Raw genomic sequence first — 107,945 nt, 5'->3', positions numbered from 1 at the left:
TCTAAATATAGCCAATTCCCACCCCACCCCCGAAGATGTGGCCTTTCCTAGAGCAGCCCAGCAGACAGGGGGGGAGTGATGAAGTGGGCCAAAGACCCAGGCAGTGTCGGAAGAGAATGATGGGGTTCTGATGGGGCAATGGAAGGGAGTTCCCTGCCCTGCAGCGAGGACTCAGCCTTAGCACTCTACAGTCCAGTCACCTGAAGCCAGGTGGCCAGCCCTTTGTGACAGACTAGCGTGGTGTTCAGCTGTCTAGCTCTTAACCAGGGAGGACTCAGGACAGCTCCCAGCTCCATGTCAATGTAGCCAAGTAAAGAATGGCCTGAGAGTAGCCCATCTCCCCCGAAACCAGAGCAATCTAATGGTAAGACATGTTCCCAGCTCAGAAAAAGAGAGTCTCATCCCAGGCATGGGAATGAGGAGCCTGTGTAACAATGGCCTAGCTGGAGGCCATCAGGATGGCATTTGTCAATGTCCCCTGCAAGTCAGGGACAAGTGGAGCCCCGTTGCAAGCAGGGAGGCTGGAGGTGGATACCCATGTACCAGTGGGAGAAGCAGCTCCCTGGCTCATTCCTACCTCAGAGGTTCTGAAGGCGGGTGGATGCTCGGCCCTGAGACGCTCTGCCTGGAGAGCAAGCGCACAGGCTGCTTTATGAGGCTTCCCCCACTGAAGCATGCAGACCATGGAGCGGGAGCTAGGGAGGGGCCAGTTTGCTTGTGGTTGCAAGTGTTTTCTCTACAAACATGGCCTTGTCAAGAGTCTTCATTCCCCTGTGTGATGAGCCGGCCACGTAACAACCATGGCTGCCAAAGGCTGAGAGACCCTGGAACCAGGCTGTTTAAGTTCAAGAATCTGTAGCTCTCTGGAAGGAGATGTCTTCCCAGGAGTGTTCCCTCACCATCCCAGCCAGGCCTAGCCAAGGTCCAGGAGCAAGGGGTGCCCAATGGCAGGGGAATAGCCTTGTGTCTCCGAGCTCTTCCAGAAACATAACTCTTTGAGGAAGGACAGGAGGCTATCTGAACACTGAGCCCTGATCTTCGTCACACGCTGAAGTGCAAAGGAAACAGAAAACGGTGTGGATGACTCAGTGTTGCTTGGCATACCAGCTCTCTCCACACTCACATCTGTCACAGTAGGAGTGGCCCATCGTATGTGGAGGAAAAGATGGCATGTATGTGAGCATGGGGTTGCGTGTGCACCATTACATGTGCACACACATAAGGTCGCAGGGACTGATACCAGACAGAAATGGGGGTATCTGGGAATGTGTAGGTAACATGGCATGGTGGCATCTTGATTAATGATGTCACTTAAAGGACACGGTGTGACGAGTTCTGTGTACAGATATGCTGGGCTATGAGTGAAAGGGACTGTGGGTCTAGGATGTGTGTATGTAAAGGCAGTGGACTGCTTCCTGGGGTAGGGGTATCATGCACATGTGCTCACATGTGTATACACATATGCGCAGGAGGCAATGGGTTGGCTGCAGGAACTTCCTTCTATCCCTCGGAGTGATTCACCTGGGTCACAGTGACCACAAGTGAACTGGGGGGGGGCACTCTCCTACTCTAGAGCCTCATGTGACTCCTGCTTACCACACCAGCCCAAATGCTAAGCTTGGAGCCCAGACCTAGCTGGGGCTGGATCCTCACCAGTGCTTAATGGACTGCAGACCCTATCAAATGTCCCTGGAAAGATAGCCCTGCCTCTCAGTCAGGGTTCCTGGCCCCAATCACAGAAGCAGAAGGAATGAGGCATCAAAAGCCGCTCACGTCCCACTCCCGGCAGCGGCAGGGCTTTGCCCACCATCACCCGAGATCACGTCCTTCGGCTCACTCATCACATACAGTGAAGAGACATACAAATATTGACCAATGCCATCCTTAGTGTTTGCCTTTGACATGGATACTTCCTCTTATTCGGCGCTTCCAGCAGAAGGGACACTTGGGTAATATCCAGGTGAAACAAAGGGAGAGTCTTCGCCAGCAGCTTCTCCAGAACCTGTGGCCTCCACGCGGCCATGGCAAGCCCTGTTGGCCAGGCACCTCCTGTATCCAAGGTACTCTGCCAAGGGCCCCAAAGAGGGAAGGTCTTTTGCCCAACCCCATGCCCTGCGCTGGAACATACTCAGTGCTAGATTGTGTTGAATAAATGAACTGTCGAAAGGCCTTATAAAAATTAGTATCAAGATTTGAGTTTCTCCTTCACTGGGCATTCTCAGGCGGCTGCTATGACAAATCACCACACTTAGAAACTCAAAGATTTTTTCTTTTTAATCTTAGTCATTCTGATAGGTGTAAGATGGAATCTCAGAATCAGTTTGATTTGCATTTCACTGATGACTAAGGATGTTGAGCATTTCTTTAATATTCCCGTTAAGAATTCTCTGTTTAGCTCTGTACCCCATTTTTAATAGGATTATTTGGCTTGTTGTTGTTTAATTTATTGGGTTCTTTATATATTTTGGATATTAGCCCTTTGCCGGATGTAGGGTTGGTGGAGATCTTTTCCCAGTCTGTAGGCTGTCATTTTTGCTCTGTTGACAGTGTCTTTCAGATGTAGCTGATGGACAGCTAATTCTCCATGGGGAGGGGGGACGGGTTAGGGGGTGGGAACTGCCCTGAGCCTCTGACATGCACTCTGGTGCCCACGATTTGATCATGGCCCCTTGGCAGGACAGCCTTGCAGGCCCACAGAGGAAGGGGATGCAGGCTATCCAGATGAGACCTGATAGGCTGTGGCCAGACAGTGGGTGAGGAGAGCATCTGTCAGAGGTCTAGGAGACAGGACTAGGGCAGAAGAGGGAGGAAGGAGGGGGGAGAAATGGGAAGATAAGAACAAGGGGATAACAATTGGGACATAATGTGAATAAATTATAATAACAAAATATAGGGTCTCATGATAGCCCAGGCTAGCCTCTAACTTGCTTTGTAGTCAGGGATGACCTTGAACTTCTGATCATCCTGCTTCCGTGTTTCCCATCTTGTTGGGCACTGGGTGTAGAACCCAGGGCTTCATGCATGCCAAGCAAACAGTCTGTTAACTGAGCTGCATTCCCTACCCTCAAATATGCCGCTCTGGAGGTCAGAAGTTTAAGCAAGTCCCACCAGGAGAGAATCACTGAGGTGTTGGCAGAGCTGTTGTCCTATGCTAAGACTTCAGGAGAGGGCTGTTTTTTTATTTCCTTCAGCCCCTTTTCGTCACTGGCTCCTGGCCCCGCCTCCATCCCCAACCAGCAGGATTGGAGTGGGAGTTTCTTGCTTTTACATCTGTAATAGCCTTGAGCTTTCTGGGGGCTGTGATGCCATTTCCCACAGGTTCTTAGCCCACAGTTCTGAGCCGTGGCCACCACCACAGGGTAAAAGTAAAGTCTATTCAGCTTCACAATTGGAAGGGTCAGGCTGTCTTTTAGCAAGGGGAGTGGGAGTAAGGCTATCTAACCAGACATTTCCACTGTGGTGCTTCCCTTTTTCCCTAGTGAAAAGGGGTGACTTTATTAAAATGCCAGCAGAAAGAATGTCATTTTGTGTGGTAAACACTAGCCAGTGAGCTCAGCATTAGAAAATGTATTCACATGCAGCCTGAGAAGGCAATAAGGCCGGGGAAGCCTGTGGGCAGCAAAGAGTCTTAGGAGAAAGAATGGTGGCTTGATTGTGGGGACATCCATTCTTGCCGCTGCCCAGCCTCCACCCTGGCATAGCCTTCCCTGCCCTGCAGCTTCAATTTTCCCATTTTCAAAATGGAAAATCGGTCCTCAGAAGGTAGGTTCTGAGGCCAGGCTACAGACTTGGGGTCCAAGTGCTCTATGAGGTCACAGGGCTGACAGTTCCACCTGACCCAGTAAATTCCATGTCACCTTCCAGGGGATGCTCAGAGGCAGTGGCAGCAGTGGCGGCCACTTCTTCCTCATTGACGCTCATAGATTTCCATCCTCACTGACCTCAGTTCTTGAAAAGGGAAATCAATGCCTCGGACAAGGAACACTGGGGACGTATGTATCCTACCTGAAGACATGGGCCACAGTGCCAGGCCCAGGAGGTGAGGCCAGCAGCTCCTACCTTTCCCCAGCTCATTAGAGTTTCTTGGGAATAAGTAGGCTTTGTCAACTGTCCTTATAGAAGTAGCTGCAGAGGACAGAGAGGCTCAAAGTAGCTTCCCCAAGGTCTCCTGACAATGGCAGAGCACAAAGCAATCATCATTTCAGTGTGGACTTATTGAGTACCTACTGTGTGTTGTGCTCTGTACAGTGAGCTGTGACTGCACTATTGCATCAGCCCCACATGCTCACTGTCTTAATGTACCGCAGGCTGGCCTTGGGGAAACAAATATCTCTACCTCCTTTTTTGTCAAGAGCAAAGAGGAATTCCAATTTGAAACGATACCTACTTACAAGAGGGTATACAGAACAAACCATAAAGGAAGGAAGAAATTGTTTAAAACCTGGGAATTTTAGCTCATCCTTTTCTATGATTACCTTGTCCTTTGCTTTTAAGTTGGCACATAGTAATTGTGTGTTTCTCAGGTGCAATGTGACAGTAACGTGGTACATATGATACATGTGTGATGGTGAGATCAGGGCAATGAACAGATCTTTGTGTTAGGAACCTTCAAGCTCCTGTCTTCTGGTTATCTTGAGGTACACTGGTCACCCTGCCATGCCACAAAGGCCTTGGGAAAGCATGAATCTTACATCTGGGCAAGGCCAGTTATATGTTTACAACAGCTGGACACTGTGAGACACTGTTCTATCACTGTAGCAAAGTACCTGTGATGACTGGCTTACAAGGAGAAAAAGGTTGCTTTGACTCATGGTTTGGAAGTTCTCATCCATAACTAAAGGCCCAGTGTATTTGTTTTGGTTTGGTTTAGGTTTTTTTGTTTGTTTGTTTGTTTCGTAACAACACAGCATGGCAAGAGTATGGTGAGAAGGACAGTCATGTCATAAGCCAAGAAGCCAAGAGAGAAAGGGGAAGATCTGGGAAACACGTATCCCTTTCCAGGACATGTACCCAGTGAGCTAAGGACCATCCACTGGGCCCTGCCTCTTAGAAGCCCACAACTCCTCCAAAAACTACCCTGGAAACCAACTCTTTAACCCATCTAGAGATGTTTAGTATCCAAAATACAACAGCTAGATGTGTGGTTTCTTAGTAAAAAAACACACAAATATAGAAAAAATCAAATAAAAAATGTTTAGGGATTGCTATCTTACAAAATAAAGATGTTTCTATCTCCCTAGTAAGGTGGGGATGGTATCAGGGTGAGTGAACTCGAGAGGTCTCTGGTGCCTCCCAAATTCCAGGCTCCCAATGTGCTGTTGCCCTTCCTTTTTGTCACCAGGCTATCTCAGGTCCGGTGTCATGGAAAAGCATTCCTCTAGGGAGGAAGAGAGTAGGCATGGCCTCTGTGAGCCTCATTTCAGCAAAGAAAAGCTTTTTCCAGTCCCACACCCTCAGAGCCACCGACCCCTCTGTTCCCCAGCTCTCCTTGAGTCAGTCACCACAAGGGGAATGGGAGGGCTGCAATAGGCTTTGGGCAGCCAGGACCATCCCATGATAGCCACATTACCCACAGCCCTTGTCCAAAAGAGACCTGGATTTGAGGTCATCCAGACTTACTCTGTCCCTGGTTCACAGCTTCTTGGTCTGAAATGTGGTGGCCCCACGGATCTTGCAAGGTATAAAATGTGATTGCGAACCTTGTCATCCTCAGGGGCGCCCAAAGGAGCCACACCACCAGCAGAGCAGCAGAGATTTCCTCAGCAAACATGAGTGAGCAAGAACAGAGTCCTGGGGCTTCACTGGCACCTGGTGTGAAGTGGGGGGTGGGGAGGTGGGGGTGGGGGTAGAGCAGCAAGGATGCATACTCCATGTCCGGAGGAGGCCCGGGGTCTCTGCAAGCCTATGTCCTGAGGCTGGCAGGGGACCTCGTGGTCTGTGTTCTCTGCAGATGACGCTTTCCTGTTGCCTCTCCGCATCAACACCCCAGGCCTCAGCCTAACCCAGTTCATACTGGGATATATGTGTACGTATATGTGGAGGAACTATCTTGAGTGCCAGGCAGGGGCCGAGGGAATGGGGGGCCAGATTCAGACCAGGCTCTTCTAGAACTCAGGCTGCCCTGCGTAGCAGTGTATGCATGGAGCTACAGGCTGCCCTAGCCATTCCAGGCAGGACCTCCCTGGAAGGGGAGGTAAAATGCTTGTATGCTTGCTGGTACAGGAGGACCAGTCCCCAAGTCCCCCTCTGCTTTGGCTCCATTGATCCGCCCAGCAATCCATCCAATATCCATCTACCCACCCATCCATTCCCCCATCCTCTAGCTATCCACTCCACTGAGCCATCCATCACTTCCCCTGTATGTTCATTTCTCAGCACAGTCATCCCCCTCTCCGTCCGCCAGCCCTCTGGCTCTCTCCATGGTCTCATCCAATTTACCATCTAACAGTCTCCCAAGCAAGCACCTACTTTCTTTTCCATTCTCCTTTCCCCCATGCATATTCCCACCACCTCATATATCCTGAAGCCCCACTTCATAACCTAACCATGCTGCACTCCAGACATGAACCCTACAAGGACAGGCTCCTGGCACCCAGAAACGGCACTAACATGCATGCCATCTTTTGTGCGGCCAAATGTATCAGGCTCTATTAACTGGCACCTCAAGAGAGGCTTACTCATAGGCCTTGAACTCCTGGCTGTTTGCATAAGCTGATCCAGGGGCTACCTTGGGCCCAACCATCAAATCAAAAAGGGCTTCCAAGCTCCAAGGTGATCCCCAAGGCCCAGAACAGACAATGAGTGCTTACAATGGGCCAAGATGAGAGTACAACATCTTGCTGCCCTCCTGTCTCCTCTTCAGCCTGGCTCACCTGCCTGGCCTGCTTCCTGAGGACTCAGGCCCAGCAAGTCCTACTTAACACCTGCAGGTAAACAGGAGAGGGGGGAGGGGAGGGGGGACAATGGCTGTACCCGTGTTAGTTTACCTCTCCACCTGCTAATCTGACCAGATGAGCTATCATTGGTCTGTCTTTTGTCACATCCTCCATCCCAGCCCCGCTCTGGGTCCCCATTGCTACACTCCCCAGCATGACCTTGCTCCACTCTTCTTTTCCTGGATGCCCTCACTCCCTCTGCTTCCCTCAATGGACCCACAGGGCCTTGCAAACCTGGGCTTCTCACTCCTTGAACACCCCACCCAGGTTCCCATGTTACTCCTTTGCCAGGGTTCTTCCTGTCTAGAATGACCTCACCCCACATTCGCTTCTCTCCCTTTGTCTTTTTTTTTTTTTAATTATTTATTTACTTATTGTGTATACAGTGTTCTACTTGCATATACACCTGCACATCAGAAGAGGGCACCAGATCACATTATAGATGGTTGTGAGCCACCATATGGTTGCTGGGAATTGAACTCAGGACCTCTGGAAGAGCAAGACAGTGCTCTTAACCGCGAGCCATCTCTCCAGCCCCTCCCTTTGTCTTGATAAGCCCCTTCTTCTGAGATGTCCGGCACACTCATTCGAACTTTACATTTTTAACTGTTTCTGGAATGGCTCCTGGGGGGGAGGGCAGCCTTTCCCTCCCTCCACCATGGCCTTCCAGCCGGGTGGGCAGCAGGACCAGGCTGAGATTTCAGAGTGAGGGAGGTGACTCTGGGGATCCTGAAAGGAGGAGGTATTAGAGCTGGTCCCTGGAGGAGAAGCTCATTAAGGAGGGGGATGGAAAGGGACAATGGGCAGATAGATGGGACAGTGGAGTGAGGACAAGGGGAGACAAGCCAGACACTTCCGCCGACCTTGACTGTGGCCATTCTGCCACTTAGGTTCAAGCTGCTCTGCCAGAAACTGATGGAGAAGATGGGACTTCTGGTCCTCTGTGCTTTTGGTGTGTCTCCGGGGCCCTGTCAGGGGGGAGGCATAGCCGGGCTTCGGCTCATTCCAGGGGAGGGAGCCCAGGGTTCTAGCTCAGACATGGCGCTGTGTATCATGCTACCAGTTACCCTCCCTGAACAGTTGCAGAAGCCAAGAAATGCTCTAAAAGCTTTTCAAAATTAGGACCATCAAATATGTTTTAAGGACTGTTAAATAAAGGAGCTTGCAAAATGAAAAAAAAAAAAAAAGACCCGCCCTGCCTTCTGTTTGTCCACTCGACAGCAAGGCTGAGATACAAGGTCGAAGGAGGTGAGTGTGTGTCACTTAGCTTGTGTGGCGCACATCTCCCAAAGGACATCATTGAGCATGATAAAAATACGACTTTATCTGCATCTTTACAGAGGAGGGAACTGAGCTACTAAGGGATTAAGTGACTTCTCCAAAAGTTGCACAAACCTAACCTCGATGCCTCCATCCCTGAACCCAAGCGTTGAGCCTTCTGATGTAAGTGCCTCATTTTTGTTCTCACGGCCCATAGGCTTCTGGATGTTTTCCATGCACTTACCATCCAAAATGGAAGTCTGGCAGGTGAGTGTGAGCGCCCTCCATGCCCCACTGCTGACTGTCCCACATAAGATGCCCTCTGTAGTTTTCTCTCACTCTCACTGAATCCGGGTGATGGTCCACTCTTGACTCATCCCAGATTCAATTTGCTATCTTTGTCGCTCCGCCCACCTGGAACCCCTCCCTCCTGCACACGTGACTCTCGACAACCACACACAGTCATCCACCCACCATCAGATGGCTTTCCTGTCGTTCAGCCCAGCCGTGGCCCAGCTCCCTTTCTCTGGACCCTTATCTAAAATAAGACTGTGAGGAACCGCACTGTTCTCCCCACGCTCCGCTTCAGTGGCTTGAGACCCACCACATCAGGGTTTTCTTTTTCCCTGAGGAAGAACAAAGAAAACCAGTGACCAGAGTTCCTGACAGAGAATGTCACAGAGACCTTTGGCCTGAAAGAATCAATCTCTCTCTCTCTCTCTCTCTCTCTCTCTCTCTCTCTCTCTCTCTCTCTCTCTCTCTCTCTCTCTCTCTCCATTACAACGGCACATTACACTTAGAGTGTAAGGCATTGTATTCTTTGCGGTCTGTCTGGAAGATCAACCTCCAGACACACCAAAGCAAAGGAGGTCACATTTGCCCCTTTCCTCTGTTGTCACTAGCATGCCCGTCTCTCCAGCTATCCTGGCAACCTCTTAAAGAAAGCAGGCAGGGCTGGCTCATACAAGCAACAGCCATGTCAGTGCTAAGTACAAAGGGGCTGCCATTGTCAGTGTTGGGTGGTTGGCTACCATATGGGAGTGTGAACAGAAGAATGGATTGGAGGATGGATGAATAGATGGATGGATGAGTAAGGACGGAGAAGAAGAGCTTCGAACTTGGGAAGATGGTGAGAGTGACTGGGTGGATGGGAGATTAAAAATGAAGGTGGATGAGCAGATGGATTCATGGCCGTGAGAGAGCACAGAGGTGAGGATTTCATCGGGCCCGGATTAGACCACCTGACAACCTGCTTTCTTCAACACTCCACCAGGATGACAGCATCAACAGTCCACTCCAGAGCCTGAGGTAAGAGAACTTACTCACTAGTCCTATTTTCTCCTAAAAAAAAAAAAATGTCAGGTATAGTTAGAACCGGGGTATTTCCTTAGCTAAAAATACATACCAACAGCCAGACCAACCTGGGTTCAAATCCTAGCACCCGTGAATTCTATCTCACTGAATTTATGCAAGTCATCTCTTTTTTTCTGGACTTTTGACTCGTCATTTGTGAAGTGGGGCAAAGTTTTCATGTTGTTTTTGGTAAACAGGAATCAGGGGGAGAAAAGTGAAATTTCTTGACTAGTTCCCGGCTTATAATCAGCACTCAGAAAATGGTTGCTGAGGAGAAGTGTTCACTAACAAGCCACTGCCCAGTGACAGCATTCTTACCTACAGATGAAAACTGCTCGTGAATATTTTGGAAGGATTGAGCTGGACTTACAGATATTCCAAACAAAAGGGACAGAAGGAGCCGTGCTCTAGGAGTGAGAACCTGAGTGAGGCGTATGAGTGGTGGAGCCAGGAGAGCGCAAGGGTTAAAGGTCATCTATGAGAGCTTACTCACAAAATGGTAGCAATAGCAACGTCATAAAGCAGCCAGTTCTTGCTTTATCTCCTTGTTGATAAGGATGTACCAGGAGAAGGTACGACATCACACTGGGGAAATCCAGGACCTACGAGGTAGCATGAACCAGCTCATTGCCAAACTCCAGGAGATGGAAGCCATGTCTGATGAGGTGAGATGCTGCCATTGGACCCTTCACTACCCAATGTCTTTGCTGATGCCGGTTTTTTTTTTTTAATCCCGTTATCTTCTTCCCTTGGTTCCACACCTCATCTTAATGGAGTGTATCTTCACCCAACCAATAACTTTCTACAAAAGTGTAAGAGAATTTTATATATATGTGTGTGTGTGTGTGTGTGTGTATATGCATATGTAAATATGTGTACATACATATGCATGAGCTTGCATGTTTTAAAATATCCTTATTCTATCCTTCCACTTAATTGATAGTTTTTCTGGGTACAGAACTTTAATAAGGAAAGTTTCCCCTGAAAATTCTGAAGGAAGTCCGTCATTGTGTTCTAGCTTTACTGTTGCTATTGAAAATTGTACCATTCTTAACTTTTACCCTTTGGATATAATCTGGTGTTTGCTTTGGCTTTATTTTTATCCCTAGAAACTTGTAATATTCTTTTTGTGTCAGTATAACCTGCCTAGGGTTTACTATTACTGAAAATTGCATTGTATTTTTTCAATAACTTCTTAAAAGTCCTAGCTTTTATCTCTTAAAATATTCCTTCTTCCCCGTAAACTCTCTTGTATTATGATTATATCTATGCTAGACCTATAGAGTAGAGACCTATAGAGTGGAGACCTATAGAGTGGAGACCTATAGAGTGGAGACCTATAGAGTAGAGACCTATAGAGTGGAGACCTATAGAGTAGAGACCTATAGAGTGGAGACCTATAGAGTGGAGACCTATAGAGACCTATAGAGTAGAGACCTATAGAGTGGAGACCTATAGAGTGGAGACCTATAGAGTGGAGACCTATAGAGACCTATAGAGTAGAGACCTATAGAGCAGAGACCTATAGAGTGGAGACCTATAGAGTAGAGACCTATAGAGACCTATAGAGTGGAGACCTATAGGGTAGAGACCTATAGAGTGGAGACCTATAGAGTGGAGACCTATAGAGTGGAGACCTATAGAGTGGAGACCTATAGAGTGGAGACCTATAGAGACCTATAGAGTGGAGACCTATAGAGTAGAGACCTATAGAGTGGAGACCTATAGAGTGGAGACCTATAGAGACCTATAGAGTGGAGACCTATAGAGTGGAGACCTATAGAGTAGAGACCTATAGAGTGGAGACCTATAGAGACAGACCTATAGAGTAGGCTCCTAGTGCTTCCTACCTGATTTGTTTTTCATTCTTTTTCTGTATGACCTAAATTTTGACAGTTTTAGCTCAACTTTCTTCAAACTTACTCGTAATACTGTGTCCTGTAAATAAAACCAACCATTCATTTTATATATTGAATATAAATTCTAAATATATAGAATATATATTTAGATACATATAAAATTCTACATATATAATATATTTAACATACTAAATATATAAAATCCAATATATAAAATGTTCTATATACTTTAGAATTCATGTTTAATAGATTTTTTCTTTCATAGATGTAATTCTACCATCAATTTGTCAGTTTTTTTTTTTAAGATACTAATCATAGTTATTTTAAAATCTTTTTCCACTAACTCTGACATATGGATTCTCTATGATTTTCTGTTTCTCTTTTTCTTTTTCTTGCTTGCTATCAGCTTTTGGTATTGTCACTTAATGTCTAGTGGTTTTTAGTGTTTTCTTGACAGGATATAAAAGAACTCTATTCACCTCACACAATTACAGTCATCACTCAGGAAAGCCACTTTGTTTTGTAGGAAGGATAAAGTACCACTTCTTTCGTGGTGGGTATTAAGCTAGTTTAGACAGATCAAGATTAAAAATTCTTTAAGATTACTTAGAAGTATTTAGCTTATTGGATAGGAATCCAAATTCATTCAACATTTTGCCAAATGTCTTCATGGGAAAGCCTGACTGTGTGTTTGAGGGCCCTTGGGCCTTGCATTTTACCTTCTAGCCTCACATGAATATAAAATCCCAGATCCCAGGGGCACCTTCCTCACCAGGGACAAATATCCCATGGTCCTGTCATCTCTGTCTTCCAAGGCTCTTTCCACTGTGGCTCAAGCTTCCATCTTACAGCGTCACAGGTCAACCTGGGGACACTTCACCTAGCCTACAAAACCCTCCTCTAAAGTCTGGGTGGAAGCCTCTGTGATCCTGTAACTCTCGTACGGATGCCGAGGTCTGGGCTAACTCAAGTAGAAGCCAGGCTTCCTTGGACCATGGCTAGTGTAGCCTCTGAAAGCCTAAGTGGCTGAACACAGCAAAACCAATCCTGGATAAACACTTTTTTTTACACAATCCTTGTGACCAGGGAACCCCAGAGGCACTTTCTTCTCAAGGGTAAATCTATAAAATGAATTTGTTTTTTCATACCCTTTTACCTGGTGCAGTGGAGTCTAGCCAGATCTCGAGATGCCATTAAGACACATTCCTGTTGTCCTGATGAAAGGTGCTAGATTTCTCTTTAGTAGTGTTAATCTATTTAAGAACCAGGGCCATCCTTCCCCACAACTTTTAAAAGTTCTTTTTCTAGTCAAATCAAATATTTCTGCTCTGTTCTTTGTTCCTGACTCTTGCTGCAAACCCAGCTGAAAAGCAGCCAGCAACAGCTATGACATTGCTTAAATGCTATACTTTGTTAGAACTTCCTCCAAATAGGTTGATTAGCCCCTCGCATTTAAACCCAGCCTTCCATAAAGTGGAAGGAAGTTCTATGAAGTGGAACATGGAAATAAAGGTGGACACGTTCCTTACCAGAGTGCAACAAGAGTGCCCCCTGGTCCAAATCCTGGTGGAGTCATCAGCCCCATCCGAAAGCACATGAGCCTGTCCTGAACTGTCCAGATGCTTGTCTTCAGTACTACTAAGCTCTGCTCCTGCAAATTCCTCCCACAAACCCACTTCAAAAGCCTACGAACCACATGGTCAGGGTTAGCCAGAGCAATAGCCTCACTCTTCCGGTACCAACTTTCTGCGCTTTATAGTCATTGTGACTAAATACATAGTGTGACAACTTAAATGGGGGGGGGGGTATATTTTTGGCTCAGGGTTTTAGTGGACTTGGTCAACGTTTGCTTGGACCTGTGTGCTTAGACAGAACATCACGGCAGGTGCCCCCACCCCCACCCCGCCACCCTCGTGTATGCCAGAGGCTGTTTAACTTAGCTCATGGCCAACAGGAAATGAGTGCATCAACAACAGGAAGGACCAGAGCACAATATAGTGCCCAGGGACACATCTCAGTGACTTACTTATGTCAGTTAGACCCAACTCCTAAGGTTCCCAGAGCCTCTGAAAATAGTAGCACCTGCTTACGGACCATGTTCAAACCATAATCACCATTAACCAAAGCACCCACAGATCGCCTGTCACATGACCTGGCTTCTTCACAACATGTGACTTTGAAAGAAATCCCAGAGACATAAGCAGCACTGTAAGCCCTTAGGACTCAGTCACAAAGCATCTTTTCTGCCCTAGTCCAGACTGATGGGCAGGACACACACTCACACATGTTGGCTCTGTTTTTTTTTTTTTTTTTTTAACTATTAGACTTTATTATGCAGCCCAACTATCCTATATAAGATGGGAAAAGGGTTAAAGGGAAACAAGAGTAAACCTTTTGGAATCTGTTCCATGCAACGGACCCCCGGGTGTCATTGGCCTGCACGCTGGTCCAGCCTGTAAGCTGGTCGTTTCCCCAAATTCACCTGTGATCTTGTTTTAAAATCCGTAGCCTTTTTCTCTCCTCTCTGCCTGTTTCTCTCTCAGGTGTACAGTGGCCGATCTGGGTCAGGATCCCTGCCCCCATCAATGTTCGATTAGAAACACAATAGCCCGGCCAGAGTCCCTGGTCGCTTCCTGAATTTCAGACCCAGGATGGCTCCATCCAGTCTATCACAATGTATCCATGGTGTGTCCAAGGGGCAAAGCCTGCCAAGACTGCTTTGCTTACAATCCTACACCTACACACACACACACACACACACACACACACACACACACACACTAAAGAGTTCTTGTAACAGGAGACCTTACTGCAGCTGTTATGGAAACAGAAGCGGCCTCCATTGGAGGTGTCTGAAAAGAAAGCTGGCCTTGGCTGAGCTTTGCAGTCTTCCACTGTCCAGCCACGGGAGTGCTCAGAGGCCCAAAATGGGCAGGCTGCTGCCTCTGATTCTTACAGCTGTGTGGCCTCCAAAGCTTTATTCCTGTGTGCTGCAGTATTCCTACCTCGAAAGTGGAATGACAATTGCCAAAATCACTCAGGAAGGCCATAGGGGATGACAGAGACTGTGGTGGGCTGAGAACAGTCCTGCACATAGTAGGCCTTCATGCAGTTCTCTGATACCTAACCGCATCCCATACCCATGGCAGCAGATGGCCCCATCTTACAGACTTAGGAAATCTAGACTCAGAGGCACCCAAGGCCTCTGTGAGGGTCTGCTGTGAGGGTCCGCTGTGAGGGTGTGCTGTGAGGGTCCGCTGTGAGGGTGTGCTGTGAGGGTCCGCTGTGAGGGTCCGCTGTGAGGGTGTGCTGTGAGGGTCCGCTGTGAGGGTGTGCTGTGAGGGTGTGCTGTGAGGGTCCGCTGTGAGGGTCCGCTGTGAGGGTGTGCTGTGAGGGTCCGCTGTGAGGGTGCGCTGTGAGGGTCCGCTGTGAGGGTGCGCTGTGAGGGTCTGCTGTGAGGGTCCGCTGTGAGGGTCTGCTGTGAGGGTCCGCTGTGAGGGTCAGCTGTGAGGGTCCGCTGTGAGGGTGTGCTGTGAGGGTCCGCTGTGAGGGTGTGCTGTGAGGGTCCGCTGTGAGGGTCCGCTGTGAGGGTGTGCTGTGAGGGTCCGCTGTGAGGGTGCGCTGTGAGGGTGTGCTGTGAGGGTCCGCTGTGAGGGTCCGCTGTGAGGGTGTGCTGTGAGGGTCTGCTGTGAGGGTGCGCTGTGAGGGTCCGCTGTGAGGGTCAGCTGTGAGGGTGTGCTGTGAGGGTCTGCTGTGAGGGTCTGCTGTGAGGGTGCGCTGTGAGGGTGTGCTGTGAGGGTCCGCTGTGAGGGTCCGCTGTAAGGGTCTGCTGTGAGGGTCTGCCTTCTTCCAGAGGTTCTACCCTTGGCCTCACTAAGTCTCTGGGCTCTCTGTGTGGCATGTTGTAACACGAACTTGTTTGTGTCTCAGGGTTTCCTCACAGTACAGTGACTGTGTCATCTTTGGGGCCATTCACAAGCAGGTGACAGAGCTGTCCAATCTGCCAAGGACACACAGATGGGGCTCATATGCACCAAGACACAGCCTGTATTTTCTGTCTTCTCAGCAAAAAATGGCCCAGAAAATAATGAAGATGATTCACGGCGATTACATTGAAAAGCCAGACTTCGCCCTGAAGTCCATAGGTAAAGGGACCTGCCTCTCGCATCGGCCCACCAGAGACCTACTTCAGAAACCCTGCTTAAAATGCACACGCTGTTGCTGCTGGGAAGGGCAGCCTCGGAACTGACCTCTGCTCCCACCCGGCTTCTCTGATAGGGTCTGGGGTGGGCAACAGGAGTCCATGGCCTCCAACTCTGCCCCTTGCCCCTCCACCGCCACTCACTTTTTACATCGCCGAAACCTGGGGCTCGCTGCACAGAGGAGTCCCTGCAGTAAAGAGGCAGACTTTTGAAACAAACAAGTGGGCCCAATGACAGTCAGAAATTGGCTTCAGGAAGAATAGAGGGGGTGGCTAGGTAAGAAAAGACCCCTTTCCCTGGGAAGCTTCTGGGCTGAGACCTAACAGGAAGGAAGGACACTCCACCAGGTGCATGAATGTGTAAGTTGCCCATGGGATGGGTCTGTTTGAGGGTGGTAACGGGGCCCAACCTGGCAACAGCAGCTGACCCAGGCACCTCACATCTCAAAGAAATGTAGCCTCAGAGCCTCCTTCCACTTTTCAAACAAGGCCTCCTGTTCCTAGCACACCAGCCCAGTATCTGGGGGAAAACCATTGCATTAGTCCCCTTGGCACACAGCCTGGGCAAGCCGCTCTTACGGTCCTTACAACAGTGTCCATCCCATTGCCCAGAGGGGCACACTGAGCTCGGGAGATGGCAGGGATTCAGATAGGGCAGGAGTGTGCCCTCAGTACAAATCTCCCTCCAGCAGCAGCTGAGACCCTCCCCTTCACACAGGGGCCAGCATCGACTTCCAGCAAACGTCAGCCACGTACAACCACAACAAGGCTCGCTCCTACTGGAACTGGATCCGACTGTGGAACTACGCACAGCCCCCGGATGTGATCCTTGAGGCAGGGACAGGGCAGGCGGCAGTAGGAGGGGGCCAGGAGAGGGATAGGAACAGGAGCAGAGGAACAGCAGAGGAGGGCCAAGATTGAGAGGAGCAGCGGGAAAGAGCTGGGGCAAAGCCAGACAAGACGGAAGCTACCGGAGAGGGGGCACAAGACGGAAGACCAGGAGCCATGGGGAGGGGACTCTGGTAGGAGACAGCCACCGTGACCCCATCCAGCCCTGACCCTTTGGGGTCTGGGAACCCTCAGGCAACCTTGGAATGGGCCCGTGATATTCATCCTTTGCAAAGATGCCATGGCAAGAAGTCAGATCTCTTGGCCATGTGCTGTGTGGCAGCGCCAGCACCCAAACACTCACCTCTCTGCAATCCTGCCTTACAGATGGGACAACTGCAGCCCAGAGAGGAAAACAAACCCATCCAAGCCCCACAGCAGCTACGAGCCATTAAGATCTCATGCTAGCCATCAACTTAAGGCAGTGCCACGGCCACAGGCCTCCCTTCTATGGGTCTTAGTCTCAAGGAACTCCTAGAGTCCACCTAGGACAGTAGCCTCCCAGGGGTGGGGAAGCCTGTTATTGGGTTGGACAAGGACAAGCGTGATCTACTGGGCAGTGAGTTGGCACGGAGGGCATGGGACAGGGAAAAGGAATCAGAGAATAGAGCAAGCACTGGCCAGGGAGACAGGTGTGGTACAGCCCAGGCAACAGAGAGGTCAGACCTGGCTGTGAAACACTTGGCTGCAGTCACATCTGGGGCAGGGCATCTGACAGGCCTCCATATCTCCAAGCCTGGACGGCCAGCTCCAGCTTCCCATTCCACCAGCCCTACCTGACTTTCCCAGCTAAGTGCTTGTGGCCCTTGCTCCTGAAGGAGGCATCCCAACATCCCACCCCATCCCCTAGCTTAGCATCACGGCTCCAAACCAGGATGGTGCATACTGTGTCTTTAAGAAGCCCAGCACCTACTTGGATGAACAGCTTCCCTATATGCTGTGAGGCCACCCTCTTTCTATCCTAGACTTCTGGTTTCTTGCTTTATGAGTCACGGTGGTTAACAGCAAGCCAGTTACAGGGCCAAATTACCAATTGCACTTACAGCTCTGCACAATCCTGGGCCCCTCACGTCCCTGCTCTGTGCCTCAGTTTCCTCCTCTGTAAATGGAGAGCACATCTAAGTCTAAGTCTCAGGTTGACAGTGAAAACAGGCAAAGAATGTTGGGAGTGAGAGATGAATGAACGAGGGCATGGATGGATGGATGGATGGATGGACGGACGGACAGCTTCTGAGGACAGAGCGGGAGGCCCCACTCAAGACCTGCCCTCCCTGAACTGCTGGAGCTAACAGGAAGGATGGAAAAGAAAATGTGGAAAGCGGGGAAAGAACAAGCCCAGGCAACCCAGTACAGACCTTCACACCTGCCTCTTCCAGCCCAATGTGACTCCTGGGAACTGCTGGGCCTTTGCCGGTGACCGTGGCCAGGTGACCATCCGTTTGGCCCAGAAAGTCTACCTGTCCAACCTGACGCTGCAGCACATTCCCAAGACCATCTCACTGTCGGGTAGCCTGGACACTGCACCAAAGGACTTCGTCATCTACGTGAGCACTCAGCGACAGAGAGTCCGGCGGGGCTGAAGGGGAGGTGGTCCAGACCTTGAGAGAACCCATCCACATCGCTGGGGGTGGGGGGGGGGGGGGGGAGATGCGGCTTAGTTAGGTTGGGAATAGCTAGAGCGCGGCAACATCTGAGACTTTCAGGACCAACGTAGACGGCTGTGTAGTTCAGCCAAGGCTTTTCTGAGACAAGAGGAACCACTGAGCCTCATTATCCTGGGGCAGCCCAGAGATTTGTCGGCAGCCTGACCCTCACTAGCAATGTTAGACTTAGACCCCAGCTTCCAGTCCCACACACTAGGCTGGATAAGGAGCCCCGCCCCCACCCGCGGAAGTTTGCGAGTCTCCGCCTGCTGCATTTCCTGCCTCCCTTGTCTGATTCCACAGGGCATGGAGAGCCCACCCAGGGAGGAAGTGTTCCTGGGGGCGTTCCAGTTTCAGCCAGAAAACACCATCCAGATGTTTCCGCTCCAGGTACCTGAGGAGGCCACGGACGAGCATCTGCTTAGTGTACCCCATGTGTAGCTCCCCCACCCCGAGTCCCCTACAGCCTGAGAGGTACACAGTCATCAAGGTTCTACTTGAAAGATGAGAAAACGGAAGAGACATAGAGCCGCAGCCTGGGGCCTGGAGCAGCACCCCCAGGAAGAGCTTCTGACCCCAGTTAATCTCCCCTGTTTTTCTGGTCCCTCCAGGAGTCGTCTTCCGCTCCTTCCTGGATAGCAAATGTTTAACACATCGTGCCCATTGGGTGGGGTTCCCGACTCCAAACTTAAAGCCTCTATCTATCCTAGGAACCCCTAGTGGGCACCTGAGGCCCCCCAAGAGGAAGAAGTTGGGGACAGGCAGAAGCAGGGTGGAATGACCTGGCAGCCTGACTTTCCAGGTTTGGGAGCTGGCTAGTGCCATCCCAAACCTCAGCCTCACCTCAAGACCTGGGACCCAAGCCTCAGGGTCCCTTCTGTAGTTCCCCCAGGGAGATGAAAATACTCAATAGGTTTTGGTTTGGGTTTTACAGAAGAATTGAGGGGTAAACCTAGGATCTCACACTTGCTGTGCAAGTGCTCTGCCACTGAGCTATAGCCCCAGCAGGCCTCTTTTTAAATTTTGAGACGGTATCTCACTATGTAGCTCAGGCTACAAGCCTGAGCCACCAGTCTGGCCCTCCCTTTTTGCACTGAGCAGAGAAGCTGGGTGATCACTCTGGGCACAGGGCATGGAGGGGCTAAGCTTACAGAGAAGCCATGACAGGCCAGAGGCTGAGGAGCCATCCTGCCCCAAGAACTTTTATGTCCACAGTAACCAGGGAAACATCTATTAGCACTCTCATCTTAGAGTTGGAAAACCGAGACCCTAAGAGGCACAGTGGCTTGTGAGGGCCCCACAGCATCAATGCTGCCAAGGCTCCAAGGCTGAGGCATCTTCCCAACAGTACTATGTCTGTGTTTCTGGCCTCAGAGCCTTCCACCCTCCCTCCCCCCCGACACACACCCCACCCTGCAAGGCTGAGCTGCTGTGTGGCCTTGGGGCAGTCCTTTCCCCTCTCTGGGACTCCATTCCCACATCTGTGAAATGGGAACACCCCTTTCTTCCAAAGCCTCTCTGCTGGACAGAGCAGAGGCCTGTGGGGGAGTTGCCACTCTCTGTCTCTGTTCCAGAACCAGCCGCCCAGGGGCTTTGCTGCAGTCAAGGTGAAGATCTCCAGCAACTGGGGAAACCCTCACTTCACCTGTCTGTACCGTGTGCGCGTGCACGGCTCCGTAACCGCTCCCAGAGACTCACACCTAGAACCCCTGTCATAGAGAGTAAAGTGTATTCTTTGGTCCCAGCCAAGTCTGTGTCTTTGGGCCAGGATGAAGTGGGGGTACTCTGGCTTGGGAACAGTACCGTGGGTCATTATGGATCGCCTGCCAGGGACCTGGGCATCTTCATAACACACCCAACTGTGCCCTTTCTACATGGGAGGACAGTTAGAGCTCAGAGCAATCAGGTGACTTATGGGAATTCACAGTCATTCACTAGCAGTCCGAGGAACAAACCCCAAGCAATCTGGCTCCTGCACAGAAGACATCTCTCTGGACTCAAATAGACCTCTGTCTCCACCTATGGGTTATCTTCTGTAAGACTGCACCCTCCCAGGGTCTCAGTCTCCAGATCTGTACAATAGGAACACGATGAAGGCTATTACAGCGTAACAGGGGTCCCAGCCATGCCCCTGTAGTCTTTCAAGATCTTATAAACTATTTGTCCTGCAGTGCTGGGTAAGACCCACTCTGGACTTCATTTTTTTTCAGGTACAGATATGCCTACCTGGCCCTCAAACTGTGTATTATTGTGCCTGCGTATCCTCGCCATGACTGTTTAATCTGCTCCTGGGCTACCCTTTACTTGAGAACAACAGAAGTACCAGGAACAGTTCCCACAGTTGCTGTCTTCTGTGCCTCAGGCCATCCAAGCCGCAGCCCATGGTGGATGCTGGGTGGTCACTTAACATTACCATCAGCATCTGGCTTGCCTAGGCAATGAGAGAAGCGGTCCTCTCAGAGGGAAAGACCCAGCCCTAGAACAGGGCCCCAGGAGGATGGAGCAGTGGCAACTGGAGCCTACAGGCAAGGGCAGGGAGGCAAAAGCTGGCAAGGACCCAGCTGGGTATTAGAAGGGTGGAGGCATCAGAAATGAGCTCATCTCCAGGGAAGGCACCCTGGGTAGCCCCGCCCTTCTGCAGAGTCTGCCCCCAGGCCGTGTGCCAGACCTCCAGTCAGCCTAGTTTCTCCAGCACCAGGCTCGGGGGCCCAGAGTCTCTGCAATGGAGACTCACACTCCCCTGGCGCTATCCAACATTCAGCCTAGAAGCCAAAATCGGTGAAACGTTTTTTTTTTCTGGCTCTTCTGAGGCAAGTTCCCACATCTCCCAGGGTAGCCTTGAGCTTGCAACATAGCCAAAGATGACTGTGAATTTCTGACAATCCTAGCTCTGCCTCTTGAGATTCTAGACACCCCTAGTTTGTCTGATGCTAGAGACGGAAACCCCAGCCTTGTCTATGTTGGGTAAGCACTCTACCGACTTTGCTACATCCTCAGCCTATGTAGACTGTTCTGAAAAACAGCCCACTCTGTGTTACTGTAACCTAGAAATGTGTCCCACCTGTGCTAGATCTAGTGAGTAGTGCTATCCTTCCAGCACCACCTTGGTGGTCCTTCTTTTCCTTTCCCAGACAAACCAGAATCAGCCTACAGCACTGCTCCTCGGATTTTCAATAAGAGTCCTCTCCATATAAATTCTGTACTTTCCTTGGTAGACTGAGTTACCACTGGACTATTGTAAGCAGGTCTTGACCCACAGTGCCATTTTCCGAGGAGGTAATTCCTGTTGCTTGTCACTCTTGCATTTGTCCCACCTTGGGTCCCACCCTCCTGGGCTTCAAGTTCATTCTCCGAGATGCTCTAAGTGACACTCACATGATCCACAAGCAAGTGTAATCCCCTGTGTGCTCACACTCACTGATACAGCACTTGCCAGGGTCAGCCAGTGTGCTGTGGTGCTGGGGTGCCTGTCACTGCCATGGCCCAAGGTGCTTGGGACTCCTCCACAACAGAAGATGATGTCCTCTGTGAAATGTGTGCCGTGACAGATTCCAGGGACTGGGAGAATTGACTCCATTAGAGCTGTGCATGGAGAAGACAGTGGCTTTGCCTGCCCCACCCTGGACAACAGTGCATTGACCCCTTCCCAAATGGGAGGACACAGGCCATAGCCAACAGGGCCTCTGTAAATGTGATTCCCACTACATATGTGAGGAACACCCAGCGCCACACTCAGCCCTGCCCAGGTAGCCAGGCCTGCTGATAGCCCACCCTTCTCTCTAGTTCACTCCCCATTATCTGCCAAGGCCCATGGCCCTGGCGTGGAAGACACAGGTCACAGTGCAACTGATGTGCCCAGCAAGGCACAGACGTAAGCGCTCAATTTAGGGAAAGCCTCTACCAGAAAAACAAAGGCAGTCCTCAAGGCTGCGCCTGCTCACATCATCCCAGGTCCTCACCACTCAACCCCATAAGCCTGAATCAGCCTTGTGGGCCATGAGCCAGGGTAGGAGTCAGGTATCCCAAGCCACTGAGACAGACCCCGGAGGTATAGGATGCCAAGTCACCCCGAGGCCCCCAGAGTGGCGCCTCTGATAAACCCAGGATTTAGCTAATCCCCTTATCTCTGGAGCTAAGGCAGCATGGCTGGGGCAGACTGAGACACACAGACTCCTGGACAGATGGGAGGGCCCTGGCTCTACCCTTGCCCCATGCTCCCTTTCTGTGTTACCTTGAAGTTCACCCTGTGCTCTTCAGTTTCCCTGTCTGGACCAGAAGATGCTGGCTTCTTCCATTTCTTTGTCCCAAGAGCTAGGGCCCTGGGTATGGTGGGAAAGGTCCCAGGCAGCTGAGATGGTCAGTGAGTTGCATAGCAGACACACTTGTAATCCCAGCACTTGGAGAGTGGAGGCAGGAGGATCGGGAAGTTTAAGGTCATCCTGAGCTACACAGTCAGCCCAAGGTCAGCCTGTGCTACATGAGACTCTGTCAAACAAACAAACAAACAAACAAAACTGAGAATGAATAAGACTGAATGAACTGCTCGGAGCCCAGTGAGTAAGTAACAGGTCTTTGTTCCTCCAAATGAATTCTGCATCTGAGCCTGTACACACCAGTGACTGCAGGCAGTCCCATAGCCACCATTTCTCCAGTCTCTGTCCCCTCCCATGCCAGCTCTGGACAGGAACCCTGAGACTTTCGGTTACCTGTCCATCATTCTAAGCTCAACAGTGGATGGTTCCCACCCACCCCTTTCTCACCATGGGACCCCAGGGCTCACAGGAAGCTCTAAGCTCCAAGCTCCTTCGAGGACTGTGTCCCATGCCACAGCTCCCGCTCCAAGAAGCCTAATGGGATCTGCTATGCTGTCCATCCCTATATGCCAGCCCTGGGCAGCCTGTGGGTGGGGTTCCAGGGTCTCTGATTCTGGAAATGACTGTGACCAAGAGAGGAAGTAAGAGGAGTCTTCTGTCCCAGAGGCCGTCCCTTGGAGAAGGCAAGGAACCCCCAGCCCAAGTGTGCTTCTAACAGAGCTGGCCTAGACAAGGAGGCCGATGTGGGTGCCACCTAAAAAAAGGGGGGGCACAGCGATAGTGCCACTGTGGAGGGCCAGGGCCTCTGTCCCAGAAATATGTGTCCCCAGGAAGACAGGCTACCTGGTCTGTGGATCTTCTTCCCTGGTTCTGAGACAGCCACCTTTCCTTTTGGAGGGAATCTGAGCCCGAGGCTGGCTAAGCGTAGTACCCATGGAGGATGCCATGTCTTACTTTTACCATTTGAATCTCCAGGAGGGGCTGCCTCCTTTTCTAGATGAAACTGAGAGAGGTTAAAACACCAGCCTAGTGTTAGCCAGCCAGTATGGAGAGGCAAGAAGGCAACTATTGAGTATAACGGTGGGGATGAGACCTGGTTAAGGACCTGCCTGGTCTGGGAGGTTAGTCATGCTCCGGGTTCTGCATGTGCAGTCTTAGAGAGGCCCATTTCTCTGTAAGCCTCTGCTCCCTCCTGTAGAATAAAGGAGAGCAGCCAGGCCACCCTCTGATGTCCACGACAGGGCAATAATATCCCCCACTGGGAACCACAGGCTAGCAAATAAGTCCAGCACAGAAATGGGATACCTCTTTGAGAAGCCATTGGTCAGTGAAATCCCATAGACCTCCCTCTAACATTACAGACTATTGCCAGTACTCTTGGTTACTCTCCAGAACTTGATGCAGGGCCCTTGGTGTGGTTGCTGAAGACACCACATACTCTAAATGTAGACCACAGAAATTAAACAGCACTCACCCGGAAGCTTCATCCCTGATGCCTAGCTTTCATAGTGCTGGGAGCTGCTGCACACACCACCAGATGTGAAAAGCACTCACCAGTCTTACCCATCAGTGAGCCTATCAGAATGACTGGCCTGGCAAGACATGCCCACTGGTACAGCAGTGGCATGAATGTCATGATTCCATTTCTGCTTGGATTTAAGGTCCGCGCCACAGGTTGACCCCTCATGGGGTCATAAGCCCTAGGGGAGAACCTACTAATATTGTTCTGCTAAGTAGGCCTAGCATCAAACGGACTACTTATTATACAAATCTCTCAGCTTTCATTAGAGAAACTTCTTTTTGGTGGTGATTAACAAAGACTCACAACTGGTCAGCATTCAGAGAGGAAGAAACTACAGGGCGCATAGCCCTAAACTGACTGTCTGTCTCACACACCTTCTCCAAAGCCCGGGCATCAGATACAGGGCAGAAAGGTTGTACGATCCAGCAGCAATGGATGACTTTTTTTTTTTTTTTTTTTTTTTTTTTTTTTTTTTTATAATGGTGTTTTCTGGACACAACAGGGAACTTGCACATAGGTACTCAAGTGGCTGTGACTGTAATGTACAAAACTCAAGCAAGCTCAAGCCAGACAAAAGCCCAAATGCCGAAAAGAGGTGAGCACGAAACCACACCCATAGCTAAGGAGCAATTGGCAACTGCTACTTGCTAGAAGAGGAGTCAGCTTTCTTCAAGGCTGTGGCCCCTAGCAGGCTGACCACATTTCAGTGGAAGGCCACATATCTAAGGGTACTTAAAGTACTTAAACTATACTTAAATAGTTTTTTTTTTAAGATGTTATGTTTGAAAGGGTAGGGAGAGAGTTACACATCTTGTAAGAATAGTGAAAGGGAGGCAAATGTGAACAAAATGTGTATTGTAAGATGTTTTCAAAGAACTAATAAAAATGCAAATAAGATGCTGCAGCAGTGACTGGAGAGGTGGCTTAAAGCACACTGCTCCCACAGACAAACCAAACCCGGTTCCCAACCCTCAAGTCAGGTGGCGCAGAACCACCTGTTGCACCAAAGGAGCCAGTGCTCCCTCTTCTGGCCTCTTCAGGTACTGCACTCATGTACACAAACATGTAACATGTGAAATTTTTAAAAATTTAAATCTTTTTAATTAAAAAAAAAAACTGTAGTAGAATATAATGAGAATTCATCATTTGTCTGTCTTTGACAGGATCTTACTATGTAGCCCAAGCTGGCCCTCCAAGTACTTCACAGGCATGCACCACCCTACCCAGCCACACTGACTTTTATGTATTTATGTTATGTATACAATGTTCTGCCTGCATGTACACCTGCAGGCCAGAAGAGGGCACCAGATCTCATTATAGATGGTTGCGAGCCATCATGTGGTTGCTGGGAATTGAACTCAAGACCTTTGAAAGAGCAGACAGTGCTCTTAACCTTTGAGTCATCTCTCCAGCCCCTGCCCCACTGACTTTTGTAAGAGAATTTGAACCTGCTCCCTAGGGGCAGTTTGTCTGCCCCCTGGAAACACTGGGGGTTCCCTACCTGTTGCCTTCAGAGGAGCTGAAATGTGGTCCACACCTGCTTCTTTTTGTATACCCCCTGGCCTCAGTAGCCAGGGAACTGTGCAAACAGCTAAGGAACCAGGCTCAGTGTCCTCACTGAGCGAAGCTGACATCTCCTTCCCGCATCGAGGTCACTGCAGGACTTGGGGCTTCTGAGGCCCCCTTCTGGCTTCTAGGCTGGTCTGTCACTGCCAGTGAGGAGCATTTTCTGCCAGCTGAGTGAGTTGAGTTATACTTCAGCTCTGCCTCCAGCTTTGTGAGCACCAGCCAGACCTTCCCTCTGCAGAACTAGAAAGAGTGACTCCACTTATACCACTGTGCGTGCCTGGAGGGTTGCTGAACACCATGCGAGGCTGAGGAAGAGACTTAACATCAGCCTCTGGCCCTACATACGCACACACATGCACACACAAATGTATACTCCACGTGTGACCATGAACATGAATGTACGCACACCATGTGTGCATATGCAATAACTAAACAAGCTAATTAAAAACTGTCAAGCCAATGGCGGCTGCAGGTCACACAGAACCTAGGCATCAGCGGACTGAAGTGCAATACCAGGCACATGCAGGAGGGCACATCAAAGACATCCGGGGTTGCCAGTTGCTCATCCTTTGAGCCCTGGGTCCTAGGCTTGAGCCCCGGGTCCTAGGCCTCCACAAATCCATGGGGTGTGTCCAGTGGAAGGTGAGAACCAGGTGAGGGAGGCGATGATTAGATGAGGGTGCCTCTGAGGCCACCACCCTGTTGAGTAGCACCGTCCCCAGGAACCCTCTCCGCTAATGGGACTGCCTCAGAGCAGCCCAGTGCTGGGGCTCAGCACCTACCTACCATAGCTCAGGCATCACTCCTTGGGAAACTCAAAGCAAGTCTCAGTTTCTCTGAGCCTCCTCGGTTTCCACCAGAAGCAGATGTCCTAGAACAAGAAGCAGTTCAGGCCTTGTGAGATTAACATCTGTTGTTTTTCAGGTCCCAGAGGACAGAGACAGATGGCCCTCTAGTAATAGTGGTAATGATCAGAGGGTATCTCTGGTGACGGTGACGTGCTGGCACATCAAGCCTATCCCCTCCCTACATTCAGAACACACTTTGAAGCCCAGAAAAGATTGGCAACCTACAGCCTGCTGCGCAAGCTGACTAGTCGGGTACCACAGCCTGTGCTCTTAAGACCCCAAATGATCCAGAGCTTCCCAGGACATACTAAGGGCATCAAGATGTGACCCTCCACCCCCACAAAGGCTGTGCTTTTCTGTGCATGGAGGACCCTTCTCCTAGATGAGTGTCTTCCCACCCCTCTCTCAACAAGTAGTGAACTTCAGAGCTATTTTTAAAGAAATGTGATAGAGACAGTGTACTCGGACAGTACTTGCTGTACAAACTGGAAGACTTGGGTTTGATTCCCAGGTCCAGCCAGGTGGTGTAGTGTGTTCTTGGAATTCTGACAATTGTTGGAGGGTGGACACAGGTAGATCCTGAGGCTGGTTTCCAATCCAGTCTAGACTATTTGATAAGTTCCAGGCAAATAAATAAATCCTATCACAAACAATAAGGTGAACATCACCTAAGGAACAATATCTAATGCTTATCTGTGGCCTGCCCACTCATACATACATGTATACGTGTCACCTACATGCACACAAACGTACCCAGAGGAGCACACACACACAGAGAGTTATCAGCGCCAAACAGACCTTCTCTTTTGTTTCATCAGAAGAATTTTTAGAATATCTGAGCATTGATAATTCTAGTTTTCACGATCAAAAAGAGGAGAAGACACACATTACTAACATCAAATTAAAAGGGAGTTATCACTACAGATCCTACAGGAAAAAAAAAAGGAAAATTTGTGTATAGCTTTAGGCTAATAAATTTCAATATCTTAATAAAAAAAAACAACAAATTTCTTTAAGAACATAAATAACTCCCCTCCAAGCACCACCACACATTGTGGACACCAGAGGACCTCCCACCATATACTATGTGCAAGTGTACAGTGGAGAGATGGGAGAGGAAGAGAAGCCTAATGGCCATCTTGCCTGGCAAACCGCATTCTAAGGTTAAAGAGACCCCAGTGATTTGACTATACAAAGAGACACAGATCCATGAGCAGACACCAGAAGAGCTATTGGCAAGCAACCCTGAGAGCTGTGTGGCCCAGGTCAATTGTCCTCGGGGTACCAGCCTGTCTCTGGTCTGACAACTGGAATTGTTTCTAGAATGGATATGGCTTCCTCTTCTGGCCATGTGGGAGAACTGTAACATTCTTGGTCTGCTGAGTACAGAGCTATTAGCATTTTGTCCTGATGCAACTGTGCCCTGAAGTTATATGCCCTTTATCTGCTAGAGTCATCACAACAGCCGATAACTGCTGGACACTTGCCTCTTCCCAGCACCCCTCGCTCTCCACCCTCTACCCCATATCCCCCCCACCTCATATCCTGCCACCACACCACACCCAGCCCCCAGAGAGTCAAGGCAAAGACAGACTGTTTGGAAATCTTGGGTTTTGTATTATTGTTTTGTTTAAGGCTCAGGAGGCTCAAGTGATGGCTGAGTGGTTAAGAGCACTTTTTGCTCCTCCAGAGGACCCCAGTAGATTCCCAGCACCTACATGGCAACTAACCACTGTCTGTAACTCCAGTTCCAGAGGATCTAATGCCCTCTTCTGGCCTCTGCAGGCTCTGCAGAGACACATGGTGTACAGACATACATGCAGGCCAAACACCCATACATGGAAAGTTTTGAAGAATTTTTTCCCCTCCACACAGGATTTCTCTGTGGTGTAGCCATGGCTATACTGAAACTTTCTGTTTACCAGACTCACCTCAGAGATTTGCCTACCTCTGACTCCTGGGTGCTGGAAATAAAGGTTCTGTAGTCAGGCATCTTCCTAAGTTCAAATCCCAGCTTTACCTGAAAACAGCTATGTGACCTGTGGGCAAGAGACGCAGCCTCTCTGTGCCTTGGTCTCATCATCTGGTCGGTTGGGATATCAGACCCAGAGCTGCTGCACAGGAAGCCATCAGTGACCACCATTATTGTCATTATTGTCATTACAGGCTAATACTTGCTTCCTCCTAGCTGTGTGAGAGCAGGTCCTTGGTGTTCCCTAAGCCCTAAGGCTCAGAGCCATACCCTGACCTGGGCTTAGGAGAAGTCCACCACAGAAAGAGGATCGCAGACTCCCCAGCCCAGCCCAGGTATGAGTGGAGGGCTTAGAGAGAGCAAAGACAGATCCTGAGATCTCCACAAAGGAGCCAAGAGAGGCCAAGATCCAGAGGCCCAGGTCAGAGCCATCCACTCCTGAGTTTAACCATGCCTACCTCTTTGTATCTCTTCTAGGAACAGATGAAGGACAGTAGGGCTCAAGGAACAGGAACCATGGGCCTCTGCGGCCCACAGAAGAGACCCAATCTGGACCCCAGAGAGAGGTCTTGTTTACCTCCAGTGAGGGTTGGTTCTAAATGTCAGCTTGCCATGATTTAGAATGATCTGATTAGGGAGCCACAAGCAAGAAATTTTTTCTATACCCTGTCTTGTCATGCCTTAATTGTGGGTGGCACCTTCTCTTAGCAGCTGAGATTAAAAAATAATACATGAATAAATAAATAGAAGGAGAGGTATCTTGGTCACTATTCTATTGCTCTGTAGAGACATCATGACTAAGGTGGTGTTTAGAAAAGAAAGCATTTAATTAGGGGCTTGATTACAGCTTTAGAGGGTTGGTCTTTGACAAGCAGAAAGGCGGAGCTTATAGCTGAGAGCTTTACATACTGATCTGCAGGCAACAGATAGAATGAGGGAGGGAGGGAGAGAGAGAGAGAGACAGAGAGAGAGAGACAGGAAAAGGAGCGAGAGACTGGCCTTGGCTTTTGAAACTTTAAAGCTCACCCCAGGGACACACTTTCTCCAACAAGGCCACACCTCCCAATCCTTCCCAAACCATTCCAGTAACTAGGGACCAAGCATTCAATGGCACCTGGCCACCACTCTCATTCAGACTGCCACACAAGGGAAAAGGAAAGACTTTTCACTTTTTTACTCACTTGGCCTTCCCTCTTGCCAGTGAGTTAATTTACCCCATTGTTGCCATTGCTGATTCCTTTGATGATATTAGAAGCGTTTTTCAGATCGGTGGACTGAAGACCAGTGGCTCTTCAAGACCTTCCAGACCTTTGGTGACAGAATGGAACTGCTGAGACCTGTCCCATAGCACAGCAGGGGCCTGAGGGACTTAAAGGCATAGCCCAAGCACGCAAACACAGAAGAATATTTATTTATTTTCTTCTCCAAAATTGTGTAGAGCCACAAGACAGCTGGATTGATCCACACAGGAGCAGTGTGTGGTCCCCTTGGGAAAGGACCACATCCCCTGGGCCTGGCAGACAGTGGGCCAGGGACATGCAGTACCCTATGGGTCCCCTGCTACAAAACAGAGAAAAGAAAGGACACCTCAAAAAATGAGGTGGGAACCTCACTTTACAGAGGACATGAGGGTGGCTGCCCCAGGCCTTGGATGCTGCATGAGGGACGGGGAAACTGACGTGGGGTTTTCTGACCTTTGTGGGGCACACTCAAGGTCTGGGGTGACATAGAGGAGCTGGACTGAGCTGGAGATGCTGCCCAGTGTCTCAGGAAGGAGACAGAGGCCTGAGGCCTCAGGGAGGTAGAGCAGCTGGGTTCCACAACCCTGGAGGCTGATGCTCCCAGGGACAGCATGGAGAGGGAGGAAGGCGAGGCAGCAGATGTGTTGCTGGCTGCCATGTCCGTGAAGACCTGACCCCGCACAGAGTCCACCTCGCTCCGGATATCACTAGTCACCCAGTGGATGCGCCGGCCCTGCTGGTCCAAGGCCTTAGGCGTCAGGAAGTCAGGCTGCTGGATTGGCTTCAGGTCGGTGAGGCACAAGCTTTGGTAGACCTGAGGAGAGATCTGGGAGCAGAACAGGAGATGAAAGCCTGCTGGAGCTCATGGTACCAGGGACCAGAAACAGGCTTGCAGCAAGGGAGGGCCCTCAGGTCTTCCCGTGACATGTCAGTCTCTAGTGCTGTGGTTGCTCCTAAAGACCACAGCTGAGGACCACACACAGCCCCCATCAGGCCCACCTTCCCAGTCTCTCCTTCCTGTACTTGTCTGTGAGGTGTTCCTAGCACCAGGACTCTTCTGGACTTTTGAGGAGGCCATGAGTTAGGCCTCAAGTGGGGCTTGCTACAGAGTTCCTGGGCATGCTTCAGGTCTCCCATTAGCACTTCCCAAGCTGGGCTCTGAGAAGCCTCCAGAACCCTCTTATACCAACCTACACAATAAGGATGTAGCCTTTGGCATCATGGGAGTTCCCATAATGCACTAAGGCAGATAGGAGGCTAGGCAGGTCTGTGCAGGCAAGAGACAGGATGGCGTTTGGCTTTTTGAAGTCTCTGATTTTCCTTTCCTCCACCAAAGGAGAACCACCCCTTCCGTGTAGTCCCCACTTGTGCACACTGTACTCACACACCTCACATCTACTCTTGACACTCACAGGTGCAAGGGCAGTTAATCTGCTAGCGGGTAAACCAAAGACTATAATGGTGTCCTGGGGGGCTCCAGACAGGAAAGGCCGGAGGAGGCCCACCCCTCCCTAAGTCCAGTGGTCTGTGTCCCCAGCAACAAGATTTCATGACAGAAAGTATGCCAGCATGACCAGTTTATGCCGGATGCCGGAAATGGAGGGATCAGACCTAATGCTGTCTGCTGACCTCAGATGTGGCCCCAGCACCTCAGAAGCAGCCTCACTCCCTCACCTGCTGCCTCATCCACTCGTATGGCACTCTGACCGTTAGGAATTCGGGGTTCCGCACACGCTCCTTCGGCTTGTACGCTGCTCCCACAATCTTGCTTGCCTGCAGGAGTCACAGGGAAGAACAGTAGATAGAAGCCGCCGGGATCGGGGAGGGGGGGGCTTTCTTGTGGGGAGCCATCCTAGAAAAACAGCCATGCTAGAAATCCTGTGCTTAGGCTGTGTGCTGTGACTTTTGCGTTGTTGACTTTGCTGAAGGTTCTTGTGTTTAGGCTATCTTTGGATCGTTTACCTTTGAAAGAAATACGGGAGTTCTTACAGGGAACTACTCAGAGGATTATATTCTTGCCTGGGGGCTAGGGGGAAGTGAGATTGTGGTGTGCCTGCTATATAAACCATACTCACTTTTTTTTTTAATTCTTTATTTTTAATTTTTTATTAATTTATTCTTGTTACATCTCAATGGTTATCCCATCCCTTGTATCCTCCCATTCTTCCCTCCCTCCCATTTTCCCCTTACTCCCCTCCCCTATGACTGTTCCTGAGGGGGACCTCCTCCCCCTGGATATGCTCATAGGGTATCAAGTCTCTTCTTGGTAGCCTGTTATTCTTCCTCTGAGTGCCACCAGGTCTCCCCCTCCAGGGGTCATGGTCAAATAAGAGGCACCAGAGTTCGTGTGAAAGTCATACCCCACTCTCCACTCACCGTACTCGCTTTTAATAAAGTGGGCCTTGATCAGAATCCACCTTGGCCTCATATCCCACGTGTCTCTGTCTCTTCCAATTCGCACCCCCTCTTTCAGGTGAACCCTGGTTTGCTATGTCCCGAGGATGGTGCCACTTTCTCTTCCCCAACTGTCCGCACCTGCTTGTCCTTGGCCCATTGATTCCAGCTCTCTTCAATGTCTTCCACGGAATGGTCCCTGGTCCATGGGGATATGAGCGACATCTGGTGCAGCTTGGCCCGCGCCTCAGCTTCCTTCTCTGCTTTCCCGTGCAGGAGAGCCATCAGCGCTGCCTGCTCGCGCCGCTGGAACTCCAGGGCTTCAGCCAGTTCCTTGCTGTGAGAGGCTTCCTTCACAGCGTGCTCCTTCCCATCCCCCCCCCCCCAACCCTCCCCCCCCCCCCCCCCGCCCCATCTCCCCTCCGCCACACTCAGGCCTCTGTCTCCCGACTGCTGGGATTAAAGGTGTGTGCCACTATCCTTGGCAATAATTAAAAGGAAAAAAAATTGAAGAAACTGAAATTATTTGAAATTTGAGAAATAAGGATGGAGTGCGTGGAGTGGGCAGGAAGGAACCCAGAGGAGAAACAACAGCTGGAGGAACAGCCCTCTCTGCCGCATGCGTCACAGGTGTCTGCTCAGGAACACAGCCTTGCGCGCAGGGTTAGGCAGCCCCTGGCGATGTGGCAATGAACTCTCCAGGTATCACTGCCACCCTGCAGGGCTCTGTCTGTGCAGCTCTTCCTGACTGCTCAGTCCCACTGAGGCGGCTGAACTGAGCCACAGGTTGCCTGTGGATCCTAAGCTTCTCTCCTCCCCCCACCCCCACCCCAGAGAGAGGCTTCTGGGAGCAGGGAGCCCCTGTTGGCTGTAGCGACTCACTGCAGCTCCAGGAAGGAGCTCTTGAGAGGGTGGCCGGAAGAGTCACTCTTCTCCTTCAAAACTGCCTCCTGTTCCAGATTGGCCACCATTTTGGCCTCCTGAAGTTTCTTCCAAGTATTCAAGCCAAATGTTCCTGTCATGTGACCAGGCCCTGTTCAGAACCAGGACCCTGAACCCACTGCCCTGCTCCTCCACCTCACCCACGCACGCAAACCTTGAGTGCCTGCCACGTGCCAGGAATCACGCCGGTGATACATCGAACCCTAGACTTGCCAGGCTCCAGTCCCGGGAGGCACCTGAGCTTAGGCGGAAAGTGTCCTGGGCTATGTGTAGGTTGACATGGGAAGAGCACTATCGCGAGAGCCTCAGCCTGGCTCCCAGCAGCTCAGGTGTGAAATGACAAGGACATAAAATGGTCGGGACCTGCCTGGGTGAGATCTGGGGTGCAGCAGGAGAGAGAGAAGTCAGAGCCCCGCTCGGGTCCTGACATGGAAGCCAGCTCAGCCCCAGAACTGATATGGTAGAGAGAGAACCAAATTCTCTGAGTTCTGTCCACCGTGTGTGCGCGGTGGCACAGGCATGCCATGCCACGTGTGAAAGCACCCCTCCCCGACACACACAACAAATAAATAAATAAACAAAAGCAGGCCATTCTCCTTGCTGTGGAGTTATGAAATTAAGAGAAAGAAAAGATACAGGCTATAGAGTCCCATTTTGAAGAAATTGTCAAAGAGTTATAGCAACAAATATGAGAGCAAATAAAATGAGAGACAGGAAAATCTTTGTAAGAAACACTAGGCTGGTAGTCACTTTCTTCTCCAGGCGTTCCTGGTGTGGGTCTAAGCTGTGGAGAAGCAAGCTTGGCCTCGACAGAAGGATGCAGCTGCGGGGCAGCTGAGTCAGCTCTTGGCAGCTGCAGCAGACAGGACTGGATCTCAGTCCTTAATGCACAGAGTCCTGTGAGGCGTGCACTGAGCACTGGAAGCGCTAGGAGGTGGAGGGTTGGACTAGAATGAGACTAAGAGAGAGGGTCCCCCAAGAAGAAGGCCAGCCAAATCCGCTTTGGCATACCCAAGGAGAAGGCCAACTGAGTCTGGCTGAATCTGCTTTTCAGGCCCGCCAGCTCAGATCCAGCTCCGGGGAGTGAGAAGACACATGCTCAGGGGAAATGATGCCAACTCCAGTCTTCACAGGTCGTTTACACAACGTCCAGAAAACCCCTACTGTGCTCTGTTTTTGAAATGTACGTTGGTGAACTGTTGTTCTGCGCTCACTAAGAAGCTGGCTTTGGAAGCAGGGGTGCCCACCCCCAGCTGTGTAACACCAACCCTAGTTATAGCTCAAGCATACTTATCTCAAAGTATCCTCCATGACCCCTGTCCTGGGGCAGGCTGGTCCCCTAACTCTATGCAGGGAGAACAGGAAGATGGCGAAATAGTCTAAGAAACTCATGTAGCCAGCATCGCCAATACCAGAGCCAGACAATGATGTCACCAAAAGAAAGCTACTGGCCAATATCTCTGGTGAACGGATATGCAAAAGCCCTCTGCCTGCTCACGGAGATGTCCTCAATAATAAAGTCAGTGTCCACCGCATAACCACAGGCACCCGAGTTCAATCCTGCAGTTCAACCACTGCAGAAAGGTGTGAGGCTAGATCCTCCCAGGACTGGGGAGACTGAGGCAGGCAGATCCCCGGGGTTTGCTGGCCAGCTGCCTTAGCCAAGTTGAGAAGCATCAGGTCAATGAGAGGATCTGATTCAAAAGATATCTGGCCTCCCTGTGCATGCACTCACATGTGCACACTCACAAACACACACAACACACCAGAATCTATCTTTACAAGCCAAGAAAACAGGGGAAGTCTGTAAATATTGGTATTAGCAATGGCTTCTTGGCCAGAACACCAGAAGTACTAACAACATAGGCAAAAATAGAGAAGCGGAGCTCTAAAAAAGCAGGATTACATGCAACTAAAAGCCCCTGGGCAGGTTAGAGGCGACCTATGGATTGAGAGGGAAAAGTCCCTCACAGTATGTCTAACACAGGCTAACCACTAACACTCAGCCTGACAGCAGAAAGAGCCAATTTAAAGTAGACAGAGGACTTGAACAGCCATGTATCCAATCGAGACATGCAAGTGGCCAGCGGGCTCTGCAGAGCTGCTCCGCACCTCTACACGGGGATCAGAACACACCTCACACTCACTGGCAGGGCTGTTATCAGAGCACGCAAATGGTGGAAACCTGGTGTGCGTTCCTCGGAACTGATGCTGGGACTCCCCTCTGGTTATTTTCCTAAGAGAATTGAAAGCATGTGGTTAAGCCATTTGGGAGACAGAGGCAGGAGAATTGCAAATTTGGGGCCAATGTAGCTTACACAGTAAGACCTTGCACAGTAAGACCCATTTACACACACACACACACACACACACACACACACACACACACACTGTATGCACGCACACACATTGTATACACACACTGTATGCACACACACACTGCACACACACACTTCACACACACACTGCACACACACACTGCACACACACATTGCACAACACTGCACATACACACAGCATATATACACTGTGAGCACACACAGCACACAGAGACTGCACACACACATATACACTGCTAATGCACACACACTGCACGCGCACACACTGTACACACCCATTGCACAATACTGCACATACACACAGCATACACACACTGCATGCACTCACACACTGCACACGCACACACACACACACACACACACACACACACTGGAAACCAGATCATTTGCTCCCAACTCCCAGATGTCAGTGCTGCATTACTGCCAGTGGCCAAAATATGGAAACAACTAAAGATGGACCAGACAATATGGCCAAAACGGACACTCTCCAGCCTCAGCAAAGAGGGAACTCCCTGGCTATGACAGTGAGGATGGGCCTTGAAAATGTAAAGCTCAATGAAATGAGCCAGACAATGGGCAAACTGCCCAACCTTGTGTCTAAAATAGTCAGGCTCATGGAAACAGACAGCAGAGCCCCGGCACTGAGAAGGGAGACACTGCAAGATGACAGAGCTCAGAGATCTGAGGAAGTGTAGCTACGCAGCCAAGTGCTGGGACCAAGAGAGCTTTACACTTGGCTGGGGAAAGAGTGGATATCGGGAAGCACTTCAGAAGACCGCAGCGATATTAACTGAAACTGAGGAATGTACATTACATATATGCTTAGTTAGGGGTCATCTCTAGACATATGCCAAACAGAAATGTATATGTTTGTTTATAACAAAAGCAGGTACAAGAGTATTTATACGAGTATTATTCATTTTTCTTTCATATTAGATGAGGTTTGTTCTATGAGCGTGGGGAGAGAAGGAGAGGGGGAGGAGGGTACCCTAGAGAGAGAGACAGGGAGAAAGGGGGAGAAGTAAGAGCAGGGGAGCTGTTCTTGATCGTGTGAAAAGCTAGAAAGAGCAACATGGGTGAAGAACAGCGTTCACTGTGGATGAATTTCACAGCCAGAGAGTTTAAAGGGGAAAACAGAAACAAAGAAAATGTGATCCCGTATATACAAAGTTCAGAAACAACCTGTGAGTTTAGAAGCCAGGCCAAGAATAGTGGTACCCACCTGGGACCCAGCATTTGGTAGGACACGGCAAAAGGATGGAGAGTCTGAGGCCAGCCTGGGCTGTCATAGGGAAACGCTGTCATTAAAGCCAAAGAAACCAAAACACAGTGCAGGAGTCAAAGAGACTGCTCAGCTGGTGAAGCACTTGCTACAGAGTCCTGAAGACTAAGTTCACATCCCCTGCCCCCCCCCCACTCACAATAAACACCCAGTGCAGCTGTGCACACCTATGCCCCGCGCTGGGCCATGGAGAGTGGCGAATCCCTGGAGCTCACTGTCCAGCTGCCTTAGCCGAATCAGTGAGCCCCAGGTCCAGGGAGAGACCCTGTCTGAAAAATAGGGTGGAGAGCAAGTGAAGAAGACATCCGATGCAGATCGCTGGCCAAGACATGCTTGTGTACTCAACAAACACACGTGCACACACCTGTACAAAACCTGTACATATACCATACATACACATATAGAGAAAAAGGGGCGGGGGGAATGCCAGGGCCTGGCCAGCTGGCTCAGTGGGCAAAGACACTTGCCACCGAGCCTGCCAATCTGAGTTCCACCCCAGGGACACACACAGTGGGAGGAGAGAACCACCTCCCACAATTGTCCTGACCTCTGCATGCATCCCGTGCCACATGCCTCCCCTAATAAATAGGTGGGGTTTCTCAACCGTGTTTTAATTGTTGGTATGTCTCCTACAGAAAGGCTGGTGGCAGCCAAGGTGATGGGGGGCACCCCGGGGTGTCTGCTTCCCAGTGTGGTCTGTACAGGTAGATATATGCACACTCTGGAAATTCAAACTGGGACTTTTTGAGCTCATGAGCTTTTCTTTGTATATAACACCAGGACTATGCTTATTTCCTTGGGAGTTTGGCTTTGTGTTTTGTTGTGGTTTGATTTTGTTTTTGAGACAGGATTTCCCTGTGTGGCCCTGACTGTCCTGTAGACCAGGCTGGCCTTGAACTCACAGAGCTCTGCCTGCCTCTGTCTCCAAGGTGCTGAGATTAAAGGTGTGTGCCTCTACCACCTGGCTAATGCTTATTTTCTTAATAGAAAAGATCAGACCTTACCAGATATAAAATTTCCTAAAGCTCACCAAGGCAAGCAAATATGGATGGATGAGTGAACGCGGGAAGGATGGTTGATGGGTAAGTGGCCAGTTGGACAGGTTCACATCTTACAAGATTTTATGTGCAGCTGTGAGACCTTCCTCCCCACAGGGCATCAGGGTAATGCCAGGTGCGCTTGTCAGGGACAGAGACAGGAAAGACCATGGGTCGCCAGCAACTATACCTTTGCTTTCACCAGAGAGTTTCCAAGCCTTGAGGTCCTGGTCGTCACCAGCACTGACAATCAGCTGGTAGGCGTCAATATACAAGATATCTCCTATGTTCTCCGAGTGGCTAGTCCAGGTAATCAGAAGTGCTGGGGGAACCAGAGAAATGGTCTGGCCCTCCACAACCTGTAGGGGGCAGCAGAGGATGACTTACACCATGCTGTCACACAGACTCCTTGTATCAACTAGCCTACATGTTAAATATTTACATTATAATTCATAACAGTAGCAAAATTACAGTTATGAAGTGGCTACAAAGTAATCTTATGGCTCTGGGTCACCACAGCATGAGGCACTGTATCAAAGGGCCACAGTGTTGGGAAGGTTGAAAACCACGGCCTGAGCAGGTACCTAGGACCCAGAGCAGCAGAGTCCAGGGAAGGGCACTTGGACACCAGCCAATGAGCTAGCTCTGGGCAGTTGGCATTAGCCTGACATCTGGTAGGTCTAAGCACTTCCCTGGCCTCATGGGCCCCTTTGTCAAAGCCAACGGAGTCATTTTCCATTTACTCTGCTGAGAGCTTCTACACAGACCACGTCATGGAACCTCATGATCTTAAAGACCGTAGGGCATGTTCACCACTTTACTGTGAAGAGAGGATCAAGAGATATTTAGAAACCAGCCTGAGGCCACAGAGCTAGAACGTGATGGGACCAGAACATAAACCCACACACCTTCTCTTTTCAGCCCAAGCGCTGGAAGAACAGACTGTAAGGGGTGGCTGGTGACATAGCTGGCATTCCACTAGGAAAGATGTTACACTGAGAGAAAATAACTCTGTGTAACTGAGAAGTGACCAAGACCGTGTGTGTGTGTGTGTGTGTGCGTGTGTGTGTGTGTGTGTGTGTGTGCGTGTACGTGTGTGTTGCATGAGTGTGTGTATGTGGTATTCATGTGTATATGTGTGTTTGCCTGCGTCTGGGTGAACACATGCACGTACATGACACGCATGGTGGCCTGAAGCTGACCTTGGATGTCCTCTTTGATTTCTTGGGATCTCTTGCTGAACCCAGAGTTTGCCAATCCCAGCTGGGCTAGCTAGCCAGCTTGCCCCGGTCTCTAGCCCACGCCATCCTGCCCAGCTGTTAGATGGGTCCTAGGGACTCAAACTCCAGTTCTCACACTTGGGCAGCAAGCGCTGTATCCACTGAGCCATCTCCCCAGTCCCAACCATTTGGAGATAAAACAAGACTGAGGAAGGGACATTTATTCTGCAATAAGCAGGAGTGATAAGTTCCCTCTTTAGTGGGCCCTGGCAGCACTTGCCCAGGCCACCCTCCTGCCATCTTCCTACCTCCTCCTCCTTCTGCGGGATGTAGTACACGGAGCGAATCTGGAGTTTTTTAGGGATTAAGAAGCGGAATTTATTCTCTGCTTCGGTGGAGATCTTGATCCCACTGTGTTGGAGTGGTTTCTGACCAGTAAATAAGCAGTAATCCTTGATGTCCCAAATCTAGGTGCAAAGTGTGAGTCAGTGGCCTCGCACCCCTGCCCCAAGCCTAGAGCAGGCGTGAGTTCCCCCGACACTGTCCCTCTGCGCTTCAGGGTGGCTCATTCTTACACCTTTGGGACAAACAACCATTCACCATAGAGGGGCCCCACAGGGTGATCTAGGCCAGAGCCCTTGCGCAAGCAGGCAGAGGGGTTTTGAGGGGCTTAGATGGACGAGGCAGTCCTGCCCCCTGTCTCATTACAGAGCACAGAATCATCCACGAGACAGCTGTTCACAGATGACACATGCGCAGTCACAACGGTGGGTAACAGGATCCCTGGGGGTCGGGGTGAGGGCTTGGAGAAGGCCTTCCAACAAGGTCTGCTTCATTTCACTGGCCATGGCAGAGAAGGAGACTCCTAAGTCACTCATCTTGTCCCCACCAGGTTCCCTAGTGAAACCAGTCCCCAGCAGGGCCATGTGCAGTACAGAGATGGCCAGGAGCTGGGCTGCCTCCTCACCTTGATGATGCCTTTACTGTCCCCTGTGAGGAGGATCCAGTCGTTCTCATCAGTAGCCATGGCACCCACAACAACTTCCCCATTCTCGTCGAGGTCCACAGGGAACTTCCCCAGCAGACCTCCGTTCCCGTGGATGGACCAGGCGTAGATGAAGCCATCAGCACAGCTTGTCAGCATGGCAGCTGTGTGTGGCAGGCGAGGCCTGGTCTGCAGGAAAATGATCTGTAGGAGAGAGGTTGGCCTGCCTCAGCACTGCCTGGCTTCTTCTGGCCACTCTTACACATCACTAATGGACCCACACGAGTCACCAAACCCAACTGATGCCCCACTCTCCCAAGATGCTACTTTCATCCTGGCAGGAACTAGGAAACAACATACTGGTCTGTGAGCTGTTTGAAGGCAGGGAATGTATCTTTGGTTGCCGTCAATCACTGCCTTACCCTCAGCGATGACAGTGGCTTCTGGTACCATAGTGTCTGACCAGCAAATGGTTACTGGAAGAAGACACATGAGTTTGCCTCGTTCATCTCAAGTTGTCCAAGTCCTATTACTCTCTCAGTGTGACACAGAGAAGAAACTCATTCTCTCCTAAATGTATTTACAGCAAATGTACATGCGGGTGTCAGAGGATACCACGGTGGAGTCAGTTGTCTCCTTCCACCCACCACGTTGGGATCCTGGGAATGAATTCCAGCTGTCAGGCTTGCGTGGCAAGCACGTTTGCCCGCTGAGCCATCTCACCAGCCTAGGACCTTGAATGTTTGATCTTATCTCAGAAACTAGCAATATCTTCTCATTATACTAGAAGCTTATATTAAGCTTTCCTGCCCACTGACTACCCCTGAGGGTGGGCACTTTCCTTCCCCTGGTCTTGGGACACCTTTGCATGCCCGCCCCCCCATCCCGCCCACTACCAGAACCACAGACCTGGAAGTTTCAAGTATGCACTCAAGATAAAGATTTTCCCCCTAAGCTCCTTAACTTTACCATCAGTCCCTCGTCTGCCCCAGCCGACTTTCACTCAGCTGATAGACACCATCCAGCAAATCAACTGTGGCCCTGCAAACCGCTCCAAAATGGCCAGCACCTCATTATGAACCCCAAGTGGTCCTGCAGAGCTGGCAAGCCCTGGACTTGCTGAAAGCCAGTGTGTGGCAGAGGACTGGCTTACAAACTGTAGCCTTTAGGGGCTGACTTCAAGGCTCTTCTTTGGTCTCCCTGGGGCATCTAGCTCCTACTCCCTCCCAGACTTTGACCCACATTGCAGCCTTCCTGGATCACCATAGTGACCTGCCCAGCTGAAAAGCAGCTTCAGAAGAGACTGCAGTGGTCCTTATCATCAACAAGAAGCTGGGATGATGGGTCTCCCGGCTGTGCAGATATCCGGAAAGAGCTTATTAACCTGGACTGGAGGATTCCTGGTGGTTGGATGAAAGCCAGCACTCCTCAGGAGCCTGTGACACCATTTCCACCTATCTCCCAAAAGGAGCCATTTTTCTTACCTTGCTGGCAGAAGGGACATATGGCAACCTGTGACACCTCTCAGCGTATCAAAGCCCACGCTGGCCTCCAGGCTCCCTCAGTTTCTCAAGTACCAGTTATACATGTCAAAATCCATGCTAGCATCCCAGCTCTTCTCAGCTCCTCCTCTACCCCAAAGTCTCTCCAGCTCATAGGCTTCCCTCCCGCAGCTGCTCAGCCTTCCTATAGCTACAGCTATTCTCGCTGCCCTCTCTGTCTATCTCTTTTTTTTAATTTTTTATTAATTTATTCTTGTTACATCTCAATGGTTATCCCATCCCTTGTATCCTCCCATTCTTCCCTCCCTCCCATTTTCCCCTTATTCCTCTCCCCTATGACTGTTCCTAAGGGGGATTTCCTCCCCCTGTATATGCTCATAGGGTATCAAGTCTCTTCTTGGTAACCTGCTATCCTTCCTCTTAGTGCCACCAGGTCTCCCCCTCCAGGGGGCATGAGAGAAACACGGGAAAATAGCAAAGTAGAAGGATCCAGAGGGTCCTAGAAACCTACAAGTAGAACATTATGATAGACAGATTTGGGCCCAGGGGTCCCGCTCAAACTAAGGCACCAGCCAAGGACAATACAGGCAGTAAACTTTAAACCTCTACCCAGATCTAGCCAATGGACAGAAAATTCTCCACAGTTGAGTGGAGAGTGGGGTATGACTTTCACACGAACTCTGTCTCTCTCTTACTCCCACTTACTCTCTCCTGCCCTCTTACTCTCTCCGGCTGTGTCCTGTTCTCTGCCTCTTGCTATGTCGCTATCTCTGCTGTTCTCTCCCAGTCTCTTGTGTCCCTAGCCCTGGCCATGTCCGTTCTGCTTCTTTCTCTCTCTCTGCTCTGAACTCTTCCTCTGATTATTCCTTTTCTCTCATATCTACACCCTTAACCATATAACAGGCGGCAGAGGTCTTTAACCCTGCACTCCTAGACCTGGTGTGCAACTGCCCTACAAGATGATTCTCAAAGCTTCAGACAGAAACAAAACTAAACAAAAACCTGGCTCATTCTTCACACAAAACCAGTGGAAGGAAATGAAGTTGATAATGAAGTGAGTTCTGACAGAAAAGGATGTCCACTGAATACAGTCATATTTTTTTTTTAATGAGTAGTAAACTACAATTTCAAATGCTTACTTTGGTTTTGAAAGTGAAAGTCTGCTGGGGCAGACAGATGGTAAAGTTAAGGAGCTTAGGGGGAAAAATCTTTATCTTGGGTGCACACTTGAAACTTCCAGGCCTGTGGTTCTGGTAGTTGGCGGGGGGGGGGGGGGCAGGGGGGCAAAAGTGTCCCAAGACCAGGGGAAGGAAAGTGCCACCCTCAGGGGTAGGCATTGGATGGGAAAGCTTACTATTAAGTTTCTACTGTAGTGAGAAGATATTGCTAGTTTCTGAGATAAGATCAAACATGTATATACAGCATAGAAGCATAGGAAAAAATTCAAATAAAGGAAGTCCAACGTGCCTGAGTTTTTTACAGAATGTTTTTTTTAAGATGTGTGTGTGTGTGTGTGTGTGTGTGTGTGTGAGATGCACGTGAATGTGGGTGCCCATGGAAGCTGTAAGAGGATGTCGGACAAGACTCACCATCATTCACACCACAAATGTGTCTCACTTCTGAACTGGGAGAAACTGAGGCTTCCTTCCTTCTCATCCTTCACTGCCAGCACTAGGGAGGCAGAACAGCCAGAGAGGAGAATGTGCAGGCTTATGGCAACATTCCATGAATTGTGGGCCAAGCTAGGGCACAGGACTGATATGCAGCTGGTGCTGGGGGTGTGTGCAGTCAGGAGGCTGGCTTTGGGCAGGACTAGGCCGGGTGCACATGATTAAGAAGCATAGATAACCAGCACCATTTCTGATGTATTCTGTCTCAGATCCCTCAAGCCCCTCAACCCCCAAACATGGTCCCCTCTCACTGGGGAAGGAGATGCTGTGTTGACATTGGGATCCCAGGCTCCAGTAAGTTCTCAGCCACAAGAGGCTGACAGGTCTTCCTTGGGCCCTTTCAAAATAAGACAGGACAGCTCACAGCCACTGGAAGTCTGTCCTCAGGAGATCCAGTGCACTCTCCTGGGTCTCTGGGCACCTTCGTGGATGTGCACATATAAACGTGCAGACAAGCATATACACAGTAATAAAAAAAAAAATCATATTAGTTCCTTCGGCAGAGTGCCTACCTAGCATGTGTGAACCCTGGGTGCGCTCCTCAGCGCTGCACAAGCCAAGTGGCAAACACCTGATGGCCCATGGCCCTACTGAACACAGCTCACCTTCTCCACTGAAACATTGGAGTGCAGCAGTATCTTCTTCCAGAATTCTTCCTTTTCCTTTAGAGTGTCTTTGTGAGGTGGTGGCTTGTCGGGTGTGTGAGCACTCAGAGGTTTCTAAAAATATAAAATAAAATAAAAAATGGCCTCCCAGGTAGCCTCCTGTAGACCAAAGGGATCAGAGGTGGGGTATAAAAAACAGTCAAAGAAAACCAACCCTGCAAAAAGACCAGTGGGATATCTGGTTGGGCCTTAGAACACTCTGAGAGCAGAGGATGTCCGTTCTAAGTGAGCAGCAATTCTTCTTTATAGGGCAGAGACTCAAGTTGCCTTAGGGTGAACCCTTCCTTTGTCCTGGAAGGGAAGCTAGAGCCGCCTAACATCCATCCTTCTCAAGCTACGCGTGCAGAGGCCTAAACTCATCAGTCAAAGATGGCCCAGTGTCTGACAGGAACGTGGGTTGTTCACTTTCCTGATTCCCCAAGCACCCTGAAGTGCCTGAGTCGCAGAGCACCATGACTTGTCAGCGCATCTCAGCATGGTACATCTCATAGGGCTATAAGGCCCCTGCATCCCACAGGACAACTTACTTCACATCAGTGGACCCTGAGGGCGCCACACCTGGAACTGGGGAAGCTGGTGTCTCGTTCGAGCCTCAGGCCTCAGCTGAGGTCTGCAGAAGCAACTAGACTGCCTCCTCCATCCCTCTGCCCCTGCACTGAGAGCCTCCTGTACTTAGTGTTGGGATAAAGTCATCACTCCCACAAGCCCAAGGTCAGTTACCCTCCTTCAGGCCTTGCTCCCATCCCACATCCTAAAAACCAGAGCTGTCAATCAATCCTGAGCCTTCAGGGTTCGGAGGTCAAGGCCGTCATCTCACTACACCTTGTTCGTCTGTACTGCAGCTTAGGCTCTTCACAGGTGGCATTTGGGGCCCCCGACAGTTCGCCCCTGGGCCAGGACCAGGAAGCCCCTATCATTCCATTTAGGCTCTAGAATTCAGTGCCCTGTGGGTTCTATCCCTAAGCTTTCAACTCTTAGACCTGGTCTGGGAGATGCTCTAGGAAGGGGCCATCCCCAGGCCTGAGTAAGCAAAGTGGGTCAGCCACAGTGGAATCAAAGCAGAGAGGTCTCCTGCCCGCTGCCTGCCTCTCCGAAACATGCTCAGAAAAAGTGAGCAGGCCTTTAGGTGCAGGAGGGATGGGCTCTCTCCCACCTGCTGAGTCGCACTCTTTTCTCGCTCTGAGTCTCGCTGGTGTTTCATCACAGGGGGCGTTGCTATCAGCCTCTTCCTCATAGTGGAGACAACAGACCTCTTGCAGGACTTCTGTGCCGGCTTCTGCCTTTTGCTGCCTGGAAAGACCTTGCCTTTGGGTGCGCATTCCTCTGAGTCTTTCACCTATGCAGAGAGAGTGGGCAACTCCAGAGACACAACCACCACAAACCAGTGCAGAGGTCCCCAGCCCTACAGGGAACCCAGCATTGCCTCCCAGAAACCTTATGCCTTGAGCGGCCTCAGAGGAAAGCTTATAAACACACCCTGGGCCTACTACTAATGCCCTGGGCAGGGCACAGCTCCTAAGAGAAATTAAATGTCCCCATCTGAAACATGAACAGTGGTTTCTGAACATTACCTTAGTCACTTTTAATCTTGGGTGAGCCCACAGTATAAAATAGATAAAACACTGAGCTGTTTGGGGGATGTAGTACTTATTAGAGCCCCCCCCACCCCACCCCCACTCCCCGACCCAGAGCTTTGCAGGAGTTTCCACCCATCAGCATACATATGAATAGGTGACCTCTACCCACTGGAGGAGGTGATCTCTAGCCCCATTCCAGCTTTAGGCAGCTATGATGGAGCAATGGAGAGACTGTGCTACAACTTAGCAATGTACAGACCGTGCTACAATGTAGCAATTTAGAGACCCTGCTACCACATAGCAATGTGGAGACTGCTAAAATGTAGCAATTTTAGAGACTGTGCCAGTTTCCTACATCCCTAATCATTAGCCTGGGGAGCCTGGTGTGAGATTGCTGCTCAATTGGGGAAGCTGTGGGCAGAACCTACTGCCAACCTGATGGGGTTCGAAGGGCCATGGGAAGAGCAAAGCAGTCTATTGGTGTCGGTGAAGGTGTTCTCAAGGCAGAAAGACCAACCCTGAATGTGGGCCCAGCTGGAACAAAGAGAGGAAGCCCATGTCTCTTGGTACCCTTTTCTCTGATTCCTGGTCACCCTGATGTGAGCCACCCAGACTGTCCTGGCCCTCTTGCTATCGCAGACTGGAAGCTCAGAAACTGTGAGCCAAGTTAAGTCCGTCAAGTGTTTTGTTACAGCAATGAAAAGCTAACAGTGGGCCACCTTCAAGGCGGAAGTAATCTATTGAAAAGGACAGCATAGCACTACCAGACCCTGGAGTCAGACTGCCATGGTCTAGTTCTACCCTTCCTTGGATGTATCCCCTGAGAAAGGTGCCTGAGCTCTTCGTGCCTCCATTTTCTCCTCTGTCACATGAAGATGCTCATAAGAGCCTCCATCCACTGGCCTCGCTACCAACCCCCACCCCACCCCAGTACAACTTTCCATCTCTCCCCTCTGCTCCCATGGTGCTCTCTTTGCACTTCCTGATTCTGTCCCACAGCCCAAACAAAAATAAAAAGAAATCGTGATTAGAGTGAAAGGTGCCTAGGAAGCTAGGAGAATGCGTGGCACTAAGATTGTACCTTCCTCAGCTGCAAAGGCAACGGGCTCTTAGAGGCATTGAAACACAAGATGGGCTTCAACATGCGGGTATTCCAGAAGATGATGTCGCCGTTGTAGGAAGAGGTCCCAAGGAACTGGTTCTGATACTTGGCCATGCTCAGGATGTCCTCCGTGTGGTAGGTCTGCCAGTGGTAGCAGGACAGTACCGGCTTGCTCTCATGGAACCTGTGCACATGGCCAGAGGCAGAAGTCCCAAGAGCTCACAGGATGCAATGCTTTTTGGAGGAAACCACAGCCTTTGGGATTCAGGTGCCAACTCAGAGCATCATGGTCTCAGGGTGTAAAGCCCCTACTGGCCTCATTTTCTAGGCACCGACTATGCACCACACATAAAGACTTTGCTTTTGAGGTTTACTAATAACGAATGAGGCTTAATCATCGCCTGAGTAAAGACGTAGGTTAAAACAAGGGAAGGTGATAGCTGTCTCCAGGCCTCCAGGAACAGAAGGGACCCTTGTACATGCTGGTTCCCTCCTCCCGGAATGTGGGTCCCTCCCAAGTGCTTCCTCATTCTCAGCTCTCATCTAGGCCTCATTGACTCAGCTGTTCAGAGCACTTTCCAGTACTAACCAAGGGCTCTGCTCTTTCCCCACAGCAGTCAATACACTTCATAAATCCAATGATCTTGTGACTTAATAGAGACTGAGTGTTTGTACGCACTCAAAATTCCTATGTTAGAACCTAATCTTTAGGTGAAGAGTGGAGCCTTGTGGATGACATCTGATCATGAAGACAGATACCTCATGACGGGTATGACAAAGAGACCAAAGAGAGATTTTTGCCCCTCCCTTGCTGTAGAAACTACAGCAAGAGGATGGCCCTTTGTAAATGAGAGAAAGGCTCTCACAAGACTCTATACTGTCTTGGCCTAGCACCTTTCAGCCCCTGGTAAGTGCAAGAAACAAATCTCCATGGTTTATATGTAAACCACTCCATGGTGTTATGCTACAGCAGCCTATGAGACTAAGGTAGAAACTACACAGAGGAGTAAGGTGCTGCAATAATCAGTAACACCTAAAAATGTGCAGGTGGCTTTGGAGGGAGCAGTTGGACAGAGGCTGGAGGAGTGCTAAGACACAGGCCAGGAAAAGCCTATGTTAGCACATCTCGGCCATCAAGGATGGTCCCAGTGACAGCATGGACGGTTCAGGTGAGGACATAGAAGAGGGGGGAATAGAGAAGGTCACGCTGGGGATGTAGCTCAGTGGATAAGTACTTGCCTAGCCTGTGTGAAGCCCTGGGTTCGATCCTAAGCCCTGAATAACCTGGGCATGGTGGTGATGGCTGTAATCCCATCCCCAGAGAGGTGAAGGCAAGAGGATCAGGGATTTCAAGGCCAGGGATTTCAAGGCCAGCTTGACTACAGGAGAGGGAAAGAGGGAGGAAGGGAGGGAGAAAAGAAAGGATGGAGGGGAGGGGGAGACACACACACACACACACACACACACACACACACAGAGAGAGAGAGAGAGAGAGAGAGAGAGAGAGAGAGAGAGAGAGAGAGAGAGAGAGAGAGAGAGAGAGAAAATGTGTTCCTCCAAAACTGGAGAGGGGACCCAGGCTAAGCACACACTCAGCCACTGAGTTACACTCCCAGCCCCATCTTTTTAAATGTCACCTAAGTGGTCCTAAGTTACTATTAGCAATGTAGTTGCCAATAACCCTTCTGATATCTCAAGTAGAAATGAGGAACCCACTATTGGAAACTGGAGGCAAAGCCATCCTTGGTACAAAGTGCCAAAGACCTTGGCTGAACTGTGTTCACATTCAAGTGCTTTGTAGCAAGTTGCAAGCAATAAGACTACGTATATGTTTGACTGAGGAGATTTCTAAAAAAAAAAATATCTAAAGGTGTAGATGGTTTTCTCCTGTTTATTGTGCTATTCTGGAAACAAGAAGTGATTTTAAAATGAAATTGTTGAGCAAAGGGGGAAAGCCTGTGATTGCTGCCCAATAGTGGAGCATTAGCCTAGCACATATGAGGCCACGGTTCAGTCCATAAAGGGGTTGGGGACAGAACTTAAGATTTGAGACCTTCTCTTCTCAGCCTTTATCTGCTGGAAGGAAAGATGAGCCTGCCATGGTGTGGTCCAGGCTGTCTGAGGTGATTACTGTGGGTCAGCCACTTAACCGAAGCTGGGCCCTATGCCCTAAGACCAGTGCTTCTCAACCTGTGGTTCGCAATCCCTTCGGTGAACCTCTGTCTCCAAAAATATTTATACTATGATTCATAACAGCAGTCAAATTACAGTTATGAAGTGGAAACAAAAAAATTATACTTTGGGGGTGGTCAACATGAGGAACTGTATTAAAGGCTCGCAGCGTTAGGAAGGTTGAGAACCCCTGCTTAAAACAATGGAAGAATGACTCTAAGAACAATTTAGGCATTTGAACTATCCTTCCTGCTGAGAAAGGGTTTCAGAGAAGAGGCCACCAGTACAGGTTAGACCTCAGCAACCCTTACTTTATAGTCTCTCATCCCGCATTCTGGTATCATGTTCTTTAGCCATAGCTCCTGAGGGTGGTAGTGTGATACAAGCTGCACCAACAGAGATGGGAAAGCGTGGTTGCTTCCACCATCTAGATTCCAGTGGGCAGAGCCATGAGTTCAGGACTCCAGCCCCAGACAGCCACAGGACCCAGGCAGGGAATAGACCCATCACAGAGGCATCACCTGGGCCCAGGGCCACCAAGAGGCACAGCTTTCCTCAAGCCAAGGAAGGAGGTTGTTTGGAAGCTTACATGTCCAGCTCCTGAAAAACAGGATCTCCATCTCAGGAGCCTTGGAGGCAGAACATCAAGAAAGAGGAGTATTTAGGAGACCTAAGATAATTCGGATAAAGCGGCTTGCCACTAATCGTGATGACCTGAGTTCAGTCCCTGGAACCCACATGGTGGAACTGATGCCCACAATTATCCTCTGATCTCTGCATGTATGACATGGCACAAATACTAAGGTAGATAGATGATAGCAGATAGATAGACAGACAGACAGACAGATAGAGCCAGACATGGATGGATGGATGGATGGATGATGGGTGGATGATAGATGTGAAATTTGTTTCAATGCGTTCAGACCCATTTGGGATCTGTTGTTCCTTCTTCCCCCCTCCTCCCCACCCCCAGCCCCCAAGTCTCCATCATCTGCCCTGTACTCATTTCTTTTGGACTCTGGAAGTACCTAACTAGCCCAGGTCACATGTTTATAGCCAAGAGAGAATTTGCCTCAGGATAACTGGTACACTGGGTCTCATCCACATCTAACTTAAACATTTAGGTGAGGCTTTGGACTTAGGCATTTCAGTTGATGCTAACCAAATGCCAACCTCAGGGCCATGGTCTTCCCCACTACCAGTTGGCGGCCTTGTCCCTCCCTCCCCCTTAATTCTGTTTCTTAGGAAAGGTGTCAGCTCTGAGATAATTATGTAGCTCAGTCATTCCAGGGGACCAATGTTAGAAAGAGCCCGAAGCCTGCAGGAATGCACTTTGCATGTGAAGACATGAATTTGAGAGAGCCAGAGGCAGAACACTATAGACTGAATTTAATTTTTATTCTCTCCAATTCATGTATTAAAACCAAACCCTCAGTGTGAGTGTATTAGGAGGTCAAGTGTGGTGAGGTCCCAAGGGTGGAGCCCTCAATCCTTCTGCCTGGTAAGTTTATAGGAAGGAAAAGGCCTTCTAGAACCAGGAAGCAGGCTTCACTAAAAGCCAAACTTGCCAAGACCTTGGACTTCTACTACCAAGCCTCCAGGACTGTAGGAAATAAGTCCCTGTGTAAGCTACCAGTCAGTGGCATCGCATCCTAAGAGACTGACATAATCCCTCCACACAGAGAAGCTGCAAGACAGTGGAGACTGCTGCTCTTGCCATGGCTATCACAGGCAGAAAGCACTTCACCACACGCTAAGGGAACGGGATGGGTGGATGTACGGGAGGAGCAGTGGCTGAGAGCCACCACCAGTGGCCCCGACCTGCAGCAGCTGCAAGGACAGCTCAGGGTGAGGAAAGCACAAGAGAAGGGGAGACACCCGGCAGCCCGAGCCTCCCACTCTCACTTGCTGCTCACGTGAAGTTGGTGATTCTTTTACTCCACCCCGTCGTGTAGTACACTTTGTTCATGTGGACAATCCCACTAATCTGTTGGAGATAGAGAAAACGGAGCGACAGACACCTCAGACAGCATGCCTTAGAGCCCAGGTGCTTTCCTAAGTGTACCCACCAGGAAAGTCAAAACTCAACGCAGGTGAAACTTTCTAGAGTCAGTGCCACCATCAAGCTAATTATCTAACTGAAGGGACCTAGAGACCATCAAACCTGATGATGTATCTGAAAGAGACAGACAATGTGGCTGTCCATGTCCATTTTACAGAACAAATAACTGAGCAACCAGGCTAAGGTCCAATCACAGAAGAGGGATAGACCAATACAAACCCCCCTGCTGGTGCGCAGGTGCACACATGCGGGAGCATGTTTGTCCATATGCTTGTGTGTGTGTGTGTGTGCACCTGTGTGTGTTCATGCATGTGTGCATACATGCACAAATGGAGGCCAGAGGTCAACTTCCAGTGTAGATTTTCAGTTATCCATTTTGTTTTGGGCAAAGGGTGCTCTCACTGGGAGCTGAAGTTCACCAATTAGGCCAGTCGGGAAACACAGCAAACCTCAGGGATCTGTCTGTCTCCACCTCCCCAGTGTTGGCATTAGAAGCTGATGCCATCACCTCCAGCTTTTGATATGGCTGGAGGGGATCAAACTTTTCCAACAGCTGAGCTTTCTCCCCTGCAGCCTCACCTCTGGCTTCTTGACCAAGTACTCTTTCTGCACAGGTTAAAGGAAGGGGGCTCAAATCCCACAGAGGCACTTAACGCTGGCTCTGCCCTATGCCCTATGCCCTATCCATGGACTATTCCTATCGCCCTAACAACTGCTTTGTCTTGGGCTGCCTGAATGTCCAGAAATGAGATCAATGTAGACTACAGGAGCGATTATAGATGAAAGCCAGAACTCCTCAGGAACCTGTGACACTGTTTCAACTTATCATCCAAAAGGAGTCATTTTCCTTACCTTGCTGGCAGAAAGGACATATGGTGACATGTGGCATCTCTCAGCATATCAAAGCCCACGCTGGCCTCCAGGCTCCCTCAGTTTCTCAAGTACCAATTATACGTTTCAAAGTCCATGCTAGCATCCCAGCCCTTCTCAGCTCCCCAGGTTTTCCTCCTCCTGGATACCCACTTGTTCTCTTTATAATGGCAAGTGTGGTTCCCCCTACACACATGCACACACACACACACATACACATGCATACACGTGTACACACACATGCACGCGCACACAGGCACGTGCACATACATGCATGCGCGCACACGCATGTGCATACACACACCCGCACATACTCAACTCTTCTCACTACACTCTCTCATTGTCTCCTAGTCGTGTGCTCTCTCTTGCTTTGCCATATGCTCTATCTCTGGCTACCTTGCTATCTCCACTACTCTCTTGCACTCTCCCACCTCCCTCGCCCTGGCCACGTCCAGTCTGCTGGCCACATTCCGTCTACTTCTTTCTCTCTCTGCTCTGGACTCTTCCAGGTCCTCTGGCTGTTCTCTCTTTCGTAGCAACAATAAAAAACCTTAAGTATATCATGGAGCAGCCATGTTGCCAGTTTCTTTACTGTGCCCCCTCACATACACTTTCAAGTAGAAGTGAGCACTGGAGCCTCCAACTCAAACACCCCCACTGCTAAACACACAACCGAAAGCTGCAGGGAGCAGAACAACAATTGTCCTCACCACTGGCACCTGTGGACTCCTCGCTAGAGACAGGACTCACAGGCTCAGGCGGGTTTGAAGGCAGGCAGCCTGGGCATGCTGTGCAGCCTCTCAGACACACAGAACACTGTGCATCCCAGGATCCCCATGAGATAGCCCAGACAGCAGGCCTCACTGACCTCTGCTTTGTCCGGGTTGGGGAAAGTATGAAGGCATTCCCCAGTGTTGTAATTCCACATCTGCATTGTGCCATCACGCAAGCCTGTGAGCAGACACCGCTCCGACTCGTCTAGCGCCATGGTGGTCAGCTCGGTTTTCTGCAGGCCGGACACTATGAAATCCAGACTCTTCTTGCCTGTGGTGATGTCCCACACACTCACTGTGCCACGTAGGCTGCCACTCACCACCTGTAGGCACAGCATACACAGATGCCCTCACTCACTGCAAGGCAGTCCTAAGTGTGTCATGGGGCCCCTCCTCTCCACAACTGCCCCCTACCCCACCCCACCCCACCACCTCAGCAACCTATTCCTGAAAACAGACCTTCCTGGGCTCTGTGTCACAAAACTGCAGCTACTGCTCTCTTTTAAATGAATCAATTTCATAAAGCCTACATTAGCGCAAAAATGTCACTTGGGAACTCAAGTTCCCAGAAGGGAGGGGAAAGCCACTGCTATGTTAAAGATTCTATGGCACTAGATGACTGCTTTAAACTTCATGACTACAGACGGTTGGACTGTTACAGATCCAGACCCAAATGATCCTGAGCTGTCCTTAGTTTCCTTAACAGCCACTCACTGTCCACCTCTGGGTCTGACCTAGCACCCTTTCAACTCTGAGTAAAGTCTTTAAACTGTGTTGGCTTAGCAAACCAGTTTCCACTGGCTCTAAGGCTGAGGATAGCATCAAGCAACATGTGAGACCAACAACAGAGTTTCCTCTGCTTTACTGTCACTCACTCCCTGATGCTCCCATGAATATGTTTGGTTAAATGCCTCCGCGTATGGCTTTCTTCTCATTCTGTGACTATAAAAGCTCACGTCACCTCTTCAACATGAGAACGTGTAATTTGGGGCACCCTGAACCCATGTTCCCAGGCCACAGCTATTCATATTTGGTTTCATGTTCATGTTCATCTTCTTCCCCACGGAGTGAGAGTTGTGGTTTACATTAACACACTCATTGCTCTCTCTGGAGAAAAGAATCCATGATATAGAGAAGATGCTTGCCAAAGCACCTTTAGTCAGGACCAAAATAAGAGAGAAAAGACAAGCAGGGAGTGGGCTCGCAGCCCCTCCACAGAGAAGTGCTGAGGAGGCAAGATGGTTGTGTGTTTGCTGCCTTCATCCTGCTCCAAGAGTAGCCTGTGTGGGTACCCTAAACCGATACGGCCACTGAAGAGAGCTGGGTGTGTTTACCAACAAACATTACCACTGCTTTGCAGCCGTGAAGAGCCCTAAGGCAGCTCGACACTGGACAGTGATGCTAAAAGCCATATTAGAGGAAAGCTCCAGCGTTACACAGCCAAAGGCCACTCCTGCACAGAGAGCCACCCTGTCCATGGCCCAGGCCTGACAAGAGGTGCCCCTGGGAGTGGGCAGAAGCCTGCAACCCTTTCTGTCCACATTGTTAGAAGTATTCTCTGTGGTCAGCCATCCTCTCCATGCTGAGGCATCTCCTCAGCTGAGAGCACAGGCTGCAGTGCCCTTCCCATAACAAACAGAATGCAGTTTCCACAAGGAGGTACTTTACAGTAGCTCACAGGGTGGGAACCTTGAGGGACACCCCGCACCAGCATCTGTTCTGTCCTAAGAGGACTGCCTGCCCAGAGCTGATCTAAGTGACACAGCCCAAGGCAGGGATGCCCAGAGGCATCAACAATCCAGTGACCAGAGCAGAGAGCTCAGTCAGATCCCATGCCAACCAATCTGCCAGATCACTTCATGTCTAGATTTTGGTGACACCAGGACTACAAAGGGGCTAACCATTTTCCGTGTGCCACGTGGGATGACTGCTACTTGAATGCCGACTTGGACCCATGGAGAGGGCTGGGTCCTGACACTGTCACTGTCGCTCCTTTCAACTGCTGAGGCCAGCCCTGTCCACTCACCTGCTTAAATATCTTGCTGTAGAGGACCGCACACAGGGCTGTGTTGTGAGTCGTCATCTTCCCTGTTTTCACGGGGCCCTGGGATTCCAAGTACCCTCTGAGGATCCCAATCTGTCGGGTGGGGAGAGACCCACAGTGACTAAGGCCTTGAGGAGAAACCTCCAATACTATCACATCCAAATATCTGTACCCCCACGAGGCTCCTCAAATACTCAGAATTCTGTATCTTCTCTTTCCCCTCTCCAAGGTCCCTATTCCCAGGACTGGGACTCCTGATCCCTCACGTCCCAATAACCCTGAGGCCCAAATCCATGGTCCTCTCTCGCCTTTTGAGGAGCTAAAGCCTTCCAGAGGTGTTTCCTTTGTAACCAGCTTGGTGGACATGAGGATATTCTAAGGAGACATTTATGTCTTCCCATGTGACTATGGGACTGTTGAAACGATGGGGCCCCAGAGGAATGGGAATTTCCCAGGGGATCTCATGCTAGGAGGAGGAAAGGTGCCAGTCAGAGGGAGGACTTGTCTCCTGGAAAGAGATTCCACAAAGTTCTACCAAATCTTCAGACTAACTTACGGGATGAGACTGGGCTACAGAACATTGGGTCAATGGTGGGTATGACCAGCACTTGCCTGGGACTGGTTAGATACTGGCCCTCTAAATAGATCGGGGATCTCACTTCAAGATGCCGTAAATCTCCTTTTTCTATCTTCCACTGATAACCTGGCTCTTTTAACTGGCTTGCTGAGGGCCTGACTCAAGGCACAGATTGTGACCCACAAGTTCAGTAACACCCTCAGGAAGCCTTCGGTAACCAGTCCAGTCCCATGCAGAGGAGACCTCCTGTGCCATGCACCCTGACAACCCAACACTGTCACGTGACCTTGCACGTTCTACTGAATTAACCTCACCTTAGTAAATATATTTAACATCCCAACAAAGCTGGGGGTTAAATGCTGTCACAGCCCCACCCAGAGAGCCTATACTAATGCCCAGAATGAGTGGAAATGAACTTCAAAGGTCTAGTTACTTTTCAAAAATACTAAGAGCCAGTCCAGCACAAAACAGATAGTAAGCACCTAACTTCTATCTCTCCACAAGCCTGCTGCAAAGGGGAGAGCCAGCCATGTGCACAGAATGACACCTGTGACCCTTGACAGAGCAGCCAAGCCACTCTTAGGCTCAGTACATGGCCTCAGTAAAGCTCTTTAGACAGATCCTGTCTCTTGTCCACCACTCGGCTTTCATGTGGTACCAGGCCACACCATGGCTCTAGCCAGTCCTCCCCTCTTTCCATCCTCAACGTCAGGCTGACCCAAGGGCACCAGGCAGGTCATAGCTCACAAGCGCTCTTCCTGACAGTTTTCTCCAGGGCCTGCCTGCCTTCCTGAAGTTCACAATTACAACTGATAGGGCCAAAGGAGCATGGATAAATGACAGGAGTGTCCAAAGGGTGCTTGAGTGGAGATGTAATAGGGACAGCAGGGGTGGAGAAGAGGATGAGCTGGGGTCCAGAATCCACTCTCAAGGAAGCGCAAGAGCCAGAGCCTCATGGACTCCAGGGCCAGGCCAACACAGGACAGACCCTGCTAGCTGTGCCTAACTCCCAGGACAGCCACTCACATTGTAGGTGCTACAGACGAGGGTGTTGTCCTTGTGTATGTAGGCACTGGTTATGGGGCAGTTGCCCAGAGGAAAGAGCTTCCCACCGATGGACTGGAGGCACACATATTCCTGCAGGTCCCACACTCGAATGTTCTGTAGGGGATAGGCAATAGGCAGAAGGGTCTGCAGATGCAGCCAGCACCGTAAGCCCTGGGGAAGCCCCTGCAAGCAAGGCCACCCATGTATAATGTGTTTGCTGTTGCCACAGCCCAGCCTAGAGAAACTGAACTAATGCCCAGATAATCCAGGTTCTCAGCGAGTGGGGAAGAACAGAGCCTCATTCCTGCTTTCCTAAGCACCTCTGTACTACCTGGTCTCCTAAGCTCAGCAAGCTAAAGCCAAGACAACAGGCAGCCCATACCCTGCCTCCCATCTTCACTTGCTCCCCCCACCCCGACTCTAGGCTAGTTCTAGACTCTACCAGAGCATCTGCCTGTGTGTCTTTGACAAAGCCTGAGACCAGGGCCAGGAAAGCTCCTCTATGACACAGACTCCTCCCCATACTGGCTGAGATACCACCATGATGAGTGTCTTTTCCCAGGGAACAGAGCTGGAGGTATGGGGGACAGAGGCCCACGGCCCACGAGGGTGACACCTTGTCCATGGAAATGCTGATCAGAATGCTGGTGTTGTAGCTGTTCATGAGGAGGTGAGTCACTGATGTCCGATGTCCCTTCATCATCCACACAGGCTTTTTTGAGACCAGGGGGTTCCACAGGCGGATGTGGGAGTCATAGCCACCAGTTGCTGCAGCCAAGAAATGAGTATCAGCTACCAGGGTCTACACCGGGACCTTCTTCCAGGGTCAGGTCTGGGGCTCCAGCCAGAGTTGTCAGGCTAGGGAAGGTCACTGTGACTTATCACTGTGCATCTTGCCCTTTCCTCTCTATCTCTTTCTCTGACAGGGCCTGAGTCACACCCCACCTCCCAGTGAGTAGATCACAGGAATCCAGCAGAGGCCAGGAGCTACAGAGCCCTGTCCTCAGATCTGACAACCCCAGGCTGCTGCCACCCACCCCACCCCAACTCTGCTTCTGGGGAGCACAAAGATTACTTACCCAAAAAGCTCCTGTCTGGACAGAATTCAAAGCAAAGAATTCCTTTTCTTAAAGTCAGTGATGATAACCTAGGATATAAAATCAAGGGGTGGGGGTACATGCAGGGCTAAGATCAGCAGCCTGGACCTGGGAAGGGGGGAAGCTAGGTCCTTGATGGGGAAGGAGTCACTATCTCTCCACCCATGAAGAAGAGCGGCCTCAGACCTGCCCAGTTATACACACACACACACACACACACACACACACACACACACACACACACACTACCCAAAGTACAGCCCAGCACTACTGGTGAAGTAGCAGATGCTAAAATCAGTAGGTCATGGGGAGGTACCCACAACTTACATAGAAAAAGCCCCCACACATGAGAAAGTCTTTCCACTTGTAAAGTGTTTTTGTGTTGTTCCAAGAACAAAGTTTAACACGATTTTACATCTACCTTCTACCACCCCGAGGTACGCATCCTCCAAGACATAGCACAAATAAAAAATAAGTAAAAATAATAACTTAAAGAAAATAATAACTTAAATAGCAGCCTATGGCCACCAGCACAGCACTCTCACTCTGTGCTGGCTGATGCCACAGGTCACCCATGCTCACACATGCAGTCCTGGCCCTGATGAGATGAGAACACTAAGAGCAAGAGCAAGGGTGCACAACAGTCACACACCTGCAGAGGGAGGAGGGTTCTGCTGCCAGGGCCTGGTGGGCACAACAGGAAATGGTTCAAGACACCCAGGAATGAGAAAGAGAAGGAAGGGAAAGACAGAGCTCAAAGGTCCAAGAGACCCTAACAGGATCCCAGGGCTGTCAGCCACCCCCCCACACACACACAGGCAACTGAATTTTCTCAAAGTTGACCAGAGTGATAGCCAGGCCAACTCTCCCTTGTTACCTTCACGCCACATCATGGCTACTCTAGAGCCCCATAACTTCCATAGCAGCCGCCCAGCTGTTTCTTAACCTTCAGCTTTGCTTCAAAATTCCAAGAACGCATCAAAGCACATCTATTCCACCCACTGGTAAGCCAGACATGTGGGTCGGTGAGATGGCTTAGTAGGTAGAAGCCCTTGCCTCCAAGCCTAATGTGCTGGGGTCAGCTCCTGGGACCCAAACCCCATGGTGGGGGAGAACCGACTCCCACAGTGGTCCTCTGACCTCCACGGGGGTGCAGTGGTATGTGTCACCATCCCTACAGTAGGTACATGTTTGGTTTGGTTTGGTTTTAAACAAAAGACAGATGCCTGCCTCTATGCGTTTATGTGCAGAGAAATTTTCTAGAACAACAGTCACCAAGATAGCATAGAAGGAATTGCTTCAGACTGATTCACTCATCTGTGCGACAGACACCCACTGGCTCCTGCTCCCCGCCAGGACTCAAGAGTCACCGTGCTCCCTGCCTTACAGTCCTGTCTCCTGGAGCAATGCACAGGAGCAAGGAAATGGATGGAGACAGGAGGGACAGTGGCCAACCATGAGGAAGCCTGCAGGGGAAGCAATGGGATGGCTCAGCAGGGGAAACTGAGTGACTCATTTTAGATAGCCTCTCTAAAGAGCGTGATGGGAGGCAGGAACCTGCCGGGGGAATGACCAAGGGGAGCATTATAGGGAGAGCTGTGGCTTCAGACTGAGGCAGCAGTAAGTCCAAGGTTATAGGGCTGGCAGAAGTGGTCAGAGGCAAGGTAGGTGGGGCCTGGACTATGAAGGGTTTGTGGAGGGCCCCAGGGGGAGGAGATCTGTGGATGGTTGTGTATAGGGACAGCAGACAGAGAGAACCTAGTGAGCAGTGACAACGACTTCAGGAAGGTGGTGGTGGAAGAAGTAAGAAAAGAGAAAAAGGAGGGGAGGCAGTGTGGGTCAGTTCACACACTCCACACTAGTTCCTACAAGCCCAAACCCTAACCCTCTACCAGCTCCACTTCTGCCTTCAATCACCTGAAGAGCTCAGGTAAGACCACCTACAGGGAAGCTGGCCCCTCAGGGCCCTGGGAAGCTGAGGTTGACTCCACAGCATCAGGGTCAGCTACTTCAAGTCTCACTACAATGGTTATTCCCGCAAAAGGGCAAGTGCCAGAGACCAACAGGCAGCCAATAGTGCCACCTCCTGTCCTCAGGTGGTACTGGGCAGGAGGGGCGGGTGTTGTGGAGAGAAAACAGGTACAATACATCCTCCTAAATATTGCAACCTCTCCACCTCCACTCTTGGCTAACTCCAGGTCACCGCCATGCATAGCCTGAACTATTGTGATAGTTTCTTCCCTTGGAGTCCCCACCTCTTCCTGGTCCTGGACTTGAAGACATGCATTAGACCCACCATCCCTCTGCTCAAAACCATCTGATTCCAAAGAATCAGAACAAGGCATTCTGAAGTACTTGGGGAAATATTAGCTTGGACTAGTTCCCAGGTGATAATAAGGAATTATAGCTTTTTTTATGTCCTTATGCATATATTTGAGATTTTTAAAATAAAAATATTAAGAAAACAACAGGTGGTGGTAGCACATGCCTTTAATCCCAGCACTCGGGAGGCAGAAGTAGGTACAACTCTGAGTTTAAGGCCAGCCTAGTCTAACATTAAATTCCAGGATAGCCAGGACTACACAGAGAAACCCTGTCTCAGAAGGAGGAGGAGGAGAAGGAGGGGGAGGACACTGGGAATAGTAACACATGCTTTTAATCTCAGAATGCAGGAGGCAGGTAGATCTTTGTAAATTAGAGGCTTGCCTGGTCTACATAGGGAGTTCCAGACCAGTCAAGGCTATACAGTGAGACCATGTCTCTAAAATTTAAAAAAAAAAAAAAAAAAAAAAAAATATATATATATATATATATATATATATATATATATATATATATATATATATATATATATATATATATATAAGAAAGAAAGGAGATAAAACAAGAGAAAGTGTGGGCTTTATCTCAGTGATGGAGTACTTGCCTAGCAAGCACAAGACCTCGGGTCTGGTCTCCTAGCACAAGGGGAAAACAAAACACGAAAGGCAGATATGTTGGCTCATGCCTATAATCCCAGCACTCAGGTGACAGAAGCAGGAGGATGACAAGTTCAAGGCCAGCCTGAACGACACAGCAAGGCTCTTTCAAAATCCAAACAAAAATATGGAGAAAGAGAAAGAAAGAAAGAAAGGAAAGGAAAGGAAGGAAGGAAAAAAGGAAGGAAAGATGAAGGGCAAGAACACAGTAGGGACAGAGAAGCAGTAGGCATGAGGCAGCGGGGGGGGGGGGGCAGGGGCTCAACTCTGGGCCTGCATATCTAGAATGGAAAGATGAGCAGGTGAGAAAAGGAAGCCAGCAGGACCAGTCTCCAGGGACCACGGTGAGGTGACCCTCTGGCCTCCTTCTGCCATCAAATGCAATACAATTAAAAACCCTAGAATGAAGGAAACATGTTTGAACTGTCTCTAAGAATACATGTGTGTGCTTGGCAGGGGTCTCTTTCTGCACATGGCTTGCTGTGGACAGAGAAGATGTGCCTTTTGCTAGCCTACCTGACTTCTTCTGAGGGTGGTAGTTTTGTGGTTTGTTTTTACACTGTGGATCAACATATGCCACCCAAAGTGTCATCAGCTCAGAGCATCCCTGAGGTAAAGGAGGCAGGCACTGGCTTCACCCCACAGGTGAGAAAACCGAGGCCCCCGGGGGAAGCTGCTGGCTTTCACTACTTCAGTCAGAAATGTATACCTAGCACAGGCCTGTAATCCTAGCCTTGCAGGGTGGAGGCAGGAGGATCAGAAGTTCGAGACCAGTTTGGGTTACATGAGATCCTGTCTCAATGTTCCCTTCAAAAGAGAGAGAGAAAAGACGTGACATGCCTTTTGTGTACCTCCTTAACATATGCTGGAGTTGATTTGGTTTTTGTTGCTTGTTTTTAACAAGTCGGTAGGTAAAACAGGAGGACTGGTGCTGGCCAGGTGGCTCAGTGGGTAGAATATTTTCTACACAAGTGTGAGGAAGTGAGTTAGGATTCCCAGAAGCCAGGGAAAGTTGGGAATTGTAGTCCACCTGTGTAATACAGTGTTTCTACAGCAAGCAAGAACCTTCAGGGTCTCACAGGCCTAGTGGACACAGTCATCATGAACAAAGAGGCCTTGTCTCAAACAGTGGAGGTGAGGACCAACGGCCAAGGTTGTCCTCTGGCCTCCACATGTACACTAAGGCATGCATTTCCTCCCCCAACCCCTGCCCTCAGACACAAGAGAAAGACAGATTCAGGGAGAGACAGAGACAGGGACAGAGACAGAGACAAAGAGGCCTGTTAGTCTTTTGCCACACTGGTAGAAATTCCAGAATGATGATTAAACAGAAAGCAGAGCCCATGTGTTAGGTCCCACCTCACTGTCAGCCTATGGGACACAAGCTGCTTCTGGAACCCAGCGCAAGCCTCAGGAAAGCACCCTGCTGACATACACCAACCCAGAGGCAAGTCCTTTCTCAGTAGGGCTCTCAGCATGTGGCAGGAGGAAGCCAGATCTGTCCAGGGATCAGCTGCTGTCCCCCTCCCTGTGTCAGCTGCTCCTTACCTGGGTTTCTCAACATCTTTGCTTGGCAGTATTATCAGCACCAAGGAGGATCTCTCGCTGGCTGAGCAGGAGACTACCCCATTCAGCTGGGGGATGTATTTGACCTGCTGACACCAATTAGGGTGCAGACCCTGGGGGAGAGAATGGGTGTAGCAGGAGACCTCCCAGGGACAGTCACGTTTCATATCCTGCCCCTGGGACATGGCCAAGGCCACCACCAGATGAGACCGGTGTTGGGCAGGGCAGAGGAGATGGAGGTGCGGCGAAGGGTCCCAAGAAGGAGAGAGAGGAATCCTGGGAAGAAGAAGAAAAGACCAGGAGGGAGACCTGAGGGGAGAGGAGTAGTAGGAGGCCGACGTGGGTTAGATGGAGGAGAAGCACATGGCCAGCGTGGATGGAGATTCGGCCCAGTTGAAGAACATTAGCAAGTATTTGGGATAATGGATGGGAGGTGGCTGGACAGAAGTTATTAGAAGCAGATGGCATGGGATTGGGGCAGGGATAACATTCCTGCCCCCACTATGGGAAATAGTTTAGAGGATTAATGTCTGCCCTGCCCCAGGTTAGCTAAGGCTATTTTAAAATATAACCAGTGTCAGTGTCTTCATAGATCGCAGCTGAGCCTATAGATAATTTAAAAACAATAGACCGGCCCTTGCCTTAGAGACCACAGCTTGGACAAAGCCATGTGCCCCTTTGTCCTAACCAGGTCCCATAATCAAGGAGTCTAGCCCATGCCTGTCTCAAAAACTGCCTAAAAGCCCCAAGCCTACCATCACCTGGACTCCTGTTCTCTTAAGAGTTGCTTAGATTTAGAAACTGCAACGACTGGCCTCATGATAATCCCATTCTTTCTCCAAAACAGGAAAAGAGTGAAGTCAGGGGTGCCTAGGCCCCAGTCTCCTATCTACTGGCTGCCTCCACTACAGGAGCCTGCAATTCTGCGTCCACTACCCTGCTCTGCACTGGGGCAGAGAAGGCAGGCAGGCTCTGACTGCCCTCTGTGCTGGCAAGAGTTCATCAACTTGACACCAAACGGGGAGAGGGAGCCTCCGTTGACCATCTGCCTCCCTCAGACTAGACTGTAGGCGTTTCTATGGTCATTTTCTAGATGAATGATTGATGTGAGAGGTCCATCTCACTGTGGGCGGGGCCAGGCCTGGGTGGGTGGCCCTGAGCTGCAGAAGGAAGCAAGCCAGGAAGCAGCATTCCTCCATGGTTCCCTCCTCAGCTCCTGCTTGAGTTCTTGTCCTGACTTCCCTCAATGACGGACTGTGATGATGTCATGTAAGCCAAAGAAACCCTTTCCTCCTCCAAATTGCCTTTGTTCAATGTTTTATCACAGCAACAGAGGGCAAAGTACCACATCCACACTCTGGCCCCGGATGGCAATACTGCTTAGCCTCCCAGTCTGGAGATTTCCCTCCCTGGGACAAGCAAAGAGAATGAAGACCAGGGAAGGGGTGAATCAATAAGACTATCAAATATAGCTGGGTGGTGGTGGTGCACACCTTTAATCCCAGCACTGGAGAGGCAGAGGCAAGTGGATCTCTGTGAGTTCGAGGCCAGCCTGGTCTACAGAGTGGGCTCCAGGACAGCCAGGGCTACACAGAGAAGCCCTGTCTCAGGGGAAAAGAAAAAAAAAAAAGACTACCAAATATTTATACAGTACCTTATACGTGGAAATCACTGGGTTGGGTCTTATGTCACTACTTCCTCTAACGCCTGTCACAATAACAGTACCTAAGCCAAGGCACTGAATGAGACCTGGGGATGCTTAGTGACTTCAAGGGCAGCTTCTCCCGAATGAAAAAAACCTCAGATGAAAAGAGGGGGAGAAGCCGAGCATGGTGGTGCATGTGGCAATCCCAGCACTTGGGAGATGGGGGAACATGAAGCCCAATAAAAAAAAAGAAAAGGGGGGGGCTAGAAATGGTGTGGGTATCGCCTCCTGTGAGGTCACGTGCCTGTTCCTAAAGTAAGTCCAACTCAGATCTGCCCTGAGAGCCTCATTCTTGCATTTGTTCCTCAAACGTACCAGGAGTCACGAGGCCCTAGGTGGCCTGACTGAGGAACTGGAGACCAGAACATAGAGCACAACCCACTAGGCCCCTGTCCCTGAGGTGCTGTCACTGTGATGAGCATCCCAGGACAAGAACAATCAAAGTCAGGACCCATAATCTCTTCTGGGGACAGAGCTACCAGCAGAGGCAGCAGCAGGGCATTAGGACCTGAAGTACAGAGACGGCAGATGAGCTGAGCATAAGACCTCTGCAAGCCTGTGGTGAGAGGGGACCTGGGGAGCTCTGGGGCAAGCCACCGAGAACAGCGGAAGACAGGGGTGCCTGCCTGGCATGCACAAAGCCCTGGGTTCAATCCTTAGCACATATGTGGAGGCACATGACTGTAATATAGCACTGGGAAGGTGGAGGCAAGATGATCAGAAACTCAGTCATCCTTGGAAACATGGCAAGTTCAAAGCTAGCCTTGAATACATGAGACTCCAACTCCGGTGCAGGGGGGAAGGGGTTAACAATGGAATAAGGTGGGGGCTTGATAGGCTTGTGTTTGTTGCTATAGTTAAAGACCTAAGATTGTTCTAAGTAGGACACGAAGCCGCTGAGGTGACATGACTATATTCTCAGGCAGATTTTCTCTAGTTGATGAACTGAGCAAACACTGCATAAAGAGAGAGAGGGGGTAGGGAGGTCAAACAGAAAGCCAGCAGCTGTTCAGAATAAAGGTGACGTTGTCACTGCCTGGAGGGAGCCAAGAAGTCAGAGACAGACACAGGGACACACCTGTGTCCTAGAGCCATGTGGATGGGATGCAACAGCTTCCTGCACTCTGCTCTTCGACCCTAAGCCCCCAGACAGGGGCTGAGCCTAGAGAATACATCCATTTGGAGAATTTATTTTTGAGTAGAGCAAGTACATAGATAATTACAGGCTAAAGAAAGACACAACTTACCTTCATTCGGTAGCTTCTATACAGCGAGGACCTCTCACTTAAGAGTCTCTGCAAGGGAACATTGGTCCATTGATCTGACAGGGAAACAACCAGAGTGCTCATTAGCAACCTCTCCTCTGGCAGCTTAGATGACATCTTCCCTGATGTGCATCTTCCATGCTTTCCCAGAACACCAGCCAGCCAGCCCGCCACTCCTTGGAGCCTCTCGTGACACCTGTTTCTCTGCTGCCCAGCATGACCCTGCAAGGTCACAATGGCTTCCAGGGGCCACGCACTCCCATCTGAACAAGATGGCTCCCCATTAGTGCATTCCAAAGGATGGAACTCACTAGTCCCAAGAAGTACAGGCCTCACATATGTATCATGAGCGAGCAAGCCACACATGCCAGGCACCCACCCACCGACTGCCCTGACCTTGTGAAACCATCCAAGCTACTGCTGATGAACCCCTGGGAGAGCAAACTGATATGGATGGATGAGCCGGTGGCTCCAGGGGACACTTGTAGGCTCAGGAGCTGTTCAAGAAAGTAGGTCAGAAATGCTGGTCCCAGGAAAGCAACTCCCAGGGAACACAGAGGAAAAACACTGGAGGGGGGAGGGGTCTGTACAGGGGTAAGAGGAAGCTTATTAAAAAGAAAAGTCCCCAGGCTGGGCAGAGAGCTCAGTCTGTAAGGTGCTGGCTACACAAAGCAGGAGATTCAACCTCAACCCCCAGAGCCTGTGAAAAGCACACTTGTCCCCAGAGCTAGAGAGGTGGAGACAGGAGGATGCCTGAAGTTTGGTGAACCCCAGGTCCTACGAAGAGACCCTGCCTCAAAACACAAGGTGGACAGTTCCTAAGAAAGGATGCCTGTGGTTAGCCTCTGGTCTCCACACACATTTGCACACACATGCATTAGCATCCAGAAAACATGTGTACACACATGAACACACACAGAAGCAGCCCTGAGCCAGACGGGATGCTGCTTGTGGCTGCTACCATGGAAGCTGTGCACAGCAAGGCCTATTGCCCATCTCTCCCACTAGGCTATGGGGTCCTGGCAGGCACGTCCTTGTGCCTAACATCATTCCATGCACCCTATAGCAGAGCCAAATGTTAAGCATGGCTGTCCCCATTTGAATAAGGAGACTGAGGCACAGAAAGGCTAAGCAGCTGGGTGCACAGGCCTTAGCTTTGCTCATCCCCTCTGGCATCTCACCATATTCCCTTAGTAGGTGGCCCAGGAGGACTCACACTCGACACTCTGGCTTAACCCTGCCTTGTTCCAGTCACATCCATCACAGTGGCGACCCCAGTCCCTCCCAGGGTAGCACACACATGACCAGGGACTGATGGAGCAAGGACTAAGTAGAGCACTAGCTGGGAGTGAGCTCAGTGCGACAAAGCTTGTCTGACATATAGAAGGCTGTGGGTTCAATCCTCAGCACGCGTGCATGCGCTCTCTCTCTCTCTCTCTCTCTCTCTCTCTCTCTCTCTCTCTCTCTCTCTCTCTCTCTCTCTCTCTCTCTCTCTCACACACACACACACACACACACACACACACACACACAATGTGAAAAACAGGTCACTAGTACTTGCTCCTTTCCTTCTTTAACAGGAGCCCTTGCCAAGGCCTGGGGACCCAACAAGGGCCTCTTTGGTGTCCTGGATGGAAGGGAGGTCAGTTTCCTGGAGGCAGGGCCCCAGGGTCCTGGCCTTCTAGACTGGCTAGAGGCCCAGCACCACACCTAAGGTTCCATTCTGGTGTAATCCAGCTCCGATGAGTCTCGCAGGCAGCCCCAGGCCCATGACCTCTGTTGACCTTGCACCCTTTGGCAAAGAAGCTCCAAAGACTTCCTTAGTCAATTTAGGACACATCTGAGCAAGTGGTGAGAATTGGATACTTTTGCTCTCAGTCACCACTCCCCAGCCCCAGGGTGTGTGCAAATGGTTTTAGCTCACTAACCCACTTAATGAGCAGTAACAAGTCACTCAGTCCTCCTGGGTGGAGACGACAGGAGATGATGCATCAAGACCCTGCATACAGCTGCTTGCTGATGCTTACGCATGCTGATGCTTATTCATTCTGATACTTGTTCATGCTGCTGCAGGTCTAGGTGGTCTCCCAGGCTCCACCACAGCCCACCTGCCTTGCCAGCCTACTTCCACTCATTCAAAGATAGCTCACAACCAGGAAGATCCAAAGCCATCTCGCAGCCATCAGACGGGCCCACTATCTTGGGCCTCAGAAGATAGGAGACCCATCCCAGGGTCCCAGCTGAGCATTTCATTCTCCCAGAGGTGAGGAGGGTCGGCAGCCCTCAGTCAGCCCTCACCTGCAAAAGACTGTCCCTCAGCCCAGACCCTCTGACCTTCTCCTCTCACCATCTCCCTCTGAACACTGAGGAGCCTCATCAGAGATGCAGAGCAGGGAAACACGGAGGCGAGAATGTCTCAGAGACCGGGGCCAACTTAGCACCCATGTCTACCCACTCCTCAGGCCTCTGCCCATCCCCATGCCTCTTAGCTACCCCATTTGGAGGTCCGGGGAAGGATGAGTGGGTTGAACAGTCCACCAGCCATATTGTCAGAGATGAAGATGACAACGTTGCCCTTGATGTCACCGTAGCAGAACACACCTTTGTGATAGTCAGACCTGGGAAGAGATGAGGATGGAACGTGCTCCGTTACAGGAGAGAGGAGATGGGTCTCTACAGAAGGGGGTTGTCCTTTAATCAGAACAGCCAAGAGCTGCCTCCCTGTGAGAGGCCTCCTGTGCCAGGGCACCGGGGTTCCACAGGGAAGAAAAGTGAACTTTCTGCAGACCTACTTTCTGCTTTCCCAAGCTTATGAAGGAGGTCCTTACCATACTGGCATCCTTGCCAGAACCTCCTGGGAGGTCCTAATGACATGCTGACCCCTTGCCAACTGACCTCCCTGCTCCTCGCTGCCCACTGATACTACTGATATTATCAGTGTGTCCAACCTTCCTGCATGGAGTTTCTCAGGCTGCTTGAGGCTTTTAGATTATTGACCCCAGCACTGCAGAGCCTTCTTCTGCCTTAGTGCCCCAGGGCCCTGTATACCTTAGGGACAGTTCCAACAGATTCCAGCCTTGCTCTGGGCCTCTGCCCAGCCACCAAGCATACCCCAGTCACCACTGAACCAAACTTCAGGTTCCATTTCAACCACTTTACTTCCCAAAGACCTCAGCATAGCAGGACAAGCCTCTGCTACCACTTGGTGGCTGGTGGGATGAGAAAAGAAAGCAAGGGACGGGGAGGGGAAGAAGTGACTGTGTAAACCCAGGGAAAGAAGCATCAAGGGGCAATATGGCACTGAGCTCAGAACCATCTCTCCTAGGTGCCTCGCTAGGGTCCCAGCCCCTTTCCCAGTGATGTGGCAGTTGCCACTGTACCCATCTCCTGTGAGACTTACCAATAGTCCATGACATTGACACAGCTATCCAGGTCAGTAAAGGTGAAGGCCCGGACACATTTGTGTTTACTGACATCAAAGAACTCTGGGAAGGAGAGAAGAGAGGGGCATACAGAGCTAAGAGCCATGTCCTAGGCTTGCGAGCTTTCTAGATGTGGCAAGCACCTCCCAGCACTCCCTGCCAACTCTCTGGCCATGTAGCCCACTCCACTCCACCTCACCATCACCACCGCCACCACAGCACCAAGGGTAGCAGATCCGAGAACAGCCGTTCACGAAGCCAAGATCCAGCTGCAAACTACCCTCTGATCCCCACTGTAGCCAGAACAAAGCCCCAGTACAGACCTCAGCCTGTAAAGTCCTATAGGATCAGACCCTCCACAGCCCAGCATATCTTCTATACCTGAACACCACTTCTGTGCCTCCTCCTACCTGGCCTGCAGCCCCCATCCAGCCACCAGGCTCTAATTGTGCCAGCTTTAACCTCTGTAGATACATCAACCTCAGCCACTTCCGGGTCCCACCACCCCCTGCTCTGCCCACCTTGAATATCCCCAGAACCCTCCCAGATCAGCTCCGTGACCACTTCTTAGAAAGGCCTCCTCCTCTTCAGCTAGGCCCACTGGCATTCTCCCACCTGGCTGCCTGCCTATCAGTCCCCCTCTCACCACCTTTATCTCTGCCTTAAGTCCATGTCTGTTGCATTTGAATACAGGGGCTTGCCTGGTTTGGACTGGCCTGGCCTGAGAGCTGTGTGAGGGCAAGGAGCATGTCTGCATGGCACCTGTGGTAGCCTTGGCATCTAACACAGCACCCAGGGCTCTGCTTTGCTGAGTGACTGTGGCCGTGATACACAGATGAAGGAACAAGGGCCAAGCCCTGGGTAATGTGGGTAGCAGGCAACTTCTGGCCCCCATGGCTTCTGCTAGTCTGTCCGTGTGTGAGTCCCTTTGGGTGTTTAGAGAGGACAGAGACAGCCATCTCTCCTCCCCATCACTTACCGCCCCTCATCAGGGCGAGAGCTTGGAAGCCCAAAGCCTATCAGAGACCTGGTAAATTCACAACAAACAGTTGTATATGAGAAAGGGATTGTACAGTGGTTTTGTGCAGGCTCACCCCATCCCTCACTGTCTGCTACTGGCCTGCCCAACATTGATCTTCTGAAAACATTATTTTCATCCTGCCCAAAAGCCTTCCACGGGGCCCTGACACACAGCTGCTACTGACTAAACCTCACCACTTTGGAAGCCTGGCTCCTTCTGGCAGCCTCAGCCTCAGTTCAGTCTAGCGTAATGAAGCTAAGGAGCAGCCCCCCACGTTTGAATGACAGGCCCTCAAATGTCTGCTTCCTACAGGTCCAGCCACCCCAGAAGGAATATGGGTCACAGAGCAGGGCTAACTGGGCTGAGCCACAGAGGTCAAGGCCCACAATGGTGCCCTTCCACCCTTGCCCCTGGCCTTGACCAAACGCTCTGAGCAGATCACGGCAGTTCAGTCAGCAGAACTTGATGGCGTGAGGAGCTGGGGCCAGGCTGAGGGTGAAGAGACAGACCAGCAGGAATCATGGGTAGCAACAAGCTCCTAAACTTCTCAAGCCCTTGCTTATGATGGGCTGCCTCTCTGGCTGTGTCACAGTCTGTCCTCTTGATAAGGACAGCGTTGGCTAAAGTACCCAGTGTATGCCAGGCACCTCACCTATCCAATCACTAACCCACACTCAGGAGAGATCACAGCATTACCCTGTTTTCCCTCTGGGTAGCTTGGGGCCCTTGAAAGTAAAGTAACTGCACAAAGCCACACATGTACTGAGTAGCAGGACCAGGGCGGAAACCTGGGCACTAGCTGTTACAGCTGCTCTCCATCCTATTTAGCTGGGTACGCACATGAATGTCCTCTCCGGCACAGAGGAGAAGGCAGATACTAGAGACTCACGCTGACAAATATTCGACCCCATTATGAAGGGGCTTGACAGGGAGAGGGCCTTGTCTTGTGCAATTTTTTTAAGAGGCACACCTGATTTGGACTACATGATCATGGAAAGGTCTCTGAGGAATTAACACCTGTGATGAATCAAAGGAAAAGTAGAAGCTCTGGGGTGGGGAGGTGCGTGGGGAGTAAGACACAGCACGCACACTGACCCACAGTGCCCAACAGAAAGGGCAAGAGAAGGTCATGGTAGCCTTGGCATGGCATGACAGGAGGAAGGTCTGGTCCAGGGAAAACAATGGGCAGCAGGGGCCAGACCGTCTGGCCTCGTGGACCACACCAAGGACCCTCCTCCATCCGTGCTTTGTGGGGGCAGGGGGTGTAAAGGTTTCCTGCAGGGAGACATTTCAAAAGCCCTTTTGTATCTATGGGGATCTTCAGGGAGATGCGCTAAGCAAGAGGAGGCTGCAGTGCTGCTCCAGTGAGAGCAGAAGGTGGCCTGGGCTGGAGGCAGCAGCAAGAAAAGGTGAGAATCAAGTGGAGAGAGTGGCGTGGGCTGGGCTTTAGAATGTGAACTGTTCGGTGAGTGAAGACATTCAGCACTCACTGAGCACACCGGCCTATAAAGCAGTCACCAACACAGCGGGTCGACACCAGGGCCTCTTACAGCAACACTCAGAGGCCCCACTGACCACAGCCTCTCTGTCCAACAACATTGCCAGAGGACTCCCATTCGTGCTCTTGGTCGCTCAGCCAACAGGTCTGTCCCAAGTGCACAGCTCGCTAGAAGCCAAGAGCAGGCCTGGAGAGCCCCGGAGACTCACCTATCTTTAGCCCAGTCGAGGCAACTGCAATGAGGTTCATGTTGTGCAGATATACCATGTCGACAACCCACATCTTCTGGTGGTGGAACTGCTGGGGCTGGGTAAGCTGGCAGAAGAAGAACAGAGGAGGCTCGGGCCACGGAAAGTTGCTAGCAGAGTGCAGAGAGGCACGGGGATCTTTCCTGCCACACAAGATCCTGGAGCAAGCACAGCCCTGGCATGGAGCCTTAATGCCAGCACTAGGAACGGGGCCCTGGCTAAACTCCTCCAGGCTGTCCCCTCATCTGTAAAATGGGCCTAGGGGTCACCCATCTTCATGATCCCAGTGACTTAAGGCCAAGCCCACCTCCAAAGCCTCCCACTTGCATGACAGCAAGCCCCCACTGGGCATTCACCAATGGTGCTGGAAGGCCCACCCTTGCCAGCATCCAACCCTAAACCAGCTCCTCCAGGAAGACCCTCCAGGACTCTCAAGACTTCCCACAAAGGCTTCCTCAGCCTCCTTAGGGCCCCAGAGGTGACATATAGCAGCCACGGCCAGGAGATCAGTCTACTAACACATCCTTCCATGCACATGTGGAGAAAAGGAAGACAAGAGTATGCCAGAAACCACAGGCTCAGGAGTGCACATGTGAACACACACACGTGCATGCATGTACATGTGAAAGAGTAATGAAACCTCCACAGATCTTACCCCCATGCAGGTCTCTCCTCCTACAAAGGCTGGCCCCGGCGGCAAGTATAAAGCAAGTATGGCCACATATGTGTGAAGTCCCTCACAGTGTTGACAGTGCTCTGCATAAGCCCTGGAAAGCAGGGCTTTCCTTATTGGCTGCAGGCTCCTCCACTAGCCTGGCAGTGTCAAGTGCACAGCAGATTTGCCTGGATGTGTCATTCTTTACTGCACTAGGCCATGAGCTGATAGCAGAAATGCCTTGATGATGTTGGCTTATACTCTTCTGTCCTCACTGAATGCCTCAGCCTGCTCAAGCATGCTCCGGGCCCCATACCATTAAGTGCCCCCACAGCTCACATAGGGACTACTACTCCAAGCCTCCTTGGGCAGACATCCCGGCCAGCATCCCATAGCTAGTAAGTGGTATAGGTAGGAAGTTGGACCCCAGAGCCCAGATACCATGACTTTCTGCCTGGTCCAGATAAAGGTTTCAATCAGCAGGACATGTCAGGGTATGTGGGGGTATGTCAGGGCAAGGAGAGAAGGTGGGCACTGGCACAGAGGCTGGAGGCTAACACTCATTGAGATGGGGACTCCAGGGACACGCTCCTTGGCTGAACTGCTTTGGAGGCACCTAGTAGACATCCACGGGGGACTCTGCTTAGCAGATGACAAGTGTGAGGGTCCCATGGTTAAGTCACAATCTGGACCTATGCCCTGTGACTTCAGGGCCTGGCTGCTCGGATAATGAGTGCCAAGGACAAGTCTACTCAGGGTGCCACAGCAGAGGCTCTCCACCAACCCCACGAGTGTCACACTCACCCGAAAGAGGCTCATCATTGAAAATGTCTCAGACCAGAACTGTAGGTTCCCGTCCTTGGTGACAGTCAGGAAACACCCCAACTTTTTAAACCGTTGGGTTAAAAATGCCACTTTTACAACCTCGCTCCCATGGCGCCTGTAGATGGCAAGAAACATGCAGACATGACTGAGAAAGGAAGTGTCCGCATGAACCAAGAGGTCAGCCAGAGGGGACAGCTACACACATGTGCTTACACACACACACACACACACACACACACACACACACACACACACACACACACACACCACACCACACCACACCACACCAAGAAACTGTAGGTAGCTCCAGGGGACATTGGACTCTGTCCCTTCTCCAAATGGACTTCAACTGGATCAAAAAAGGCCAAGCACGCGTCAGTGCTACCTGCCAGGGATTGCAAGGCCAGCTCTCTGGCTCTGAGGGCTCCCAGTCCCCCATGTCATCTGCCCATCTTGGATCATGGCAGGGCAAGGCAGGATACATCACCTGCATCCCACTCAGGCCTAGCTAGCTAGAACTAAGCCCCAGCGCTTTCATCTCTCCTCCGGGACCTTTTCCAAAGCTTGAACACAGGCGTGAGCTGACTGAGGCTAAGGGGGAAGCCATGCCACTGTGAAACGTGACTCCAGTTCGTGTCTCACTGCAGTTCCAAGAAGGAAGGGCAGGGCCACGCGTTCTAGCTGTAGATCTCTGTCTCCTGCCATTGGCCTATTTCTCTGTACTGAGAGTTACCACGATTCTCAGCTGTCTCTCTCTCTCTCTAGCACTTCAAGTCTGCCCCTTCCATCAAGACCAAAGACTGTGAGGACCAGAGAGTTGAGCCTGAAGCTAACACAGCCACGGGAATGGCATCTCAGGGAGGTCTGTTTCCTCATGCATGCGGTGGCCACGCCTCTCCCTTTCTGGACAGCGAAGGGATCAAAGAGGGTGGTGTGCTGGGTGTGTGCTCAGCCCACAGTCAGTAATGGTAAGCTGACTTTTAAGAGTCACTCGCTCATAAAATTAACTAAACTCTGCTTGGCTATTCTGGCTACTTTCTCCATCAAATCCAAGCTCCCTCTGGGTTTGTAGGCTGTAGAAATAAATTAGAGCAAATAAAAGAAGTGTCCTGGCATTTTATTTATTTATTTATTTATTTATTTATTTATTTATTTATGTCCCAGATTTTAAACATTCTTGAGCTCTGAAGAAACAGAAAGACTGGCAAAGAATTTACATCTAGCCAAGAATTCATGTCAAAATTACAGTTATAAAAACTCTCATTATTCATATTTAATTGGCTACTCCTCAATTAACTCCCAACCACAATTTCTCTTTACCAGCCACTCTTCTATGATCTCCATTAAGCACCCTCTCCACTAAAGCTCCAGTCAGCCAGAGGCAGAGACAACCTCTAGATCTCGCTCTTCTACAACCTGCACTAGGTGTGGCTCTCTAAGGGCCCGCCCACCCACCCTCAGCTGGCTCACAAAACTGTGCTCCACAGGAGCTGGCACCCTAGCCACACAACCCAGGCTGCTGGTGCTCCACCCCGGGGTGGTTCCAGGAAAGGAGAAGGAGTCCCACAGGCAGCCGAGCTCAGAGCCTTGGCTGATGAGGGCCAAGCGCTAAGCCAGTGGTTCTCAACCTGTGGGTCGGGACCCACTAGGTGGGATATCAAATGACCTGTTCATAGGGGTCACATATCAGGTGTTCACATTACAACTCAAAGCAGTAGCAAAGTTACTTTTACGACGAAGCAACAAAAGTAGTGGAGGATGGGGAGTCCCCACAACATGAGGAACTGCATTAAAGGGTCACAGCGTTAGGAAAGTTGAGAACCACTGCAAGCCAACAAACCACCCCTGGTCCCTGGGCTGGTAGAGGAGGACTGCCAGCGGGGGAGACAGGGTCACAGCATAGAAAGGAAAAGGCTGATAAAATGCGACATGTGCCATTCCAAAGCGTGGCGCTTTGCACCATTACATATTGTTTTTCAGCTGAAGGTGTTTGAGCAGCAGTTAGTTTGGGACATAAGATCCAAGTGGGAGTGATCTTTTTTCTTTTTCTTTTCTGAAACAGGGTGTCGCGTATACCAGGCTGGTCTCCAACTCATCCTGCAGCTGAAGGGGACCCTGAACTTTTGATCCTCCTGCCTCTACCACCTGAGTGCTGGGGTTCCAGGCACGCACCACCACCCCTAACTACCACCTTACTTCTGAAAAGCCAAGGGCACAGAGAGGACTGGGGATGAGCAGGCTGGCCACATCTCCTCCAGTTACTACACCTCCCCTACCGACCGTGCCCTCATTTCCCAGGGGAACTGGGGGATTTAGATCCGTTGGAGGAGGGCATGGCTGGGACGTGTAAAGGCTGGGATTTGATCCCACCACTGTGTGAAACAGGATCATACCTAGACTCCAAGCACGTGGGCAGCAGAGGGAGGAGGATCAGTTCAGCCTACATGTCGGATTGGAGGCCAGCCCCAGCCCTTGAGATGCACGTCGTCTCAAAAGTTAAATAAGTAATTTCCCCATAACTTTCCATTCTTCCTCAAACCTAGCACGCAACCACTCAGGATTTACAGCCTCCATGTTTTCACTTCCCTAGGAGGGCTCCCACGAAAACTTAAAACTTATATCAGATAAGTCTGTTTGATCTTCTCTTGTGGGTCATCAGCCACAGAAGCTCTTCAAGGCCAAACTTCAGTGGACACCGTGGTGGGGGCGGGGGAGGGGGGAGAGCAGCACCATGGGGGGAGGGGAGCAGCAGAGTGAATAGCTGCTCAGGCAGAGCCAAGGCCACCCTCTCCAAAGGGTCAGCAAGGCCTTGCAAGGCCCTCACAGCCTGGCTAGGGAGTCTACGGAACAGCTTCCTCCCAGGAGAATCCAAGCTGCACACACATGTGAGCCATCTGTAGCTCTGGGGAGGAAATCACCAGCTTCGCTCAGCACTGGCCCCGTCCAGGGAAACGGGAGAAACGGCGCAGTGCTCAGAAGAGGCGGGGACAAGCATGCAGAACAGCCCCGCCCCTTCCTGCCTCTTAGCCTAGGCAAGCCATGAGGCTGGCCTCTCTGAGCTCCTCTGTGACTAGGGGACAAGCTACCCACCTTCTTTCTCCTCATGACCACCCATAGCTTGTGAAGGACAAACTGAAAGGACAACAGGCCACCCAGCACTTTGATTGGGCTAGCAGAGAGGCTTGTGGACTGAGGAGGGGGCTCCCTGCAGGACTGGCGCCTGCACTTTTCCATCACACCCCAGCTGCAGGGAAGAGGCTCTTACAGGGGGATGATGGTCATGGGAAGGTGGAAGCGCAGGCGGTACTGGCTCTTCCTCATCTTCTCCTTGCCCTGGAACTCACGAATCATATAGTCCACATACTTCTGCTGCCTCGGAAAGACAAAGCGAGGGGAAGGAGGCATTGGCGGTGGTCTTGATATTTGCCTTGAGGACCCAAGCCTTGTATAGTGTTTTCCCTCGACTCTCTACAATGCAGGTGGCTCTGAAGCTGTCCTCTGAGCACTCACTAGGGACGTAGCCAAGCAAGGGGCTTGTGCTTGAATCTCAAATGTGCCAAGCATGGTGTATAACGCTAAGTAGCCCTCGGGCACAGCCACACTACCTAGCCACCCTTGAAAAGCTCCTGGTCACCTCTGCTTCGCACACAGGGCAATCCAACTGAAGCACCATGTCTGATGTGTCTAAGTCCATCCCCAAGTTAACAGTAGGGAGGGTCCACAGCTACGAAGGTATACCTACACCCTACAGACATCTGCAACTCTGGGCTCCAGTGGCCAGCCTCAGGAAAACATGGCCAAGCTACAAACATATGAAGCCATAACAAGAAATAGGAACAGGGAATGTTGACACATCTTAGGCCCAGCTACTCAGAAGGATCTCCTGAGTCCAAGAGTTCAAGACCCACATGGACAACATCTCATCTCAATGAGAATGGAAGGGATGGAGGGAAGGTGAGGACGGAACTCAATGGCAGAACACTTGCTTAGCGTGCACAAGGCCCTGAGTTCAACCCCTAGCACCACAAAAAGAAGAGCTGGTAAGAATCATTGTGTAGGTGGACAGAGAATGCTGGGAACATTATGTCTAAACCATGAGGAGGTGTTCATTGCAATTACCCCACAGACTGGTAATGCACACTCCCTGGGTTCAAGTACAGGCTCAGCAGGTAGCCAGCTCTGTAACACTGAAACAAAGGTCCTAATGGCTCTGAGCCTAAATTTCCCAGCCACTATCCCTTCTGGATCCTGTGAGTCGCCAACAGGGAAATACACAAAGTGCTGGGCATGGTGCCTCATCGTCCTCTTTATGACGTCAGTCTCCGTGACCAGGCTCTGCACGTTTCTGTAGGCTTAATGCCATGTGCTCTGTTGAATGTATTGTTGCTATGTTATGAAACCTGACAGTTCCGGATTCAACAGCCATAAGCTTGCCTGTCCCTGGGTGACAAGAAAGGGCCATGATACTGTCATGGTACAGATGCAGATCCCCCCACCCTGGATGGGAGGCTAGCTAGCTGTACCTCGGATGTGAAGAGCGAATGCCGGACACGGAGGTCTCGACATGGGGGGGCCAATGAGCCCACCTCACAGAATCCTCAAGGGAGACCCCTCAGAGACACCAAGCTTCCCTTCACCTGGCAAGTACCCCAACTGGTACTAGGGTCCAGATGGACTTTCTGATACTTGCCACCTCCCATCTCTAAGCCTCTGCCTGCTCCGCTGAGATGTCCAGGCTGGACCGTCTAGCTTCTCCTAGCCTCCTGTGGCAGCAGGGCACCCTCCTTACCCAGGTGACAAAGCCACTGCAGTCGGAGTCCACCTTCAAGAAGAGCACCTCGAGCGTCTCCTCCGACATGTTGCTCAGCACCCTCATCATGACCCTGATGAACCCTTCCTTGTTCAGGGCTTTGAGGAAGAAAGACATGGGTGCACAGTCACAGGTCATGTGACCCTCACCAGCCGCAGGCTCTAGGCACCCCACTCCACACACTCTCTGCCTCCTGCCTGTGACTGTCAGTTGGACCCCTCAAAAGAGGTGGGTGGGAGAAACTCTAGCTAGAGGTGCAGTTGCTTAGGAGGCAGCCCCTCTGCTCCCCAACCCTTCATCAGTCACAAGCTTGATCCTGCTTCCTCTTCCCTCAGCCTCCAGCATCCAGCCTAGCACAGGCTCACTGATTCCTGAGGCTTCTGCCATCACACAATTATCTTTCCCATCTCATTTGCCCACCCACGCTCAGCGATGCCTCATAAACATCTACCAGTGTGTTTACCCCACAGCAGGAGGGAGGGTAGACAGAGCCTCTCAACTCCAAATCCCACTTCAAGGGATCAAGGGATACAGACTAGAGCAACAAGTCTCCACAGACCAGAGGCACCTCCAGTGCAAGTGATGAGCAGCAACCACCGCAGCTCATTAAGTTCATCTTTTAAAAGCAATTTAAGAAAACAAAAATGTTTAGTCAGTATGATGGTATATGCCTGTAATTCCAGCATAGGAGGAGGAGCAGAGGCAGAAAGTTCAGAGTTCGAGGTCAACCGAGGCTACATGAGATCCTGTTTCAGAAAGACAGTAATAATAATAGTATAATAACAATAATAACAGTAACAACAACAACCTTTGCCTAGAGAGAGAGCGGGAAGAAAGGAGGAAGACAAGGCAAGCATAGAAGACTTTCTCCCTGACCTGGGTTCTATGCTTATAAGGAAATCTGGTTGCAAAGGTGTCAATTGGCTGGCCCTGACTAATTTTTTAATGTAATTAGTGCCTTTAAAAAAATTACTTCTTGGGCCGGGCGTGGTGGCGCACGCCTTTAATCCCAGCACTCAGGAGGCAGAGGCGGGCGGATCACTGTGAGTTCGAGGCCAGCCTGGTCTACAAAGCGAGTCCAGGACAGCCAAGGCTACACAGAGAAACACTGTCTCAAAAAAACCAAAAAAAAAAAAAAAATCACTTCTTTTTAAAAAGATTTATTTATTATTTACACAGTATTCTGCCCACATGTGTGCCTGCCTACCACAAGAAGGCACCAGATCTCATTACCAGTGGTTGTAAGCTACCATGTGGTTTCTGGGACTTGAACTCTGAACCTTTGGAAGAGCAGACGGTGCTCTTAACTTCTGAGCCATCTCTCCAGCCCCAAAAAATCACTTCTAAAACTCCTTCAAACACTGGAAGCCTCACAGTGGCCACAGACTATGCAGTATCTAGCTCCTCTCAGAAAGTACCATCTTCCACGACATCCTTCATACTTGGCTCCAGCCATAATGACCTCTCTTCACCCACTACTGGGCCTTTGCACAACATGGATGGCGCTTCCTGCACTTGCGCTCACTCTTTCTACAAGGATGCCTTTCTTCCTAAGGATTGTCTGAGGATGCTACCATCCCCACTGCCTGGCTTTCCTATTGTCTGACACCTTCACTGTCTCCCAATCCATTATCACTCAACAAACACTGGCCCAAGTGTTTCTGTGGGCACCAGGAAGTGAAAGTTCTGTTCTCTGCACCCTATGAATGCTGGCGGCATAAGAGGGACTTGGAGGAAATGAGGGTTGTCTGCCCAAGGTCACACAGCCATCAGGTTATTGGTAAAAAGGAATGTCAGCATCTGTCCTTAGAACTCATGGTCTGCACACCACCCTGCACTATCTTTAACAGAATAGCGCCATTGTCCCTGCCATACTAGACTGGGGGTCAAACCAAAGCCTGAGAACATGTACTCAATGGGAGAGATGGCCATCTCAAATACGTAAAGCTGGGGCTATCAGGCTTCCATGCTGTCACAGGAACTAGAGAGAAAAGCCAGCTTGATTTCCTAACCCTCCATCAATGCAGAGGGAATTGTCCTTCCCCAAACTAACACCATGCCCAAAGTTTTCAAAATAAAAATCTGAGGTGGGGAAGTCAGTTCTGCGGTAAAGCACTTGCCTTGCACATATGAAGACATGAGGAACCTATGTACGAAGCCAGACATGGAAGCACATGCCTGCGGCCCTAGTCCTAAGCAGGGCAAAGACTGCTGGATCCTGGGGGCTTGCCATCCGCCAGCCTTGCCAAAAGAAGAAACCTCTGCTCTGGTGAAGAGACCCTGTATCAATCAAGTAAGGTGAAAAGCAATAGAAGACATCTTGATGCCGGCTTTTAGCCTCTACATGTGCACACTCTCTCTGTGCCTCTGTCTCTCAGTGTCTGTGTGTCTGTCTGTGTGTCTGTCTGTCTGCCTGCCTGCCTGCCTGTCTGTCTCTGTCTCTGTCTCTCTCTGTCTGTCTTTCTCTGTGTCTGTGTCTGTCTCTCTGTCTTTCTCTGTGTCTCTGTCTCTATCTCTGTCTGTCTGTCTGTCTGTCTGTCTGTCTGTCTGTCTGTCTCTCTCTCTCTCTCTCTCTCTCTCTCTCTCTCTCTCTCTCTCTCTCTCTCTTTTTCTCTGTGTGGCTGAAAAACTCAAATGAACAGGAAAGTAGATGTGCCCAGCACTAGCATCCATAGTGTAGCAACTCAAGACTGACGATGCCTTTAATCTTACTTGACTTTCAGGAGTTATCATCCCAAAGGGCATAAATCAAGTTGCCAGGATAGAAAAGGTCTGATATGCAGAGGGTATCCCCAAAACATCAATGAAAAGTAAATAAACAAAATGGAGGAATGGTTCCAGTCATGGAAGAACAGTTAGACCCATCAGAAGGGTTGCCTAGGAGGCTCCGAGGTACAATGCCAAGTCCTTCAGATATAAAAAGAAGGGTATGTAATAACTCAATAGTCCCCAGCTTAGGGCATTTCTACTTTACTGTGGTGCAAACGCATATAATCACCATTTCTTGCTTTCATGGGATAGCCCACACTTTATTTTAAAATGTGCATTGTATTAGCTGATTTTACCCCAGAGGCTGAGTAAGTGTTCTGAGCACATCTAGTAAGGGCAGGTGTAAAATGCTTCCTCAGCTCAGAATATTTTCTAGTTCAAATTAGTATCTGAGGAGTCAGATTAGAGACCCATACAGAGACCCCAGGATGGGCAGATCCTGCTGTTCACACCCTCCTGTGGTCCCTCCTGCTTAGGGTGAGACCTTTGACTTACTCTTAAACAACAGGGCATCACATCTTTGCCACCGTCCCATGACACAAGATTGTGACTCCTGTGAGTGCGGTTCTACCCTTGGCTCAAGCCTTGCCATCTGTCATGTAGGTAAATCCCATGTGGCCAGCCACTGTGGGGTGGCTTCTGGGAGCTAAGGGCAACCTCTTTGCAACAGCCAGAAAGAAGTGAAAGGTCTCTATACCACAGTTTCAAGGATCTGAATTCTAGAGCAGTGTATGTAAGCTTAGAAGTAAGTCCTTACCAAGTCAAGCCTCAGATGACAACATGGCTCTAGCTGACTTCCAAACTGCAGTTTTTGAGATCCTGAGCAGGGAGGCTGCTCAGCCCTGGCCTCACTCCAGACCCATGGAAACTATGAGATCACGAGCACTCAGTGGGAGTCACAGAGACCAGGCTACAACATGGCCATACCTCCAGTCTTGGCTGTCTCCTTCTCAAACACCTTTTGTAGGTCGCCCAGGCTCATCTCAAACTGCTGGGTCCTTTGATGGATCTCCTTGCTCTTCTGCAGCGGGTCACCAGAAGTCTCCTTATCTTGGGATCCACCTGGATGGGCCAGCTGGGACAAATATGACCACAAGAACTAGGCACTAAGAAAGTTAGTTCTCCAAGCCAAATGTTTGTTGGCATGTTTGGTTTATAAGGGGGAATCTGTGAGGAAGTGGCTAAGTGCAGTGTTGCTTACTGCTCAAAACAGTGGGGCTTCCTTACTAGCTCTGATGTGTTTTAGTCCTATCACGATGGAGAAAGGTCTAAAGTCCTTCTTGTGGTGGCAGGGAGGTAATCCCTGTCCTCTTATGGATGCTGTGTTTGGGTCAGCAAGGTTAGATAACATGGACTCCTGTTTTTTTTTGTTTGTTTGTTTGTTTTGTTTTTACCTTTTAGTTTGTTTTATTTATTGAGACAGAACCTCACCCTGTAGCCCAAGCTGGCCTTAAGAGCCTCCTGCCTCAACCACCCAAGTGCTGGGGTTACTGGAGTCTGCCACCCCAGCTTGCTTAAAACTCTTTAATGGACTGCAGCCACAGCAGAGGGGCGAACATGCTTGGGCTCCTCCTATGGGTGTCCACTAAGTCCCTCATGATCTACACGCGCTGATGAGCACCAGGCACTGCGGACCCAACAAGGAACAGAGCTGAGAATCCTGCCTTCACAGAGCCAGATGGAGTTGACACTTTCCATCTCCCTGAGGCCGGCTGGGAACACCAGCACTGCCTCAGCCTTTCCCTGTCGTCCCTGTCCCTGCTTACTGCTCCTCTTGTTCGTTCTTCTTGATATCCACGTCCCAGCCCCCATCCCAGCCCGAACTCTGGCCTATGGCAGGCTCAAGCACAATGCGTCCTCAACAAGCCTGGGGTCTGCCTGTCCTTCCTTTCCAGTCCATCTCTCAGCACTGATATCAGTCTCTCTTCCTAGGAGGCAAATATGGCCATGACTTTGCCTGGCCCTGACACACTGCATAGCTGTTCCCTCCACTTCCCGCTCCTAAGCTTAGCACTCAGAGCCTTTCACAGCCTCGCTTTCAGAGGCTTCTGCCTTTCAAGGCACATGCCATGTCCCAGGCACCCCAACTGCACCCAAAAATCTAACAGAGCAGGTGTTCTGCTTCTGAGGCTGCATGCTATGCACAGCACTGCCCTCCTGCCCTGTGTCTAACCTCCACTTGCCAGCACTTTCTCTAAGCAACTTTTTCTTAATCTTCAGTTAAGAGCCACCACCGCCAGCTCTAACATTCCCCAGGCTCTGATCATATCTGCCGCTCTGGCATGTCTCCCATCTATACACGCAGACAGCAGGCTTGAGAGGAAGCCCATGACTACAGAGTCCTGGACTCTGGGTTGGAATTACAAAAACTCTCCCACTTTGAAGCTATTTTATCTTGGGCATTTCTCATCACCTCTCTGAACCACAGATTTCTCCACCTGAAAAACAAAAATCCATAGCACCCAGCCTGCAGGGTTCTCAAGACATAAATGACACAGGAAACTACATGAAGGCCCAGGAAAGTGGCTTCACAGTAAATGGTGGCTCTTGTGACATATCTTGGAATGAGATTTAGGAAGATGAGGGACACATTCAGTAAACTTAATCACAATTTGCACTGTCTCTATATTGCCCGGTTCCATGCACTGAACAGATAATGTGATATAAGTCTGGCTTGATGATAACTTCTATAATCCACCTCACCACTATCACTACTTTGCTAGATAAAACTAAGTGTCAGCCATGAACAGACTGTGAATTGATATCCGTGTGTGTGTGTGTGTGTGTGTGTGTGTGTGTGTGTGTGTGTGTGTGTGTGGCATTTGGTCCGTGCTGTGTTCTCAAAGAAAACGCCAAGTTAAATGTGAGATGATGAAAGCACACACCAGCAATCCCAGCCAGCACCTGGGAGGCTGAGGCAGGGCTGCCACAAATGTGAGGCTAGCCTAGGCTTCACAATGTAACCCCGATTGTGTGTCTTTACTCCCAGCACTTAGAAGGCAGAGGCAGGCAGATCTCTGTGAGTTCAAGGCCAGCCTGATCTACATAGTGAGTTCCAGGCAGGCCAGAGTTACATAATGAGACACTGTGTAAAAAAAAATAAAAAAACAAAGCAGTAGGACTGGGGATACAGGCCAGTATCGAACATGCCTGGCTTACTGAAGGTCCTGGGCTCCAGCGTTAGTATTGGGGTGCGGAGGAGAGGAGAGGGGGGAAGAGGAGCCTGCTTCTTAGGCTCACCTTAGTTACCATGTGGCCCTATAAATACCTAGGTTTGCAAGCCTGGTGCAGAATGTAGTGGACCTATGCTGATGACATCTTGGAGGGCAGTGGACTTGGAGGCTGGCAGGTGACATTTCACGTGGCTCCTGAGTGCCCTCTCCTTTTGCTCACTCTGCTGCATTCTTACCTTTTGAGGCCGAGGGTTCTCTCCTAACTTCTCAGAAGACATTCTTGGCCTAAGATGAGTGATCACAGACGCTTTAACCCAAGTCTTCAGAACTGACCTAGGAGGTTGGAAAAAGTCAAAGGAGACGATGGCTGCCTCCTGTCCACAGACACTCCTACTAAGTGTCTCATAGCATTCCCTTTCCCATAGAGACCCTCCCTAAGTTTACAGTGGAGCCTTCTAGAATGGATGGAAAGGCCAGCCCGCTGAAGCCATGAAGTTTCCCAGGTTACTTTACTCCTAGCTTAAATCCAGGATCTGTAGCATCCAGGGGCTTGGTGAGCATGTGATGATCCCATGAGCCATTCACTACTAAGGAGAAGCAGATCCAGAGGTAGACACGCATCCGAGGTAAAAGGTCCTGCTGAGGACCTTCCCCTACACACACACCCCCAACACATTCCAGCCATGTTCCTAATGAGAGGTTAAGAGATCGGGGCACTAGACCAGCAGGGACCCCAGACCTGATGAGAGTTAGGAGGCATTCTCAGAGAGCAGAATTGCCAGCAATGCAGGAGAAGAAACTGCCAAACCCAGGGGACTGACAAGTAAGCCATGTGACTGGAACACAGGGCTCCTAGGAGGCATCAGGGAGAGAGGGAACGTGGAGAGAAAATAGAAGGAAAACAAGGCAAATGCAAGATCGTACGCATCTGGCTCGGAAGACTGAATGCATGAAGGGCAGTAGGGAAGGCAATGAGGAGAAACATGGAAGACTGGCCGAGAAGTCCCCTCCAGTGGTGTCTTGACAACTCTCAAGTCAGGACCAAGGGAAAGCGAAGAGGCAAGAGGAAGGGCGAGAAGCCAAGATCCAGGGTAACCAAGGGGAATGGCAGAAACCTCTCCAGAAAAAGGAGCAGGGAGGGAAGGGGGCATAGTGACCACTCAGCTAGAAATAAAACTCAAATATCTGAAAATTTGGCGATTGATAAGCTTTGGGCATAGATATATTTAGTGAACAGAAAAAAGAAACACAAAAGACCGCTAGGATGTAGTAATTTAAAAAGAACACTGAGCGGGGCATGGTGGCTCACGCCTTTAATCCCAGTACTTGGGAGGCAGAGGCTGGCGGATCGCTGTGAGTTCGAGGCCAGCCTGATCTACAAAGTGAGTGCAGGACAGTCAAGATAACATAGAGAAATGCTCTCTTGGAAAAAACAAAAACAAAAACCCAACTGAAAATGGCAAGAAAATAACTGCAAAAGTATATTTATAAGTACATTTCTGTTAAATATATGAATGTGTATGTTGATGCATGCATAACCTGCTAGGGCTGGAGAGACGGCTCAGCAGTTAAAAGCACTGACTGCTCCTGCAGAGGACCTGCATTCAAGTCCTAGCACCCAACATAGCAACACACAACTGTCTGCAACTACTGTTCTAGGGGGTCTAGTGCCCTCTTCTGACCTCCTTGGAAACTGCACACACATAGCGCACATACACACATCCACATAAAACACTTATACAGACAAAAAAATTAAAAAATTAAAAGGCCTGGGGAAATGTGCCTTAAGTTTAGTGGCAGTTATTTGCGGCAGATGCGATGGGGCATGTCACATGTTAAACACGCATTTCTCTAACACACACAAATGGGGGAGGGAGAGAAAATGCTCTTTGCTGGCTGAGACAAACAACTTCCTCCTCACATCAGAACAGAGGGAGAAGGTGGTCCCTACAGCCTTGGGCATCGGCATCTACCCTCCCCCATCACTCTGTGGCAGGGTAAAAGGGGCAGGGTCCCTGCGGGTGTTCAGGAGTGCAGCCCCTGCACTGGCGTCCCCCTCCCCACAGAGTACCTTGAGGAAGGGAAAGCTGACCACCAGAAGGCTGAGGATGGCTATTTAGTTCTGGCAAGAGCAGTAGGGGTTGGTGTCTGAGCATGAACACCGAAGGAAAAATAACACAATTGTCCCGTAGTAGTTTGTGAATGAAGGGGAAAAAGAGAACACGAACTTGGGGAGATGGGGAAGAGGAGACGGGCAAGGATAGCTCCTAGCTGTGAGTATCCCACTGGGTGAAGGGACACAGTGCAGCACCGAAGTGAGGTGGGAGAGTGTCCCAGCATGCCTTGGGCAGCTGCCGCAGTTAACAGGGCCTCACGTGAATGATGGGTAATGTCTGTCTGGATCCCTGCTGAAGGGAAAGTGAGTGGGCCCCAATCCCTGTCCTACTTCCTGTACCCCAGGGACTTGCCCAGCCTAGCTGAGACACTAGGTCAGGTGGAGCGGAAGTAGCTGAGAGCTCCAGCTGGTGGCAGTTTGACCATGGACATGCTGGGATCTATCTGCCAGTTCAGTCAAGACCTTGTCAGAATGGAGATGAGGTTTGTATCCCTTTCAGGCAAAGAGGGCGCACTCCCAAGCTGCTCTGCGAGGCACGGGGTGAGACTATGTGGGACTGGACGTTATTTTTGTCTGGGAAGGCGGGGAAATGTGCGCGTGGGTAGGAAAGGCCTTGGGATTGAGGCTGGAGGAAAACTGCTCCCCACGTGGCAGCAACAGCAAAGCCCTGCTGCGGGTAGGTGGGAGTGGGTGGGAGGGGCGGGGCCTTGGGAGGCGGGGCCAAGGACTGGAAGCAAGAGGCGGGTCTTTCGTACTCCTCTGCCTATGACTTCAGCAAGTAGTTTTCTTCTACGACCTCTAGTTTGGGAGGGTTGTCCTTTGGTCTTCTCCCTGGAGCTGGGGTGGATTTCGAGGTCTCGGCAGGACCCTTATTATTATTATTATTATTATTTTTTTTTTTTTTTTTTTTTTTTTTTTTTTTTTAGGACCCTTATTTTTGATTCTCTTTGGCTGGTCAGGGCTCTCTTCAGTGCTGGCACTTCGCGGGGCTCCGTTTCACTCCTAACCAGACTCACCCAAGGCTGCACTGGTCGACCTTCTCAGTTGCAACCTGTTCCTGTTTGGAGGCTCAGAGCTGGCTGGGCTTCCCTTTCTACTTTCACTCGCTTATCTTCCAGTGGCAAAAGGATAACAGGCCTCTTTCCTCTGTCTCTGTCTCTCTCTCTTCTCTGTCTCTCTCTGTCTCTCTCTTGTGTCTGAGGGCAGGGGTTGGAGGGAGGAAATGCATGCCTTAGTGCACACGTGGAGGCCAGAGGACAACCTTGGGCATTGGTCCTCACCTCCACTGTTTGAGACAAGGCCTCTTTGTTCATGATGACTGTGTCCACTAGGCCTGTGAGACCCTGAAGGTTCTTACTTGCTGTAGAAATACTGTATTACACAGGTGGACTACAATTCCCAACTTTCCCTGGCTTCTGGGAATCCTAACTCACTTCCTCACACTTGTGTAGAAAATATTCTACCCACTGAGCCACCTGGCCAGCACCAGTCCTCCTGTTTTACCTACCGACTTGTTAAAAACAAACAACAAAAACCAAATCAACTCCAGCATATGTTAAGGAGGTACACAAAAGGCATGTCACGTCTTTTCTCTCTCTCTTTTGAAGGGAACATTGAGACAGGATCTCATGTAACCCAAGCTGGTCTCGAACTTCTGATCCTCCTGCCTCCACCCTGCAAGGCTAGGATTACAGGCCTGTGCTAGGCTCAGTATACATTTCTGACTGAAGTAGTGAAAGCCAGCGGCTTCCCCCGGGGGCCTCGGTTTTCTCACCTGTGGGGTGAAGCCAGCGCCTGCCTCCTTTACCTCAGGGATGCTCTGAGCTGATGACACTTTGGGTGGCATATGTTGATCCACAGTGTAAAAACAAACCACAAAACTACCACCCTCAGAAGAAGTCAGGTAGGCTAGCAAAAGGCACATCTTCTCTGTCCACAGCAAGCCATGTGCAGAAAGAGACCCCTGCCAAGCACACACATGTATTCTTAGAGACAGTTCAAACATGTTTCCTTCATTCTAGGCTTTTTAATTGTATTGCATTTGATGGCAAGAGGAGGGCAGAGGGTCACCTCACCGTGGTCCCTGGAGGCTGGTCCTGCTGCCTTCCTTTTCTCACCTGCTCATCTTTCCATTCTAGATATGCAGGCCTAGAGTTGAGGCCCCATCCCCCACCCCCTGGCCTGCCGCTGCCTCATGCTTTCTGCTTCTCTGTCTCTGCTGTGTTCTCACGCGTGCATGCTCTCTCCCCCCCGCGCCCCCCCCGCCCCGTCTCTCCTTCCCTCTCTTCCTCCCTCCCTCCCTCCCTCCCTCCCTCCCTTTCTTTGTCTCCTGTAGTCAAGATGGCCTTGAGCTCCCTAGGCAGATGACTTTGGAGTTCTGATCCTCTTTACCTCTCTGGTGATGGAATTACAGCCATCACCACAACGCCCAGGTTATTCAGGGCTTGGGATTGAACTCAGGGCCCCACACAGGCTAGTTTCTCTGTGTAGCACTGGCTGTCCTGGAACTTGTTCTGTAGACCAGGCTAGCCTTCAACTCAGAGATCACCTGCCTCTGCCACCCATAGTGCTGCGATTACAGATGTGAGTCCCTGGCCCAGCTCATTAGTCTACTTTTTCATTTGTTTTTCCAGACAGGGTTTCTCTGTGTAGCCTTGGCTGTCCTGGACTCACTTTGTTGACTAGGCTGGCCTTGAACTCACAGTGATTCACCTGCCTCTGTCTCCAGAGTGCTGGTATTAAAGGAGTGTGCCACCACGCCTGGCTCACTAGGCTACCTTTAAAAGTAACTGTGGCCTTAGGGTGTGCATAGGCCTCCATATGGAGCCACATAGAGATTAAAGTTTGTTTTTTCTCCTCATCCATGCTGAGTGCTGGGAGGTGTGACTCAGTTGGTAGAGTACTTGCCTAGCATTCACAGAGCACTGGGTTTAGTTCCCACGGCTACCTGAACCTAGATGTTTGGATCTTGCCAGCAGGATGACCAGAGGGTCAAGGCTTTGCTTTGGCTACTTAGTGAATTTGAGTCCATCGTGGAATACATGTGACGCTCTGTCTCAAAAGTAAATAAATGAATACAAAACTTTGAATTGTGCTTAAAAAGAGCATGCTTCTGGTCTGCCTGTCGACTGCCTTCTGCTGAGGCTGCGTCCCAGGGCCCAGCTTCTCACTCAGGGCTCATGTAGCCACAGTTTAGGCTTATCTAAGGGTAGACTTGTAACGCTTGTGTGTTTTGTTTTGGTTTTTTAAAGATTTTTTTTTTTTTAAGTTTTAAAAAGATTTTATGTATGGCACCTACAGGCCAGAAGAGGGCATCAGATCATATTGTAGATGGTTATGAGCCACTATGTGGTTGCTGGGGCTTGAACTCAGGACTGCTGGAAGAGCAGACAGTGCACTTATCCACTGAGCCATCTCTCCAGACTGCTTGTGTTATTTATTTTGTTGTTGTTGTTGTTGTTGTTGTTGTTGGAGCTTGAGCACAGAGCCTCACATATGCTAGGCAGTGCTTTACCACTGAACAGTACTCCCAGTTAGCTATTTTATATTATTAATTCATCAGTTAAGTTTCTTATTCCCAAAAAGAACGAAGCCAAGCCTAGTACCTACTATTTTGAGGCCAGTTTTATCAAAGCTACAGTTTGCCAGGGAGACAGTAAGTTAAAACAAGAGCAAAACATGTTGCTGTGCGTGAGAACTGGACAGTGTGTAGGAAAGTGGTAGAAAGAAGGGATTCTAGGGGTCCTGTTATTCAGAGAATGTTACTGTTGGGTTTTTCTTTTGTAAGTGTCAGTATGTAGATATCATACGTTCAGCTTTTCATGTGACATTGTCGAGTGTTAGCCAGTACCTTAGAAGCGCTTACTTTGAAAAGCTAAATGCTATACGCTCTCTCTATGTTTCTACTGTTTAACTTGTTTAACTTGGCCTCTCTTTTGAAACAGTCTTTTCCCAAATTTCTCAGTCTGGCTTTAACTTACCCTGGAGCCTAAAATTTATGGTTATCTCAGCTCCCTAAGAAGCCGGGATTACACACAGTCTGCACCACCAGGCTCGGCTATGTAAACGCTTCTCAAACATGTCCATTTAGCTCTCAGTGTATTGCCAAGAGGGTGGTTAGGTGCAGGCACCGCCGATATCAATGGGAAAGATGACGTAGAGAATTTTGAGTAATGAATCTCGGCATATAGAACCAAGAACACAATGGAGATTTGAGCCTTTTTCCAAATCAAGAACCTATACACTTTATTTCCATACACTTTTCCCCCCTAGACTTTTTCTTAGCTGGTTGGTGCCACTTGGGGTGATTTAAAGAGGCTGGCACATTGCTTAGCTGCTGCTGTTGGTGCTTGGCTTTTGGACTCCTTTTTTTTTTGGGAGTGGAAGGGCTCTTAGACTTGGTCTTGGTTTCATCTGTTTGTATTATTTGCCATGTGAGGTCCAATCTGTTTCACCATTGTCTAGAGGGAGGCAGTGTATGAAGAGTAAATACAGTAGCTAGTGGATCCCAAGAATGGCCTTTATTAACCTTATTTTGTTACAAAATAGATTGCTTCAAATTTGTGCTGCTGCCCTCTGTCTCCTGTTCATTTTCCAGCTTTTCATTGCTGTGCCACCATCTTTTGAAGTCTTTTAAAGAACTTGTTTGCCCTGTGATCAATTTTCATTGGAGACCGATTTCTCACCAGCAGTTTTCCCCTAAAATGTACTTCTGTCTATAAATACAGTTAAAAATATTTCTCACTTAATTAGAAGATGCTCCTCTTCCTGGGTAGATAGGTTGTGCATGTCCCAGTCTGGCCCCAGGCTCTTTTATTTAGGCAGAGAGCTGCTGTCATGGACACGACATGGCATGAAGAGCTCTTTCGTCTGCTTTGAGCCGTGTGGCCTTGGTTGAATTCTTTGATGGTCTTCTAATACTGTTTCCTCAGCTGTGAACTGGGGCAGTAATTTTGACTTACTGCATGGTTGTTGTCAGAGTTCCCTGTAATAGTGTTGATTGCATGTCAGATCCTGGAGGTGAATAGAAATCTCTTCACTTTAAAGATGAGATTGCCCATGGGACACGGCTTAGACATTGCAGAACCTAGTTTTGAACAGTGTGTGTGTGTGTGTGTGTGTGTGTGTGTGTGTGTGTGTGTGTGTGTGTGTGTGTGTGTGTGTGTGTTGTGCACGGATGCTCAGAAGGCTAGGAGGGCATTTGGATTCCCTGGAGCCAGAGTTACAGATGCTTGTGAGCTGCCTGGTGTGGGCACTGGGAAATGAGTCCTCTGAAAGAGCAGCCAGTGCTCCTAACTACTGAGCCGTCGCTTTAGTGCCCTCCAGCCTACCATTTTTGAGAAATAGTTTTATTCTGTAGCAAAGGGTAGTTGGCCTCAAACTTGTGGTCATTCTCCTGCGTCTGCTTCTCGTTCTCTATCTCATTACACATACGGGATTAATTACACACGGTGTGTGTGTGCATTTTAAAAGAAGCATTTGGAAGAGAGTTGAACAAATAGAATTGTATATAATTAGTTATAATGACACTGTTTTACCATAAACTCTGTGAAGTATTTCCATTTTTCCTAGCCCCTGCCACTATTCTTATCCCAGATTAGGTAAAGAAAGTGGTGAGTGTAAGACATTTACCTGATGTGTTAGTAAGCTTCTGGTCATTGCCAGGTGTCCTCTTGAAAGCTGTGTGGGACGGCTCTTGGAGTACGTAGGTGGTTGCACGGATTTCACATTGGCATTTTGAAGGCAGCTCTCTCGCTTGTAGCTTGAGCGCACACAGGATAAGCTGCAGACTGTTCCTAAAGAACTGGAGTGAGCTCCTGTATGCCCTTCCAAACTGGCTCTGCTTCTTCCTTAATGAACTCCTAATAAGCAGTGGGTCAAAAAGACCAGAAGTCTTCACCAAGCACAGTCTTTAGAAGGTTAAATTTTTCTCTAGAAGCTGCTGGCTGTGATGAGCTCCCCATCTGCACACAGTAAGGAGTACTTGGTGACACTGGCATCCTGGTTCAGGAGGCATCCTGTGTTCTCTCAGGCATCAGCTTTGGGGCACTAGCCAGTCAGGTATGCTGCAGATAACATCAAAGAAAGAATGGTCTTTACACAGTGATTTTCACATCACCCAGAATGGTTTGGACAGTAAGCTTGCTTTTGTCCAGAAGGAGCCAGCTTAAAAAAGGAAAAAAAAGTCTACATTGTCCTGGTATTAAAGAATAGGAATAAATGAAAGTCAAAAGAAGTGGGAGAGTTAGCCTTGGAGGAGAGTGACTGAAAGGGATTTGTGATGCTAGGTTCTGGGAAGAGGCTGCAGCCTCCGACCTAGGCTGAGGCTCGGCCATAGACAATAGGGCCTAATTGACTGGGGTTGAAAGCTGGAGCCAGCTGTCACCTCTGGCAGGGTGGTCAGGGCCTCCTGTCTGTGAACTGTTGGATTTTAAGGGAGACTTACTTTACAACTGTGAACAGTGACTGTCACAGTGTTTTCCTCTGCCACTCCTGGCAGCTCAGAGAGAAAGAATACCATTGGGAATGGTGAGCGTAGGCCCTGGTCCTGCAAGAGTGAGGTGGCAAGAGTGCTGGCATCCAATCCCTTGCCAATGCTTTTCTTTTCTTGACTTTCGTTTTTTACTAATTCTCTCATATTACATCTCAATGGTTATCCCATCCCTTGTATCCTCCCATTCCTCCCTCCCTCCCCACTTTCCCCCTACTTACCTCCCCTATGACTGTGACTGAGGAGGACCTCCCCCCCTGTATATGCTCATAGGGTATCAAATCTCTTCTTGGTAGCCTGCTATCCTTCCTCTGAGTGCCACCAGGCCTCCCCATCGAGGGGACATGCGCAAATATGGGGCACCAGAGTTTGTGTGAAAGTCAGTCTCCACTCTCCACCTGTCCATTGGCTAGATCTGTGTAGGGTTTTAAAATTTACTGCACGTATTGTGCTTGGCTGGTGCCATAGTTTGAGCACGAACCCTGGGCCCAGATCCGCCTGTCATAATGTTCTTCTTGTAGGATTCTAGGACCCTCTGGATCCTTCTATTTCCCCATTCTCCCATGCTTCTCTCACCTAGAGTCCCAATAGGATGTCCTCACCTCTATCCCACTTTCCTGGTAAGTGTAGACTTTCATAAGACATGCCCCTTGGACTAGTGTCCAATTATAAGTGAATATATGCCATTTGAGTCTATCTGCTTCTGGGTTAACTCACTCATGATCATTTCTACTTCAACCCATTTGTCCACTAATTGTACAGTGCCAGTGAGGGGCTCTCATAGTTTCCACAACAATCCAAGTGTAAAAAGAGGAATGCAAATTTTGCATGGAGATATGTGAGATCTGTGACAGGTGTTGCCACAACATTTTTGGTTCTACTTGCAAAGGGCATTGGAGTATCCTCTGGGTTCACTTACTTCCTGGTCTATCCCCAGGAAGGCATAGATTTGGGGCCTATATTATCATTGTTAGCACTCCTGTTGTGCTTGCTATTGAGGTGGAGATGGTCCTTGCTGTGATGTACATGTGAAATGTCCCCTATAGATGCTGTGTTTGAACATGTGGTCCCCAGCAGGTGATCCTGTCTTGGGAAATTGGGGTCCAGCTTTAGGAGGTGGGGGTCTAGCTCCAGAAAGCATTTTTCTGGCCTGGCATCAGAGGTGTAAGAACCGCATGCTAACGCTTGCTAACACTCCCACCACCATGTCTTCCCTGTTCCCTCATGGTGTGAGCCAAAACCAGACCTTCAGCAAGTTGCTTCTTGCTGGACACTTGTTGCCCACAGAGGCACTAATACAGTCCTTCTGGACAGGAGTGTGCCCATCCCTCATGGGTCCATGGCTGCTGTGACCTCACAAAGAGCCACTGTGAAGGATGACTGGTACCTGTGGGCTGGTTTTTGTCTTTCTAGCACAGAGAGCTAGAGTGTGGTGATCTGTGGGACTTCCACTTTGGTGGAGTTTTCACCTGGAATATTGGTGAAGTTTGGCTTTGGATGCTGGCATCCAGGATGCTGGCAACGATTTAGGTTTGACAGAGTGAGCCTTTCCTCACACTCTCAGGTATGCTTTGGGGCTGTTGGTGGTAGCTTTTTATTTTACTCTTTTACATTTATGGTTTGGTTTCAGAATTTAATTTTTCTATATTTTAAAGGTTTGTTGTTAGTTTTCCTTCATTTGTTTTTACTACTCATTTCCTTTGTGTTTTATTTCTTTTGTATTAATTTATTCAGATTACATCTCAATTGTGCTACCCTCCCTGTATCCTCCCATTGCTCCCTCCCTCCCTCTTTCACCCTATTTCCATCCCCTCTAACAGAAAGCGACCTCATCCCCCACCATATGGTCACAGCCTATCAAGTCTCATCTTGGTAGCCTGATTATTCTTTCTCTGAGTGCCGCCAGGCCTCCCCACCAAGGGGAAGTGGTCAAATATGGGGCCCCTGAGTTCATGTCAGAGTCAGTCCCCACTCTCCACACAGCTGTGGAGAATGTCCTGTGCATTGGCTCAGTAGGGGTTCGATGTTTACTGCGTGTGTTGTCCTGGGTTGGTGCAGTAGTTTAAGTAGACACCCCTGGGCCCTGATTCACCCGTCACAATGTTCTTCTTATAGGTTTCTAGGACCCTCTGGGTCCTTCTATTTCCTTATTCTCCCACACATCTCTCACTTAGGTCCCAATAGGAAGTCTCCACATCTAACCCAATCTCCTGGTAAGTAAAGACTTTCATGGGACATCCTTTTTGGGCTTGTGTTCAATTATAAGTGGGTATATACCATGTGAGTCTTTCTGGGTCTGGGTTAAGTCACTGAGTATGATCATGTCTAGTTCCATCCATTTGCCTGCAAATCTCAGGATTTCCCTGTTTTTTGTTTTGGTTTTATTTTGGTTTTTCGAGACAGGGTTTCTCTTTGTAGCCTTGGCTGTCCTGGACTCCCTTTGTAGACCACGTTGGCCTTGAACTCACAGTGATCCGCCTGCCTCTGCCTCCCAAGTGCTGGAATTAAAGTTGTGGGCCACCATGGGTTTGCCACCATGCCTGACTCCATTTCCCTGTTTTTAATAGCTGATCAGTATCCCATAGTGTAAAATGTACCACTGTTGCTTTATCAATTCTTCGACTGAGGGAAATTCAGCTTGTTTCCTGGTTCTGGATATGATGAATACCTCTGCTATGAACATGGCTGGGCATATGTCTTTGTTGTGTGGTGGAACATCTTCTGGGATTATTCCAAGGAGTGGCATAGCTGGGTCTTGAGGTAGCGCTATTCCCAGTTTTCTGAGAGAGCACCAGATACATTTCCAAAGTGGTTGTACAAGTTTGTACTCCCACCCGCAAGGAAGGCATGTTGCTCTTTCTCCACATCCTAGCCAGCATGTGGTGTCACTTGAGGTTTAGATCTTAGCCATTTTTATGGGTGTAAGGTGGAATCTCAGAGTCATTTTAATTTGCATTTCTCTGCTGAATAAGAGGCTGAGCATTGCTTTAAGTGTTTCTCTGCCATTTGATAGTCCTGTGCTGAGAATTCTCTGTTTAATCCTGAGCCCCATTTCTTTTTTTTTTTTTTTTTTTTTTTTTGTTAGATTTTTTTTTAAATTAATTTATTCTGGTTACATCTCAATGTTTATCCCATCCCTTGTATCCTCCATTCCTCCCCCCCCCCTATTTTCCCATTATTCCCTCCCCTCTGACTGTTCCTGAGGGGATTACCTCCCCCTGTATATTCTCATAGGGTATCAAGTCTCTTCTTGGCAACCTGCTGTCCTTCCTCTGAGTGCCACCAGGTCTCCCCCTCCAGGGGACATGGTCAAATGTGAGGCACCAGAGTACGTGAGAAAATCATATCACACTCTCCACTCAACTGTGGAGAATATTCTGACCATTGGCTAGATCTGGGTAGGGGTTTAAAGTTTACCTCCTGTATTGTCCTTGGCTGGTGCCTTAGTTTGAGCGGGACCCCTGGGCCCAAATCTGCCTATCATATTGTTCTACTTGTAGGTTTCTAGGACCCTCTGTATCCTTTTATTTTGCTATTCTCCCATGCGTCTCTCATTTAGAGTCCCAATAAGATGCCCTCCCGCCTGTCCCAGTTTCCTGGTAAGTGAAGGCTTTCGTGGGACATGCCCCTTGGGCTAGTATGCAGATATAAGTGAGTATATACCATTTGATTCTTTCTGCTTCTGGGTTAACTCACTCATTATGATCATTTCTAGCTGAGCCCCATTTCTTAATTGGTTTCTTTTGCTTGGTGGTGTTTAATTTTTTGACTTCTTTATATACTTTGGATATTAGACCTTTGTCAGATGTAGGGTTGGTGAAGATCTTTTCCCAGTCTGTAGGCTGTTGCTTTCTTCTGTCGACAGTGTCTCCTGCCTTACAGAAGCTTCTCAGCCTCATGAGGTCCCATTTATTAATTTTTGACCTTAAGGCTTGGGCTGTTGGAATTCTGTTCAGGAAGTTGTCTCCTGTGCCAATGAGTCCCGGGCTCTTCCCTACTTTTTCTTCTAACTGACTGCGTGTCTCTGGTTTTATGTGGAAGTCTTTAATTCACTTGGACTTGAGATTTGTGCATGGTGATCAATATGAGTCTACTTACATTTTTCTACATGTAGACATCCAGTTAGACCCGTACCCTTTGTTGAAGATGTTTCCCTTTTTCCATTGAATAGATTTGCCTTCTTTTTCAAAAATCAAGTGTCAATATGTGTGTGGATTTATTTCTGGGTCTTCCATTTGATTCAATTCCATTGATCAACCATCCTATTGCTATGCCTGTACCATACTGTTTTAATTACTGTTGCTCTATAGTACATCTTGAGATCAGGTATGGAGATACCTATGGAGGAACTTTTATTGTACAGGATTCTTTTCGCTATTCTGGGTTTTTTTGTTTTTGTTTTTCTTTTTTTTTTTATCATACAATTTTTATTTTTACTTATTTATCTGTCTTGGAGATATCTTTGTTCATTCAGTGAATCAGCATTTGTAAAAGGCTCATAATAGTGGCTAGAAGATTTAAAGTACAAGAAATGTAAGCTATTCTTTCAAATAAGCGCATACAGGTGGATTTTCTAGTTTCTTTTTAGTGGCTTTCTTTTTTTTTCTTTTTTATTATTAATTTATTCATATTACATCTCAGTTGTTAGCCCATCTCTTGTATTCTCCCATTCCTCCCTTCCTCCTGCTTCCCCCCTACTCCCCTCCTCTAGTCTGTGACTAAGGCGGATCTCCTCCTTCGGTATATGCTCATAGGGTATCGAGTCTCTTCTTGGTGACCTATTAACTTTCTCTGAGTGCCACCAGGCATCCGCATCCGAGGGACATGGTCAAATATGCAGCACCAGAGTTTGTGTGAAAGTCAGATCTCCTCCTCCACTTAACGTGCAGAATGTCCTGTCCATCGGCTAGTCTGGGTAGGGGTTCGAAGTTTACTGCCTATATTTTCCTTGGCTGGTGCTATAGTTTGAGGAGGACCCCAGGGACCAGACCCGCCTGTAGTTTTCCAGGACTCTCTGGATCCTTCTATTTCCTCATTCTCCCAGGCTTCTCACACCTAAAGTCTCAATAGGATGTCCTCCCCTCTGACCCACTTTCCTGGTAGGTAAAGTTTTTCATGGGGACATACCCCTTGAAAAAGTGTGTCGATATAAGTGAGTATATACCATTTAACTCTTTTTGCTTCTGGGTGAACTCACTCATTATGATAATTTCTAGTTAAATCCATTTGTCCACAAATTTCGGGAATTCCTTGTTTTTAATAGCTGAGTAGTATTCCATGGTGTAAATGTACCACAGTTTCTTCATCCATTCTTCTACTGGGGGACACGTAAGCTGTTTCCATGTTCTGGCTATTATGAATAAGGCAGCTATGAACATGGTTGAGCATATGTCCCTGTTGTGTGGTAGAGCATCTTCTGGGTATATTCCAAGGAGTGGAAAAATGAGTCTTGAGGAAGCCCTATTCCTATTTTTCTGAGAAAGCGCCAGATAGCTTTCCAAAGTGGTTGTACTAGTTTGCATTCCCAGCAGCAATGAAGGAGTGTTCCTCTTTCTCCACATCCTCGCCAGCATGTGGTGTGAGTTGAGTTATTGATCTTAGCCATTCTGATGGGTGTAAGATGGAATCTCAGTGTCGTTTTGATTTGCATTTCTCTGATGACTAAGGAGGTTGGGCATTTCTTTAAGTGTTCTTAGCCATTTGATATTCCTCTGTTGAGAATTCTCTGTTTAGTTCTGAGCCCCATTTCTCTATTGGGTTATTTGGTTTGGTGGTGTTTAATTTCTTGAGTTCTTTATATATTTTGGATATTAGACCTTTGTCAGATGAAGGGTTGGCGAAGATCTTTTCCCAGTCTGTAGGCTGTTGCTTTGTTCTCTTGACAGTGTCTCCTGTCTTACAGAAGCTTCTCAGCCTCATGAGGTCTCATTATTAATTGTTGACGTTAAGGCCTGGGCTGTTGGTGTTCTGTTCAGGAAGTTGTCTCCTGTGCCTATGTGTTCCAGACTCTTCCCCACTTTTTCCTCTAACTGGATTAATGTCTCTGGTTTTAGATTGAGGTCTTTAATCCACTTGGACTTGAGTTTTGTGCATGGTGACAAATAGCGGTCTAATTGCATTTTTCTACATGTAGACCTCCAGTTAGACCAGCACCATTTGTTGAGGTTGCTGTCGTTTTTCCATTGAATAAATTTGGCTTCTTTGTCAAAAATCAAGTGACCAAATGTGTGTGGATTCATCTCTAGGTCTTCAGTTCGATTCCATTGATCCACTAGCCTATTGCTGTGCCAGTACCATGCTGTTTTAATTACTGTTGCTTTATAGTACAGCTTGAGATCAGGTATGGAGATTCCTCCAGAGGATCTTTTATTGTATAGGATTATTTTTGCTATTCTGGGCTTTTGGGTTCTCCATATGAAGTTGAGAATTGTTCTTTTCAATATCTTCAAAATATTTTATAGGTATTCTGATAGGGATTGCATTGAATCTGTGAATTGCCTTTGGTAAGATGGCCATTTTTACTATGTTAATTCTCCCGATCCACGAACAAGGTGGATCCCACTATCTTCTGATGTCATTTTCAATCTCTTTCTTCAGAGATTTAAAGTTTTTTCAAATAGGTCCTTCACTTGCTTGGTTAGGGTTACTCCTAGATATTTTATATTGCTTGTGGCTATCGTGAAGGGAGTAGTTTTCCTAATTTCTTCCTCTGTGTTTGTCATTTGTATATAGGAAAGCTACTGACTTTTTTGAGTTTATTTTGTATCCAGCCAATTTGCTGAAGGTGTTTATCAGCTGTAGAAGTTCTCTGGTGGAATTTTGGGGGTCACTTATATACACTGTCATATCATCTGCAGATAGGGATAATTTGACTTCTTCCTTTCCCATTTGGATCCCCTTGATCTCCTTTTGACGTCTTATTGCTCTGGCTAGAACTTCAAGAACTATATTGAAGAGTATGGGGAAAGTGGGCAGCCTTGTCTGGTCCCCGATTTTAGAGGGATTTTCCTTGAGTATCTCTCCATTTAATTTAATGTTGGCTATTGGTTTGCTGTATATAGCCTTTATTATGTTTAGATAAGTGCCTTGTATTCCCGAATTCTCCAGAACTTTAAACATAAATGGGTGCTGGATTTTGTCAAATGCTTTTTCTGTATCTAAAGAGATGATCATGTGGTTTTTCTCTTTCAGTTTGTTTATATGGTGGATTACATTGATGGATTTCCATATGTTAAACCATCCCTGCATGCCTGGAATGAAGCCTACCTGGTCATGGTGAATGCTGTCTTTGATACGCTGTTGTATTCGCTTTGGGAATATTTTGTCGAGTATTTTTGCATCAATGTTCATAAGAGAAAATTGGTCTGAAATTCTCTTTTTTTGTTGGGTCTTTGTGGGTTTTAGGTATCAATGTGACTGTGGCCTCATAGAATGAATTTGGTAATATTCCATCCATTTCTATCTTTCAAAATAGCTTGAATAGTATCGGTATTAGCTCCTCTTTGAAGGACTGGTAGAATTCTGAGCTGAAACCATCTGGCCCTGCGCTTTTTTTGGTTGGGAGACTATCAATGGTTGCTTCTATTCCTATAGGCGAAATAGGGCTATTTAATTTGTTTATCTGGTCTTGATTCAATTTTGGCAAATGGAATCGGTTGAGGAAATTGTCCATTTCCCTTAGATTTTCAAATTTTGTGGCATAAATGCCTTTAAAGTAGGTTCTTATGATTCTTTGTATTTCTTTGGTGTCTGTTGTTATGTCTCCCTTTTCATTTCTCATTTTGTTCATTTGGATAGTGTTTCTCTGTCTTTTAATTAGATTGGCTAACGGTTTGTCTATCTTGTTAATTTTCTCAAAGAACCAGCTCTTGGTTTTGTTGATTCTTTGAATTGTTCCCTTTGTTTCAGGTTATTGATTTCAACCCTGAGTTTGGTTATTTCCAGATGTCTCCTCCTCTTGGGTGTTTTCTGCTTCTTTTTTTCCTAGGCCTTCCACATATGTCATTCAGTTGCCTATATGAGATGTTTCCAATTTCTTTATAAAAGCACTTAGCACTATGAATTTTCCTCTTAGCACTGTTTCAGTGTGTCCCACAAATTCATTTTCATTGAATTTCAGGAAGTCCTTAATTTCTTATTTCTTCCCTAACTCAGGTGTCATTAGGTAGAGTTGTTTCGTTTCCATGTGTGGGTAGGCTTTTTGTTCTTTCTATTGTTGTTGAAGTCCAGCTTTAGACCATGGTGATCTGATTGGACAAAGTATTATTTCAAACTTCTTGTTTCTGTGGAGGGTTGCTTTGTGACCTACTATATGATCAATTTTGGTGAAAGTTGGAGTGTTGAAGTCTGCCACTGTTAATGTGTGGGGATCGATGTGTGGTTCAAGCTTTGTCAATAGTTCTTTTACAAATGTGGGTGCCCTTATATTGGGAGTGTAGGTGCTTAGAATTGTGAAGTCCTCCTGGTTGACTTTACCTTTGATGAGTGAAGTGTCCTTCCTCATCTCTTTTGAATCATCTTGGTTGAAAGTCTATTTTATCTGATATTAAATGGGCTACACCAGCTTGCTTCTGTGTCCCTTTTCTTGGAATACCTTTTTCAAGCCTTTTACCCTGAGGTAATGTGTATCCTTGTGGCTGAGCTATGTTTCTTGAATGCAGAAGAATGTTGGGTCTTGTGTATGCATCTAATCAGTTAGTCTGTGTCTTTGTGTTGGAGAATTGAGACCATTGATGTTGAGAGATATTAATGACCAGTGACTGTTATGTCCCTTGATTTTGATGTTGGTTGCATTAGTGTGTTTGTGTGATTTTGTTCTTGTGATGGTGTAGTTATCTATTTCCCATGTAATGTTGGTTGTAGCTGTCACTTTGGGTTGGAGGTTTCCTTCTAGTAACTTTGTAAGACTGGATTTGTGGATAGGTACTGTTGAATTTGCTTTTGTCGTGGCATATCTTGTTTTTCTCCATGAATAGTTATTGACAGTTTCTCTGGGTATAGTAGTCTGGCCTGTCATCTGTGGTCTCTTAGGGTTTGCAGGACCTCTGTCCAAGCCCTTCTGGCTTTTATGGTCTCTGCTGAGAAGTTGAGTGTAATTCTGATAGGTTTGCCACTAGATGTTACTTAGCCCTTTTCCCTTGCCACTTTTACTATGTTGCTTTTTTTTCCAGTATATTTTGATTTTTATGTGGCAGGAAGATTTTCTTTTCTGGTCTATTCTATTTGGGTTGTGTAGGCCTGTTGTATGTTTTTATGCATCTCCTTCTTTACATTGGGGAGTTTTTCTTCTATGATTTTTGTTGAAAATACTTTCTGTGCCTTGGAGTCGGGCATCTTCTCTTTCCTCAATGCTTATTATCCTCTGGGTTCGTTTTTTCATGGTGTCCTTGATTTCTTGGATGTTTTGTGTCACGAAATTTTCAGATTTAGAATTTTCTTTGATGGTTGCTACAAGTATTACAATTTTATCTTTGAGTCGCGGCATTCGTTCCTCTGTCTCTTGGATTCTGTTAGAGAAGCTCACCTCTCTGTTGCTTGCTTGCTTCTCTAAGTTCTCTCATTCCCGTTTTTCTTCTATCTGTGCCTTTATCATGGTTTTTGTTCTCATCTTCACGTCTTGAACGGTTTTATTGATTTCCTTCATGTGGTTGTATTATCCATAATTTCCTCCTGTACCTCTCGATAGTCCTGTTTCATTTCTTCCACCTGTTTCACTGCATCTTCCTGCATTTGTTTTTGTTTTTAATTCATTTCCTCCATTATCATCTTTATTACTAAGGATCTGAGGTCATTTTCTTGTATTTCAATTGTGTCTGAGTTCTCAGGGTTGCTTATCTTGGGACACGTGGTATCTGGAGATGTCACATTGTTTTGGATTTTGTTGTTTGAATTTTTACACTGGCCTTTAGTCAGTCTTCTTGCTGTCTCTGATGTTGTAAGGTAGCTTCTGGTGTCCTTCACTGGTTGTTGAGAGAGGATTGTGGGTAAGTGATATAGGGCAAGGGCCCTTACACCTGTGGGGATCAGGAAACTCTCCCTGGAATAGGCAAGTGACCTGGTGTCAGTTGCAGGAGACTTTGCTCGATACCCTGGGCTCCCTGCTGGGTCAGCAGTGGTAGGCCCTGGTGGTTTGCAGTCCCAGGAACAGTTGAGGTAGTGTATGTAGAGATAGCTATGCTGTATTTGGCTGGGCTTTGAATACCCTGCCCTCAGGTCTCAAGTATGTGGATCCTGGGCTCAGGTCACCCTAGAGTGCCTGAACCCCTGCTGGCTTCTAGTAGTTGTTTTAGGTTTCTGCTTGATTCATCCAGGCAGTGTGGCCTAGCAATGCCCAGCATGGAGAGTGCAGCTACTGCCTTGTGACTGTTTGTTAGTTGGCTAGATTTCTGCCCTATCCCCTCAGTCCTGTCCAGCCCCTACCAAGAACATGGGAGGCCCTGCTGGGCTGTGGAGCCTGCCTAGGCCAGGTCAGTTCTGCTGACCTGTGTAGAAAGTCTGCTGGGTTAGGTTGCTAGGTTTGTGCCGGTCTTATTCAGAGTGCACAACTGAAGCAGTTCAGTCCCAATGGGTTGGGCAGCTAGTTATTTTTCTACCCTATCCCCTCAGTTAGGCCCAGCCTCCCTTGAGATCATGGGAGGGCCTGCTAGGCTGTGGAGCCTGGCTAGGTAGGGTCAGTTTTTCCGTACTGTGCAGCGACAGTCCCTGGGTCAGTAGCTAGGTTCCTGGCCTGGTCCCATTCAAAGCGCACAGCTGTGGCTGGATATGTGTCCACAGCTGCCAGGGCCCAGTGTGTCCCCTGGGGCTCTCTACGGACAGGAACCAGGCAGGTGGTGGGGTAGTGTGAGGACAGATCCACCAGTTTCCCTGAGATTTCCCCAGGCCAGGAGCTCTCGTGTTTACTGCCACGAGTTCAGTCCCATCCGCCCAGTTCATGCGACTTTACAGGCCGGTTTCAGTCCAGACCCTGGGGACTGGTCTCCCTTCCTCCTTGGGCCATTGGATGACCAGGGGCCAGACCTGCCTGAGGTCTGCACTGTGTGGATCCCTATTACATAGTGATTTCCAGGTCTTGCATTCTTTGGCCCCCAGTAGGGTCCTTAGTCTCCTTCCTGTAGATCAGATACAGTTCAGTGCTGCCATCTTGAAATTCTCCTCTTTTATTTCTTGTGGATTTGGCTAGTTCTTATTTTCCTATGATCTTAACATGCATCTTTTTGTGGTTTGGGAAATCTATCTTTATTACTGTTGGAAATTTTGGCCATGTTTGTGCTTAACCCACTTTATTCTTCCTTTTATCCTGCATCTCTAGTTGGTGTTTATGGTGATCATTTACCCCAAACAACGATGAAGAATTGGCGCTGGATTAACGACATAGGTTTGGATGGCTTTGATGACCTGACTATAACAGAACACTATAACTTCATAAGAACACTTGGGACAGGATCCTATGGTGATGTGAAGCTGGCAAGTCATCGCCTCACGCAAAATGAAGTAGCAGTAAAGCTTCTCCCAAAAGGCAAGATGGACACCACCCTCATGTCAGAAATCGAAATATTGAAATCTGTAGACCACCCAAATATCATTAAACTTTTACACTTAATCGAGACTGCAAAACATACTTACATAATTATGGAATATGCCTCGGGAGGAGAGCTGCTGGACAAGATCCTAGCATTTGGCTACTTACCAGAGAAGGAGTCCTGTAGACTTTTTACACAAGTGGGGTGTGCAATTCATTATTGTCATCGGAAAGGAATTGCCCACAGGGACATAAAGCCTGAGAATATTTTAGTGGACAGCAAAGGAAACATAAAACTTTGCGATTTCGGGTTCAGCGCTAAGGTCACAACGGGACAGAGGTTGAAGGATCGTTGTGGGACCCTCCCTTATTGTGCCCCAGAACTCTTTAAAGGTGAAGCCTATGATGCTTTCTCCATTGACATCTGGAGCTTGGGCGTTCTGTTGTACCTCATGTCTACAGGGTACCTGCCTTTCTATGGCCATACGCGGGCAAGAACAAAGAGGAAGATCATGGTAGGAACATACTCCAAGAAATTCAACTTGTCACCAGAGCTTTGGGAGGTTATTACTAATTTGTTAACTGTGAACCCTGGGCAAAGACCAAGAATAGGTGACCTCATGAACTTCGCATGGTTGAAGCATGGTGGTGAAGGTTCTCCTAGTTCTTTTAGCAACAACAGTGCTGACAGCCACCCAGACCCCAATGTCATGGTCACGATGGGCGCGCTGGGATACAAGCCATGCGAGATAAAGAAATCTCTCCAGGAGAAAAAATTTGATGAGGTGATGGCCACCTACCTCATCCTTAGGCAACAGTCACCCTGTGGGGGCCACTTTATAAAAAAAGTGAAGCCCAGGCAGTCTAACCTTCAAGAGACAACACTGAAGAGGGCATCTAGTGTCCCTTCCCTAACACAGTCGTCGTACCCCACTCCTGAGAATGTCAGAAACTGTAGGAGGAGGATCAGTATGCCACCCATCCTCAACTTCTTGAACATGAGTGAAACCCCTGTTCTCCCAATCCGCCTTGTTAGTGTCCAAGAGGACTCTGTCATGAGCGTCATCTGGGCAGATACCAACATCTATAACGCCTATATTGTAAGACAGAGCAGCACATCTTCACAATGTCTTGGAATGTACTCTAGCCAGTCATCCTTGGATGAGTTCAAGGCTTGTTCTAGAACTTACGAGAACAAGTTGTCCTCACAGAGTATTACATCTCATCATGTCCCTGTGGAGGAAGGGCAGTGTAAAATAATTAACATACCCCCTGAAAAAATTAGCTCCTCTGTCCCACAAGCCTCACCTCAGGAAGACCGCAGTGGACAGCCCTATGAAGTGACACTAGCAGGAACAGAGAACGGCAACACCTCAAAAGAAAATTCATTTTCCATCTCCAATGAGGAGGCCCAGGATGAGGGTGTACAAAAAGAGCCATCTTCTCCAGAGACAACCCCAGGGAGATCTCAGTTACCAGCACCAGACTGTACCAAGAGTACCCTTCAGAAACGCATCTGGAAGACCTTGAGGAGAGGCTTCCTGAGAGGGATGGGGGGGTTATTTTGTTGCGTGACAGGTGAAAAGCGGGAGCGCCTAGCCAACAGAAAAGTCCTGGCTAGGAGCTAAACGGGCTGTGGAGTCAGCCGTCGTACCAGGTAGGTGGAGAAGCTACAGTGCACCTCTGCATCTAGGCTTACTTTTTCTTTTAATGATGTCACTTCACTCTCTCTTTTTTCTTTCTTCTTTCCATCTTTCTTTTCTTGAGACAGGTTTTCCTTGTTCAGCCTTGTCTGTCTTGGACTCACCTTGTAGACTAGCCTGGCCTCGAACTCACAGAGATCTGCCTGCCTCTCTCTCCCCCCAAAGTGTTGAGATTACAGGCATGTGGCACTGCACCTGGCTTAATGTCCTATAAAGAAAAAAGTATTTCGTGTGTGTGTGTGTGTGTGTGTGTGTGTGTGTGTGTGTGTGTGTGTGTGTAGGTTAATGTACAGGAGTCACTTGTCTGTACCATGTGAGCCATGGATAATGGTGCTGTTTCCTGGACTAAACAGTATGCTTTCAGAGAAACAGATAAGAATTCACATCTTAGGCTGTGGTGATCATATGTTATAACCCTGGAAAGCAAATTCCACAGTATCTTTTCTGAGAAACTTGAGTGGTAGGTAGACTGCAGAGGATGGTGACTCAGCACTGGGCATCGATGCTGGGGAAGGGTTGGCAAGGGGGCAATGAATCCCTTGGGAGGAAGCAGCCTGAGGGCTCATGCCAGCCAAGTGGCAGCACAGCCAAGCATACGTCCTGTATATTTATTTCTATGAAGAGGCCCCCACCGTGTTATGTCAGTTCTAACTGCTGTTGGAGGAACTGTGCTCCCTGTGGGCTGATAGGGAGTAGAGATCAGTGGAGATCAACTTGCTGATGGTGCATACTGGTGCAAGGGAGGAAAAAATGCAGGTAGGAATTCTGCATGGCTGTGGCCCCCTGGGAGGTTGTGTCCATATCACAGGCTTAAAGTAGAGGCAAAACATTCTTGTGTCCCGAGGAGTGTATGTGTGTTGTGTATGTGTGTGTGTGTCTGCTGCACCCTTCTCAGATCACTTGGGACCCTGAGGACTGAGGATGGATTCTGGGGGGCAGGTCTGAACTCATGATCCTCCTGACTCTCCTCTCTATGTAGATTCCAGAAGGCTGGTGGTACCACACTTTATTCAGCCAAGTGAAGCACTCCATGGGCCTCAGAAATCTTGGCAACTTCCATCTACGGAGTGCTGGAGATCATCAGGAAAACAGGACTCAGGGGTCCTTCTGTTAATGGTGACATCAGCCAATCATCCCCGATTGTACCTGTAGAACTTTACAAGATATAATGGCAGGTGGAAGAGAGGACCACAGTGGGCATGAGATGTATTTGTGTGTGTGTGTGTGTGTGTGTATGTGTGTGTATGTGTGTGTGTGTGTGTGTGTGTGTGTGTACATACTAGTGATGAATATTGCTGACCAGATCAGAGTCAGAAACAAAGGACTGGGATTGCAATGAGTCTCCATCGAGTACTCATTTGGCACGTGGAGCGTACAGAACCAGGTGAGTCCATTGGTCACAGTGCCGTTCTCAGAATCATCCTGACTCACTAGACAGCTTGTTCCTACCCCCACTAAGATACAAAAGCCTTCACTACTCACCCCAGTGCTATCATCAGTGAGCCTGCTTGTTGTTTGGCAACTTGAGTCAATTTGGATGCATTCTTTTGTCCTCTATATCAGGACAGACAGGGACAAGTTGTGCGTGCGGGCACGTGCACACACACACACACGCACGCACACACACACATACACACACACAGAGAAACGTGCATGCATGCACACACCATTGCCCATTGCCTGTGTACAGTACTTGAAATGGATAGAATTTGCATTCAAAATAAGGTAACTTCCTATTTTGTGTGACTTTCTCTTCTGAAAGGGCCTAGATGTCTCTCCAAATCAGCTTTCTCTTGTCTGAAACATTAACCACCACTTTCCTGCACCCTAGGAGCCAAGGGACATCAGAACTTGCATTGGTGCCCACTTTGCCCCAGAGCATCCTGAATGGAACAAGGTGAGAACCATCTACTGTGCTCTCAGTGGAACTAAGGTGAAGTCTGGAGTGTGTGTCAGTTGAGTTCAGTGCTGGAGCTGGTTCAAAGTGTGATCATGGGTAAGAACCCATTGATGGTAAAACAATGCAGACCCTCTGGTCTGACAATGAGGGCTTTCCTCATGATCTCCTGCCACATTCCCATTTCCCACGAAAACTCAGGGATTATAGGGGTCAGATTCCTAGTCCTCATTAGCCCCAGACTCTATTCCACCCTGCCTTGCTTATTGTCAACAGGACTTCACACAAAAATCCAAGCTGTTTTCTTTCTGACACCCTATAAGGGTGCAGCTGTAGCTGAGCCTCTGTGTCCCCAGGCAGCAGGCTTGGAACGACTTGGTGTCCTTGCTGCCTGTATGACACTATGCTGGGGCTACCAGAGAGACTCCTGGGACCACACTCAAAATGGGACAAAGCCTAACGACAGTTTCATCTGCCTGCTGCATAGGGTAGGGGATGCCCCTCAAGCCCTAACGCACTGGAGGGAAAAGGCACGCACAAGGGATGCAACTTTGTTCCGCCCATGGGGAAGGTGTGATTGGCAGCTGGGTGATGGACAACTGAATGCTTGGTGACCATACCACAACACTTTGTTTTCAGGTCTCCTTTAAGAAAACTTGTTTTGATCCCGGAGCACCCAGCATCTTAAGAAATTCTTTCTCTCCTGAAGGAGCCAGGTGTGTAGACTACAGGGCATCTCAAATCCCCTCCAGCCACCACATCCACTGCTGTGTGCATGGGGTCACACACATTCAGCTGGTGATACTGCCCCCTTGGTCACCTAGGCCAAGACACCCCTCCCCCAGTAAGAAGACTTAAGAAAGACTGGTGGCTGCAAGGGCCAGACATACAGAACAATGACAGTCATTTGGGGGTGGGAAGACTCTGTACTGGGTCCCCTCTACAGCAGTGACATCAGCCAATACCTACTGACCTAAAGCTTGAAACACTCCTTAAAACAGGTCCTAGTTGTTGGAAACTGAGTGACTGTGTATTTTAGGCATCGTGGTTCCTCTTGAAGATGTGTATAGGGCACTGGGCATAAGAGGTGTTATCAAGGGAGTCACAGCCAAGCCACTTCCTGGACAAAACGACATGGCAAAACTGTGAATACAGAAGCTTTTTATTATAATAAACTGCTCTGTGTATTTGAACCTTGTGTTGTGCTGTCTGGATTTATAATTACATGAGTACTCTGATACTGGACTTGTCAGCACACCTATCTCCTGAAGGCACCATTTCTCCCAATGGTGAAAGCTGCACTAATTCTCCATGCTGCACTGTGG

General features: G+C 49.2%; 3 protein-coding genes across 4 annotated transcripts; 2 read left to right on the top strand and 1 right to left on the bottom strand.

Annotated features, from left to right (window-relative positions):
- Positions 1-3,965: 3,965 nt before the first annotated feature.
- Positions 3,966-19,857, top strand: Sun5 (Sad1 and UNC84 domain containing 5). Of its 2 annotated transcripts, XM_051143548.1 has the most exons (13): positions 3,966-4,039; positions 5,714-5,772; positions 5,951-6,025; positions 6,863-6,929; positions 7,826-7,887; positions 8,413-8,462; positions 9,469-9,503; positions 10,105-10,213; positions 15,474-15,552; positions 16,327-16,442; positions 17,873-18,040; positions 18,443-18,529; positions 19,714-19,857. In XM_051143548.1, the coding sequence occupies exons 1-13, from the start codon at positions 3,966-3,968 to the stop codon at positions 19,855-19,857; spliced, it is 1,125 nt and encodes a 374-aa protein (XP_050999505.1). The 2 variants fall into 2 exon arrangements, with proteins under 2 accessions (XP_050999505.1, XP_050999506.1); XM_051143549.1 differs by lacking the exon at positions 5,951-6,025.
- Positions 19,858-29,977: 10,120 nt separating this feature from the next.
- On the bottom strand, positions 29,978-90,443 carry Efcab8 (EF-hand calcium binding domain 8). The gene is made up of 27 exons (XM_051144820.1): positions 90,343-90,443; positions 86,293-86,383; positions 83,133-83,270; positions 80,651-80,798; positions 76,934-77,052; positions 75,410-75,513; positions 72,124-72,259; positions 70,626-70,731; positions 67,876-67,960; positions 66,969-67,093; positions 64,458-64,531; positions 61,488-61,618; positions 56,944-57,011; positions 56,481-56,632; positions 55,844-55,978; positions 54,223-54,333; positions 52,292-52,519; positions 50,408-50,478; positions 46,299-46,503; positions 44,794-44,976; positions 39,786-40,007; positions 39,127-39,285; positions 37,789-37,957; positions 32,881-33,013; positions 32,140-32,335; positions 31,279-31,377; positions 29,978-30,430 (listed from the first exon to the last, which is right to left on the bottom strand). Exons 1-27 carry the CDS (start codon positions 90,441-90,443, stop codon positions 29,978-29,980), a joined length of 3,942 nt encoding a protein of 1,313 aa, XP_051000777.1.
- A 12,402-nt stretch (positions 90,444-102,845) lies between these two features.
- LOC127188336 (sperm motility kinase X-like) lies at positions 102,846-104,648 on the top strand. The gene has a single exon (XM_051144819.1). It carries the CDS (start codon positions 102,846-102,848, stop codon positions 104,646-104,648), a length of 1,803 nt encoding a protein of 600 aa, XP_051000776.1.
- The last annotated feature ends 3,297 nt before the right edge of the window (positions 104,649-107,945 follow it).

This window comes from Acomys russatus, chromosome 4, assembly GCF_903995435.1.
Source record: "Acomys russatus chromosome 4, mAcoRus1.1, whole genome shotgun sequence".
Lineage (NCBI taxonomy): Eukaryota > Metazoa > Chordata > Mammalia > Rodentia > Muridae > Acomys > Acomys russatus.
Note: the sequence above shows the minus strand (reverse complement) of the source record. Positions and strands in the feature narration are given on the sequence as shown.

Bases quoted from the DNA above. Each gene is read 5' to 3' on its own strand.
- Efcab8 (XM_051144820.1), bottom strand. From the start codon at position 90,443: ATGTGTAATGAGATAGAGAACGAGAAGCAGACGCAGGAGAATGACCAC. The intron at 70,732-72,123 runs GTGAGTGTGACA...TTCTTCTGCCAG, and splicing joins CAATGATGAGCCTCTTTCGG to CTTACCCAGCCCCAGCAGTT. The intron at 56,633-56,943 runs GTAAGTAATCTT...TCTTGGCTGCAG, and splicing joins TCCAGACAGGAGCTTTTTGG to CAACTGGTGGCTATGACTCC.
- LOC127188336 (XM_051144819.1), top strand. From the start codon at position 102,846: ATGAAGAATTGGCGCTGGATTAACGACATAGGTTTGGATGGCTTTGAT.
- Sun5 (XM_051143548.1), top strand. From the start codon at position 3,966: ATGCCTCGGACAAGGAACACTGGGGACGTATGTATCCTACCTGAAGAC. The intron at 6,026-6,862 runs GTACGTATATGT...TCTCCTCTTCAG, and splicing joins GTTCATACTGGGATATATGT to CCTGGCTCACCTGCCTGGCC. The intron at 6,930-7,825 runs GTAAACAGGAGA...TCTGCCACTTAG, and splicing joins GTCCTACTTAACACCTGCAG to GTTCAAGCTGCTCTGCCAGA.